The sequence below is a fragment of the Myiozetetes cayanensis genome, unplaced genomic scaffold, assembly GCF_022539395.1.
Source record: "Myiozetetes cayanensis isolate MyiCay16 unplaced genomic scaffold, myiCay2020 scf3, whole genome shotgun sequence".
NCBI lineage: Eukaryota > Metazoa > Chordata > Aves > Passeriformes > Tyrannidae > Myiozetetes > Myiozetetes cayanensis.
In genome coordinates, this window is record NW_026087521.1 from 36,840,284 (window position 1) to 36,984,462 (window position 144,179).

Genomic DNA, 144,179 nt, shown 5'->3' on the forward strand with positions numbered 1-144,179 from the left:
TCACAAAATTCAATTTAATATAGGCAATTTTGTTAAATGAAAAATATAATTTTCTTTTATGGTTTTCCTATTTTAAGCCTTGTTTGCATTCACAAATTCTGCTTTCTCATTATGCTCAGTCTTAAATCACAGAATATTCTGAGTTGGAAGGGACCCACGAGGATCATTAAGTCCAACTCTTAAGCAAATAGCCCATTCTGGGATTGAACCTGCAACCTTGGCGTTATTAGAACCATGCTCTGACCAACTGAGCTAATCTCAGGATCTAATATGTTTTGTTTTTCTGGGACATCCAGGGAGGGTCTCTCTACAATGAAGGGGAGAATTGTGTTTCTTTTTCTTTCTTTTATTTTTAATTCCCTAAGCTAAAACTATAGAAATGCTGAAGAATGGAATAGCGTTTTGAAAGGTCTATGCATTCTGGAAACACTAAACATGCTCCTGTTTTTGCAAAGAGTAATGAAAGTGAAAATTAGTCTTATAAAAATTTTCTATCTCTCTAATTCAATACTCACAACAGAATATAATAATTTGATAGCAATATTTTCACTTTTTCTGAAGAATACTAGTGAAACACCCAACAAACAAAAAGGGACGACTACAAAAATCATAGAAAAATCAATGGTATGTTTAACTTAGTCCTTTTCTATCCTGATTTTATCTGCCTTTTTCCTAGATTCAAAGTACATTGATTATGAAGCCTTTCGTATCTATTTCCTTAGATAAACTATTTCATTAATCATCATAACCAATTATGTCTAACTGTTAGCTTCAGTGATTAAGGAAAAGGTTTATCTTGGGAAATAAATACGAGAGGTGGGTGTTCTGGTTTGTTTGGCTTTTTATCTTATTTTATTTTATATTTTATTTTATTTTATTTAATTTTATTAACCCCCCCTAAGATTAAAGACAAGACAGCAAATGCAGGTGATTGCCATAAAAATTACAAACACTGAGGTGTCATACTTTTTTTTATGATTTAGTATTCATCAGTTCCTCCTGACTTGAAATACACACACACAAAAAAATCACTTAAGTAGGGTTTCTCATTAAAGAAAGAGAAAAATCTAAATGCTTTATTTTTTCTTTTTCTCTTGTTAGTGTTATGAAAAGAAATACAAATCCAAGTTCTGTTTTAAAGAATTGCTTCTTCTTGTGCAGCTTTGTCATTCTGCCTGTGGAAATACTGTGTGTGCTACAATTAGTAAGTAGTTTGGTTTGGATAAACCCTCAAGTCTTTCTAAATGAATCATTAGTTAGAAGGGAAGCTCTGGAAAGGTGGAGACAGGAAAGAAAGAGTAGAAAGGAGTCGGGCTTAGGATTCTCAGGTGTTTTAGGAGCACAAAGCATGAAGAAAGTCCTGGATCATTGAGTGTGGTGGCTTGGTACCACTAGCATTGTGTATTCTACTCACTAATGCCTTATACTCAGTCATGGTTAAAAATTGTTATTTTTCTGCCCTCCCTTACTCTTGTTTGAATGTTTTTATACTTCCTGTTCCTCTAGTTGTAAACTTTTCAATCACCAGCCTTAGTTGCTTACAATAATTTTGATCACATTTTCTAAACTTCTAAACTTCTACCTGGATCCAATGAACCCCCATTCTTTTCATCTCAAGATTTTCTGCTCTTGATCTCTTTCTACACCACCTACCTATACGAAAAAATCTGTCAGGAGTAACAGCATTCAATAATATGTTCTCCAACATCACTAGACTTTGTCTTGTGCTTCTCTTCCTTACTCTTTAACTTTAAACTCTATCAGTTTAACCTGTGTTGATACCCACTTAGTGTGCAGTGATACAGCTACAAAACAGTCAGTGCATAAAAAATTCTTTTTAGGCAAATTCAGGACCTATTCCATAAATGAAAAGACAGCATAAAACAAATATTACAGAGTCAAATTTAAATGCTTACAGCATAGGTCTCAACTGCTGAGGGAGTTAACCTGTACTCCATTTATGGGCAATTTTAGGCAATGACTCATCTGATTTAATTTGGATGCCTACTTACTATAAACCAAAATGTACTTCTCTGTTAATCTCAGTGATGAACTTTCTATTAACTGTAAAAGGAAACTCAAGTGACTTATTCCCATCTAAATATTCTTATTATAAGCATGTAGATTTGAATATTTAAATCTCACTCATTAGTTCTCATACAATGAGAGAGTAGAGAATTAGTAACACAAACATTGAGAAAACATTTAGAATGAAAGATAATTGGGGAGAAAGTGGTTAACTATTATAATTACGTATTCAACAATAAAACTTTTAACTGTTCACTAGCTATGCAATGAAATAACAATGTGCACGATGTCAATATGTTACACTTGCATATGATCTGTTGAAAACCAAACCAATATATGACTAATTCTTCCATCAATTTAGTTGTTGACAGGCCCATGTTAAAACAAATTGCAGTGAGTAACCCTCTGCCTTGTATGAGTAAGGATATTCTTGAAGACACTTTGTCTTGAGGAATTCTGGTCTTTGGAAAAATAAGGAAAAAAAAAAAGGAAAAGCTTCTTCACTTTAGGCGAATCTTCCCTTTTCTAGATCTCTGGTTCTAGGAGAGAAAAGCAACAGTGTATTTTGCAAGCTTCAGCATTAGTTTTTCCTGAAATACTTGTGTGCATGGTGAGTCCCAAGCAGAGATTAATTCACAAATGATCAAGAATAAAAGGAGAGTAAGTGATAAAATATTAGTAAGACTTATGAGCAAGTGGATCCTGAGATGAAACACTACTAAAAATCCAGGCTAATACTAAATGTTTGGAAATTTTTGTTATCTTACTCAGTGTTATTTAAAACTTTCACACAGCTGTGGCATCCCAAAATGTTTATCACCCAGCTAGTGTCTAGACAACTTGCCAGCAACATAAAAGTGCCAGGAGTGGTTCAGGTTACCTAATCCTATTGTTCAGAATGAGGGCTACTCACTGGAAGGATCAATTTGCATACACATTGCAGGACTGCTGCTCCCAGCCAGCCAGACTTGTCTGCCCATCCATCTGAATGATGACTATGGGTAACTCCAGGCAGTAATCCACAGTCATTGGTCTTGGATAGGTGCCAAGGATTGCAATTAGAATCCATCAACACATGATAGTTAATGGTTGGACTCAATATTCAGGGTCTTATCCAATCTAAATGATTCTATGATTCTGTGATTTCCAGGAGTATTTGCTGTGCCTGTTACAGCAGTATATTCTGCTTAATATGACATTGTGTTAATATCATCATGTATCAGGCTTGCACACTGTACAGCTCAGTTGGTAAGGGAAAGTTGGAGGGTGTAGTCTGGAATCCAGATGTTTCCAAAGTCCATTTTTCTGAATGTATGGCTGTCTGTATTTTCAGTGTCCTGATACAGATGCTGATGGGAAAATGGTTTTATACAGTAACTCTACCATAGCAGTGGCAAGGCTGAACCCTGTGGTGAAAATTTGGAGGCATATTTGGAGACTAATGCTCTCCCGCTCTCAGAAATAGTTCTTATATAATATATATATGATGGGAGCCCCTGGTGGTCTAGTGGTAAAGGCGCCGCGCTATCACCGCGGAGACCCGGGTTCCATTCCTGGTCAGGGCCACTCCCGGGCTGACGGAGCTCGTTAACCCTTAATAGGCAATCCATCTACGTCCTAAGGACCTCGCTGCCACCGTCCAAGCTTGCTTGGCCCCGGCAGATGAACCTTAGGATTAAAGGGTGGGCTCAGTTCCGCACACACTGTGTCTCACCTAAAAAATCCAATGCGCAGGCTGGAAGGTGTAAAGACCTTCCCCGGATCTTCGCTCACGAAGACTGGCCATTATTATTATATATATATATAATTAAAGTTATTCTAAAAACTGTATGCACATAGAAAATGGTCTTGAACAGAAGTTTGCTACCAGAGTTAAAAGAAAAATATTTCTAAAGGGCTGTGAGTATTGGGAGTGCAGATGGAAATATAAACTCTGATGACAGATCACCGTTTGGAAAGTGTAGAGACCTTTTTCTATGGAATAGAAGAAAAGGTAAAGAACACTCTGCTCCAATAATTATTGGGTCTGCATTCAAAAAGGTATAAAATACATAGATTGATTTCCTAAGAAAATGCTTTTGTTGTTCTTTTGTCAGACTGTCAAAGGAAATTAAGCAATGGTGCAAAGTATCTTTTAAATTCACTATCACTTAGCACATAGGAATAAATTTCTTTTGCAACACAGACTGAAAAAATAGAGGTAGTCCATCAGCAGTTAAGATGATAGAGTTTTGCTTCTCTCTGAGGGTTTACTTTCATCTAGCATGTCAGCTAACATTAATCTGAAAAATAACAGGTATATAAGAATTTCTTCATACCTGTACATTCAGTGGAGAATTCCTGTAGTTGGGATTTTCTTATTTTCATGCATTAAATTAAAATAAGTTTTCAGTCTCAGCCATTGATTAGTCATCTTAAATAGAACAGAATCAGTGGACCTTTATTTTGTCTTGGCATGACTGGAAAATATTTTGAATCTTGTGACTTTCAGTGATAGTTTGTATGATGTTTGGTTATTTGATGCACTGATGATTTGGAAAACCAATTGTTCATCTGGCTAATAAGTAATTTCAAGTTTCTGGACAGTGTTTCACCTGCTGCACTAGATACTTCCAGATGGAGTAAATAACATAACTGGGAAGCTAAATGCTTTTTTAGACTCTGTTGCTGACACTAAGTACTGCACTTATATAGTTTTACTGATTCTTTGCTCATTTTTCAGAATGACATAATTTTTAATATTTATTTCAACATTTAAAAATTACTTTGTGCATCCCATCAGACACATTTAATCAAAGAAAGAAAGCTGTCATTGCCTTTCCTATGGTTACTTTTAATATTAAAGAGCTATTTCAAATAAGTTTATTATATTGATGTCTGTAAACACCTTTGAGGAGAGATTTCCAACCCCTTTTTCTGTGAAGGTTAACCTCACTTGTAGATTCCTATGCCTGCGCAGTCCATCCAACTGAATATGATAATATAATACAGAAAGTAGCAAAAAGCAATGCCAGTACACCTTCAAAAGCAATTGCTTTTCTTCTATGTTTTGCTGCCATGGAGTGCAATTCTTTTTTGCCTAGCGCATGAAAATTCAGACGAAGCACAGGTACTTTCTTGGCACTTAAATACAGCAGTAAGTCACCATGCCTTCATTCAGGAAGTGCAAAACCCAAAAGATCTAAACCAAACTATATGGACATCACTGGGAACCACCTTCAACTTCTTTGGTTTTATTTGTTTCTGTGTAAACCCTGGTTCTGAATTATTTGCTTATATTTCAGGTTTTTTTCTTCATGTTATATTAGTAGTCTGAACCGTGTAATGTATTAGAAAACTATGCATATTCAATAGTTATTGGTGTGAATCACTCATATGCCAGGTTTAAAAGTCTTTAATGCTTTACTGTACCCAAACATACTCACACCTGTCCCCAGAGCAGATGCTCCTATTCACAATCTAATCTGCACTGGGAAATACAGTGGTAAAATAAGTTGATAAAGACACTTAGCTCAGACCTGGATATTAATAGTTAGAAATAATATTTGCAGAGGGGAGGAAAAGAGACCATACTTAGTTGAAACTTTTTTTGAAGTTTCCTTCAAATTAAGTTTTGTGCTAACTAGTAGGTTGCAAATCTGTTTGCCAGATGATATACTGAAAAAGCTGCGGTCACAGAGAAAACAACTAAAAAAGCAATCTCTCTAGCATATGTTCCTCTGTTCTCTATTTGGCATCTTACCAAAAGGTTGATCCTTTCAGGTTATTGGTTACTGAGCTTTCTCTCCTGTCTTGCAATCTGAAATGTACTTGGGACAGGAGAGCAGAGAGATCAAGAGTAAGGCAGACTCTCATCCACTCCTTTTCCACCTCCATCTATCCTTAGCACTCTGGGACTAGGAAAATTAGAATTAAGGTAATATCTTCTACACCATTTTCCTGCATTCTACTTAAAATAATTTTAAAATGGAATTGTCTTGATATTTAAACATTTTCTAGAGAAGAACATAAGAGATATTTCCCACAGTCTTTATTACCCACATTCTTTGTTAGCTACTGTTCAGCCCATGACAGTGAATTTAATTTTCCCATTGGACTCTGCAAGGTCTGTCAAGTAAACTAGCAAATATGTATTTGGCAAATGTGACCAAAATATTTCTCCCTGTTTTTCACTCCTGTGAACTACAGAATGAATAGCATATATATGAAGGTATGATCACAGTTTGGTTTTCACTTTTTTTTTAAAAAAATAATCTCTTCAAGAAAGTATTTGACTTTCAATCAAATCAAATCTGACACAAAAGAAATCTAATGTAAAAAGGTTGAATTTTTGTTGATTTTCTTAGGCCAGTGCTCTCCTAACTGTTTTTAAAACTGTGTAGAAAATAACAGGCTTATGATGTTGGAGTGATCTCTACAGTTTTTAAAGCTTAATGACAAAATAATCTGTTCAAAAACATGGTCCACAACCCTTGTCCCCTTAAATGCATGTTAAGGACAAACTGTAACAAGCAATCCAGCTGAAGGTTTTACCACCATCTGACAGCTGAAGGTTTTACCACCTATATACATCACAGACTGATTTTTTTTTTCCCAGGATGTTGCATAGGCAGATTATTTTTAATATGCTAGTAGCTAAGTATTAGCCACCTTTACCTAGTTATATAAGAGAATGAGCATTTGTTTAGTAGCTTGAAGACAGGGGATGAATGCCTTTCCTTGACTTAAAGGCCTGAGTCTCACTTCTCCCTGAAGCATATTGATTATCAAATTAAAGAGTAGGTAATCATGACCGAACAACAGATTAGATCATAGTCTTCATCTTCTTGTCTTTTATCTTCAGTAGTTAATCCATAAGACCTGTGGGGCTAGGAAAAGGAAGCCCAAAGGAAGACATACTCTGTAGTTTGTTGCTTAGCTTAGTACCTTGAAAGAATAAAAACCTGGATTCAAGATTCTTGCTTCAGGTTTAATTTTGGGTTTTTGTGAAGTGACTGATTAAAGTAAAATATCTTGTAGGGGAAGCCTAACTGAGTTTTAGATTACATTCTAGATCCAAGAAGACGTAGAATGCTGCTGTGTAGGCTTCTAAATCAATTAATGTGCCTTCACCCTTTTCTTAGTACTCTGTTCATAACCTGAAAGGAAAGAGCAACAGTGTATGCTTTAGTCAGTAGGTCCTTTTCATTAGTTTGTCAATTCCTGTGGTGTTTTATGTAGAAGGCAGCAAATTCTCTTCTGGAATACTGCTAAGTAACAAGGCTGGAGGAGAGAATAATATATAGAGATTATATAGTATTGTAAAACCTTTCAAAATTAAGACAACTCAGAAAGAATTGCCTTCTATGGGCAAAAGAGGTATCAAATATTTTCGTTACCTTCAAGTTAATGCAATACAAATTTATAAAGTAGACAGAACAACTTTGAAAAAGGTCTTTTCTACTAAACCTGCTTTATATTGCAAACCTTGTTAAACTTTGTTCAAATTATGTAATTGCTTAAACAACCTTTATTCTCCATTTCATGCTGTGTTTCATATATCACTAAGGAGATTCTTTATTGTAGATACCAGCAACATGTTATAAAATTCTTACTTCTTGTTAAATGCATTTCTTGGTTTAGAATGGCACATAATTATTAAGAAATGCTGGATAAAACCTATATTACATTTCAGCCATTGATGAGGATGGATTTGCATATTCTACCTGTAAGTTATAAAGTTGATTTATTCATTAGAAGCTGAATTTTTCTCTAATCAACTACTATAGTATGTTTAGTTCTTTGATGAATAATTTGATTTATACTGAATCAAATGTTGAGTTCTACAGGAAAGAAAATCTGGTGCCGGTAGTAAGAAATTGTCACTAAAAATGTTTCTAATCTATTTGGAAAAAAATTATATCCTAGAATAATTTAAACATGGCTCTGGACTTATCTGTGCTGTGCAACTGTGATTAGATCAATTAGGTTTCTTGGCTGTAGAGTTGCAACAGTTCCTCTAAGTTTACCTGACCAGAGAGTACCCTGTGCTCAGAAGCTTCTCCTAAGATTACTTTTCATGCTAGTTACACTGTCTCACTGTACTCCAAAACCACAGAAGTCTGGGGAATTAGCTATGTAATAGGATTTGAATATCTCATACCCCAATTAAAAACTGTTTGGGAAACAACAAACAATCTATGCTCTTTAAAATGGGTATCAATCTGTTATTTTTTTTGTCCATAGGAAAGCATTATGAGATCTCTCATAAGATTGTAATATTAAGACTTTGTACAGTGACTATGTACAGATATTTTCACTTCACATTTCAATTCAAGGCTTTGATGGTTGATAAAACCTTATGCTACTTAAGTTGTAGTTCCACAGTTAGATTAACTTTGTATCTCTCCCAACAAAAATGGTAATTCTGCCTTGACTCTTGTGGGATGCAAAATAATCATGGATTTGACCTAAGCTAAAAAGTAAACTTACCACTCTGGGTTAATTTTGCCAGGATCAAGCCCCAATTCACTTTGTCACAAGGCTGTAACTATTGGTACCAATATAGAGAAGGGGCCAGCACAGAGGTAGTGTGGCTTCATATAAAGGTTATGTCAGCTCAGGTCAGCCACAGCTGATGGAGATCCAGATGGTATCCATGCTTATATATAATCCTTGAAAATATAGAAATTGCCATCTAGCATGACACTGCACATTATTCCTTCCTTGCATCCCGATGAGCAAGAAATCAGGCAAAGGGGTCAAGAGACCTACATGGATGAATAAAGACCTCCTGTCATTACTCAAGCATAAGCAGAAAATACACAGGAGATGGAAGCAGGATCAGGCCACTTGGAATGAAGAGATTACGTAGAAATGAGATAAAGGAAGCCAAGGCCCATCAATAATTAAATCTGGCCAAGGATGTCAAGGATAACAAGAAGGTCTTTTTCAAATATATCAATAACAAAAGGAAAGCTATAGATAATATGGGCCCAATAATAAATAGAGGTGGGGGGTGGGAGCTGCTGGCTAGTAAAAGAGGATACAGAGAAGTCAGAGTTACTGAATGCTTGTTTTGCATCCATCTTCACTGACAAGACCAGCACTCAGGAACCTCTGACCCAGGAGACCAAGGTAAAGGAATGTTGGAAGGAAGACTTTCCCTTGATCAAGGAGGGTTTGGTTAGAGAACACCTGGTCAAACTTGATATCCAGCAGTCCATGGACCCTGATGACATGCATCTAAAAGTGCTGAGAGAGCTGGTGGACTGACATATCTTATGGACACCATGTCACTTATGATCATCTTTGTAAAGCTGTGGCTGTCAGGAGAGGTGACTGAGCACTGGAAGAAACCAAATGTCACTCCAGCCTTCAAACAGGGCAAGAAGGAGAACCCAGGGAACAACCAGCCAGTCAGTCTCACCTCAGTCCCTAGAAAGGCAATGGAGTGCCTCATTCTGAAGGCCATCTCTATCCACATGGAGGACAAGAAGGTGATCAGGAGTGGTCAACATGAATCCACTAAATGAAAGTCATGTTTGACTAGCCTGATTGCCTTCTATGACGAAACAACTACATGGATATATGACTGGAGAGCAGTGGTTATTGTCTACTTCAGCAAAGCTTTCAGCACTGTCTCTCACAACATCCTCATAGTCAAACTCAGGAAGTGGGGACTGGATGAGTGGACAGTGAGGTGAACTGAGAACTGGCTGAATGGCAGATCCCAGAGGGTTGTAATCAGTGGCACAGGGTCTAATTGGAGGCTTGTCACTAGTGGAATCCCTTAAGATTCAATAATGGGCTCAGTATTGTTTAACTTATCCATCAATGACTTGGATGAAGGGGCAGAAGCCTCCTCAGCAAGTTTGCTGGTGATACAAAGCTGGGAGGAGTGGCCCCAGAGGACTGTGTAGCCCTTCAGAAGGACCTCAACAGGTTGGAGACATGGGCAGGAAAGAACCTTCTGAAAATCAACAAAGGCAAATACAGGGTCCTGCCCTCGGGGAGAATAACCCCATCCACCAGTACAGGCTGGGAGCTGGACCTGATGGAAAGGAGCTCTGTGGAGAAGGACCTAGGAGTCCTGGTGGACAACAAGCTGTCCATGAGCCAGCAGTGTGTCCTTGTGGCCAAGAAGGCCAATGGTATCCTGAGATGCATTAGGAAGAGCATTGCCAGCAAGTCAAAGCAAGTGATCCTGCCTCTCTGCTCAGCCCTAGGGAGGCCACATCTGGAGTGCTGTGTCCAGTCCTGGGCTTCCCAGTACAACAGAGACATGGAGCTCCTGGAGCGGGTCCAGCAGAGAGCTGCAAAGATTATCAGGGGACTGGAGCATCTCTCTTAAGAGAGAGACTGAGGAGCTGGGCCTGTTCAGCCTTGAGAAAAGATGACTGACAATGGTCTGTAATATCTGAAGGGAGGGTGTCAAGAGGATGGAGCCAGACAGGTGATGCCAAGCAATAGAACAAGAGGCAATGGGCAGAAAGCTATGTATAGGAAGTTCCATCTGAATTTGAGAAAGAACTTCATTGTGCAGGTGACTGTGCACTGGAACTGAGTGGCCAGAGAAGTTGTGAAGTCTCCCTCACGTTCAAGAACTGTCTGGATGCAATCCTGTTTAATGTACTCTAGGCTCTCCAACATGGCTGCCCTATCATGGTTAAACAACTTCATTTCCTGCCTTCTACCTTCAGAGTGTAACCGAGTTTATCACTATATCTGAATCTACTACTGGTCACAGTCTATTACATTTTGGTTTTTTTAAAGAAGGCTGCAATTGTTATAAGAAGGCAAAAGGCGGGTTATGCTTGAAAGCATTTGATACTATGACTTTCTATATTCTTAGGAAAGGATTTAGGTTTAGAAATAAACATTTAAATCTCAGATTTGATCTTGCCCTGTATCTCCTTTCCTAAAATGTCTTGGTGTTTTGAAAATATAAAAACTCAAGACTATGTTGACCCCAAATCAAAATTCTCATTAATTAACCAATGAGCAATTAAAAATTATTTTTTGCAAGGAAATTTTTTTCCTACACATCATTACCCATTTTTCTATCACAAATTGAAATAAATACTGATCAGAGTGCCATGCTGCAGCAATCAATTCCATTGTTTAGCTGTACTTTTCATATTTTTAAATTTTCCCTTTCAGGTTAGTTTCTCTTTATTCTTTTCATGTAGGAAAGGAAAGAATGGAATATTTTTCTTCTGTTTTCCTGGAACGATATTTCCTAGTTTATTACAGTTCTTACAGTCTCAGTCAAAACCTCTTAAAATTTTATGCAAAAATAAAAAATTGGTAGCTTCAATGTCAACTGTGAAATGCATTTTGTCTGCCTTTGTTTTTACTTTGTTGCCTACTAACACTATTTCTTTGTTTGTTACTCTTTTAGAACCCTTTAAAATGCTATTGTATGCACCTACAGTCACCTGTACTTTATCTATAATGCTGAACAGGAGAGGCCCAGGGGCCGATTTCTGCCCTCAAAACCAAGTGGAATGTAAAAGCTGATATTCAAGAGTCTTGCAGACTTGTCCCATCTATAGCAGATTCATTCTGTCGAGAAGTAGGTAGAGCCGTCCAAAGTGAGAGAGGGAGCTAAAAATTAAATAGGGCAGATTTTTAGGTGTTCCATATGCAAGTTCAGTTTCAGGACCTGTTATTTACCGTTACAGCCATTGCCATATACCTATGTAATCTGTGATCCTACATGCTGAAAGATGAATTTTTAATGTCAATCAGAGGTGTAAACCACTCGAAAAAGAGCCAGGAAGTAAATGAACGTTTGTCTTTATAAAGTCATTTCCAGCAGAGATCTTTATAGCTAATCCATTACTACCCACAGTAAATACCTAACCAGGAGGGTAACTGAGAACTTAGAAGGCATGCTACTATACCACAAGATGGATAATAATTATATTATTCATTAAATTATTAAAAACAATTACATCATTTAATCAAACCAGCAGTTTATGATTGAAAATGTAGTTTAGCTCAAGGGAAGGGGGAAATCCAACTTTTTAAGGAGTTTTGCACACTAGTTAAATCATTATGTACTTGTGAACTGTGGATCTGAATGACAGAATAATACCCAATGCATATTGTGTGCGAATGTGTATGTGATAGGAATATGGGAAGGGTGTGAAGGATTTTTTTTTTTTTACACTGTGCAAGATTTTAAATAACAAGCTTCTTTGTAAAACCTGCAAAGCTCAAGAAAGAAAGACAAGTAACACGTAAAAGTTACTTTTAGGAAATTATTCATTAAAGGGCTTCTCTGTCCTGGGTGTTTATGATAATGAAAACACAACAGTGACAATTAATTGTGAAAGCTACAACTGATATGTCACCACTGGATATAGAAACAAACAAAGAAAAGAAAAAGCAAGCTTGAAGTTAATCAAAAGGGGACAGAAAAATAAATGAACTGTGAGACATATTTAAGTATCATAAACATTTTCCATAGTGTTGATTTTCTAGGAAAACTTAATCATTGCAGGGGCTACACCCCAGGCATACACTTGAGACTAAGTAATGAGTACATTTAGTCAATGAAACAAGTGAAAATAAGGTTTCCCCAGGAGAAGAGACAGGAAATCTATTCCTTCCCAACAAAATGATAAATAACCTACCATTTATATCCCAATGGAAAATACTACAGAAAGGTCATAATTTAATAGCTTATTGCTGGCTTTCCAATAAACAGCAAAAGAAAAATAATATATACACATATAAAGAACTTTGACCAAACAAGAAAAAAAAAAAAAAAAGAAAACCAGAAAGGAAACAGAAAAACTGTGTATATAAGAATTTGTAATAATCCTATTCCATAAAAGTATAACACTTCAGTGAAATTGTTGGCACTGCCATTCTGCCCTTTGTGGAAGCGCAATTGCTTCTTATTTCCAAAAAGAAATTGTTATTACTTCAATAAAACTAGGCTGAAAATTAGAAGTCTTTCCTGCACCTTAAAACTTGTGTGATTATAGAGTAGGCTTCCCCATAGAGTAATGAGAACAGCCAGCTTCATTGGTTTTCAGAGGTATACAATCACATTTCTGAACAGGATTAGTTACAGGGTTTCTCAATCCAGAGGACACTTTCCACCGTTTTTAAGAAGTTTAGCACCAGTGGTGGGGTCATCTGCCTCATTTTCTGAAGCCATTTTTCCTATTAACTAAAACACCTTGTTAGTAGCTTTAAAAGTCAGTACTCTGGACAAAGAGGGAAAATAGAGAAGGCAGAAGATCTTTTGATTTTAGCTTTACAGAAATGCAAATGGTACACATATTCACTAGAGAACTCACATTTTCAGATTTGAAAAGAAGAAGGAAAATATCATGAATGGAGGGAGGCAGAAGACAGTGCAAGGAGCTTAATTTTCAGAGTATGGTGGTAATTATAACAGCCAGAACATGGTGAAGCTGACCTCGTAGACAATGCCCTTGCTAGCACCACTGATTATAACACTTGTGCCAGTGTTACAAGAATGCTGATAATTGGCACTGCATGATGCATTCAAGAGGGTTTTTTCCTAACTTCACACTGTACCAGCTGTAACCTGAGGAAAAGGGATATTTTTGCAGTTTCAGTGAACTGCCCAGTGAAACTGGAATGTCTAATTTCTCTATAATTGTCAGAAAAGTTTCTCCTGAAAGATTTTGTTCTTTCAATTTTGGTATACATAGGTACATGTGGCTTCTAAAAGAGAGTTTTCCGTCCCAGTATCCAATAATTTCAGCCATTTAACAGCATACTTTTACAAGATATGTCTGTGATTGCTTTGATGCATAAAGAAAAATAGTCATTTAGCTAGGAATAAGCAAGCAAAAAGAAGGGAACCTTTTTTTCACCTAGAAAGTTGACATTCCTGTTTCATCATTGGTATGCATATATATATATGGACAATTTGATACCATTTTGTTTTCCAAAGTATCATCAACCATTCACGTTTGCCAGAAAGGTTCTGAAATACATGCAGGCCATCCAGTGACTATAGGTACACCGAAAATTTATTTTCTGTATTGAATAGCTTTACTCCTACCAAATATTTGAAGAACCCTGCAGAGAGAAACCAAAAGCCCACATAATCTTCAGGTAGGTGCTTATGAAAAGAGAATAAGACTAAGTTAAGTGAGAACAACATTTCACAAAATATTTGCTATCAGCTTCTAGCTATCAGCTTGCCTGTATGAAACACAGATTGTGTTTTCCGGGGTGTGTTTAATAGCTCTTGACAGAATTTCCTCCATGAGAGAAGTTTTTTAATAATTTATGAAGCCATTTATACTTGTGTTACAAAAAGCATTGAATGTCAGTGAACTCCCAAATTAAGTCCAATGTGTGTGAAAAAATATACAGCATCAATTGTCTGGGTTTTGTACAGTGAGGAAAAGCTACCACTATTTTCTAATACCTTCTCTGTGTAATCCATGATTTTATAACCTTCTGCAGTATCCCTCTCATTAACTGGCATGTCTCCAGCTCATGACTCCTAACCCAACTGACCTCTTCTCCTGCAGTAATGTCTTCATCAGATGCTCCTTTTCTCTTTATTTTATACCTCTCTGTAACTGGTTTGCAACAAGTTGTAATGGAGGATATCTCAAATCATGGAGCCATGTAAAGAAAGAGAGAGATTATTATACACCTAGAAGAAAAACTGCTTTAGCACTAGTTTTGAAGGAGCAACCTGTCCACACATCCATAATATATCAACAGAAACCACACTTACAATATCACTGAAGTATTTGCCTATGGAATATGCACTGTTTGCATCTTATCTAGCCATGTTAAAATAATAGCAGAATTTGTGGTCAGGGAGAAAGTACAACATTCTGACATTTTGTTTCAACTGAGTGGAAAGAGAAATAAGAATTAAAATAAATATTTTCTGATGAAGAAATTTCCTTTTACATTATTTCAGAACTCTCAAAAAGTTTTATGGTCTTGCTTCACTTTAATAAGATTAAAGCCCTTCTTTGATGCAGTGTAGTACTTCCTCTTGACTGTAACACTTCAGCTTTTATTTATCTTCATGTTAATTATACATAACAATGTTAAGATCAAAATGCAAAAGAGGAAAGTACTTTAACCTTGACAGAATTAATTTTTTCAATGCTGTCTAAAAAAAAGTTAGCATTTTTAATAGTTTGCTAAATTTCCCATTAAAATTAATTTCCATAAAACACTTGGACTTCCACGAATCAATGTACTTTTGAAGAATGCTGTTCTCAATCAAATGTTTGACAATTATTAATGATTATTCTCTCCTTCCTATATATGGGTGTTGTCAAGAAAATCATATTTCCTATTAAATGATACGCAGGGAGACTAAAGCACTTAAGGAACACTCAAGGACCTTATGCTCAAAATTTAGATGCTGAAACCTCCATCCCAACTTCTCTCTAAATCTTAAAGTGCCTGAAAACTCCAAGAGGAAAGCATAGGAAAACTTTGTTTACAGGTTTCAGGTACTATATTCTTAGTATTTAATTTCAGCCCTAACCAAAGGTGACTACTTGACAATGAAACTGGTAGGCAGATCCTTAACTCAACTACTTAAATTCTATATTATTTATATTAGCTTGAACTAATACAGGAAATGAGTCTGAATGAGCAGCAGTATTCAGTGTTACATTGCCTCTAATACAGGGCTGGTGTGAGCCAGCTGGTGTGCTCCTTTTCACAGGGTCTTGCCTTATTGCTGAAGCTCACAGCTTGCCCTGAACTATGCAGAGCAGCAGCTCATCGGAGCTGGACTGTAAAATACATGACCTAAACTCTTTCTTGGAAATTAGAAGTAGCAGGCTGGGACAGTGGGAGGACTAACAAAATCTGACACTCATATAACTTTATCCTACAACACCAGACTGAAAAATTCAGGGCTTTAGGGGCTATTTTAACCATGGTCAGGTATGCGCAAAGCTGCACAGACTTCTTAAGCAGCACACCTGATGTGACAACTACAAAATCATAGAAGCATAGAATGGTTTGGGTTGGAAGGAACCTTAAAGATCATCTCGCTTGCTGCCCCGCCCCCCCAAAATGGGCAGGGATGCCACCCAGCAGATCAGGTTGCCCAGAGCCTTACCCAGTTTGACATTGAACACTTCCAGGGATGGGGCATCCACAACTTCTCTGGAAAAGTGTTTCCAGTGCTTCACCACCGTCTGAGTAAAGAATTTCCTCCTAACATCTAATCTAAATCTCCCTTCTTTTTATGGAACTCTTAGTGAATGACTTATTTCTTCCTTCTAAGGTTTTCTGGTGCATACATCTGGTTCCACTTTATTCACAGAATCACAGAATATGCTGAGTTGGAAGGGACCCACAAGGATCATCAAGTCCAACCCTTAACCCTGCACAAGACCATTCCAAAGACTCACACCATATGCCTGAGAGTATCATCCAAATGCTTCTTGAACTCTGTCAGGCTTGGTGCTGTGATCACTTCCCTGAAGAGCCTGTTCCAATGTCCAACCACCCTCCGGGTGAAGAATCACTTTCTAATATCCAACCTAAACCTCTCCTGACACAACCTCAGGCCATTCCCTTGGGTCCTGTCACTGGTCACCACAGAGAAGAGATCAGTTCCCACCCTTCCATTTCCTCTCATGTGGAAGTTGTAGACTTCAGTGACATCTCCTCTTAGTCTCTTCTTCTCCAGGCTGAACAGACCAAGCACCCTCAGCTGTTCCTCATAAGACTTCCCCTCAAGGCCCTTCACCATCTTTCTTGCCTTTCTTTGGACACTCTCTAAAGCCTAAATACCTTTCCTATATTGTGGTGCCCAAAACTGCACACAGTATTCAAGGTGAGGCCTCACCAGTGCAGAGCAGAGTGGGATGATCCCCTCCCTCAAGCAGCTGGCGATGCTTTGCCTGATGCCCCCCAGAACACAGCTGGCCCTCCTGGCTGCCAGGGCACTGCTGACTCATATTCAACTTACCACTGACCAGGACCACCAGCAGAATGTTCTAAGTATAATTTGAGCAGCAAAACATTTTGTAGTTCTGAGGTAAATAAAAGTCTCCTAATGATACCAACGAAGTGAAGAGATATTGGAGACTAGTGGAGCTATTCCAACTAGTTGTAGCTTTGCCAAATAGGGTTTCATTGAGCTAGATAGCTTTATTCTATGGTGGCAGAAGACTTAGCCTTTTGTCATTTTGACTGGTGCAAAAGAAGAAAAGAGTTAGCTTTTTGGGACTTCACTGCACCTCACACATTATTTATAACCTGTCTGAGTGAAAATGTCTCTACATAGTTGGATAAAATTCTCACAGAGGAGTAGATTTGCTTTCTCCTAGTCAGACATGACTGGAACAGATTATTCAAAATCAGTCTTAGTATTAATCATGTTGTGACTATTATTTTCAGTCAGTGGAAACTTCCAGGGCAAAACGTCTAGCTAGAAAAATTGCTAAAAATTTATTTATCACAATCTCAAATTTTCCTTACTGGGGGGAGTGGGAGGAGGGTGGGGGAGAGGAGGGTTAAGAAAAAAGAGAATAATATATTATGAAAAGTTCATTAAGTTCAGTATTAAGTGTCAGGTTTTGAAAACTAGAAAGAAACACTTCCCTCTTTAGAGAGTTAATTTTCACATGATGGGAAATCTGTCTTGCAGACGTTCAATCAGGCATTTGTGGGGAGAGAAAGACAAACTTTCCTCCTGCTTAGTAAGATCCTTGAGAGTTTCCGCATTGTATTGCCATTCTTATTTCACACTGACACAATCACCGAAAAAACGTTTTTCCAAGGATATTATAAACTTAATCTCTCTAGAGGAATAATATCTCTTGATACTTCACATATATTTGCTAATTCTTTCATGTTTGATGCTTGTGTTTGCTTTCTAAGGTACATAAAAAAAACTAATATATTTTTCTATTATTTCAGTACCATCTAACAGTTTTCAACTCAGTCCTGCATGCATGTCATGCATTACCTGTCTCTACAAAACTGTATCTTTCACCACACCTTTTACATCCTTTTATCACATCTTTGAGCAATGTTCTGAATTATTTTTCTTCATATTTCTCTAGCTCTACTTTGACTACTAAGAAATATTTATGGCATTTGCTTGCATTGCTTTTGTAATTTTTTTCTCCACAGTTTTGAATGTACCTCTTTTTCATGTTATGAAATGTTCTTCTTATTAGAAAATAACTGTGATGTTTATGTTACTATCAATGATAATCTCAACTTGGAAAAGGCTTTTGTACAAAAGTAGGCAGGTGTATTTGAAAAAACTCTAGCTATTCAAATTCCAGTCCATAAAAGAAAATTTCTAAACACTTATTATACTTTAAACTTATTCAAAAACATTAATGTAAAATGTGTAAAACTGCCAAACTTAAATGGCTTGTCTTCTAAATAGAACAAAGTTATGTGATGCCTACTTAGGAGACAGTACAATTTAAAGGCTCCGCAGAGCTAAATATTTGTTCATATTTTTTGGATTTTATCAGTATGGCACAAATGTATTTCAATTAAGGGAGTATATTTATGTGAATTAGCATATGTAAAACATTGTACTGTTAGAAATATCTGATGCAGGGCCTTTAGGCTTGTCTGTAATATAGTGAATACATCTTGTCATTATAAAGTGTTCAATGGATATCTTTATGCATTACAATTATAGCTTTGTTTTCTCATTGGACAGTTCATACAGAAATGATTCCTGGTTATAAGTGACTGCTATATTAAAGTGTAGTGCAGGCATACTTCAAAAATAGCAATATTAATAGGAGGAGATGGTAAAGTTGCAGCCATACTATTAAATTCTTTGATCACTTTCTGTCTAAGTGTGTCTTTATGATACTTGTTTTGCAGTAGCCTATTAATATTTGGAAAATGTGATGAAGTTTCCTGCTTATGCTAGTAATTGTTTATCTGGGAATTAGATGATAATATCTCATTGTAACAATAGATTTTTCTATGCAGTATTATATCAGAGACGTTGCTTTTTAATCACCATTTTTGTAGTTCTTCGTTGACAACCATTGTGAACATCAGGTCAGTTACAGTACAAAGCAAAAAAACAATACTTTACTATGTATGCTTTATATTCTTATTCTTAACATTTATTCCTACCTATTTTTAAACAACTCTGTAGTGAGCAGTAATCACTAAAGATCTAATCCAGTATCTGGTGATGTCAAGGAACAGAATTCAGTGGGTTTTAGAAAAAAAAGTTTATAGCAGAAGTCAGTTCTTTAACATTTGTTCATGTTAGTAATAATTACTGGGATATTTTTATGAGATTTATGCATTTAAAAAGTTTTCAGATGAGGCCTCTTACATAGCAAAGGTTACCTCCTTCATGCTGAAACTGGTTATTTCTTGAGATTAGGTGTATCCCTTTATGTAACACTTACTCAGAGCTTATTCTCCAATACTACGTAAGACAAATGAAAGTTTTATATTTGACAATATGTAAACAGTTTTTCTGTCTGTCGAATAATTCTCACTGTTTCTAACAATCTGTACTTCCAGCTTTACAGAACCATCCAACAGCATTTGATGGCCAGTTCAGTTCAATTCTATTAAAGCTGTCGTTGTCTTTGTCATTGTTGTTCCTCCATTCCCCTTCCTCCTCCTCTTCTTCTTCTGATAAAACACAAGTATCAATATTCTTAGTCAATGTTGTTTTATTTGTTACTAAGGCAAACTTGTGGTTTTCCTCTGGCACTAAATCTGTACTAAAAGTTTCACAATTTCAGAGTTTGATTTTTTAAAATGGAATCTTTTTCGCTGAAAATAGTACACAGGTTCCCCATCTAATGTATGAGAGGGATTAGGTATCTACATATTGCATACATTTGGAATAAAACCCCCAATTCCACAGCAAGTTGAAGGAGCATCCCCCGAACTTAGCCTACTGAGAAATGTGAAGACAGTAGGACAGTAGACATCTGAAGTAAGTAGACTCACATCCTTTTAGAGTCTGTTTTTCTCCACCAATACCAAAGAGATCCCGTGTTACCCCTTTCAGAGGTCAATGTAGATACTGTGTGATAGTTCAAATGGCTTCTGTCTCATTTGCTACATTTTCTTTCCATTTCCACTTCAGTTTATACACTGGTGCAACCTCATCAGTTGTTTGTTGTCTTGTCACTTGTGTTCACCTACAGCTTCTAACTAATTGCAAGCATTTCATTCTGTAGGATTTTCTATTCTTAAAGCTATTATTCCTGGAATTTCAGGAATTTTACCTCTAGTTAAAAGGATTCTTGTTAAAAGCAAAATAGAGTGGCTAAATGTTTGGACTCAACTTTAAGGAAAGTACTAATAAAACCGCTTTAATTAAATGGTGCCAGCTTTATGTTCACTAAAATGTAGTTCTGTGTTGTAACAGAGAATGGATTAACATAGTAAGAGTCGTAGTTCCTGAGAGTGATCTTTAAATTGAAAGATTTTTTTATATTTATGGCATGGTAGGATGCAAACTTATAGCAGTTATTTTATCTTTTAGAAGACCTTTCTGAAAGGAGGCTTACAATGAACTCACTAAAGAACTTATTTTTTTTGTGTTTCTCAAGTTAGCCAAAGATGTAGTGAATATAATGCCATTCCACTTGCACTAAATAATACACATCATAAAGAAATGGGTATTTGTCAATTTTGTGGCTGGCTCTGTAAGACAAACTTTAGAATTTTTAAAAGGACTGGTGAAAACATTGGCTTTAGCAATATATATTGGTGTGAAAATAGTAATGTCTCTTTAAAAAAAAATATATATTTTGTCATTGAAATCTGCTTTATTTTCAAGAAAGAAGGTAATTCAGCATTTTTCACAGGAGTAAAAACACATGCAGACATTAGCTGTCAGTTTCAGAAGTGTCATTCAAATATCTAAAAGCTTTGCAAATTCCAAGTCCATAACATATATTCCACAGTCACTTAATTCTGGAACAGTCATCTTAATCCCAGCCATAACTGCATGTCACTGAAGTGTCCATTTAAGATAGCAGTCTAGGCTTCCTTTGCAGTCAATAAGAATGTGAGAGATCTCAAGAGAACCGTTAATCTTAGGAACCATTCTTAAAATAAGATTCATTGCTCCTCTTGGAGGTCTGTCCACTGCATGCAAAGGAAACTTATGCTAAATACCTAAATCTCTGTGAGATGGAAGGAGTGTTTCAGTTGTGTATACACATGCAGACAATGGCATCTGATACACTTTTGGATATATGGGATGACTGTCTACAGCTGGAAAGTTCAATATGGACCTTACACAATCTGGACCCTTTTAGAGTAGTAGTCTGAAGACTGATGCAGATGTCTAAAACTGATGACTGCATTTGACCATATGGCTTCATAATCTGTGAAGAGAAACATTAATTTCTACAGCACAATTAGTCCCAAAGGAAACAGTAGACTAATTTTTCTCTGGAGGTAACTACATTTTGTTAGTGAGTTGCCAATGAGAGAGCCAAAAGTTCATAGCCAGATGCAGGCAGCTACACAGACAATGCATACAGCTAGGTGAGACCCTGGGTAATTATTCTGACTATAGTTGGCTCAGTGTTATGTGAGCTAGAACTTGGCTAGGATAATCTGTTTGAGGGATTAACCTTCAATCCAGGTCTCCAAAAACATGTCGATGTTTTGCTGAGGGACATGGTTTAGTGGTAGACCTGGCAGTACTGGGTTAACAGTTGGACTTGATCTTAGACGTCTTTTCCAATCTTAATAATTTTATGATTATTTTTGAGCTTCACAAAACAATTATTATTCTGAATAACAGGTTGCAAACAATTCATTACCATCACCATTCATGCCTGAAATCAGTGGATTTGCACTGCATGGTGTAGGAAAGCATCTGGGTTCTATGTTTTTTTAAATAAGCTTTTGGGTACTGCTACACTTTTATATGAAAAGAAGGTAGAAATATTCTCTGCATTGGTACAGAAGCTGTGGTTTGTAGTAAACTTTGGGACTTGGTCTGATTTAAGAAAGTTCCAGTTTGCTTGAGAAATGTAGTTATTTATTACAATTTTCTGTTTGGAACATTAGGTGATATGTTGCAGTTATAGGAACCAGGTCACTGAACAAAGAGAAGAGTGAGATTTTTGGGTTCAGTCTATATATTTTACAGAAGGCGGGGGAGTAAGCAGAGTGACAGGTCTAACATTTATGTTGTTTCCTACCTTACAGAGAACACACTTTAGAGGGTTCTCTCCCAGTCCCAATTTTGTAAAGAGTGCTGCTTCACTTCCACAGACATGCTAGAAAGGACCTAACAATAATGCTTAGAAATAGCAGAGTATAGATGCTAAGCTGTACTCAGTGAAGTTAGAAAATAATGGGTGTAGAACACTGTTCTCAGTTAAATTAATTACTATTCTATAACACCATGTCTTCCTGAGATATGCCATGGTTTTAGTAGGAACAGATTGGCTGATTGACTTTAAAAGGTTGTGAATATATTAATTTATGGATGATAGTATCACATTCCTGGTGAGTAAACTTGGGTAAATAAAAAGAAGACATGTCAGTGTTGTCTGGTAACAGATTAGAAAATTGCACGATATAATTAGCATTGGCTAACCCAACATTAATTCTTTTAATAAATATAAAGCCATAGAAGTAAGTGGGTGGAATCCATTGTACCTAATTTAAGCCCACAATATGTAGCAAAATTTTAGAGCCTCTTAGGGCATTCACAATAAAAGAAAATGTTTTGGTTATCAAGAGGAATGAGTGTGTATGGTGCAGATGTAAATGTAGGTAAACAAATTTACCTCTGGAGACTTTCTAGAAATCTGAAGATTATGAAGAATATAGAAGTTGGGAATCCTCTACAGAGACCCTGAACTTGATGGAGACAGATCCTACATATAGGATATGTATATTTACTCCCTTCCCAAAAGAGAGCAAGAAAGATAAATACTGGCTACATTAAAATGTTTTGACACCCTGTTGGAGTTCATGGATGAAATATCAAGAAAATCATCATTCAGTTTCCTCCTTATGATGTTTCCTTGGTGGTTTTCAGAAAGGTTCATTACATGAGGCAGCATCCTTTTAATCACTAGTTCATAGTTATTACATTTACAGAAATCCAGTACAGAGATATGTGAAATACCTCTCTGGAGAACGTATAAACTATCAAGTTCCTGTGAAAGACTCATATACAATAATTACTGTGCCAAAGCTGCTATCAGTAAAAATTACATATGGAATTTAATAATATTTGGAAATGAGACAAATAAGCCAAAGACCATTTAAAAAAAAAAAAATCAATATTTTTATTGATTTTAGTTTTGTTAACTGTGGAGACCCATTATTTACCTATCATATAGAAGAGATTTAAGAATTTGATTAATGGTGTACTGAGTGAGTTCAGATGCATAAAATTTAACATTTTCCCATTAATGAAAACTTGTTACAGTTTTTAGATAATTCTGAAATGCTAAAATCTTTCTTCTGGAAAAAAATATTATCGACCTACCAAAATCACCAGAAGGGATTTGAGGCATTGGTGGTTTTGAAATCTGATTTTCAAGGAGTCATCTCAAAAAGATAGTTAAAAAGACAACAAATACAGTATTAGTACTTACTATATTAGTGAACTTTACAAGTCCACTAGAGACCATTTTTAAACAAATCTTGATGTTATCTTAGGAAAATTATAAAAATTATAAATAGTGTTGCACAAAAAAAATTTTACATGTTTCACTTTATTTTTTTAAAGCAGTAGATGGAAAAATGAAATAGGAATTCCAAAAAAATTTGATTAAGAAGAGAGAAAACATTCATGTCTCACTCTATGAGTGGTGCATAAGACAAGCTATTGAAATTTAATGCACTACAGACACAATAGGAAAACTGCAGCAGGGTGTTTTCCATTTGTACTCACTTTTCAAGTAACTTGCCATGGGCTTGCTGAGATCAATCTCCTTTAACTCTTTCTACCCTCTGCATCAAACTCATCATTACATAGCCCTTCTGCTTCTTTAGAAAGTTTGATATTTCTAGTAGAGCTGTAAAAAACAAGTTCCAAGTAGTAGGTTTTTCATGTATTTGCCCCTTCTTTTTTGTTATGCCTTTTTCTGATTTTAGTGAAAATATTGGTGGTCTTGAAAGCATTCAACGTTTTTTCAGTAGGGAACTTTATGCAGACCCATTTTTCTTTACTTGCAAAACTGATCTTTAAAAATCATTTTGTCTGCGTATTTCAATGCACTGAGTTCACGGGCAGCTCAAACTGCTGACTTATGGAGTCTACACACCGAGACGAGTCCTTTGAGTTCATTATATTGAAATCAAGTGCTTCAAGATACTTATAAAGGACTTAAATTTCTCCTAGTTTCTCTGATTAGTGATCAGAAGTAAAGGGATAGTGCAATGAAAATGCACTTGTTACCATGAGTGCAATTCTTCTTTCAGATAAACATAGAAAATATGAAAATAAATTTTAGTGACAAGGATGTGTCACTCATTGGGCCAATTGTCTGAATTCTGCAGTCATGTCAAGGGTACACGAGCTGTAACTGAATACAGCTAGCCCTGATTGTTGGACGAGAGAGTGAGATGAATATCATAATATACCAAGGCCCTGATAAAATAGGAAAGATACTATAATGTATTGTGTGTGCACGTAACTCAGCTGGGATTCTTTCTGCATAATGATTATGGACTTATGGTTCTTGTTCTTCCATCATGTTTGGACACTCCCCTTCTGAAGTATTATCTCATACTTCTTACAAGAGTCATGCTTGCTTCTGTCTCCTGGAACTTACTTCAAACATTACATCCAAAGCAATATTGCCTGTCAACATCTCCCAAACAAAATATGCATCTGGGTAGGCTCCTCTAGTGCACATCCTCATAGTTGCTAATGGTAGTTCTGCTGCACTGGAAAGTGTTCTAGGAATAATTTCCTTTTGTATGGGCAATGGCTTTTTCCTGCATATCATCTGCATATATCAAGTAGCCTGTAATCTCTTCAGAATGCTGCCTCTCTCGCTGTCATGTACACATATACATATCTGACCCCTGGGACATCAGCCAAGTATTTGTACTTGCATGTCCTCCAGTGGTTTAGCCACATGAAATAGCAGTAGATTCCTAAAGTTCTGAATTCCCACTCCATGCAATTCAACAGCTGATATCCTTAAGAGCTCTACATTTCTACTTCTGTGTTTGGTTTTTCCTTTGGCAAACATGGCTTTGTATAAGACAGTTCTATCCTGTAGTAGTACCTCTATATACATGGAGTTTTTGCATTTCCATCCACGCATAATCTAACGTTCTTTAAACTCTCCACGCCCTGTCCCTTTCCCTGTCCTCCCTCAACTTCTACTCCGCTCTATTTCTCCCCAGTCAGGAACAAATAAAAGACTTTTTAAAGTCTTTTAAAAGACTCTTTAAAGTATATAAACCAGTAGATTTTCATAGTAAGATAAAGCACAGTAACTTCTGTCAGTAATTATGCTGTCCCAACTTATCTCTAGCAGCTTAGTAGAACTCCTTATTTTAGTGATTCTTGTTGCACTTTTATTCTGGAATTGTCTTAACTCATCTACAGACACAAGGATTGTCTTTAAAAGACATAACAATAGTCTAATTTTTATTAGCTTTTTCTTTTATCTACTTGCACACTTGAAGCTGGGATTCAAAATTTTAAACAGTTTGTGCACTTTTGGTTTATACTTAAACAAAAGTCATGTGGTGATGACTATTTTTGATTTGATTTTAATTATCTCATATTTACTTCACCTGAAATTAATAAATAAATATTTTATAGATCAATTTGCTTCTTACCAAGAAAGTTTTTGACTCAGTAAGATAGAGAGTGCTGTTTTCTCAGCAGTTATCTTCCAAGCCCATGACTTTTATGTTCCTCATACATCTGCACCCAATCTTCAATAAGACATGTGACACATGCTACCATTTTATTTATCCTGTAATTGGATTGATAGGTAGCTTTCAGGGGATTTGAAGCTATAGATTCAAATTCCCTGTAGATGAAGACAACTGAAGTCTGCAATTCCTTCTATGAAAGAAGTGGTCTCACTACATGATTATGGTAGCAGTATTCTGCAAATTAATTTGATATTGCTTCTCTGCAGCAGATGGGATATCAGGCACTACAGAATCCTCTAGCCTGGCTTTTCAGCTGCTACTCCAAAATGGTCTACATAAATTCTATATTATACCTGTCATTCCTTTATGAATGCCAGATACCCTAAAGCTTTTCGGATAGACCCAGATGAAAGCTGAGTTATTTGGCTTAGCAAAAGAAGGGATTCAGATGGCCAGGGACATCAGTAAAACACCTGTAGAAAAGGAGCTTTAGCATGTCTTATGCAGTTGAAACAATGTGGGTCATTTTTCTTGGCATTAGACTCTTAAATTTTGTATAAATATCCTTTTTGACATTTTATGTTTGTTGTGTGTTGGCCTTGACTTTCAACTACATGCCCTTGGTGAGAGAGGGAGGCATATCTGAAAAAGAAAACCATAGATTTGAAAAAAATTGGCCCCTAAATTGGCTGTTCCTTCATGCTTTAGAATGCATTCTTCTAGCTTTCAGATCCAGATAACCTTCCTCCCCCCTTACACGTCAAAGACAAAACCCTCTCACTTTGTATTAATAAAGCTGAATTGTGACTATTTCATCATCAGATTTTTACTTTAAACCATGAATCTTCTGTGACTGATACGAAACTATTGGAACATGGATAATTAGGGTGCTGTATTAACCACTGTTAGCAAACTGGAGGAAGGATTAAGGCAAAAAATGGCTAATTTCACAGTTTATCTGTGACATAAAATTCTCAAAGAGGGTCATTTGTACTGCTGAAAATATCTCTAGCTATTTTGTTTTATTTTTCCGTGTAGAACAAAGTAATAAGAAAGATTAATACTGGCTCTCAAATGGCCTGTAATTTATTCTTTTAATCAAAAAGTAAATACAGAATATTATATCACCCAATTCCTGAAAAAGCCCTAACATTTTAGTGGATGAAAAGTAGACCTAAACAGAATTCTTGCTGTCTGCTACTACTCTTGCATTTAAAGAGCAAACCCTTAATGTTTTATAGAGTCAGTGCAGGAAACGAAGACTGTGTCTGACTTTTCCTTTGTTGTTGTTGCTGTTGTTGTTGTTGTTTTTCCCTGCAGTAGAAACAAAGTCTAAATAACCTGTTTCTGCTAAACAGTGATGGACTCCCGTGGTGGAACTTGCAGAATCCTGTGGGTCCTTCCCTGTGATTTCACCACATATTTTAACCATACTTTATGAAGCCAGCTGTTGAATGCAATCTTAGCTCTACTTGACATAAGGAGTTCTTCTGCCCCCTACCATTGCTGCCCAGAAGAACCATTTATTTTTGTGAACATTCATTGCAATTTTCTTGTTTATTATAGCATCCTTCAAGAAGAGAAGCATTATAAGTCAGTTTAGAAGATAACTTCAGTAATAGCCATATAAAGGGGCTGAAGTGCTGAACATCTTTCAGTAACTAAATGCAAGCCTTACTTTCAGAGGGGTTCTAGTCTGAAGGGCCATTAATGTCCACACTACAGGAAAAAAAAGAGATCTCAAATCATGAATTCAGCTCCTCATGCATAGGGGAGCACTCAGCAGTCTGGGCACTATTCATTATTGCTGCTTCCCTCTAACAGCAAAAGGGTTGAATGAGACGAGAGCTAAATCACAATAGTGTTTTAGTTGTAATTTCTCCATCTCTGACCAACTTCTCAAATATTTTGATGTTAAAATCATGCCCATGTTTAAACAAGAAAATACAACCTTTAGGATTATAGAAAGAAAGAAAAAGGAAAATGTGCACATGGGGGAAACATCATCATGTGCATATATTTATCTATATAAATGTATGTATGTATATAAATACATGTATATAAATGTATGTATTTATGTATATAAATGTAGTACTAGAACAAGTTAGTCAAAACTGTCTTAAACTCATTCAAATCTTTATTAAACACCTATTTGCAACCTTTCATCCTGTTGTAGGACTAATGATACTCCATTGCTGGACAAGATGGATGTCAGTTCTAACTCATTACCAAAACCTAAAGCTGATACCATTGGTTGTCAGAGTTAATCTATATTCTGTCTTCATAGTCTGTTAAAATGTGGGATAGGGAGAAAGTCAAAATGAAAATCTTAATGACTCTAGAGAAAAAAAAAATTAGCTTTAGCACAAATGCCTTTATATGTAATGAAATACGTACCAGCATTTTTGTAATTTTCTCATAGTTGACTAGAACAGCCATGTTGTAAATTGTGTGAAGATGTATTTAAAGTTTTGTTTTGATATTTATTGTTACAACAAAATAAATACAAACAATTATTGGGTTTTATGGAGCACACACTGAACAGTGAAATCTGTAAAACCATGCATGAAAGTTTTATCATTTAATCCTGATGTATCACTTTTTCCTTAACATTAAAAATCAAAGTTTTGTTTTGTTAATAAATACAAGCAAGAATACAAGGTATATACCAACACTTTAGGTACAGAGCAAGTGAAGGAAGTTGTCATTATTGGTACGCTTTGTCCCTGCCTAGTTACAAGTTCTTTCAGTACCTTTTAGAGGGAGTTGTCTAAACAATGGTCTTCATGAATGGACCTAAGAAGCATGACTTCATCTTATGTAAATTAGCCACCTAAAAATTAAATCCTCTGCTATAGTCAGTGGAAAAAGATAGCGACCAGTGACTGGCTCAAATTGTCTGACATTAGGGCAACACTAGGGGAAATAAACACAAGTCACACGGAAATTCAGATCAGCTTCTACCAACTTTGAGACCACATGTTTTATCAAAGTACCTCTAACTCACTTAGTTGACTGCTAGCATTTGTCTCTGTGCTAAGTGCCAGCATTTTTACCAAGTTTATACGAGTTAGATAAGTTTGCGGGCTACACAGGACAGACATATACAGCACAACCATTTATGAGCTCCAAATTCCTCTGCAACCAACAGTAATAGCAAAAGAACAGAAACAAAAACAGAACCAAGGACAACAAAATCAACAACAACAAAAGGAAGGAGTCAGAGCCTGAAGGAACGTATAAAAACTGTTACATGGTCACCCATTAAGGTAGCAATGCTAACAGCAACAGCAGGAGCAAAATCTCTGCTGACGCTATTCTGGAGTATTTAGCAAATATTATCCCCTCTTCTGTCACAGACACTATCCAGGAAAAAAAGATGATCCATTAACAATTGTGTATGATCTGCCCTGACTGTTTGCACTTTCAGAACAGTTGTACAGTTGCTGTTTTCTGGTTTCAAAAATTCTAGATGGCATGTAAAATTTTGCAAACACTTCTGAAGGCTGAGAATGACATAAAAATTTAAAAAGTAAAATCTACCCTCTTTTAATGTTTTTTAAATTCCATCCCCTTTCTCTTCCTCACACCTCCTTCCTGCCCCCTGCCTCTCCATCCAAAAAACCAACTAACCAATCAAATAAAAAAAAAAAAAAAAAAAAAAAAAAAAAAAGAAAAAAGGGAAAAACGCTTCCTACTTTTTATGTAAACATTTGGGGATGATTTATGTCATAGCAGCTGCTCTCAAGCACAAGCTGACAGATAGGACACAATATGACATAAATCCTAAATGGCAAACATATAACTGCTGCTTTCAGTTGATATTGTACTGTTGGTTTCACAGAGATGCTGTAAAAGAAGAAGGATAACACCTTATGGTAGATATGAATTTTTATATTATCCTTTTTTTTTTTCCCCACCTTCAGTCCTGATTAGGAAATATGTTGAAATCTTTATTATTGTTCACCTGGTTTTGCTTTTCCTGCTGTTTGGTTCCTCCTTCCCAGGGACTTTCTATCACTTTAACTTTGTCAGTTAGTTCTCAAAGCTGACAGTCCAACAGACATCCCTTCCTCTGCTGTTAAATCAAATGGCCCAGAACAGTTCAGTCATTGTGGTAAAGGAATAATGAAATGTCAATTGTACATGGTATTCAAGAAATTACAAGACGTCAGTGGGTGGATAAACATGTACTTTGAACTTAGGAAAAAAATAGAGATCTCTTGTGGCACAAAATAAAATAAAGCAAACATACAGTCAGCAGAAAAATGAGAAACTAATTCCTCATGATATTCAAGAGAAAGTCATGAATTTTTCTATATTGAGAGTTCAAAGGTACTAAGAAACAAGTCAGAAAATTAGGTCAACCACCGTACTGGCCTCTTCCTTCAGTTTGTACTGAAGGGAAACCTTCATTTTAAAGCTAACGCCAGGTATTTGTTGTAATCTTTATTTTATAGCTTCATAGTTGACAATGCTACTAATAAGGTAATCAACTGCTGTTGAGATTTTTTTTTGTTTGTTAGAATTTAACCAGGGAAAATCTGTTTCAAATCCATCCCCTATCTTAAAGTTTTTCTGTAAGTATATCTGAAAGCTACTAGGGAGGCTCTGAATTTTAGCATACTGGATAAAACATAATAAAATGACTAAAATCAATAATCAGAAAGAGATGGTCATTGTTATTCCAAACTTATTTCTTCAAATCGACAGTTTTTAAGTCTTTTTAAACTAAATTGAGACACAGAGTGGGTGGCAAACCATTGACCAGGGCTTACCACATGACAGGGATTTTCTTTTTAGGCTCCTGTGAATTTTGCAATGATTTGGAAGTAAACTTAAATACAGCTGCAGTATTTCATCAAAAAAAAGATAGTGCAATGTCAGTGAAAGGAAAAATTTGCTCAGTTTGTTCTTTTGGTGACTAGTGATGCGTTTAAAATATGATTTAAACAGTTCAACTACATATTGGAGAAATAAAATATTCCATAAATTGAAAAGTTTGTGGGCATAAGTTGTAGAGAGTGATGGGGTCCACCCTGAGTCTTTTTTATAAGCTAACGAATTCTTTAGGGGGAATTAATAATGCAAAAATGATGAAAAAGTGGAAATTTTACATTTTCAGAAAAAAATTATTAGTTATAGATTTACAAACAATACTAAGGACTTTTTTAAAAAGTTTCATAGCAGGAACAGGGATCCCTAAAGATAACAACAAGGAAAGATGAGCTAATCTAAATGCAGCTAGGCAGTCAGGTTTAGGTAATAGTCATTGTAAGGATAATTTATAGTTTTAAGCTTTTCTCAGCATTACTGACATACCAGATCCCAGAAATTGTATTAAGCCATAGATTGGCATGAGTGCAAAGTAATTTGCACAGAGCGTGAAAGAAGAATTGCAAAGAACTTCAATATTGTTAAGTTTTATTTTAACTTTGTCTTCACAGTAGTTTACAGGAGTTAATCACTATAGTCATTTCTAATAGACAAAGATTAATTGGTCTTCTTTATCAGAACATTTGGTGATTAGGAATGTTCTTCTCTCACACATATCTTTCATCACGGAGTGTAGTCGCTCAATAAAAAGATGTGCTCCAAACTAGAGCATCCATTTTTCAATATAGCAATGTACAGCAACAGGTTACTGCTTTTGTAAAGCTATTACTTTTACTGTCAACATGTCTGCTGCTAGAAGTTGTCTCATTAGACAGGATAAATTGGAACTACATAAGAAAATTTGACCAGGCAAGAAATGAAGTTTTATTCTATACCTGTATATACCTAAACACACACATATATACGTGTCTGTGCACACACATACAAGATAGCATGACTGAAAGAAAAATCATAATATGAGTGATAGGGTACATAGGTGGATATGACATCTGTGAAACAGAAATAATTTTTGTGTGAATAAAGACAGAATAATAATGTAAATATAATGTCACCCTCATCAGAGACATTCAAGTGAACCATGAAGCAAAAATCTTCAGGGCTGCGGTAGGTTGACCTTGTCTGGGTCCCAGCTGCCCACCAAGCTGCTTTATCATTTGCATTTCTCAGATGGACAGGAGAGAAAAAATAAGATAGAAAAGAGCTCATAGGTTGAGATAAGGCAGTTTTCTAAAGCAAAAGCTGTGTGTGAACAAGCAAAGGAAAGAAAATATATTTTCTACTTTCCATCAGCAAGCAATGTCTGGCCACTTCACAGGAAGAACTTCACATTTCAGCCAGACCCAATACAATCTTTATCCCTTATTCCATACCATTTACATCATGCTCAGATCCCATCTCATTTTATGTATTATATATATATATGTGTATGTGTTTATATATATTTCTTCTAACTATTTCACTGTATTTATTTCTCAGTACTGAAATCCCTTTTTACCAACACTTACAGTTTTAAGTACATAAACCAGCTTTATAACCAACATACAGATGTATACATTTTCTTTTACTATTCCTGTCCTTTCAGATAGATATTATTTTCTCATTCTGTGGACTTCCACCGCCCCTCCAGATAGTAAAAAAAAAGCCATGACTTAGGCTTTACTACATCAAGATGGGTGCTCAGGACAGGAGAAACTGCACACTCAATCACTGAACACCAACAGCAGCCCAGCCCAGGTCATGATGGCACTGTCCTTGCTCCTCACAAAATCCACTCTTTGTTGGTTCATGTCATTCCTGCTGTTTTACTTCCTGTAACATACAATAGGTTCTTTTTCCCCCAAAGTGAAATCTCCTTGAGGCACAAACCAGGCTTCCCCATCCCTCTGCATTACCCACCTGGTATATCCAGGTCTTTGAGCAAAGACAATCCCACAAATGGGTTTGCCTTTTCTTCCCCACCCACTTCTCCTCGTGTAGTATGGGTATCTTATCTCCTCCAACAGTACTTAAGAGATTTGTTTGGGCAGGACCAGGATGGTTAGCAGATCCTCTGGTGTTAACCAACCAAGTGACTTCTGCTGAATTTGCATCCCAATGCTTCCATGCCCCATTGCCTAAGGCTCTTAACATAGTGTTTAGCAGTCCATTGTACCAGCCTTTCCAGAGGCTTGTGGGTGATAAGGGATGTGATATGTCCACTCAATGCCATATTTTTTTGTCCAAAAGATATATTTTGGGGTAAGAATAGAAAAGTAGAAACAGATATCTTAAGAAAATGAAAAGTCAAAGTGATATTAAATAATGTTGTAGTTGTGTCATTTCAATATGAAGTCCTGAAGATGGCTCTGGGATGTAAAAATTAACTTAAAAATTTGAGAAGTAATTGATTTCCCTACGAAAACTAGTCTAATTGTGTAATTTCCTTAGCAACAGAGGCACTGGAATTGTAATCCCTGAGGGTACACAGATGAAGGAGTGAAGTGAGCCAGCACTGAAGTTCTGGCTTGGACTGTCACTCATAATTAAGGCTACAAGTGCCTTGGTTGATTGCATGTGGACCAGTGGTTCAATCTGCTTTAAGTATTCATCCAACAAAAGGAGATTGGTCTGTACAAGATCTTTAGGAGCTGAGAGCTGGCAAGTGAAGCTTGTATCTTCAATCATTTTTCTGACCACTGATTCCACTATTTCTAGACAGCTTACATAAATTTGCAGGATACATAAATTAGTAGGCTTCTACTGCATTCTGAATTTTCCCAATCAGAACATTATTTGTGTATATGTATAAAAGAATGTTCATGCACATACATATTAATCAGTCTATAAAAACATGTGTTTTCCCCCACCATTCATTTCTCTTATGTTCCTGTTTGTATTTGAATCTAAATTGTTGTTCTTACGTGAAACATGGGAAACACAGTCTGCAAATTCTGCCACTTTCATAATTACATTTAAATAGATCTTAAAAGTAGCTACAACAATAAAACACTCTCTTTCCCCTCAGTGGCTAAAAGCTATCTGGAACAGTTAGGGTCACATTTTTTGAACACAATTTCAATACATTATTATGGGAACTAGAAAACTGGGCCAATACCAAAATGGACACTGCAACTTCATGTCAAGGAAAAGCAGTGACCTGTAGAGAAAGCAAAATAATGATAGTGTCTCCCTACAGACAGCACTCATGAAAGAGGTGCTTAATATTATTAACAATAGGGAATTATCTTTGATATCTTTTGAATTTCACTTTTTGTGAGGACCTGTGTCATGGTTTAGGAATGGTACTCTGCAATTTAGTGCTCCCACTGAGATTCTCCAAACCACACTGCTAGTCTCTTGCTCCCCTTTCCCCCTTCCCTCCTCTCCCCTGCAGGTGGCTGGAGAGGAAAACTACAGGCCCAAAAGGTGAAGAAGATGGGTTGAGATAAGAACAATTTACTGGAAACAGCAATGAGATAAGAAAACAAAGAGTAACAGCAACAATATTAATAACAAAAGTGTACAAAAGAGTGATTTACATGCAAAAATACTCACTGCTGAGCTCAACCCAACGATGACGGCGGTGCCACCCTGACTGCGCCCTCCAGCTCACGACCAGCATTACCCCAACTGATCTGTCTGCCACTCTCCACCACGCTTGGTCGACCGGAATTTTCCTTCCTTCCCTTTTCCTTGGAAGAGACTCCCTTCCTCTGCCTCCGGCAATGACATGAGGTGGTACAGAATAACCTCTGTGTCCTAGCCATACCTCCTCCTGGCTACTGCAAAAATAAACCCTGACCTGGCACAAACCAGGACAACTTGGGAAGAATCTCCATGATGGTCAAGCATTATACTTGTGGGTGATAATTTGCAGTTTTGCAGCAGGATTTCTGTCTGATACAAGGGAATTGAGTAATATTTGGTTTGTTTCAGTCCAGATGGGCATTTTTGTTTTGGACGCTTACATTCCTATTTCAGTTCCATGCTATCAGAAACTGTGGCAGTTCCTCAAGAAACAGAGCTCTGGGCACCTTAAGACTTTCCAGACACTGTATTGTCCAATCATAAAGAGGGCAAATCTGTATTGGGAAGGTGCTTGGAAACCAGTGGATTCTGAAGCTTTGTCTAGTAGGTTTCAGCAACCTGTGCTTGCTTGGCAGCAACTCACACATCTCCTCTAGGTACAGTTTTTCTTACACTCTGCTGTTATACCTTTCATTTATTATGTAAAGTGAGTTTGCACTTCTGATTCTTTTTCTAGTTCTGTATCTACAAATTCTATATTGCAAACCAATATTACTCACAATTTCATGTGTGCTTCTTAGAGCAGTTGTGAGAGCAGATGGGCACCGCTGTATGATGAATTAAATCCATGGAAATATAGTAGCTTGGTGTTTAAAGGTGACATTTACCCAATGGCAGAAGAAAAATTCTTGCCAGTGGTACTTTGACAGAACTTAGCTTTTTGTAGTGCAGAAAGGTCTATGTAATTTTTGCATCTAACAGCAGTTAGGATACTGCTCCTGTGACATAATGTCAGGAAGCAGTAGGAGTGGGATTACTACATGGTGAGGGGCTGGGGTCTATCTGGGTAGCCCCACTGGGCTCGACATGGCCTGGGCTGGGCACAGGACTGGGGTCCCCAGGCTGAGCCTGCCCTGGCCTCCTTGGCCTGCAGATGGGGCTGCCCTGACAGGCTCCCTGGGGAAATGCAGCCCTGTCAGTGCCCTCCAGGTCCTGACACTGCAATCAATGGATTGTCTCCAAAAAAAGTAAATTTCTCAAAATATAAATACATTTTTTAACCACTAGATTTAAACACTGTCTCATTTGACTAGTGAAAACATTATATGATATAAGGTAATAATATTCTGAAGAGACATGTTAAAGTTTAAATATTTTTGTTTGTTCTAATATGTTCGATTTGCAAAAACTAAACAAACAGTAGACTAAATTGGTTCCTAGAATGGCTTAAAAGTGGATAGTTTTATTTACTAAGTATATGACTACCTTCAGTTGAAGAAATTAGTTAAAATTTCTCTGGCCTTCTGATCTAACAACTTTTATAAAGAGGAATGGCATTGCAGTTTTCCTCTTAGAAAATACAGTATTTGTTCAGCTTGCAAAATGTTGACTGTAGTATTTCAAAATGCATCGACCTTTCCAAAACTATTTTTTCCAGGCTGAAAATGCAAATGTTGATGACATGCTATTAAAAGAAAACTTTATGCATCATATTTATAGCTAGCTACAGTAGGGTGTAACTGTCTTAAGGATTAAGATCCCATACAAACACAGTAAATTAAAATGTAAAGCGGATTTGCGACTGTACTTATGATGGCAATTATTTCTTCCACTTATTTGCTAAAATCCAGTCAACAAACACACCAGTCCACTTAATCCAGTGCTCAATTAGAAAAGCAATACATGCACTGCCAGCCTCTCTGTAGGCAGATGTGAAGAAAAGGCAAGAAAGTTATTCTGAACTCGTACTTAGGCCTTGTCATTGAATAAGTGTTGCACAGATTTTGAGCTCTTTGCTGAAACTGGTCAAGTTTATACAATCATGGACCATGAAATACGTGACTACAGTTAACAGTCTCTTCAGGGGAGAGAAGTAATTTCCATATGAAATGACTGTTGTAAATTTAATGAGTTTCCAAATAGTTGCAAGACAAGATAGAGCAATTTTACATTAGACTTAATCTTTAAGATGAGAGAGTCTTCTTGCAAATACTTTCTTCAACATTCTTTTTTAATCTTTAGAACAGATATTGACCGATGATGGAAAGACAGATCAACCAATGAAGAGTGTGCCTTTACATTGGGTAAAGGTGTAAAACCTTCATGAAAAAAATCTGAATTTCCCAGAGGCAATTTTTTTAATCAGAAATTTGATCCATGACTGTTTCTATTTCTTTGACATTGTTTGCATTGCATTATAGATTCTCTTTTCCCCTGCAGGCATCAAAATTTGATTAATTTTGAATTTCTACACAAACATAAGAATTTATATTGTCACTGTCCTTATCATGCAGAAATATGGAACTTTTTTCCTTTTATGGTAATAAATTATGATTGAGGGTTGGCAAAGATATTTTTGCAATTTTATAGTCAGTAGTTTGTTGTGCTTTTATATGTAGATTCCCCTCCCCTTATGTTACAGTGGCAAATATAAAATACCCTTTTGGTCGCATTTTTTCACATAGGCTTTTGAAACCCATTTTATTTCTGGTCATGAGTCAAGAAATTCTTCACACTTTTAATTTAAATTGAAACATCTTGGTTCTTCTTGGGTGTATGCAAGGTTTGGCTGTGTCTGCTGCCTCCCCACTATGCTTCTCTTCCATCTGAGATTAGGACAAAGAGCAAAAAGCTGCAAAAAACTTGTTTTCTGGTTAAGAGCGATACCTGAAAAACTAAGGAGGAAACACTTCCTACAATAAAATGTGTGTGATCAGATGCTTGTTCTCATGGAGATTCTGTGCATGTTTAAGTCTGCCCAAACTGCTAAACTACAGACTGGAAGGGTTTATTATCTTTACTCATTACATTTGAATAGATTGACTAAATTCAGATAAATATCTGAAAGTTTGCCTGCTAATCTGAGCTAAACAAGGTTTCAAGTCTAGTGGGATTTGACCATTATTGCTAATTAGGTTTTTTTATTGTCACATTAAAAAGGACATGATGGAACTGTTTTGACAAGCAACTTTTTGTTTCCTTAGGTTGATGTGATCCCATGCATCATATCTGGATGATAAAAATATTTTCTTTGGAAGAGCTTTTTTAAGGTTTTTGAAACATTATGGTATTGTCCAGATGGAGGAACTCAATTCTGAAATTTAAAGCAATGTCATAATAGTAGCATCAACATGTAATATATGTAATAGTAGCTTGTGATATATGTTGTTAAAGAGATTTGTCTTATGAAATTAGCAATCAAGTTACGATGCAAAATTCTTCTTCAGTTATGATACGGAGTATCACTGGTAATTATTTTCCACAGAATACAAAGAAGATAAGTTCTTCTCCCTATTTCCAGGTGGAAAACATAGAAGGTAATTGTAACGGTGTGCAAGCTACAGCACATATAAAAGTAATATTAAACAAGTCATATTTTATGAGAGCATCATTACAGTGATTTAAAGGTAAAGGAGCTTTTGAGAAACTAATGATTGGTAATTATCAGGTATTCTTACTGACTAACTATCTACAAAACACATTGTAAAGACTTAGAAATATATTATATGATCTATAACCTCCAGAAAGATTGATTATTTTGACATGTAAAGATAAAAAAGACAAAAGCAACTTGCCTTCAGTTTTGTTTTATAGGGGACAGCAGGTTCATATTTTTTTGGGTTTTGGGAGATGGTAGGAGACTTTATCTGACATACTGTGACCAGACAAAATGATGACTGAAAATCACAGTGTTTAAACCTCTAAACAGTATGGTGTACACATTTATGCAAGAAACCTGCCATTTGTTTCTCAGTTAATTTTCTGCAAGATCTGTCTCCTGTTATTTAAGGCAAAATTGCATTACCTACCCACTTTGTACAATTCCATAATACTACAGTGACAGGACTTTGACTTATAAATTTTGAAAAAAAAAAAAAAAAGACACTATTCAGCAGCATATGACTCACAAGGTGCAATTAGACTATCTCCATTAGCTTTTGTAGCACCTGAGGATTTAGCCCAAGCTATTTCTTACCCTCATTGGACTATAAATTACTTTGGACCCGTATGTTTGACAAGGGGTTTGCACAGATGTAAAAATACCCTGCTTGCAGCTACGGTTTCACCTCAAACACCACCAGGCAAAGTCTCAGACAGACACTCTTAACAGGAATGTTTGCCCTAGGTCTTCAAGGCTAATACTGGTTTTTTAGATCTTAAATGGAGTAAAGCACAGCAACAATTTGATGTATAATTTCCAGTGATAACCTATCTTCCCAGTTTTTATAATCTCTCTGTGCTAAGGAAGTTCCCCATTGCCCAGAGCACATAGCAGATATGAAGGACACTCCACAAGAGAAAGATGCCATGAAAATATCATTCCAGCCTTGCAAAAATGTTCTAATCATTCTCCTCCAGAGAAAATGAAAAAGCAGTAATGATGACTACCTGTTAATTTTCTTAATTAACAGGCATAGGCCTTCTAAGAGAGAGGCAAGATGGAAACACTTGGAGAACTTCAGAAAGCCTCTAGGAATGAGGTAGGCTGTTCCATGAGAGAAAGAATTTAATTGAAATATAAGAGGAACACAGGAGAAGAGAGAACTCCTCATAATTTTTCAGAAATTAGAGGAAAAAGAGTAGGTAGAAGAAAAGGAGGAGAGAAATAAAGGTGGAAGAGAGAGAAAGAAGGCAAAGAATATCACCAGTCCTTAAATCCCATGTTGGTCCTGCCATGTGTGTGGTCTAGAGCTGTGGCAGTGAGACAAAGAAAGAAGAAGAGAAAGAGAGGAAAAAGAGAGGGGGACACACACAGATCCACTTCCTTTTATAATGAACCTAGTGCATGCCTCTTATGTAAACTAGAGTTTTCACAGTGGTGGTGGTGGACAGAGCTGCCTGTCCTCTGCAGGACTCTCCCTTCTGATCACAGCTTTCCTGTCACAACAGTAAGAATGTTTGAGAAAAAGCATGTTTATGCCTGGGCCTCCACAACACAGAAGAAGGATGTAATAGAAATCCACAAAACCCTGGGAGGAATAGCATAGATAAGGATCTCTAAGTCCTCCTCTCTGACAGTACAAGAAATAGGGGCCATCAAATTATGTGAGCAGTACCCAGATTCAGAACTGATAAAAATAAATAATTAAACCTGTGTCATTCCTTGACAAAATTAGGTTTTGGGCTGCAAAAGTTCACACTGGCTTATAAGGAGACTGGGCATTGACCTGTAAAAGAGTTACAAAATATGCAGATTCAGCACAGAAATTCTCTGAAGAAAGCTGCACTTGGAAGTGTTTTGCTGTCGATAGACAATTACATGTGCATGTCTTCTTTTAACAATTCCCTTATGCTCCTGCTTACATCTGTGTTGATCTTACGTCTTTGTTGGTCTTACATCCTTGTTGATTTTCCCCCTAAAGACAGGCATCAAACAGTTCCTGGGAGCAACAGAAAAAGGAGGAATATCCAAATGATTATGGCAGATGATGAATGCAAAAAAAAAAAAGGAGGAGCTGAAATGGGAGATGAGAGAGAGGATGAGAGAAGTCTTTGGTAGAAAGACTGAATGACATTGAGTAGAAATCATAATGCTCATCTCTAAAGGTTCAAGGAATTAGAGGCTGTTCTCTGGAGTTGCTTCACTTGGACTTACGACAAGATGAGGGAAAGAAACGATTCTTATAGTCTCTAGAATCTCCTATATCTCCCAGCTCCCTCCTTTTGCTGGAATGGATGACCAGCTGAGCTACAACCAGGAAATAGTTAAAGGGAAGGTCCCATAACTTGACAAGTCCTCAGACATAGCTGGTATAAACAACAAGATCAGAGGAGAAGTGGAAATTTTACTGTCATTTTATAAATATTTAGGTTCTTGTTCTACTGTGTAATCCACTAACTGACTTCATAAACCATAGGGAAGGCATGTTAGCAAACTTTTCTGAATAAGAGCAGAATTTTCATGATCAATATCTGCATTGTTGTCTGTGGTGACAAATTAGTCTTTCTGCAAAAAAGGAAAACAAATTAGTTCTCCTAAAGAAATACCTCTGCCATTTACTCTCCCAGTGTGCATTAGGAAGGGTTTTCTTTCTGCAAGACAGATTCCAGTCATAAATTCAAGCCTTGCACTGAAAAATGATAGAAATGTAGGTCCTTGCAGTTTTGCCAATGCAATTAGATAACTCCATTCCCATGTTCCAAAACACCACTAGATGTCTGAGTTTCAGAGTTTTACAGTTTGCAGTAACGGAACATTTTTAATAGGTTTATTTATTTCCACTGTAACAACAACAGCTGATCTGCCTCTGCCACACTGGGCAGCAAGTGCCGGTGTGGCAGCGGTCACATTAGAGTGAATGGACAATGAATTCTCACAGCAGTGAGCTGGCTGCATAAGTCAGAGAAGCTTTGCACAGTGGTGCAGTTTGCTTTTCCTGTTGTATCTTGAAGTCTGTAGCCATTGATCAGTCCTTTTCCCCTGAGCCTCACACACTGAAATGTGAAGAGATCCTAAAGAAAATTGCTTGTGAATCAGCACCTCCGGATGCGCTGCTTCCTTGCTATTCCTTTCTTTTCATTCTCTTGGTGCAGCTGCAATTGGGAAAGAAAATGTAAATGTAACTGCTGCTGCTGCAAAAATTGCAGCCAAAAACTATTGATTAGTGCAGCAATTGCAAAGTTGCAGCTGTCCAGATAAATATATCTATGCTCAAATCTAAGCTCTACAGCCATGACAGATGGTTTTCCCCTCATTAGGGCTGCCATATTTTAGACTATGATTTTTCAGAAGGAAATAGTTAGCTGTGAGCAAGCAGCTATATGCCAAGAATTCCTGGACAAATAATAGAAGCACTCAAAATCCTGAACAATAAAACTTCCAGCTGGAAAAGACAAAGTATCATGGAAAACCTAGACATATGGTAGCCTTAGCTCAGATGGTGGTTAGGAATATTAGAAAGACTCTGGCTACCCAGAAACAGATGGATCCTGGGCTGAAAGAGAGGAATGATGGGACTTTAGAATTTTTCCCCAGATTCAAAATGTACTGTCTTCTAGTTGGTTTTCAATAAGTACAATGTAATTTAATTGAGCATAAAACCTGGAAACAACATAAATGAGTTTGGGATACCATTCACAGTATTTAATGCTTAATATGGAAGAAGTCTCACCATGGGAAGTGATTATTTCTTAGATAGGATTTATCCCATCTGATGTTACTCATCTAAAAATTACCTGTCTAGTCACAGCTTGTCCCTTTCTAGTCAATATTCAGGGCAAAGGAAACTCTCTTAAGATTGAGGTCCCTCTATTCTAAGTGTCTGAAACAGTAGAGAGAAATTTCTCCACTCTTTTTTTAGAAGTGGCTCACACTTGGCAAATCATAGAATGGAATAACTCTAATTGTTCTCACTTAAAACTGTCCAGACAAATTTTTCTGGTTTTGACTGCTATGCTGTTCAGCTCAATGATCAAAGTATGTAGACATGTGCCAAACATAGCCTTCAATACCAATTAGCTTTCAGGCAGCAAAGACAAGAATCTCATATCATATGTTAACCCTGATTACCCTTTTGAATAACATCTAGATTTCAAGAGTTGAACAGAAAAAGGAAAAATCTTTTGAATACAGGATAGCAATTAACTGTATACAGAAAAATAATTTCCATCACTGATGTGATGGAAGAAGTCTCAGCTTCTTTTAAGACTATCTTAGTGAAATAAGTGATGACTGCACTTACACCATCTGTTGGACTGAGAAAGGGTTTGAACTATCATCACATATATGGAAGCATACAGGGAATCTAATTTTTTCAAATTATGTGAATTTCTTCTGTGTGTCTAAATATGATGCTACGTTTCTGTGATTATGATAATAGCAGATAAGATTTCTCTCTGTAACATTTTGCTTATCTTACCCATAATACTTTTAATTACCTCTTCCCTTCCCTTCCCAAACCATCCCAAACCTTCCCAAAACTTCCCTTGCTAAACTTTCCCTTCCCAAACCATCCCAAACCTTCCCAAAACTTCCCTTGCTAAACTTTCCCTTCCCAAACCATCCCAAACCTTCCCAAAATTTCCCTTGCTAAACTTTCCCTTCCCAAACCATCCATTCCCAAACCTTCCCAAACCTTCCAACTGCTAATTTAGTTCCTTTGGAAGAGAATTTCAGAACAAACCTTTCATATCTTTCCTGAAAAGAGTGATAAAATTTCAAAGCAGAATATTAGATAATTTTCTAGAACACTAGAGTTTCTTATTTTACAGTGATGAAATACTAATTAGACATAGTTATGGAAACTACTGTAAATTTTATTAATGAAAGCTTTCAAATTATGTCTTAATTACGGTTTAATTCTTTGCATATTTATATGTAAAGAAATTCTTCACTGTATTAACTGACTGTTTGGCATGGACTTTTGTTAGTCTAAGGTTTAATCAAAAATCAAAATATAAATATAAATATCTACAACTAACAGGATACCCACCACCTCCTTTTCTGTGCTAGAATTGACTCCTGAAAAGAAATTTCCTTTCCCCCATCTAAACGACTAGTATTGATTGACAAGTTGAAATTTCAGTACAATTGTTTGTCAAGGTCTAGAGTTAGCTTGAAATAGCTGAATAGCTGCATTTTCACTCAATAGTATGCTCTCACAAAAACAGCACAATACTTTAAATTACACTAGCTACTTCACTGCTAAACAACTTTGCTAAGTAACAGCCCTGTTTGCTCAAAAAAATAGAAGAGATATAGCCATTTCTTGTGGTTAAATTTTTCAGCTTTCTTAACCTAGAAAAAGCTTCCAGGTTTCCCTCAAGATAGCCTCCATGACCACTTATGCCTTACCAATACACAACTTTGGAATGTTCTAGAATTTGTAACAAGATCAATACATTTGAATAACATGCTTAAATTAAGATTTGTTTTTTGAACTTAATATGGAGCTCAATAGTAGTCCACATGTACTTGTTGTTAACCAAAAGTATCAGTGCTGTTTAGAATTTATCAACACATAATTATTTCTTGTTGTATAACCTAATATGAATCCAAGGGATCTTGTATTTAAATTACTAGGTCAACAGGAAAAACATTGTTTTACTTTGAAGTGTTAGATGAGTTTATGGCTCCCGCATGTTTTTCATTTGGTGTCTTGTGGTTATTTTCCTCTATGTTTCAACTTCTTATTCTGAGCACAAAATAATATTTATGAGAGATTAAACTGCATTTTACAGCTATCAAATCAAGATTGGGCTGAGGTGATGGAATTCAGAGTCTACTGTAAATCTGGATAATATCTCCTATGTCCAAAATTTCCTGTGAACTTGAACATCATTGTGCTTTTCACCTACATTTAGGAATCTCATTGGACATCTTTATATGTAGGACAAGCAATGAAATTTAGAAATCAAATACAACACGTGGGTGATACTGCATACAACTACTCTGAGAAAACCAGAGCAATGAATTTTCTAGATGTGAATTTCTCCAAATGGTTTTCCTTCTGAAAGTTTTTATGGCTACTTTGTCAGAAAATGGGTGTTTAAATTAACTGCTTTACAATACTTCCAAGTTTTCTGGATCATTGTTAATTATATTTCTAATATGTCTAACTTCTTGTCTAGGGAAAAGCTCTCCAAGGTAGTACACTGTCATGCCTATTTTAATATACACTTTAGGCTTACCAATGATCCGTAAACAAGGCTCCAAAAATTTTTTTCTCAAGTGCAAATTCAGAAACCATATTCCAAATGCTTGACACAGAGCTGTGCAATCGAAGTATCTTTATGAACTCATTTCTCATAGGAAAATGTTGTATTTTGAGTAATATATCATCAAATATAATGTTCTATTTCTGAGGTGGTCTAACATTGTTGAACATCTAAGAATAAGAAAATAGCAAGTTGTGTAAAGACACTTATGTGACTAGAATGCAAACTGTGCTAATGGCATCACACAATGGCACCTATCTCTGCATAGTGTGTGTTTAATATTATCTAAACTGCAGAACAGTATCGAAGAAATGAAGATCCCAAACTGATCGTGCTTCACCCACCCAGGTACTAAAAGCACAACTTTTTCTAAGGCACTAGTTAATAACAATTGTACTCTTTTAAGTGGTTTTGCCATGAGTTGATATTTAGCTTGACTCTGGATGTGAACTTGGTTCATCTCTTTAATACTCACTTGCCATTATGTCCAAATCTGCCTTCACTGACTGGCTAGTTACATGGTTTATTTACAGTAGTGCCTAATGCTGTGAATCAGCATCTCAAATTAACAGAAAGGCAGAACCATGCTCTAATGGTTCCCTTCTCCTATGTATCTTTCCCTGTTATTATTGCTACTGGTATTTATTTAAGGCTGCATCAGTTTACCGTGTGTCATATCAAGCTGCAGAGAGTAAACTGATTGGGAAGATTAGATTTTGTTCATTACCAGCAGGGATATTACTCTACAGACACTAGAAATTGTGTTTTCTAGCCAGTTTTTGTTCCGAACTCCTTTTAGTGAACATTAAAGCATATGGCAATCTAAGATATGTATGTGCCTTTCCTGCATTTAAAAAATTCTCCAGGGAGAAAAAACAAATGCACCACCTCATTTTGAAAACTGTAGTGGCAACTCTCAATGATGTCTTCAACTAAAAATTAGTTTTTCAAGTTCCCTGTAGTTACGAGTGCAACCATTAGCCTAATATCCAGTATGCCAGAAAACTGAGTTTTACAAAACTGTAATGTTTCTACTAAAAGTATAAAACTTCTCCTAGAAAAACTGTCAAGATACAGATTGGATGGGTGATCTTCAAGATGGGTAGGAAATTTGCTTATAGCTCATGATAGTCTATGTTCAGTGTCTTCATAAAAAATCTGGATAATGGAATTGACAGCACTATCACCATATTTGCTGATGACAACAAACTGGGTTGTGATGTGCAAACAACAGAAGGGAGAGACACCTCAGAGAGAGACTGGACAGGCTGGAAGACTGGGTTAACAAGAACAGTATGAAGATTAACATAGAGAAGTGCAAACTCCTGCCTCTGAAACAAAATCACAGTAGAATCTGCATGGTCAAGGGAGCAGCCTTGCTGAAACGGACCTGGGGGTCCTGGCCAACAATAAGCTGAACACAAGTCAGCAGTGTGCTGCTGCAGCAACGAAGGTAAATGAGATCCTGGGCTGCATCCACAGGGACATTACTAACTGAGATCTAAGTGTGATCATCCCACTCTACTCAGTGCTTGTCATGTTGGACCTCTACTACTGTGTCCAGTTCTGGTCCCCACAATTCAAGAACAATGTGGACAAAGAATAGAAAAGGTCCAAAGGAGATTCAAGAAGATGATCAAAGAATATGCCCTCTGGGCAAAAATTGAAGGAGTTAGCTCTTTACTCTCTGGGGAAGAGAAGTCTCAGGGGGACCTCATCACAGTATTCCAGTAAAGAGAGGTTACAAGGAGGATGGAGGCTCTCTCTTCACAAGGAAACACATGGAAAGACAAGAAAAAAAAGGGTACAAATTGCACAGAATAGGACTTTCATCTTGATATAAGAAAAATATAAGAAGATTTTTTATAAGAAAAAGATTTTTTATAAGAAAAAATTAATTTACAGTGAGGACAACCAATCACTGGAGGTTTCAAGATGCAATTGGACACTGTACACTTTTCTCCAGAGACAGTTGCTTCCCGTTATTTGTAGGAGCTGAGTTTTTAGAAATCATCTTTTTCTTTGATCTTTTGATATGAAAGTATATTCAGAGGTACAAGAGGTGCGAGGTCTGAAAGCTATATTATCCCTGTACGTTTTGATAATGTGTGTTACCTAAAGCCATCTTCTGACTTTATCCAGAAATACAGAATTATCTAATTCTCAGTTAACCTATTATTCATTCATGACAAACAGCAGTATCACAGAGGCAAAACAGTCACACTGACAACTCCACAGTTTCCACACAGTTTTCAGAAAAACAACTGAAAATGCAACAAAGGTTCATGTATTGGAGAGTATCTTAGCATAAATAAAAACATCAGGTTTATCAAGTGTATCCTTAAACTTCTCAAAATTAAAACCCCAAACCCATACATATTAATGTATTAAAAAAATTATGAGACATGATAGACTGGCCAGTGATGTCAGAAATTTTACCTTTAAATCCCACCTACAAGAGAGCTTTGTTTCTCTTAGAAAGAATCTTTTCCAAGTCTTTAATATGAGTACAGGGTGCCTCACAATGTTGCAGACTTTCCTGAGGCAACACTGGAAGTACTATAAGACACTAAACACATGGAAAGAGAAAATAGTTTTGCTGATAAACATCAAAGTGATTTTGAGATGACTCAGTATAGATATTATAGTATAGACATAGTATAGATACTGTTTTCTTTCCAGTAGTGAAGATAAAGGAAAGTTAGTCATTGGCTTGAGTTACAGATATGTGATAGAACTCTTACTGTACTGTATGTAGCTTGCAAATATTAACCAAAGCCCAGACAATGCAGCTAATGTTAAACCTTTTTTATCTGTACCCTAGTTATTATTAATCTTCTGGTTTTGTGCCATAAGAAGATAGCATCCATGCAGATGGTTTTTCACAGTTAACAACTATGGAACTAGGTCTGTGAATAGTTCAAGGTTTTAAGGAAATACTTTCAGGTTGAAAATTCTTGAAAAATAAATTTTTGCTCTGTTTCTTACTCATTTGAAGTAAAAATTGTTACTGTCCAATGGTATTTTTTTAATATATTCTTTCAGGTTTTTTATTCATTATTGCTCTTTTACTCTATTTACCATGAGAATCTCTCATTAAGGCTATTCACAGAGTTAGTGTTAGTTGGCTGGACTAATGAAATCCTAATGAAGTAATTGTATGTTATTTGTTTAGACTGATTGTGATCAAGATCAGCAAAATTTGCACCTAAGTTATCTCACAAGACTCATTCAGGAAATCTGTGGCACAGTTCAGGACAGACTGCGAAAGCTGCTAACCTTACAGAATCATCCCTTGAGTGTAGCCCTGCTAGAGTATACAGCCAGAGGGGTCAAGCTATATCACTTTTTAGTAATTAACTTTTGAATAGGGCTTTGGAAATACAAAGTGCTTCTCAAGTGCTATAATTACCATTTCCCTATATAGCAGCATAATTTAGTTGCAAAGCATGAAGTAAGGAAGTAATATTGACCAAACATTTAGCACTTGGTTATAGAAATTATTGCAGGAGACTATAAAACAAATTGGATTTCAGGTGAAGCCTGCTGGTTTATTGTATATTTTTCAAAGTTTGGTCATCTCTTGATTACAGACTGGGAAATCTTTATATCACCTCCAGCAAAGAGACAAACCATGTTTATCAAGCTCAGTGATTGTTACAAATGAACATGTTGCTCAGCAACCACATATCAAAGCCAGATGAGTGGACTTGTGATGGTAACTTGCTTTAAATCTTCTATATTATGTTCAAAGTACTTCTGCTGTGAGTTTGCTCTTCACCGTGGCATGTTATCCCTTATTTTCCATCTCTTTTGAGCACCCTCTACCATATTGCTCGATCTTTTATGCATGGAAGAGATGCAAGATGATTGTCTGAGAAAATTCATGTGGTCACTGAATTCTCACGGTTGGGATGTTCCTTAATTACCTTAATTGCTGTGGCAACTGGAAGTAAGGACACCCAAAGATTCTGAAGAGAACTCTTGGAGGCCAGTGTGATAGGAGGGTTCCCCAAAGTTCTCTTTGATAAACTGCCCATGAATGTCCAAATAAATCTGCATGGGATGCTATTGAGGAGATGGAGCTTCAGGCAGCTAAGGGAGCCTACCATCTTTTTTTGTCTTCTAAGAAGTCTGGATGATGGAATTGCTATATAAGGCATACTATGCCCTCCCATCTTCTTCACCATTGCTTTATACTGTGTGGATTGCCTTAGTAATAATTTGGGTCACTACATGGCTACATCTCCTCCAGTAGTTGTCACAGACTTTACATATCTTCATATTCCCTTTTATGACCCTCCCCCCCAAAAAAAAATATTGCAATGAAGTGTTTATAACAAGACACTAATTAACTTCTGTAATATTTGGAGCTCTTAAAGATCCTCATGATCTCTAAGACAGTTACTCTTTCAGAGCCATCACTGATGGTGACAATCTGTGGATAAGCTTTTAAAGTAGCTCTGTAAGTCACCAAGACCACTTGCCTCACTAATGATTCCCTAACAACATGCTGTTCATCCACAAATTCACAGTAATTGGAGATGCCCATTTTCAGATAGAAAAAGGTTGTTTTCTTTTATAGAGAATAAAGAACTTTCTTAACTGAAGGGAAACATCATCTCCTTCACGCTATTGTTTTTGGTGCTCTGTCTAAAGGCTTCCTGGTCCTACTGCTTTCCATTTTGGTTTAAGAATAAAGTATGTATTCCCACACACATACAGAATCACAGAACATGTACTACTCTCAGTTTCCTCCAAAACACATGGTTTACAATATGAAATCTGCCTAGAGTACACTAGTACAGAAAGAATGAAAGAAACCAGTAAACTGCTGATGTAGTAGATAGTGGTGTGATATCATTCTCTCTATGTTTTCACTGTCCTGACATTCCGATGCTGGCTTGCTGGCTTGAGTAAACACAGGAGTTTTCATATTTGATGTGTCCTTTTGGTGGTTCCCTTACTCATCCTTAAAATACTTTTTGGTTTATCCTCATGTTTTGCTTCATATGTATTTTTATATTTCACCATAGCTCTCAGCAATCTATCAAGTTTTACTAATAATAAGAGTCACGGCTTGTTTCACTGAGTACTTCTCCCAGCTGATTTATTTGAAGAAAACAAAGTGAATTGCTAGAGAAAAGATTACCTTTTCTGTGTTTGTTGACTCTGAAAAGGGGAGGAAAGGGAGACCTTTTAATGTCTTTTAATAACAATTAACAATGTCTTTTAATAATAATTAATCCAGCACAATGGAATGTATTGTTCTGCTCATTTTATGTTAAGGTGAAGGGAAAGTTGTGCAAAGCAAAAGACAGTGTTATCAGACAAATAACCAAAAAAGGTTGTCCCCATACAAGACACAAAATATCTAAATTCCAGTCTCAGGTTTTGGTTATAAAGAGAGTGCTGATTCTGAAGCCATAAATGAAAGTAAAAAAAGGTGTAGCACCTGTTCTATGGCATAAGAAGATTTAAAATAATATAATAAAATGTTGCTGATTGTTTCATTTTATTTTGGCTGTATACAAGGACTATATCAATATGAAATCAGCCAGTTATAGGCATAATCATGGAGTAAGGTTAATTCCTGACTGAAGGAATTTAAATCCAAATTTTCAAGATTAGAAGACATTTCGATATTCAAGGGAAACCTGTAGCCCAGAATAAGAATAAACATAATGCAAAAAAATTTTACAGAAGTTCCACTTCTTTGGGATTTGGAGGTAAACAGGAGATGGGAGTGATTTTATAAGGATGTATACTACATCAATTTAGAGATAGGGAAGAAATTTTTTGGGACAGGATATGGAAAAAGCAAAAAAAAATAGGGAGAGCAGGGCAAGTAGGAATAGGGGAGAGGAGACTGTTAAATACTTTATATGTTCACTTGAGTCCTGCTCCTATTGAGTCTTACAGAGGAGATAAGAAAGAAAAATTAGTGCTGTACAATTGTCACTGGAATGACATATCAGCTGAAGTACTCCCTGTTTTTTGTGTGGATATATACTGTTGTTCTTCCATGAACTAAAGGCCCATGTATACAATTTAGGAGTAATTTTAGATGCTTGGAATATTTCCTAGAACATTTTTAATGTGTTCTTCTATGAGCTTTTCAATCTGGAAGACTGTTTCAAGAAAAAAATGCCACTGAGAACATTAGTAATATATATTTATGTTGGTAAAAGCATAATGTTATAAATATTTAAAAGAATATCTGAAACCACAGAGTTAATTAAAAAACATTCTCTTATGTAAACATTTAGGTGACGTTTGAATTAAATCTTTTCTACCATGAACTTTTCTTGTTCTGCTGTTTTATTGGATATCAGCATTATTTTGCACTAATTAAGTCCTAAGGAGTGCCATTTTGAAAAGAAATTATAGAGGTTGGGTGAAGAATTCATTGAGAGCAACCCTGCAGGGAATCACTTGGGGGTGATGGCTGATGAAAAGCTCATCATGAGCTGGCAATGTGTGCTCCCAGCCCAGAAAGCCAATTGAGTCCTGGGCTGCATCAAAAGGAGCACAGTCAGCAGGTCAAGGGAGGTGATTCTGCTCCTCTGCTCTGCTCTTGAGAGACTCCACCTGCAGTACTGCATTTGGTTCAGCATAAGAAGGACATGGAACTGTTGGAGCAAGCCCAGAGAAGGGCAAAAAGTTTATAAAAGGACTGGAGTACCTCCCCTGTGAAGACAGCCTGAGAGAGTTGGGGTTGTTCAGCCTGGAGAAGAGAAGGTTGCGCAGAAACCTCATAGCAACTTTCCAGTATCTGAAGGAGGCCTACAAGGAAACCAGAGAGGAACTCTTCATCAGGATCTGTAGTGATAGAACAAGGGAAAAAAACCAAAAGAAAATAGGTTTAAATAAGATATTAGGAAGAAATTCTTTACTGTGAGAGTGATGAGTTACTAGAATGGAATAGAGAAGCTGTGGATGCCCCAACCCTGGCAGTGTTCAAGGCCAGGTTGGATGGGGCATTGAGCAGCCTGGTCTAGTGGAAAGTGCACCTTCCCGTGGCAGGGGGGTTGGAACTAAATGATTCTTAAGGTCTCCTCTAATCCAAACCATTCTATGATTCTGTGATTCTACTACCTTCCTTGTTGCAGGAGTTTTTATCAGCAAACTGGTGTTTGTACTCAGGTTAAATGGTGAAGTATGTCAAACTGTAGGATGTTTCTGGAAACACTGCTAATCTGAACAAAAGGTAGGATATTCTTTTGATTCCAGAGGTATGCTGTTAAATTCTGGAATCCTGCAGAATAAATCTAAACTGAGTGTAAATCCATGTATGCAAAGCAGTGTTTGGAAATATAGGGGTTAAAATTGCAGGTGAACAAGGTTAAATTCAATGACAGAATAGTCACTCCCAAGCAGCATACCATCATCAACTTGCAAAATACTGTTTGATTGTTTGATTGCAGGCTTCATATTGATGCATATAAAATAAATATATAAATGCACACATCTCTCTCTCTTTCTCTCTCCCCATAAAAAAAAATTATTGTGAAGCTCCTGAAGAGACTCAGTCCTTTGATCTGAGGAACTGCCCTGTAGGAAATGCTACCAGGATTGCACATAACTCAAATGGTGCTACAATCTTGATCAGTTTATTCCCGGGTTTAGAGGTAGAAATCGGTGTTTATAAATAAGAACTCTGGCTGGCAAATTCTTCCCGTCCTTCTCCCCACCATGACCCAAACCTCACTTCCTCTTGTTTCATATGTAAACAAAAGACTTTATTCTAAGGAAAAAAGTCACTCAAAACTAATTGTTACTCCTATGCCAATCATACTAACATCAATGACAACATTTTGGTGAATATTCAAATGAACATTAAAATGACCATGCTGTGTCTTACCTACCTAGAAGAAAATAATCTCATGCTATTTTTCCGAACAGCACAACTAGGACTGGAATCCAGAAGCCAACTGCTGTCCCAATTAAGATGTCTAAGCCTCTAATGGTGATAATTTTTTATTAGGAATTCTAAAAACTATGCTGAACAAAACTCTCTGTGAGGAAAGAAAGTACTGTAATTAAATAGCAGTTCACAAAGGAGATTGCAATTGTTGAGGCTGCAAGGAGGCAAGAGAAGTCTTGGCGATATTCTCACTGCAGTGATTGCAGTTAATGTGGGAGAGGGCAACAGTGGCAAACCACATAGCAAGTTAATAATATAAAAGAAATAGTAAACTAATGTCATATTTCATGGCATAAAGACTGACGCTCTTGAAGCTTCCTTTCCTGAGACTTGCAGCTGTGCACATGCACACCCACTGTAGATTCATAGATCTCATGTAATTTTAATATGATTACACCTTATATTATGCCTATATGCAGTTTTTTACTCCTCTTTCATGGCTCATTGTAGCTGAACTTCAAGGCTTAATAGTACATTTGCAGACACTTCCAAATGCCTACGTGATTCTCCCTAAACTTGAAACAGCTAGACTTTTCTCTCCAGAAAGAACATAACCTTTACTATTTCCAGTTTTATTGTGACTATAAAGTTAATTTCATTTAATGAAATTTTACAGCTAGAGTTATTCACCGTGATTACTGCCATGTGGCTTTACTTTCAGCATTTTACCCTGCCTTGCTCCTGTTTCTTTAATAGAGAACTCCTGTTTTGGTAGACTGCTAATATAGTCTAATGATGAGAGAGGAAGAGACCTTTGGAAAGATTTTGCCATCCGTATGCAGATTGCACCTCTCAAAGTGTTTACTGCTTTTACAAGTGACAATAATCTTTCTCACATTTGCTGTGCCAATAGTGAAGCCTTTATTAACACCCCACCCTCTTTATAGACTTGATAGAAGCAGATGCTCCATCTGCTTAAATATTTGAAAAGTTACTCCTAAACTAACATTTATAAATGTGCTCATGAGTACATCTGGAAAGAATACTGAGGATGCAACACTGTCACACATTACTATAATAAAGCATATAATAGTCCTTACTTCTGTATTATTATTTTCCTTATTGAAAGTTGGATTCATGAGAATGAAAAACAGATAAATTTGGGTAAATTTGGGTAAAATGTGAGCCTTTGTAACTTCTGTCACAGTAGTCTGGTTTACACCACATCCAAGCCCTGATTGAATTTATTATAATACATTTAAATGGCAGACTCCTAGTCCCCTTGATTATTTGGCTATGTGGGCTAAACTCTGATCTACTGGACGAGTAAAGTGCTACCGTGTTGCATCTTCAAGGCAAAATGACAAAAGACTCCTTGTCTTTTTTGGAATGTTGGGGTATCAGCCAGACGCCTTTAAAAGAAGGTTGCATATAGTCCACTCTAAGACAAGGTTAATGGTTGCAAAAGTGGCATTTCTACACATCTCTATGATTTTGTATGAAAGCACCAGTAGTTACTTTATCAGGTATGAAGCCTGCTGGTATATACTGATCCATTTTTGGACATCTGACTTGTCCCATGGTTTCATCTAAGCCTCACCAGACCCAAGAGATATATGTCACACTCTTAACCCTGGACATTTGCAATGGTCTGTTGTGTTTAGCCTGGCAGGCAGCTAAACAGCACGCAGCTGTTAACTCACCATCTCCCAGTGGGATGAAGAAGAGAATCAGAAAAAAGGTAAAACTCTTGGGTTAAGATAAATACAATTTAATAGGACAAAAAATAAAAGTAAAATAATAATAAGGGTAAAAGAATATACAAAACAAGTGGTGCACAATGCAACTGTTCACGACCCTCTGATGACAGATGCACAGCCAGCCCCAAACAGCAGACTGCTACCCCTCAGTCAACTCCGCACAGTTTTATTGTTCACAGTAACACCATACTAATATGGAATATCGGTCTGGTCAGTGGGGCTTAGTTGTCCTTGCTGTGTCTCCTCACATCTTCTTTTGCACCCCCAGCCTCCTCACTGGCAGGGTAGTATGAGAAGTCCTTGATTTCTCGTAAGCACTTCTCAGTAACAAGCAAAATATCAGTATGTTATCAACATTGGTCTCATTCTAAATACAAAACACAGCACTGTACCAGTTGCTAGGAAGAAAATGAAGTATTCTAGGCAAAACCAGGACGTGGCCCTTGAGACTTCACAAAGCTCCTCTCAGTATGTCATACTATCTCTTGACTTTCATAGAAATATGAAATCTTTTACATTGGAAAAACTTTAGGATCCTTTGGTCCAACTGTTAATCAAGCACTGCCAAGTTCACCACTAAAACATGTGCCTAAGCACCACAGCATTTAAATAACTCCAAGGATGGTGACTCAATCACTTCCCTGGGCAACCTATTTCAACTTGAACTTGACTTTCCACTTCAACTTTACTCCAAATAGGCCTGAGTGTCTCTCACTCAGGAGTGCTCAAGGAAAGTTCACAGAGCTTTAGGAACAAAATCTATTTCAACACTGCTGTCTGAATAATGTGTAAGAAAAAGGGAACCCTCCTAGAACAGGGACAAATTTAGGAAGTAAAGGAAGAGATAAAGATCAAACTGTGGGTTTAGTTTTTTGTTTGTTTGGTTGGTTTTGTTTTGGTTTGTTTGTTTGTTTTTTTGGTTTTTGTTTGTTTTGGTTGGTTGGTTGGTTGGTTTGGGTTTTTTTGTTTTTTGTGGGTTTTTTTCCTCAGAAAGTAATGAAATAAACTCAAATCATTAACCATTTTTTAATAATTTTCCCTCACCTCAAGTCTGAATATGTTGTTGATCTGGGTTTTTCATGCCTGGTTGGGCATCAGTCTTGCATGTTAGTTCAGCTGCAGAAGGTTGTAGCAGAATGAGAACATGTATGCTGTATTCCTGACCTTGGCAAGACATCTGCCTCTTCATGGAAGTTTTGGGTTCAAGAATAGAAATTAAACTTTTGTTCACAGAATTACAGAATGACTGTGGTGGGGAAGGGCCTCTCTGGACTGTGTAATCCAACTCCCTGTTCAAAGCAGTATTAACTAGAGCTGGTTGCCAAGGGTCATGTCCAGTAAGGTTTTGAATATCTCAGAGGATAGAGACTCCAAAAAGTCTCCAGGCAGTTCCTGGGCTTGACACCTATTATGGTTAAACCCCTCCCTGTATTTCAGTTTGTGCCCATTGTGTCTTTTTGTGTCAGCTGTCACCAATGAGAAAAGTCTGACTCCATCTTCTTTACTGCCCTATGCCAGGTATTTTTAAATATTCCCCCAAGTTTTCTCCAGGCTGAGCAGGGTCCACACTCTTCCTATGTCAGATGCTCCAGTCCCTTAATCATCTTTGTGGCTCTTTTCTGGACCTGCTCAAGTATTTCCATGTTACTCTTGTGCTGGTGAGCCCATGACTTGACCCAGTATGCAAAATGTGCCCCACCAGTATCACACACAGAGGAAGGATCACCTGCCTTGACCTCAGCTGTGGTTTTAAGAAGTCTTAATATCGACCTTTTAACAGTATTTTTTTTAGAGTTCAAAAATACATATTGATTTCAACCAGACCAAAAGTGATTTTCTTCCCTGTTAGAAGGGAAGAATTATAGTTAGGACAGATGTAAGAAGGAAGATCTACACTGAATAGATGAGGTTACATTTGTGCTATGAATGCACTGCAAGTATTTCTTTATATTTTTAATTAGTAGCTGCAGAACCATTGAGATATTTATTCATTCTATCCCTTACAATTCCTGAGGCTAAACATGTTGGCTTTAGCAACATTTCCATGGTTAGTTGAACCTTAAAGATTCAAGCATTTCAATGCTGTTCTTAGCCTAGCTTCTTCAGCTAGCTTCCATATACCACTTCAAGTTTATCTTTAAGAGGGATGAAGACCTGGACTAAAAAAATTTTATTTAAGAATTACATGTGAAATTTAATTATAGCAACAGAAAATCAATTAACATCTTTAGAAAAGTCAGAAACCCCACAGTATATTTAAGTATCTAAATGTTATGGTCCTCTTTCAGTTTAAATGGACATTATAAATGAGGTATTCTCGCTAAGATTTTTTTTTTGTCATGTTTATCTGATAATTGGGAAATATTAAGACTTGATTTCATTTTCTTGGTCTCATGTACTCAATTTCTGACATTGCTTTTCTTCATTTTATCAAAGAAAGAATATGAGTTGTGATCCTATGTAAGTACACATAGGTCTTCCTGGGCTAGTCTGGACTCTTATTTCCACTTGTTCAAAGTAAGATGTCTTAGGAGTGAGTGACTGTGGGCTCTCTGGGATACACCTGCCATCAGAACTTGGTCTAATGACTTGAGAAGCAGCTTTGTCCTTCCTTGTAAAAATCATCTGATATTTTATCCAAGTGGAAAATACGGGTTTTAATTCTGGGAAGTTTCATAAGCTGGAAGATATATATCCAATTCAGTAGAGCATTTAAGCACATACTTAAGCAGATATCTTTGTTTCATCATTTGATTACATTTATGTACTAAAGTGATGGATTGAATTAATCTGGGAATTCAAGAAATGGGCCCTACCTCCACTTACATGTTGTTTCTGTTATTAGGAGATGCCTAAGAAAGAACAACAAGAAGGTTTTCCTCATTTTTTTTCCCACATGCACATGTGATTTCCATACATTTTACTTTAGAAAGTCTGAATAAACTTGAAACAAAATTGCCATTTGAGAACAATAAGAAACAAAGCATTATATTAAATTAAATTTGACAATAGAAATAGCAGTAGTCAATATGACCTTATGGAAGGACGATTCTATTTAATTAATTTGATACCTATTTTGATCAGATTACAAGACTGATAAAACTTAATAAAACTGTTCATAACTTTTACTAAATCATTGTAGCATATATCAAGACATGAAACAATTTTTGAGTAAATACTTTTCCAAAGTTGAAGAACTCTCAGAATTCTGGAAACCCACATTCACAAGGCTCTCAGTCCTCATGTGACACTGGGACAGGGTCACATATTGGGTACAAGTAAACAAGTGAAGTCAGGGATTTGCCCATATATACATGGACTGCTTGCCAAGACAGTAGGTTGAGGGTGGAGAATACAGTTTCGTGCCCTGTCCACTTCAGTATCCATCTGGTGCAGAGCTGTAGAAGAAAAAAGTACGTCACTGCAGAGCAAACGTTTGAGATCCAAGTCCTACAAAGATGATTGGAAGTGAGATGGGGCTGAGAGGCAAAAAAAGTGTACATCATAATGTGTATATCAGAATGAACAATTAAATTTGGCAAGTCTGTGTTTGTTCTATTCCATGCTGTTTTGTCACTTACTATCTTCTGGAAAGCATACCGTAACAGGCAAATTGTAACACCAGATGACCAAGGAGCAGACAGCGAGCAACCAGAGAGGTGCTATCACTTCCACTTGGACAGAAAGTGGTTTTCCTGTAAAAGTGCCAGAAAAGAAACTTCCTGTGGAAAAAGCTCACTTTTAACTAGCTAGTGAAAGAGCATATGCTGAAGTGGGGCTAACCTCGGCTAGCTCTTAGGATATGTCAGAAATCTTGCCATTTCTCCATAAAGCTTGTTGAGCTAGATCGTGTGTTTTTGATTTGCAAGCAAGATAAATCAGGTTCCTTCGTCTCTTTTCCCCTCTTCTTTGCTGGGAAATCTCAGCTGGGAATGTTGGTGCACCTGCCCTGTGACACAAGCACATCATGTTTGGTGCACCTGCCCTGTGACACAAGCACACATGATTGCTGCTGTGCATCTGCAGTTCTGACAGGGAGAACATGCCCAGTCCTCTGATTTTCTCTTCAAGCACCTGGCTCACTGTCTGCATGCAGCTGAGTCAGTCTATGCCTTGGCCACGAGTCTGGCACACCTTGGCTATTCATGCAGAGTTGTCACATCTCTGAGTTATCCAGAAATCCTAGAACAGTGGTGAAGTTATTTTGCTGTTCATATTCAATTTCCTGATGGTAGCAGACAACATATTTGGCACAAAATTACCATATCCTGACCTCAGAGGACCGGAACAGGTCTTTGAGATTAGTACTTTGGAGACTAGAACGAAGTTTACTTCCACTGGCTAAAATTTTCACATATTTTCCTTTACAATGAGATTGACCACCAGTGCCTGGTGAATTTCACTGCTGTACTTCAGAGTTTGGTAGCTTTGCAACAGAAAATCTTGAGTAGCCAGAGGTCTTGCTGCCAAACCAGTCAGCTAAAGACATTATTAGAGCCAAAAACCAGATATAATTCTAAAACAAAATGTATTTTCAACACTGGACCTGTTTAGGATGTTTTGATGTGATTTGAGTTGGAAGGAATTACTTGAATTATGGATGATATTCGTGGGACTAAAATTTGGTTTCCTGACCATTTCTGTTACTTTATATAGTATGAATCCGGGGCAGGTGGGGCTCGTTAGCCCTTAAAGGCAACCCGCCTACGTCCTAAGGACCTCGCGCCACCGTCCAAGCTCGCTTGGCCCCGGCAGATGAACCTTAGGATTAAAGGGTGGGCTCAGTTCCGCGCACACTGTGTCTCACCTAAAAAATCCAATGCGCAGGCTGGAAGGTGTAAAGACCTTCCCCGGACCTTCGCTCGCGAAGCCTGGCCATTATTATTATTATTATTAATATAGTATGAATATATTTTGAGTTTATCTGGTTTGGGTACTCTCTGTTATTTACCCTCTGCTACCTCTGAAATACTCTTTCAAGCCTTTCTGGAAGCTTTTTATCACTATATGTTGGAAACAGGAAAAAAAATAGCAATCATGTACATTGCTATTAAGTTGTTACTTTAAAAATTAGAGTTCTAATTGTAATCAATTAAGAGAATGTGTAGCAATTTCAGGTTGATGTATTCTTAAGACGTTCAAGAGACTTACTGTGTGAAAAAAATAAGCAAATTCTAATTTTAAATCATCATCTGTCAAATCCTTAATTATTTTCTCCAGCTCCCCAATGCACACATTCACATGTGTGTATGTCCTTATGAGACCATATGGCACGATTCATCTCTCTCACGTTCAAGAAAAATGGCACTGGTTTTCTGTTGGCATTTGTCATTGCTATGCCCCAAATCCTTGAAATTGGCCAGATTTGGGTAATGAGTTCAGTCTCCATACCTAAACATTCCTATTTCTTTAAAACATTCTGTAACTTGCGGCACTTGAAAAAGATACCAAAGTCAATGAGAAGAAAGCATGAACTACCCAATATAATTTCAGCATGTTGTCAAACAGCATTATCAGTAACACAATAATTCAATCAGACACTTAGGACTAAAGAATTTTTGCTTGATTACATGATTTTTTTGCATGCAATTTAATCTCATGAAAAACTGTCCTTTGGGCAATAGGTATGACCATTGAGGATTATTTTTCAGAGAACTGAATGGTGATCAAACAAAAAAAAATGTCTGATTTAATGCTACCTTAGATTATTAATAGGTATAATATTCCTCTCCTAAAACAGAGTCAAAATCATAACAGAGAAAGTAATTTAGCACTATTTTCTCTAAAACTGTACCCCCAGATTATTATGTCATATTACATACTAACGTTATGCTAGACTTCACTGGAAATGATTCAGAGATTCCAGATTTTCAAAATAAAGCTATACCTTAGCACAAATATATTTGCAAAGGTGATACAACTCCTCCTGTACAAATAAAATTATTAGAGATAAAATTCAATTCATTAAAGGTAATGCATTTTTATTCTCATTTGGATTTTACTGTTGGCAACAAAATGTATTGTCCCCCTAGTCACTTACAGAAACGAGTAAATTGAAAAAGGACTGAATCACAGTTTTTGTGAATTTTGTCAAGACTCTTAGCCTCACATTACGAAAAGATGTTTAAGCTTGGAGAAGAATAAAAAGCTCTCATCCTAGGAGAGTTCTTAAAAAAATCTGAGAGATTTCAAGAAATGAAACTCATTGAGGACTACTCCAGTGCCCATGCTTTTCTTCTCTCAATTTAACAAAGAAACATGGCAGGAAACATTGCATTTCTGTATTCGTATAGACATACCTCAAAACAAGTCAAGGGTCTGAGTATCGAGTATGCTAATCTTATTAAATAAAATTACTAAAGTGACATCCTCAACTGTTTGATATGACTTCCTGTGAAGCAGTTTATCATAAATGTGAAATAGACTGTTTCTTTAAATGCATAGAGAGACTTATCTGACATATAGGACAATAAGATCTATATATAGAAATAAAATATAAAGCTCACTGTGAAGTGAGGATTTGCTAAGAGGTAGTATGTACATGGTTATTCCTGTCCTAATTATATTCTGTGCTATTCGAAGAAGCAATTTGACATCAGTTGATTATGTCTAAGCCAGACTAAAGAGAACTTGATTATCCTTAGAAGTGTTCATAAGTTCCATGATCAAAATCAGTTTTTGAAACTTATGGTTTACTCATTGAAAGGATGAAAGTGGCAAAGGAGAATCTCAACTTTTCTTGTGAAGGTGTGAGTCTGTGATCTGGGATGAAAGGAAAACATATCTATAGAACTCTGTTTTGGGTTGAGACACAAGAGGTTATACTTCTGGAGGGCTGGGACACCTGGTCGTGCACAGAGATTATGAAAAAGGTTCCTGACCTGTGACTGTACCCTTTTCACAAATCTTCTTATAGTTTTAATGACAATTAAGTTTGTCTAAGTGACCTTCACCTTTGTGTTAGTACAAATTCTATTTCCACATAGGAAAACAAAACAAGCATCTCAAGGAATTTTGCAGGTTACTGCTGTATACATTAATTTATGCAATATTTAAACATATCAAATGGATCAAGAACCGTGTTCTGACACTGAGGTCCACTGTGATGTCATAGTTCCATCTTTTTTTACACTTGCTTGTCCTCTTACAAGGTGTGACTACTCCTAATCTGTGTGATTGGAAAGGTTATTGGTCTACACTATCCTCCAAATCATGCCCAGGTTTTGCCTAAGCAAGTCCTAGTTAACACAATTCAAAACTATGCCTAGGATTACACTAATAGTTTGAACAGTCTTGGGGCAGGGCTCAGGACTAATGTGTTAGCCCTGTTTAGTTTATCAGTAGAGAAAAACATTTAAGGAGTAATTTGTAATGGAAGTTTCCCCTAATAATCTTATGTCTAATTTGGAATGGATTCCTAAAGGTGAGTAATTTCAAAGGTTGGCTGAGTGCTGGACAAGCTGCAAAACACTTATTACACTCCAGAAAATCTTTCTATTGCCTCATTTTCAATCTCTTTTGAAGAGAAGCACAATTTCCCCAAAGTGGTGTTTATTCATTATGCATCATTAGATTACTCATCCATGTAAATGCTTGTCTCTAAACTGATGATCATTCATCAGTCAAAAACTTTATCTCTCCCCAAAAGTCCTATCTGAAGTATCTCAGCTGGAGGCTTTGGAGAAAATTCTCCTCATCCTTAATATGCCCTAGAAAGTGAAGCAACTGGAGTTAAAGTACAACAGTGCTGACCCTGCAGCAGAATACAATTTTTTTCCCCTCCAAAAGTATATCTGCACTTCCAAATTCTTTATGCATAGCTATTGCTGTGATTCCTATGGACAGGACTCCACTGTGTCTGAAGGATTATAGCATATCTGAAGAATATGCAAGACTTTTAAAATTCTCTCATTATAAGTGTGGTTGTCCTACTGTGGGATGATAGATAGAGTTAAACCTAGAGGGGATTCAGAATTTTAAGGTAAAAAGAAGCTCAGTCCCTGGATGGACTGAGCTTCACATGCTCCCCAGTACAACAATAAACATCTGTTCAGAGAAACAGAACAGAGTTTGAAATGAAGTGGAGACTACGTGGCCCCCCTCCATTCTAATCCCAGCAGAATGGGAGAACATTGCTGTACTAAGACCATACAGTACCTGTCTGATAAGGGAGAATCAAGATGCTCTGCTGCTGAAGCCAACAACCATGTTGAACTTCCTCCTCAGGTGCCAAACCACAAACACCATCTCCCTCCTGTTAGGTACACCAATCAGAAATAAAAAGTATTTATGACTAGAGCCACTCGAACTCCACCCAAACATAAAGAAAACAGTACAAAAGTAAGTTGGGGATAGGGGGAAAGTGAAAAAAGACCTCCACCAAAACTGCTGGGATCAGTCTATGGGCTGAGTCCATCTTCTCCCCCCGAGAGGGATGCCTTGGGTGAGAAATATTCTCTGTGCTTGTTAAAGGCTGCTTTTAGGACTAGAGCTTTTCCTTGTGCTTACCCCATAGCATATTAATTAGATTACTTTGTATCAGAACTTGTGTTTGCTTAATATATGTATCAGTAGATCACTTTAAACATATTTTTGCAGTAGACACTATCACTGACAACCTTCAAACCCTATTAATCTGTCAAAATTTGTATTAATAAAAAGTGTGATTCTGTAAACTGTTAAAGTGAGTCCTTGCAGTTGCGGGCAGCAGACAATGCCTTGCCACGACCTGCCAAGGGGTCCTGGCTCTGTTGAGTTCCTCCTAACAAGTGAGGTTGAGGTACCCTCCGACCTTGTGAATCTGTTGGTGAAGGGTCTCCTTACGAGACGCTGACAGACTGTCGGGCACCGGGGTCTCAACTTTCCTGGGGGACTGATGAGCAAAAATCTGAACTCCCACCTTTCACATGACACCTACATATTTGATCTGTTAAAACACAAAGCCAGCCATCTGCCCTTATTAAATAGTGCTTTGTTTGGGGATTGTATAAAGTTTGTATTATTGCCTAAAATTAAAGAAAAATTCTCTGAACAGTTTTATTATAGAAATAGAGAGCAGTTCTTTTAATTAAAGCACTTTAAGGTGCAAAGCACACAGGACAGCTTTTACAATTTTCTAACACTAGCTAATTATCAAATGTAATGGGATACACCCATCACAAAAATTGTTTGTCCACCAGGACCTCCCTCAGGCCCTCCCTCAGGCCTACCTCCCTGAATTGAGTGGGTGGTCTTCTATGACAACCATTCCTCTATCTTCCTCTTCTTCATGATGTTCTGTCCTCCTTGGAACAATTTCAAGGATTCTGGGCCTTCTGAATAGCTTTGACTGAAGTTATATCAGGGAAGGCACTGGTGATATCTTGCTGTTGTACACTCTTTACAGACTAGATGTCCTTTAGCTTGCTAAAAAATCTCTATCTATTGAAATCCTTGATGAGAAACAGAAACAATCTTTTAGAATTTGGTACAGAAGGATTTAGGTAAAAGCTCTATCCTAAAATTACTAAAAAGTGCTAAAAGCGACATTAAAATCTATATAATAATAATAATGGCCAGTCTTCGCGAGCGAAGATCCGGGGAAGGTCTTTACACCTTCCAGCCTGCGCATTGGATTTTTTAGGTGAGACACAGTGTGCGCGGAACTGAGCCCACCCTTTAATCCTAAGGTTCATCTGCCGGGGCCAAGCGAGCTTGGACGGTGGCAGCGAGGTCCTCAGGACGTAGATGGATTGCCTACAGGGCTAACGAGCTCCATCTGCCCGGGAGCGGCCCTGACCGGGAATCGAACCCGGGCCTCAGCGGTGACAGCGCCACGCGCCTTAACCACTAGACCACCAGGGGCTCCCTAAAAAATCTATATACTTATGGATCTTAAGGCATCAGTATAAAGCAACATAGCAAATTGCTGCTGCAGTAGCCTCTGTTATACCTAAAGAAACACCAGGAAATCCACCATTCTTTGCCCTAGATAACCATGCACTTCTTGAATAGTATATTATTGTGAAGCTACCTTTTGAGCTTTTCCTCCAAGGATTCTTTGAAGAAGATGTCTTCAAAAGACCAGTTCTCCATCTTTCTCCCTGTTATTTGTACAGTAATGCAGATCTGGACCACAAACCTATAAGCAGCTAGAAATTCTTTGGAAAACTCCAGACAACATGTATCTGTTCAACAGTGTTTGATAAGTGCAACCTCTTTAAAACCTGTATTCAATAAATCCTGCGGCAAATATCGGGTTATTTTTTTCATCCTTAGAACAAGTGTCCCTCTAGGCCTTAAAAATACTGCAGAAATATTTTACATGATTCATGTGTAGGGTTACTAGGTTTGTGTAGGATTAATTCATAGGAAGTGAAATTGCAGCCCTTCTCTGAGCTGGAGGTCATTTCAGATGAAAACTTATAGCACCGTGCCCAGATATGAGGGTTGCACAGTTTTTATGTTTCATGAACACACTAGATTCTAAAATGGATCTCAGCGGAAAGAAAGATTTTGCATTGATTTCAGAAATGATTGCACCTCTGTGTAGTAGCTCACATAAATAACTGTGTTCTTACTGCAACATGGCAGATCTTCGACTAGTGCACCAGCCCTTATCTGGGCACAACATTCTGGTACCATCATTTGGTAACGTAATGCAGTTCTGAGATATGCCAACCAGTTTTCTGGAGGTAATGAATCTTAGGCCGGAACCTTATTGATGCAATTCCTTTCAGCTTCTCCCCTCCACAGATATCACTCCTATGAATATGGCTTCTTTCTTATCCCAGTTTTAACTGCAAGACTGGAAATCCCAGGAAGTGCAAAGAGATCCAGTCTGACAAGGGCCAAGTAAATCCAGATGCAGCTGACAGTGTCATGTTTATGAGAGAAAAAGCCCTGCTGATAAGCTTGGTCTTATTCCCTCAATATTTAGGCCTCACAACTCAAACTTACAACTTTTCTCACCTAGTGCAGGGCCAGGTGGGCTTAACATAAAGGACCAATATATGTCTCTGCTCTCTCAGGCACCTTTGCACCACTTTACAGAAGTATAGCTAACTGGAAAGCCTACATTTTAGGTGGTTATCAGGATCAGTATTAATTTTTGAGACTTTCAGACAGATTTTAGGTTTTAGTCTCTGCAGTGTTTCTCTTCTCTGAGAGTACAGGTAGCAGTGGTCATCATAAACCTTGGATCTGATGCTTCAGCTTACTGAGCCCCTGCTTCCTCATACATCCCTTTAGGAATTCCACTGCAGCTGTTTTAAGCTTCCTAATTGACCTAGCCTGGCACCACAACAGGAGGCAAGATTTAGAAAGGAGCTTTCTGAATTACAGTCACTGCTGCCTTTAAGGGTTTTACATGTCCATAAGTCTTTGAAAGAATGTAGCCTTGACTTCTACGCTGTGGTAAGTCTCACCTCTTCTAGCAGTCTAAGACAGACTGATTTTTCTGCAAATGAAAGTTTTTTCCTTATCCTTCCCCTTCAGAGATTTCTTTCACCACCCACAAGATAGCTCACAGAGGCCACCTGCTCACTAATGTGCACAAAGCCATACCTTATTTGAAAGGCTCCAGTCTCTTTAGCTGGGTTTATGTAGAGCCAAAGAAATGGCTACAGCACAAGCACTGGTCGTTGAGAGACATTAGGAAACAAGAGCCAGGCTTAACTCTCATCAAAAATTTCCTACACTCTTTCTTCTGAAAGTTATACTGGGAAAAAAAAGCTAATCTTGTCAAAGCAACACTGCTATTCTCCCTCTCCCGTGCTAATATTCATGGTTTTGTTAAATGGAACACTCCCAGAGAAACTGAGCACCATAACCATGTAGATGTAATTTCTGAACTTTTTCTGCTCTGACAACTTCTGATCAGCACAAGCCACACAGTATGCTACTTCTGCAATACAGTACATCAACACAGAAATAGCACACAAAATGGAGAATAAAGCAAAACCAAACCTTATCTTTATATAGTTGTTTGACAAATCTTGCTTGGAACTTGTAAATTTATTTCCTCTCTTTGACCGTAGATAATCCACCCCGTGTTGTTTAAGGGCATATATTGCTGTCTCAGCTGCTGTGCATTCTTTCTTTTTCTAATGCCTCTCAGAGCATGATATTAGACAGTAAATTACACCAAGCAATAATTACCCTATTAAGAGAGCTTTCAAGCATCTATCTAAAGAAAAAAGAGATGCAGGAGAGACCTGCATCTCTCTTTAAAGTTAAGGAATTTATATAGATTCAAGAACAGCATTTCACAACTGGAGAAGTCAGAACTACTAGTAACATAGGGCAAAACAATCCATAGTGTTTTCTCGTCTCTTGCTTAAAACCAGATAATTATTATGCTTGTGAAAAAAACCCCTTCCATTAAATTCAAAGCAGTTATATGTTGTTTCTCTTACAGGATGCACCTGGGAACCCCCAAGTAGTCCATCTGATTGAAATTTGACTATAAAAATGAGAGTAGAGACTTTGTTTAGTGTCTTAAACATGCAGGTAGGGATACTTAAGAGCTCAGATGAGGAAAATGCTGTTTTAGGTAACTACTGGCTAAGGAGTGGTTAGACATCTTAATGATTATATGGTGTGTAAGGAAAGGAATATAGAATGATGCTGTTTATTTTAAAAGTCTTTTTCATTTTCTGAAGACATAAGGTATTTTTGAAAAGTATTTGTTCAGTCTGCTGAGTGATTATTTTTCTAGGTATTGTGTGGCTTGTGATGACCAGAAGTTGTCAGGGGCAGAAACAGCTCAGAGGGTTACATCTATATGGTTGTGGTGCTCATAGTTTCTCTGGTAGTGTTTTCCTTTAACAAAACCATGAAAACTAGTACTAGAGAGGGGGAATAGTCTGAAGAGAGCTTCCTTGTACAGAAGAGTTAAAAAACCCACTTATAAACTCCTATATACATTAGAAGGGATATAAAAAAATTTGATGTAGATTATTTAAAATTTTTATAAGCTCATTGAGCTAGTTGAGGTTGCACCTAAACCAGAACTGCTGTAAAAGGTTGTTCTGGGATACATTTTTTGAACTCTTTTTATCCATTCCCAAATAGAAACAAAAATCTTGATTCTATACCTTTTAGGATGGAAGTAAATATATTATGGATCACTTAAAGCTCTACTTCAGTTCCCAAATGTTTTTCTTATTCTTTTAAGCTTATTCATATTTTAAAAATCTAGTTTTTAAACATTTGATTTTCTTGATAGCAATTCCAAAAGTTTTGCAAAGGGATTCATTCTAATAGCTTATCTTTTCCCATTACATTTCAGTTCAAATTGGTCAGTGGGTATTTTGTTCTATATTATTTATTTGTTTATTTTACAAAGGAGTCTTCTGTCAAAATATCCCCAGAAAGTTTCCCAACTGACCAACCCAATTGCAATTAGTAGCAGCCTTATGCAACTTAAGCTGATATTGCTCCTGACTCTAGAAAGTAATGGGAATTTCTGCTTTTTCTCACTTGGATTACATGCCTGAACTAGGTATTAAGTTCACACCAAATTTTGTATCTGCTAGGAAAACCTCATTTAATTTTAATTGTCTGTTACCTGCATTCAGTATGCACTCTCTCTAGAGAAAGTCTTGTGTAAATAACTTCATGTGTTATCTTAATAACTAACGTGGTTGCCAGGTTCTGATATATCTCACAAAAGTAAATCTTCTGTAATGACATGTGCACAATTCCCCGAGGCTGGTTTGCAAATTCATTTTAGTAAATGAAGATTTTTAATTTTGTTTTCATATATTACGCACTTGCTGCCAATAAGAGATGTGAGTTTGTGGTTTGTTATTTATATTATTCCCTCTGCTTGTGCTGGTTTTTGTCAAGTTATTTCTCCAGTTTCTGATAATCAGTATCATCGCTCTCTTCCTTTCCACCTGCATTTTGTGTTATATTCTGGTCCCCATCTTGCACTTTGTATGCTGTTCTGCTTTTATAACTAATGCTTAATCAATTTATCTTCTGTACTTCTCTTATAATCGGTGTGACAGGCTGACTTGACACCTGATTTGTTTATAAACTTGCAATTTTCTAATTAGTTTCACATAGCAAAACGACTCAAAAACAATTTGCACAGCCATAATATGTAAAATGAGTGTGACCTCTGTGGATATATTAACAAATAATGGTGATACTAAATTATTTTTTGTGTTGGGCAACTCTTTGTTGAGATTGAATGTCTGGAGCAAACTCACCCTTAATCAGGATAAGCAAGAGGGATTCCTTGCTGCTGGGGGAAGTAGACAAAATTTATTTTTATATTACACAGGACTTTTTTAGTTATCTGCAATTGCTTTCCCTAACAAAGAAAGTTTCATGTAGTGTGACTCTTTGCCTTTGTGATCTATGTTGTATTGGAGTATCAAATAGCTCAGTTGGTTAGAACATGGTGCTAATAACACCAAGGTTGTGGGTTTGATCCCTGTATGGGCCATTCGCTTAAGAGTCGGACTTGATGATCCTTGTGGGTCTCTTCCAACTCAGAATATTCTGTGATATTCTGTAATTTCATCCAATGAAATTAGCCAGCAGGCATGGTATTTCAGGCACTTTATTAGATGAAAGCAAGTATTTTCCTAAAGCTAAATCTGGAACTCAGTTTGCACTTACATATGCTTATATTCATAAAGTTACACATGTCTGGACACATGTATATATGCTAGAAATACAGCAAAATAGAGATAAGAAAAAGATCTAAGCATTATGTTGAGGATTCAAATAATTTGGCAAAAAAAGTTAATAGCTATTAAATCTCAAAGATGGACTTTCTTAGTCAAGATTTTAATTCAGAGCCTGAATTTCACCTTTGTGTCCCACTATAATCCTCTTACAACAGTATTCTTTATTGTTATACCGAAGTTTCCTGTCAACTCTAAAAATGTCTAGAAATGCTCTTCCTTTTGTTATTTTGTAAGCTGTCTGTTTAGGTCTTTGGTTCTATTTTATATGTCAGAATTACTAAATTCCACATCACTTTGATTACAGCTTCTCAGTTCAATCTGAAGCATTTCTGTATATGAAATCTACCACTGCTACAGCATTCTCTGCTGTAGTGTACCTGTCAGGTTGTTGGCAACTGTCTGGCAGCCTTACCAAAGGACTTTATTTCTCCCCTCTGTATGCATATAGCTAGTCTGTATTTTTCAGAAAAAAAATGTACCTCTCATGATACTTTTAAGTTCTTTAGGATCTCACCAGACTTTTCTCCTTCTCACGACTTCTTATAACACAGCAAATTTGTTGTTTCTTTCTTCGCCTCACTACCTCAGTAGTGGTATAAAAGAACAGTACTAATGCTGTATCTGTTCACCTGTTATATTGCTATTTATTTATTTCCATCTCAAAGCTAATGTGAGCTTTTAACATTGCATTCTAAAATATTCTTTCCCATTCCTTTATGGGATGACATCATGGTTTTTCTAAACCAAATAACCCAAGGAAACTGATTAATGGTGGAACATGGCACCACCTCTTACCTCTCCCGGGATGCTACCAGAAAAGGAAAAAAATTCACCACTTGTGCTTTAGTGAATGAAGCCAAAGACAAGATAGCAAGGATGGTGGGCAGCTCTTTCCTCCACCTGCACAAGCAAACCCCTTGCAGCCTGGAGCCCACATTGCTGGGGGACAAGACCTGCAGCTGCTATTCTCTGGACTATGACTTCATGTGGGCATTTCAGTACATCATTATTTTCAGCTAGCCATTAGTAGCATATCAATATGTCAAACTCAGGAGCTCACTACTGGAACATACGGGAGAACCCTTTATGCTTCTCTTTAAGATAAGTTGAATTAATGCAGGCTAACATGTTTAATGAACCCATCCCTTTCCTTGTATCAACTGTACCATCTAAAAAATTTATAGAATGCTTTGTAAAATATTTGTACATATCTGCCTCTGGATTTTTTTTTTTAATAGGATTTAATCCTTTTCATGTTTAAAAAGCCTGGAGGTGGTAAATTTTCTGGAGTTATGACTGGGTAACATAATATGTTGATTACTAGTTACTCAATAGCTCGGATACTGCCCCTTTGGAAAAGAAAGGATACATTAAATGAGAGAGAAGTCTTTGTTTTGTTCACTTACAGGTCCTTCATAATTCTTTTAGTGATCTTGAATCTTTCAGTATCTCTTCTGTTTGCTACATGCTAAGTGCTTGCAAGGTGAAGTAGGGTTTAATTTAGCTGGTACAAAGCTAAACCTCCCTCATGAAAAAAAAATACCCATTAATGTCTGCATACAGGCGTTTCTGAAAGTGTTAATGAAACTGTGCCAGGGATGAACCAGCAGAGGTAGATGTGAAGTTGCAACTCTTCTCTCATTTTTTTGAGAGATGTGTCTTGCTTAGTTCAAAATAATTGTTTCTGCTATTTAACTAACACCCTGTTCAGTGATTCTATTCCTCTGTGTGCAGCATTTTACCTCTTTCCTCCCACAGCTTGAATTTTCTTCAGATTGTGTTTCTTTAGGATAAACAAGTCACTGTCATAGGTGAGAGCCTGGCTTATTTTTATTCAGAACACTTGGCTTGTTTCTCACCCTTCATTTATTTTCCTGTTTCTGTTTCAAATCTGGAAACAATATTAATTTTTCCCAACAACAAATGAAAACTTTAAAAAAAAATCTATCATCTCAGTGGCACAACCATCATAGAGTTACAAGAAAGGCAAATGAGTTACAGGTCACCAAATCAGCTTGCCCAGAGATTCAACGGAAGTTCGGTTCTGGTGTGAACTGGACCTGAAAAATGGCACTAGTCTTTAGTGACACTCACTCCTACCTAAGTGAAAGGTATATCAAATGGCTGCCAGTCTGGTGGATGAACAAGCCCCACACAATGTGATCTTTATTCTTCCACATTTGGAGATGATCTTTTGTCTCCAGTGATAGAAAATCTAGTCATAATCACTGAATCTAGTGATCTAGTTGAAGATGTCTCTGATCATTTCAGGGTGGTTGGACTGGATGACATTTAAAGGTCCCTTCCAACCCAAACTATTCTATGATTCTATGAAGTGTCGAGTGTTTTGACATTTCTTTAAAAGGTGCCTTTTAAGAGATGGTCAAACCAATTAATTGTTTGTGGTAATGAATGTTTGTTAGGGCACACTTAAAGGATATTTTTATAAAATTAAGCAAAGGAATCTGTATTGTGTCCAGCAGCTGAAACAAACAAAGAAACCCCAAAAATTTTCCTCCCACGCACCCCACCCCACATTTTCTTCCTTCAGTCAAACAATGTATAGCACAATTTGATTCAAGAAATCAACTTCTTGTTACCCTTACACCACTGCAAGTCCTCTGCTATGATATGGCCTGGAAGAAGAGAGGTGGAAGGGAAGTAGCTGTACAACACACTCAGTACAGGAATGATGGAAAGACTTGAGGCACGCAGCTGAACTAAATACAGGAAACCTTCTCTTCCTTAAGATGATTTTCTTTTGTTTGTGTTTCAAAACTAAATTCCTCATTAAGTTGTCCTATTTTTATAGGTTTTATTCCTACTCCTAAAACCTGACGATTTTAAAAATTTATACCCAAGATGTTTGGTGAATACATATTTTTCTAATCTGTAATTAACCTACTGCTTCAAATAACTTAATTCTACATGTTAATTTTGTTGTATAGTCTTTATGTCTCAGACTTTCTTGAGGGAGGAATGACAGGAAAACCAAAGTTGTAATTTCTTTAGGTAATGCTATATCCATTTTACAGACAGAAAAATTGAGACATCAGAAAATGGGAAGTTCAAGATTTAAGAAGAATAAAGAAAGAGAACACAACCAACCTTATTTTTCACTGAGTCTTTTCCACAGTAGAAAACACTTGAATTGATTAACATTGGCAGCAATTATAACTTAATTGAATAAATGATGAAGAAGAGGACTATCAATTAGCAGGGAAGAAGCCAATTTTTTTCAGCCTTCTTGGCATTCTGAGAAGGGAATGAAAAGTAGAAACAAGGAACCACTGCATAGAAGACACACAGCCAACTCTGCATCTCTCGTAAGTGAGGCTTTCAAAGAAAAAGCACAATCTGAAGTAATTCCTTCAGGAATTATACTTTTGCATAATTCAGGGAATGAGATGCTGGAAGGAAGTGCTGTGGAAAGAGACCTGAGGGTCCTGGTTGATGGCAAGTTGAATTATGAATCAGCAGTGCCCTGGCAGCCAGGAGGGCCAACTGTGTCCTGGGGGGCATCAGGCAAAGCATCGCCAGCTGGTTGAGGGAGGGGATTGTCCTGCTCTGCTCTGCACTGGGGTGGCCTCACCTTGAATTTTGTGTGAAGTTTTGGGCACTGCAATGTAAGAAAGATATTAAACTTTTAGAAAGTGTCTGATGGAGGGCAACAAACATGCTGAAGGGCCTTGAGGGAAAGCTGTGTGAGAAGTAGCTGAGGTCACTTGGTCTGTTCAGCCTGGAGAAGGGGAGACTGAGGGGAGACCTCATTGCAGTTACAACTTCCTTGTAAGGGGAGGAGGAGGGGCAGGCACTGCTCTCTTCTTTCTAGTGACCAGTGACAGAATCCAAGCGAACAGCCTGAAGTTGTGTCAGGGGAGGTTTAGGTTGGATATTAGAAAGTGGTTCTTTACCCAGAGAGTGGTTGGGCACTGGAACAGGCTCCCCAGGGCAGTGGTCACATCACCAAGTGTGACAGAGTTCAAGAAGCATTTGGACAATACTTTCAGGCTCATGATGTGACTCTTGGGAAGGGTCCTGCATAGGGCCAGGGATTGGACTTAATGATCTTTGTGGGTCTCTCCCAACGTAGCAAATTCTGTGATATCTCAGTTATTCATTTAAGTACTGTACTGTTTTACCTTTTTTAGAAATCCAGTTCATAAGGGCACAGTAAGTAGTCAATGAGTTTAGAAATTATTTCCAGTATAAATAGTCATTGTCTTTGCAATGTTTAGTAAATACTGATTTTGTAGCAATAATAGCTATATATACAAGTACTGGTCTCTTTGAAAAAAAAGTAGTGGGCTTGAGTTTGCACAAATGTAAATGAGATTGTTCTGATCTTGTAAGGTATACTGTTGAAGAATGCAGAAACTTTAGCATTTTAAAATAGTCATATATACAGCATAATATGTACTTGTACACTACGGATAGTACAGCTGTTGTTAATGTGTTACAAAACTGTCCAGTCTCTGATGAATACTGAGCTATTCTCCACCAGTCAGAATGCATGTTTACAATACTCAATACATCTGGCTGACTTTAATTGCATTAGCTTTGCTGCACCAGAGGTGGCATAACTTTCATGTGAGCTAATTAGATTTGCTCAATTTAAACAGACACATTAATGCAGCTCAGAAAGGCTCAATTAAAACTGTTTTCAAAGCAAAGGCACAATTTGAAGCATTATGGGTAATGCTATGCAAATTGCCATATTGGCAGAGAAGTTGAGTGAGTTGTTTGCAATGCCTGTTGGCACAAAGTAAGTTTCTCCAGTTAGACTGTGAAGTCTAAAACAGCAAGATGTGTTCTACATTCTTTTTCTTGGGGCTCTTCAAAATATTGCATCTGCCTTTCCGAGAAAAGGAAGGGATTTGTGATTTTGTTTAGAAAACGGATGTCTAAAGATTTCCTCCCAACCTTCGTGCCCACTGATTTGTGTTTTATATGCATTCCCTTACTGAGGCAACAGCAGAACCTAATAATAATACATCTCCTTAATGGGATTTCAGAACAATAGTATGTTCCTGGTGTTTCAAACTTATTACACCTAACATCACTCTTACCTTTTGCTAGTGCTCAAGTATAACTACCTATCAAATCATTTTTTTCAGTTATATACTGTGACCCAAAGTGCTTAGCCTTGCAGGTTTACTTCTGAGAAGTGAAAGTTGCTAATAGAATGTAACCAGGATGCCATCAGCCACTTTTCATTTTGGCATCCTAGAGATTCTTTCTGCTCACAAAATCAGGAAAAGAGAGGACCTTGTATGGAACTCAAGTGAGATAACCCTGTCCTCACTGATGCTGCATTTTCTTCTTCAAAATAAGGCAAACTTCTAGCAAAATAAATAGTATAAAATTGACCACATGTTTTTAAGTTAATTCTTTTGTACACAACCCAATGTCTCCAAGAACATTGGAGATATTCCTAAAGTATCTCCTCTAGTTAATAGGATGCAGCTTCATTTATACCCAAATGAATTACATGCATTTCTCCCAAAAGAAGATGAGCTGATTAGGCCGTTTGATGACCTTGTTTCCAATAGAGAATTTCTGGAAGATATTGCAATTAAGTGGATCACAATAAAAGTAACCCTTTTATTTTGATGCTCCTGGTTGGATGCATAAAAGGAACATCATGTCCTTGTTCAGCCACTCTCAAAGGTGTGTTATGAACCGCTTTAATGTTTTGTGGTTTTCTGCTATGACTTTTATGGAGAGGTTGATTGGTAAAAGCAGTTACCAGATAGGTTCTTCAGAATTTTTTAACAAATATGGAAACATTTTATCTGTAGGGTCCATTCTGTAACTTAGTATATAGTGTATGCTATTCCTTACTATTTTTTGTGGGGATTTCTGACCTCCTCCACCCTCTTTTTCTGATCCTATATAAAAATCTCTTTTTTATGAAGGAAAAGATCCTAGAATTTTTAAGATTTTCCTGCCTTTTACATGAATTTTCAGGGCGTTTAAGAAGAGGGAGAGTATCCTCTACTAGCCAGAGAATAGGACTCATGAGGTTAAAATCAAACATTTATGTAAATAAAAGATAGAGCTTAGTGTCTAAAATCAGAGCAACATTACAGGTAGCAGCCAATTATTAGATCCCATTGTCTCACATTTTAGAAGCCTATACAGAGTCATGTCTTTTTTGTGGAGTAGTAATCACAGTAAATTTAAAATACACTGACACCAAGAGGCTCTCAAATGAGTGAAAATGGGTGATTTTATTAAAAAATATGTAGAAGTTACAGCCATGATGGTGTCAGACAAACCACTATGAGGCAGATTGCTCTATGATTAGCCAAATGCATAGTACAATTAAATTCAACACATCAATTACAAATGGGAAAGAAAATCCATTTACCATGCACTTTAGCAGATTCCGTGTTTTGACAGCCTATCCAACTTGGCTTTAACTTCAGTTGAAAACCTTTGTTTTCCATTCATATTCTCAGAATTCATATTTTGTTGTCAAACTATAGATTTTCCAGAAATATATGTTTTAAACAGAAATACAGTATTTTTCACAAGCTTTGGTCAGAATCTCTAGAATTCCTTCCCTCAGCTCCATCCATATTTGGAAAACTGATGTCTGGCTCTGCTCTATTCTGTTGTCGCTGTGTCCTTTCTGGTAGCTGTCCAATCATACATATCCAGGTTATAAAGTTTTCAGAATTTTTGCTGTGTTGCCTCCACCTTAGGGCATTTGCCCTAAATGATGAAGAAAGTCTTGGGAAAAAAGTAGAATAAACCCTTTATATAACCTTGCCAATGCCTTAAAAACAGTGGTTGTGGTGGACTCCTCTTGCTCCTGGTGGCTTTTTTTTTCTTTTAATTTCTACTATATAAATCAATTTCAATTTACTGCAGTTGTCCTAATATTGTGCAGATTTGAATTAAGCAGTGAAAATTGTTTCAGCTTTCCTTTACCAGTTTGGTGATTTTTCTAGTGACTTCAATTTATAAACTGCCACTAGAATATGAAGATAATGCCACCCTGGACCAACATACTGGTTTGAAACAGTCCTTTGGTATTGTAGATTCCATTGCTCAGATTTCAAATATAATGTCTACTGCTGATGTGTCAATGCCTGGAAAACAGAGTGCATTCTTTGAAAATCTAAAAGTTAGTTTGAGATAATGATTTAATTAGAATTGGTAATTATGTAATTAAAATTTAGTAAAGGTGGGAAGGAGTAAGAAACTCATGCATCAGCTGTGCTCATGTAATTTGAACTGAATATCACTCCTGAAATTTTGTCTGTTCATTAGGAAAGGTTTAAATAACTTAAATAATTATTTAAATATAATTATTTTGATAATAAAAGTTTAAATAAATTCTTCAATGTATTTTATCTTTCTATCTAAAATGTTATGTTTAGTGCGTAAAGAATAATCTTTCACAACACTTCAACACTTAACACATGAAACCTAACTTTAGAAGGTGAGTTTGCTTATGCTTTTAACTACATAATCCTGGAATAACTTCAGCGAGAACATCTGAGATAAAAGGAAGTTTAACTCCATTTTATCTTCTTAATTCAAACCTTGACAACATTTAAACTACACACCTTTTGAACAAAAAATGACCTTTAGCTAAAGTAGTCCCAGCTGGAACCATTCTAATTACAATGCTTATTTATTAATATGACTTATAATTCATAAAAATAATGTTGCAGTTATAGAAAAGTCAATTAGTGCAACACCCTAGAGGACACACTCTAAAGGGATAAAATTCAATAATAATGATAATTACTTTCATCCAGAAGGATTCAAAATTAGATTATGAGGATGACATGGTGTCTCCATGGTTAAAGGCTCAGACTAACTCTATTTGATGCCAGTGATTATATGATTGACTCTTCATGTTCCAAGAAAAATTTTCCACTATAGGTTGAGCTTATGCCCTCTCTTTTTTAAGGGGAAAAAGAGGATGAAAGCATTTGAGATTAAAAACTGTTCAAAACAGGCATGGACTTTTGCATCAAAGAAACTTTAGAATTTTGCCTCTCTACTTTCAAAATTTTTCTTTTTAACTTAGATATTTGAAAGGGAATTATTTGAAAGTTTTTTGTTGTACCAGGTTTCTTTTCTAGAACTCTATGAAAGAAAACGTCCTTGGAACACTCTTTACCTAAACAAAGATTCAACTTTAATACACTTTTCTTTCACATTGTTTGGAGAGAAATTTCTGAGAAGAGCCTCCATGTACTTTCTCTGTTCTTTCTCTATTCCAAAAAGTCTTCAGATATCTGCGGATTTTTTCCTGGTGTCATATCACTGGTACTTATTTCAATTACTCAACAATATCTCTACATAGCATAGAAATGAGCCTTTTATGTAATTATGCCATTTATTTTTTGATCTTACATCACAGCACATTGGCCTGCTGTTCTGATATCAGTTCCTCTTTTCATCTTATCCTAAGGGAGGTAAAAATCTTACTTGCTGCTCTAGTACTTGCACATAGATAATACAGGTGAAGAGAGGTTTTTCAGTATGACAAGCAGAGGTACAAATAGATCCAACGGCTTGATTAAGTAAGACACAAATTCCAAAGAGGAAATGCAATTACACTTTGAAACAGAATAAGGGAGACTACTATTCTGTTTTCAAAATGACATTAAATATGTTTCAAGTCCTGGTACTAATACTTCTTCTGAGGGTGCTTTCCACTTGGGGTATAGAAGGTCAGACAAGATGATAACATCAGTCACTTCTGATCTTCAAGTCTATTTGTATATAAACCCTCTAACTTGCCATGCTCCACAAATGTGGTACACCATACTTGGAAGAGTCCCAGAGGGGAGCCTTTATGGTAACTAGGCAGCTCCTCATTCATCAAATATGAAATGCAGCGGGGATTCTTTTCACATTCTATAGACAATTGTTTTTTATGCAATGCTTTATTCAAACACAAACTGTAAACCACTACTGTTTTGGAGAACAATACATTAAAGTTAGGATTGGCAGAACAAAGTCTTCAAAATAAAAATAATTACCTTTAGGGGCTCTATTTTTGTGAAGCCACTTAAAAAGATGTGGGTTTTCCATTACCATTCTTGGTATATTGTTTGTAGCAGAAAACTCAAACCCCTCAAATGCAAGTATAACATCCTATTTATCCTTATCATTTTGATACAATTATTATTTTTTTTTGTAAATCCAGAGAAATAAATTAAATCATTTTATTCCTCTGAAATCAAGGATTCCATTGGAATAGGCTAATTGTTTTCTGCTTTAGAAGCCACACTCTATTCTCTTTCATACTGGGTTTATTATAGTGTTTAAAAAAACAGGTTAATATATTTAAAAGGTGTAAGATAGTATTTTAAATTCGATTTCTATAACCTAATGTATGAAATTTCACTGACCGGATACTTATGGTTTAGTTGGTCCTGACTATTTATTGGAGTTGTATAGAGTTGTATACAGAGTTTCAGAACTAGAAAAAATAAATATTTTGCTTTTTTTATGTTGTACTGTTCTCACAGCCAGTTTGTTCTAAAGTTTATACCTAATGGGAAGGTATTTGGATTGGTGGCCATGCAGCACGAAATCAATAGAAGCCAGACCAAACAGAGACAACAATTAGAATTTTTTTTTGTTTGTCTCTCTATTTATTTATTTTGTGACCTGGTTGCACAACCCTGAGTCTAAAAACCTGTCTGGTTTTCTAATAGTACCTATAGGTTAATAAGAGAATTCGTCTTCATATGAAATTTTCCTCTCTGAAAAGGTATTAAAAGCATAAGGGAGAAGAGCATGGGACCTTTCCTAATTAATTTTCTTTTTTACCTGTATGCGTAGATGGCATAGCTGGCCACCTTTGGAGATGTGAATTAAATACACTTTCACATGTAATGGGCTTCCCTTTTCAAAGTATTTGTTATGAGATATTTTGCTTGCAGAAGCACATCTTGAGTTGGTGTGTATTTGCACTGGCCTTTTCTGGGTTTAGTGCCACAAGCCTGCTCCTAAAATCTGTTGGGATCAATAAGACATATGCTTGATATCTCCTTAAGAAGTGTAGAAATTCTGTGAAAGCTATTTTGAGAAACCATGAATGTAGGAAATTTGAACTACTACACTGGTTAAAAAAATGTGTAAGTTTACATGTAGATGTAACATTTGTAAAAAGTGAATGTGATTCAGGAAGTCACATATGCTATTGTCATGCACGTAGTTATCGAAAACAGCTGATTTTGTAACAAAGCACTTAACTGGGTGCAGATGTGCTCCAACTGCACATATGTACACAAGTTCTGAGTCTGGAAGAGTTTAAACCCAACTGCCAAGGGCAGTTCAATTTTCAAGATTTTGCAGAAAAACAGAATCCATTATGGTAGAAAGAAGCATTCTCTAACGAATCATTGTGGTTGATGATTCATATTACTTGTTTTTAGAGACAGCAGTTGTGCAAATGGCAAAATACACACTTGAGAGTTCCTAAAGACTATGCTAACACTTTCAGACAATTTATTATGTATATGAGTATATAAAGAAAGTCTCATTTGCACAGACTCATTCCCTGATAAATGGATTAAAGCAGTTATGTATTATGCTTTTGGAGACATCTTTGTCTAATATTAAGTTTGATTTTGATATCCATAAAATAATAAATGCCTCCTGGCCTCTATACAATCTAGCTATTTTATAAAAATTATATTAGAAAAGAGAACAATTTCTAAAGTAATATAGTTCCAGTATATTGGATGTCATTAGGTTATTGTAATGTGGTATAGTATGAAATCATATAATTTTGCAAACAGGTGCATAAATGTAAGTTTCATCCTTGAGATTTTGCTGTTCTTTTTGTAAGCAGAGCTATTAAATATTTAAGTAAGTGACAAATTGCCACATTTATAAGGTTATGTGATGGAGACTTTATGCTAGAGGCTACTTATTCTTGTGGCTCCACAAAAATTAAAAGGTCCACACACAGGAGGAAGTTTATAAAAATAAGGACCACCTCCAACCATGCCATTACCTGAATAGTTCAAACTGAGTATTTCAATTTGCAAGATGCCAAGCTGCTAAGTAATTTCTCATTTATGCTGTGATTTCATAGCACAAGAGACATGCCAGATTCTCTAAACGCTGCAGATCTTATACTAATCTCATCAATGAAGTATTGATTAGGACATAAGTTTAAAAAAGAACTTAGATAATTCCTCAGATATTCTACAATTCAAGAGAGAGATATTGCCTAGGCTGAAGTGAACTAAACTCATCTTGTGTGCGTTCCAGAATGGAGGCTCTGAGACCCTGGATTATTGTATTAATTATTGGCTCAAGTGTGTGTGTGGGGTGAAGGGACAGGTCAAATTTCACAAAGCTGAGGTGGTGCCCTGCCTCAGTCCAGCCCCTTGGAGCCTCTTTGGGAAGCCCTGGCACAGCCGTCACCCAGTGGACACCGGAAGCACTGCCCTCACCCCATTCCCTGGAGCCCCAAACCAAGCCCGGATCTGCTGGAACACCCAAGTACCACCTGGGCTGGAAGGAGTCGCCAAAGGGACCAGAGCAGATAAAACCAGCACCGTGTGCTCATTCTGTGGGTGTGGCTCTGCCATTTCCGGGACTCCTGGTAGCTGGATCTATGCTAGACCTGGGGTGGTAGCTATAATTATCTCCTTTCTCTCTCTCTCTTTACTGCTTCTCCTTCTAATCTCCTGTCTTGATATTTGAGTAACTTAAAGCTGGACAGGTTGGATTTTGCTGCTTCTTATATGTGACATTTCCCACCTTCCCTTTATAAACACCCTGTTCCCACCTTCCCTTTATAAACACCCTGTTCTCAGCTTCAACTTGCCTGCTACTTTGCAAGCTGTGAGATGACCAGCAAGTTTCCTCCTGATCAGTCAAACACCCTGTTTTTCTTGGAAGCGCAGTCTGTATACAGCCAGAAATTTGGTCTAAAGGGTGAACGTGGTGGTACAAAAGAATGATAATTAACACTTAAAAGAAAAATAATCAACATTTAATGAGCTACTGAGAAATGCATTCAAGAAAAAGTTATTAACTTAAAGTAGAATAGTCCACCAGCTAAATGGACTTAGGTGGGGTCCACTAAGTAGTCCACCAGCAATCATTTGAAAAGCAGTATCTGGTTAGATGTAATGATATGTTGGCAGCACTTGCCAAATGTTTCTCGCTTACCAGGAATGCCCAGAGTGAGTTTGCTTTGAGGCTGTATCCTCTATGACTACCCTCAATCTCAACTGCAAACTCAAAGCAGATATGGCTAAAGTTAGGTGCTTCAAAATGATGCCTAGGTTTGGGCAATGTTGAGAGAGGACCCATCTGGGGTAGGAGGCTGCTAGAGGTCCTGATAGAACCCTAATCCAAAGACCTCCATTCAGTCCAGGCTTGAACCCTCTCCTGATCAACCATGGTTGATCAGCTGTTGATTTCAAACCTGAGTAATCACTACTGTTTCTACTGAAAAACAGCAATGGAGGAAGAGTACTTTCATCCAGGCACTTGTACAGCAGTCAGAAATGTCACCAAGAATGAGGGAGACAAAATCAGTCACCAGCTCTCCTCTGTGATGAGAGCCTTCCTATCTGGAGATGTTTTGTTTTGCACAAAGCAATTTAGAATTCATTAGAAGGCTTTTATTACAGACACCATTACATATGTTATTAAAGAGGATTTCCATTTCATGGCCGACCATGTCCATTATTACATTCTGGGCAAGACTCCATCCAGTAGCTCTTTTCTAAGAAAAGTTATTGAAATGAGTCCCAGGAAGAAGGCAGGTGGAAGAACATCTTGGTAGATACAGAGATGATTTATGTTCAGTACTTAAAAGAGGCTTACAAGAAGACTGGAAAGGGACTTTCCACAAGAACATGTAGTGACAGGACAAGGGGAAGTGGACTTAAGCTGAAGGAGGGTAATTAGATTAGTTATTAGGAAGAAGCTCTTTACTATGAGGGTGGTGAGCCCCTGGAATAGGTTGCCCAGAGAGGTTCTGGACTCCCCATCCCTAGAGGTGTTCAGGACCAGGTTGGATGGGGCTCTGAGCAACCTGGTCTAGTAGAAGGTTCCCTGCTCATGTTGGGGTGGTTAGAACTAGATGATCTTTAATGTCCCTTCCAAATCAAACTATTCTGTGATTCTGTGTTTCTATATATGTAGATTAAGAACTAAACATGTGAATTTTGTTAAGATCAAAGAAATTTAGAACATTTACAAAGTGTGGTGGGTAACTCTGAGGTCTTGACCAAAGTCTTAGAAGTTTAAGATCTTTTTTCAAGAAGATTACATAAAAAATGTCAAGGAAAAGAGTTCAAGATTGAGACAGTGCTAAGCAAGCAGTAGATGAGAGGATACTTTTAATAATGTATGTTCATCACCACACTCAGACAGTACCATAAAACTGACTCACCAGAGGAGTCAGGATTCTTGCAGAAAGCATTTGTATATTATCAGGAAAGATGACTGTGTTGTCATTCAAGTATACAAAAAAATAGAGGGAATTTTACTGTTCTAAATTGGCAGTTTCTAACTTCTGAGTGTTTGAATTTATAAGATACACAATGATATTTTCACACAGCACTTTTTTAAAAAGTATTATCTATAAACAGCCCAGTTCTGCCAGGTTTGGAAAAGTACCTAGCAGCAAAGAGGATTTGTATCACTGGGCTACAGCAGATAATTCACTTTTCCAAAACGTTTTGGAGTGCATGCAGTTACATAAAATTTTAGAAACACATACAGGATCACTCTCGAGGAGAAAAGACAATGCAGAAAGAATCACGTCTTGTCGATATCACTTGGGGAGTCTTTCTGCTGTGCCTTCTGCAACCGGACTTGTCTACCTCGCATTGGCCTTTTTAGCCATCAGCGCGCTTGTAGCAAGCGTGGGTAGAGCCCTTCTCAAATCTTCATTCACGAAGCCTAGCCATGATGAGAAACACATAAATTGATATTTACATTCAACCAAAGGCTTGGAGGAAGTTAGACATGGAGGCATTGTCTTTTTTTCTTTGTTTGGAAAGCTAATATAGTTTTCAGCAGTTTTAAAAAACAAAAATTTGAGTATACTCTTACATGCAAAATGAATGTGAAAAGGGTTTAATTTCTAGAAAATTATTTTTCATGTAATCAGTATAACGTATATCCCCATAGTATTCTACCTACATTTAAAGTTGTAAGTACAATGCTAATGGACAAAAATTCATTTTTAAGTGAATATAGCATAGCAATTTTTTTCAATACTAGTATTGTAGGGGGAGCCCCTGGTGGTCTAGTGGTTAAGGGCACGGCGCTGTCACCACCGAGGCCCAGGTTTGATTCCTGGTCAGGGACACTCCCCAGGCAGATGGAGCTCGTTAGCCTTGTATGGTAATCCATCTATGTCCTGAGGACCTCGCTGCCACCGTCCAAGCTCGCTTGGCCCCAGCAGATGAACCTTAGGATTAAAGGGTGGGCTCAGTTCCGCGCACACTGTGTCTCACCTAAAAAATCCAATGTGCAGGCTGGAAGGTGTAAAAAGACCTTCCCTGGATCTTCGCTCACGAAGACTGGCCATTATTATTATTAGTAGTAGTATTTTAGGAGGAGAGGATGTTATTGTAAGAAAATAATGATGTTCAAATATTGTACATAGCAGAACACAATTATCTGGCTGGAGAAGACGGCAGCACAAAGTAGTATAGATATCTGTGGGCTCTTTTCTATAAGCAACACTTTGACTTGAACAAATGTCTTATACTGGTTCAGATCTCCCTGCTATGAGTGTTTTATGTGCCCTATCCTGGTCTATGCAAGTTACTGAGGTTAATGGTCAATACAGTCACTATTGTAATAAGCTACTTTATTTTCGTCTATAAGTTCTCTGAGGAGTAACACAAACATAAAGGCTGTTTTCAGCATATATGAAATATAAGTCTATTAGAGGTCTTAACTAAATTATATGACCTTTGAAGAAGAAAAGCTGCCAGTTCTGTAGAAGGATGCCTTTTATATTTTTGAATGAAACAAAATTACAAAGCTGCAGGTTTCATTCTAAAAGGTTAAACCAAAAATCCACAGCTGTGCAGAAAGGACTCAATAACATACAAAGGTGACAGACTATTTAAAGATTTCATGTGAGAAAACAGGTATCTGGCTAAAAGCTGGGCATTTCAGGATAAGGAAACTTTAAAATCTTCTTAAAATGACTTTATTCATCCCACATATTTATATGAAGAAATGTTATGACAACCATACAAGAAGATAATGACAAGACTTTTGAAGTAACCTCTATACTAACCTCTATACTAATAGGTTAGTAAAACCAGTATTTCTATATTCATATGCAAATGCCAGCTGAACTACTTAGAAATGCAGTAACTTCTCATGGCCTAATTTCTAAACAGAAAATGGGTTACATAACATAACAGCAGGAAATAAAATTTTTTCATGCTTTCCTATTTATTAATGAATCCCAGGCTTTTCAATTAATTACGAAAGGTTTGAATGTTCCTGTGTAATCCTTTCTTGCATCATTTTGTCCTGAACATCATTCACAATTTTGCATCTAGACCCTATAAAAAACCAATCACACTCTATATTCAGACACAATGAGATTTTATATAGTGGTTATTAACATTGCTTCTGTCTAGCCAGTTGTGATAAAAACAGCTAGTGGTGGTGATAGCAATACAATAGTAAGCAGCACAGGCCAAATGCATCTAGTGGATTCCTGTGGATGTTGTGAAGAAATAGTCAGTATACTAGATACAAGAAAAACTGCATATAATAAGATTTTCTGTACCTAATTTCTTTGAAATCCTCCATAGTTTTTTCTCTTTTTTCTCTCTCTCTCTCTTTTTTTTTTTTTTTTTTTTTTTATTCCATTAAGTGTGTCTATTGATGTGTATCCCATTCTAGCCAGCATAACCATCATGGAAAGTATTTTCTTCTGGCCAAACAAGGATCCACAGTGTTTTCTGAACTGCACATCTTGTCTTGTAAGAGTTAATAAAATTTACACTTTGCAGCTTTCTGCTGCGAAGTAATGTGTCTGGCATAATGAAGGAAACATCTGGAAAGAATGAAAACAGTGTACTGATCCTTTTATTAACTTTCCATTAACTGTCATGAAGCCTCTGGAAAGGCCCTTCTACCAAAAGAAATAAATAGGCAACATTGACATTCATAATGAAACCTAATACTTTAACAGTAACTTGAAACTGAGTCAAGCTACATGAGTTTGGGTTTTTTGTTTGTTTATTTGTTTGTTTTTAAGTCCTAAGAAGATATATATGAATTATTTATTCTGCACCCATTTCTGGACCACTATTTAAGCTTTAGAAGTCGTTAACCTCCATAACTCTGCGGGGTACTAGAATGGGTGGTGTTGAACATTCTTGTCAGCAGTCCAGAAGCAATATCCTTTTATGAGAGATCTTGGGGAGAAACAGTTTGTCTCCTTGCAGCAGCAGCAGGGTACAATAAACCCCTCAAAATGAAGCACTTGGTATTCTGGTGCCTGTGGAAGTGACTCTGAGCCCCCTCAGCACAAGGGGGGCCGTGAAGGAAAGTTTCATCAAAGATACTTTTGACACTGTGGCAAAGATTCACAAGCTGGTTGTTAAAAAAAAAAAAAAAAAAAAAAAAAGCAATTTTATTACTGCATTCATACTGCAAACTAAATTTTTTTGCCTCAGTCTGAGTTATGTATTTAAAGGAGCATTTAAGAAAGTATAAATATGGATGTTTAGATTAACTTACACAGTAATGACAGTATTAATATGGCACATATCCTTTTGATTAAATGGGTCAAAACTGTCTCATGGCTGTACTTAGTAGTTGTAATTATCATCACATTTCCAACTGCAGTGCCTGAAAATTGTGTGGATTTTTCCATTATTTGTACATAGCAAACATTTTCTTTTCCTATTAAACTGTCAATTTTCACCATTCAGTGGAAGACTGCTTACCCCAGGGCTTAGTGAGGCTGTGCTGAATAAACATTTCAATGAAATACGATATACAGTTGAAATGGTGAGATGGAATATAAATAACTATTTAAATTTTGATCAAATGATGATACACTTATCCTGTAAAAAACAAACAAGCAAACAAACAAGGAAGTCCTGGGTTCTTTTGCTGTTCAGTCACAACCTTACCCTTCACACAATCTCTCCATGTGGAGAAGGCTACCTGACAGTCTTCTGAACAATTGTTTAAGTGGGTAGTAAGAACAGAATGTTATTTTGTCATGCATCAATATTCTCTCAGTGTTGAGTATTTACTTAGCTAGACCTTGTTAGATAAGAAAAGAATATTGAACCTTACGGATGGAAATAGGAGAACTCTTGATCCTAGGATAATTTTAATTGATGCATATGAGGAAGCTGAAGGCTAGAGAAAACTGTGTTCTTTAATTTTGTTCTATAACTGAAATGTGGGAATCTGTGTGTCAAAAAGCCTTGAAAGAAATTATGCTGAGTGTGTTACTTAATTTTTACTGTAAAACATATCTAAGGAGTTCTGAAACATATTTATTTATCACTATCTTATTTTTACTACCAGTCTGAGTGGAATCCAAAATAAAGCAGATATTGATTTATATCACTATTTAAAAGTCACCAGATATTTAAATAGCCAGCTTATTTCAGAAATTTTTTCACATTGAGGTGTTAGGGAAAACAATTAGTTTGTCCTGATATTAACTACGCCACAGAAATGGGAGGAGAGGTTGCAGCAAAATCTTTAAACTCCGTGAATGTGATTAATTTCATGCTATTTTTTCCACAATATATGCTCATATCTTATTTTCAAATATTGGTTGTTTATGAGAGCCACTTGTTTGGTAATTTAAATATTATGAAGGTATGGAAGGAGAGTGTTAACACTGTCCAACTACTGATTTCCAGTTTATTTTATTCAACCTGCTCAGTTCTTTGGCTAGTCTTCAGAGGATGTAAATTAGCCTCATGCTCTCAGTTGCTCCCTGAAAATGCTTGTCTATGGGCTGACTACAAACAGAGCTCTGGGAGACCAGCTGCCAACTTGGTTGTCTGAATCTACATGATGCAATTGAGCTCCTCTTGAAATCACAGGAAGGACTGATTTAAATTTGCTTGACAATATGTTTGTTTACAAATGCTAACTTGTCCCACAGATGATATAAAAATGATTGACATAGCTACAAGAGCCATATAATTCTTCCCAAAGGCAATCTGGAATTCTGGAGATTGCAGGTATGCATGTAACAAAAAGCTAGTAGCTTCAATTTTGTTTATTAGTTCTCTGAATAAGAGTAAACTATAAAGTCATACAAAAAATAAGAAATTAAGGAGCCTCAAGAGCATCACCTAGACCTTCCTTCTGCCCCAGGGCAGAGTCATATTATGACAGATGCTCTTCCTATCATGAATTATTCTTGACAAAATGCCTGAGGTGTCCTTAAAAAGATCCAGAGATGAAGACTCCACAGTTTCACCAGTCACATTATTCCAGTTGCTCATCATGCATACTAGTCTTTCAAAGCTTTTTCTGCTTCCTAACTTGAATCTTTCCAGGTGCAGTTAGTGCCCATTACTACCCCACTGGTGCCTGTCATACCTACCATGATACGAAGTGAACAAATTATTCCTTTACTTTTTGCAATAGCCTTTTACTTTCATGTGATGATTTTTCAGTAAAGGCAAATGCCTTTACCATCAGATATCTCAGTATCACATGGCAACATCTTTCCAAATCAAGGAGTAACAAACTAGCATCTCTGCCCTTGTTTTTATGACTAAAAGAGTGGAATGAGTTTACAGAATCTCTGACGTCTCTTACCATTCTCCTCTCTCTTAAGTCTTGATGTGACTAATTTCTATCCCTATCTGTTCTACCCTTTTAGTAGTCTGACTTGGTTTCCATTTTCTTTATCTAAAATGTCAAGTATTGAGGATACAGACTGGATAAAAGAACCTTTGTCTGTTGATGCTGTGTATCAAAATACTGCAAAAGAAACACTTTACATTCCGACCCTGTTAATGAACTTGATTCTGAAGGTTCTGGATCCCTCAGTAGTACTTCGCTGGCATCCTACATCTACATAGCCCCAAAAATAAGGAAGAATAATAACTCTGCTGATCTCTATTCATATTGTTAAATCATGACAACAAATGAGATGGAGACTTTGAGCTCTGTTTTAGAGGTGACTTTTGAAGACTATTTTTTCTCTTCATAATACAGATGCTATTGTTACCTTGAAAGACAGAGTTCTTTGGAGAAGTCTTGAGAAAGAAACTTTGAAACTGCTAATGTTGTGCTTCATAAGACATTTCACACTTGGCAGAAATTTGTAAAGGATTGTTTGCAGAAGTTGTACAAGGCCAGGATCTGATTTAGTCATTGTTAATTAGTTTACTAAAAATGGTTACTAATTTATTTTCAGTGATGCTCACTTCTTGCTGGAAATTAAGGATAGCATGCCTTCAATACTGCTTTGAACTATATATTCAATCTGGTGGTTGTTCACAAAAATCGCCATCTTAATTCATGATGTTCTTGTAGCTTGAATATCTAACTGTAGCAAATTCACCCCAGACAGGAACAGTGAAGTAGTACTGGAAAGAAAAGAGTCTGAGGCCGCATGATTTCTTGTAGGTTTTTAAAGAATAAGGATTATGTTCATATAAGGAAGAAAAAAAAAGCTGGTATACGTAGTTATCTTGTTTCTAGCCAAAGATCTGCTGCAGCAGTGGCTTGTCTCAGATCACCTTTAGCTTGTTTCTTTGGAGGGTGGTATTTTCAGACCCTCCATCATGACAGGCTAGATCACTGAAAGTATCAGCTTACTACAGCCATATCCTAAAACGTTACTCCACTGAAGGTGCAAAGCAGGTTTATTATAGCCCCTTGCAGAATACTTTCCACAGCCAGAATACTCATTAATCCTGGCAGCTGGCAAAACCATATTTCTTCAACCCAGATTTTGAATTGTAAATACCAATGTCTTCAGTTTATCAGCTTGAAGCCAGCCCTAGATGTTAACAGGACTGTCTAACGCTTGTTTTACATTCAGAGGTAAATGAATTGATACCTGAGTCACAGCTATTTGTCAGTTCTAAAAGATGTATAGATGCTTCAGAGAAACAGAGAAAATCTTGAATGCTGTATTTGAATAGAAATGCCAAAGATGCAATCTTAGTTACAGCACTGCATTTAGATTCCCAAATAGTAGCAAAGTTGTCAGGAATCATAGGGACAGATGTAAAATTGAGGGGGAAGTGTAGGCTGAGAGACTTATAGCAGGTGGATATCTGGAGGGGAAATAAAGCAGCAGAAAGGGTACTTGCTTAATAGCACTTGATATATTGTAGTGAAGCATGGATATTTATGTTCTATGTACAAGATTTTCCTTGTAATTTCATTTGAATTAAATATCCTTTTATTCAGCCTTTCTAAATTTGTTATGAAGTTATGGGAATACCCATATCAGGATTTATCTGCACACTTCTTTGTTTGAGAATTGACTATATTGAGTACTGACTCTAGCCTTGGGTAGGAGCAGCTTCTGGGACCTACAGGCTGTGCTTTGTGAGAGGTCATGACCTCTACTTTAACAGTTGTGCAGGAAAGCTGAATTTAACTGTCACACTTTGAAATAGACAGAGCAATCTTTATGATTGGATCTCTGTGATAAGCCCTTTTGGTTAGCTGCAAATTTGTGTTGTGCACCAAGAACTTCTTATAAATAGCATTTTACTGTAAATAAATAAGAGATTGCTGTCATTGAACAGTCTCAGCTTCTTATCTTGCTAAAAGCCATCAGTCCCATGTTGAATTCATTTTAAGCCATAAGCTATTTCAATCTTGGCTTTTATCTTCCCATTGGGACACCTTTTATTATAAGTTATTATTACAAGAACTGTAAGCTGGCAACGTGTCACATGGGAATGAAAACTGATGAGATCAGAGTGAGAATAAGTTGGGTACCTCAGTTAAAGTTTGATTTTAATAGCACTCTTTTGGTAACTTTTTCAAAAGCACTATCTTAGACTTAAATTAAATTGGCAGAGTCTATCAAAAAAGCAGATTATTCACCTCTTCATGTACATCACCTGGGCACAATAAAGATGTATATGGTAGCACAGATGAACAAATGTAATTGTGCATGTTCAGGGAGGCTGTAGAAATTCAGGTTTCCATAAAATCCGTTCAACCAGTTAAAAAAGTTTCTGATCACACTTTTGAGCCTTTACTGAGTGAGCAGCTAAGGCTGTAGTTTGAGTACAAATAATGGACTTATCACCAACTAAATGATACAGGCTTCTTTTCACAATATAGGATACACACAGGTTCTTTATTAATTTCTTTTTCATAGTTTCTCCAAGCTTTATTAAATTCTTAGATTTGTTTTTAAAAGACATTGTTTTAAGAACTTATGAAAGCACGAGGTAAAAAGAATTGATGTTTTGTTACTTAGGTAGATGAAAAATATCTGATTTTTTTATTTTATTTTATTTTTTTGGTACATACTATCTGTGTAATTTTAAGGCTTAGCATTTATAGGTAGATTTTCAAAATTATTTAGGCAGGTTTTTTCAGAAATTAAAGCCTAAAGTTCTTTGCTGCAGTCTCCTATATGTGAATATATTAAATTGGCTAATATTAATTCTTCCTATCCTTCCATTTCTGTTGTAATATCACAGTCACAATGATTGGGAAGTGAATAGATTTTACAGTACTGGAAGACACAAAAGTAGATAAATAAGAGACAATAATAAACTTGTGTCTCACTGCAAATCATATCTTCTATTTATAAATAAGCTGTATATTGCTGCAAATAGATATAGTTCCCACATTTTCATTTTAAACATGTTAGTAGTTCTCCCATAACCAAAACTACATGCCTTACATGCCTAATCTATAAGATATATCTTACATTTGTCACTTCTAGACCTTTTTACAACATATGTGCAAAATAACAATAATACTGCTTATCTTAATAAAAATAATTAAATAAAAAATAAAACTAAAACTCAGCCTTTAAACTAAAGCCTTTGGACAAGGTTTAAAATATTCAAAATAAATTCAAAGCAAATTAATTGATCTCTTTAAAATAAAGCTTTCTTGAAACATCAAATAAAGTCATGTTTTCTGATAATTCATTTAGAATTGTGCTGTTATCCACCCCACAGCTACTCAGACACAGAGCTGTGTTTCTGTTGATAAATCCAGTTGGAATTTTGTTGGTTTAGTTTTTGGTTTTGGGTGTTCTGAATATATTTAAAAAAAAAATAAAATCTTTGTGTCTTGCTAATTTAGGCAATTACGTTCTCTGCTGGAAATATTCAAATAGGATTCCCAACAGTTTGATTCGAAATAGATTCTCCCTGTGCAATGCCTAACCTAATGTTTCTTTGTTTGTTTTTAGACAAAGTAAGATTAAGATTCAATGATTACAATTTGAATAGCAGCACACATTTTTCATGTCAATCATCTGTCATTTGATAGACAGACCCACCATAAAAATACCAGATTTAATGATGACTTAATTTAAACCCACAAATTTTCAGAGTAGTGTATTGTCTACATTAGCAAATAATTTAAATGCAAACACATCAACCAATAAGACTGTATATTTTCATTTTAAAAAGTGACAAAAAGTGTTTTGTAGTAACTACTAAATCAGTAAAACTGTTAAAAGACAAGGAATTTTACAATATCTTTACCTCGCTTCTGTACATCAGAGGTATATAAAATATGTTACATACACAAGATAATTTTTCCCTGCACTCAGACTACCCTGAAAACAATGTGCAAAGATTACTATAGTATCATAAGAACGATAAATAGCATGGTCAACTAAAAGATCCAAAAGCTCTATTAAAAGTCGAAAAAGATGGAAATTTGAAAAAAAAAAAGATTGCTAAATTAGCAATAAAAAAAAAAAAAAGGCATCCACAGTGAAATTAATGTTATTTTCAAATATTTTTAAAAAACATATTTTCACTTATGTCTCTTAATTTAGTCAGACAATCTGACATTTTCCCATTGCTGAGAAAATACATGTACTTTATGGAATCAGGCTAATTTTTTTCAAAGAAGTCACTTAGAAAAAAGAAAGAGTAGCCACAAAATATTCACTCTTTCTTGGCATTAGAGGAATGAAACATTTCAATATAAGTTTGGAAATTATTCTTAAGTTCAGTGTTGTGTCATGCTTTCATTCTGTTGAAACAAAATGCTTTTATGCAAAACCAGTCATACACACATTTTTTAAAAACATACAGATTTTTGAAGGTGAATAAAAATCATTTAGAAAAAGAAATACTATTGACCTTTGTTTTACTTAGCTGTACGTTGTGTGCCTTTCAAAATACTCAGGTGATTTTTTTGCTCTCTATACCCTGTGTTTTGAAGTTACATTTTGTTGAACATTTGAGTAATTAAGACAAACAACGAGAATCTCTCAGCACAGTGCACGGTCTCTCACACAAACACGCACTGTAAAATTTTGTTCCATTTCAGCCACAACAAAGTACAACTTTGCTTTTGTCATGTTGAAGAACTCATGCAGAGGGAGAGGCCGCCTTGCTGAGCTGTTGGTGTTGAACAGGGAATCGTACCAAAACCTGATCACATATATTTCCTCAGCACTGGGAAACTGCTGTTTGATTTTTACAAGCTGCTTTTTTTTTTTACACATTCCTCAAACATGTCCAGAGTGGCTTAGTTCATTCATGCTTGTTTGACAGTTGGAAGAAAACATATTGTTTTCTTTATTACAGTGTGGATCAGCTGCAAATGAGCTCATAGGCATTCTTAGCATTACTTGTGAGCTTAGTGAGATAATGGTTTTAAAATCTTCAACAAACCAGTATCCAGAAGATAATGCACTTTATAAAACCACTGACTTTAGCTTACCACAGTTTAAATCCCTCTGGCATTTAGAGAAATTGGTGTCATTTTTTCCCAATAAAATAACATTTGTAAGGTGTTAAAAGTTCATTTTAAAGTACTGTTGATGCAGTTCACAGGAATTTGCCTTAATAGCTTTTGTAATCCCTGGGTGAAATAGCAGACCATTTGCTTTAGCAGATTATTTGTTTGTTTGGTTGTTTTTTTTCAAATAGAAAGCTGTGGAAGGGATTTAGTTTACTGACAAAGCAAAAAAGTAAAGTAATTTCATTAACTATGCTAATTTAGATTTCCCTAGGAAAAAAAATCTGAAACCATAGTTTATTACATTTTCAATTACAATTAATCTATTTTTGAAATTCTAATTAAACGCCTGAGTGACAAAAGTACTGGTTTTGGTTTTTTTAAAGAGAGAAGTGTAGCATACATTTTATGCTTTCCAAATTTGAAGTTACTTAGCAGATTCTATCTCAGAATTACATTCCTGATACTGGTCTTGAAATATAGCTTTTATTACTTTCTTTTGCGAACATAATGTTTTTAACATACAGTTTTGCTTTCAGAGTCCTTTCTGGGAGAGATGAAAAGGAGCAGAAAAAATTCTCTGCTTAGACATTTTAGCTTAATGTACTCACACTGCATCAAAACCATGTAAACTTCCTACTATTCAAAGTTGAGCTTGGCCTTTTGAACTTTTACAGGCTCTCTCCAAATTGCCAACTTTGAGAGATCCTTCATGAGAAAACCTCCCATTCCAGGAAACCAGGCTTTGGGATGTAAGGCATGCAAAATGCTTGCTTCGAAGGGAAAGGCATTAGGAAATTGCCTCACTACATGTAAATTCTGTGATGGTACTGGTAATAATGTTACTTATAATGAAATAAAATATGATTCTTTAACCTCAGTCTGTTGCTAAGGAAGGTTTTTGGCAGAGACATTAGATGCAAAGAAGGTTATTATACACCATAGTCAGAATTTAAGTAATTTCCACTCTAACACATGCAAAGAGGAAGGATTATTCACACTTCCACATCATTTGTATGTAAGTTTTGAAGAGAGATTTCTGTAAGAAAAGACAAAAAGATAAAAAGTAGAATAAGGGTGGAAGAAAAATAGGCCTGATCCATACATGTCAGGCTAGAAGTTAAACTGCTTAATCTCACAAACCCATATCCTTAGGATATTTTTCATATACAGTAATGTCAGCTATTGCAATGAGACAAAATAATTCTATAATAAAGTATTTTCTAGTATTGAGAACTACAGAAAATGCAAAATGAGAACATTCGTTAAAACACATCTTGCTAACATATCTAACAAAACAGTGTATGGTAAACACTGCATCTCTGAAGAAGAGTTAAAATAGTCATGACTTCTTTTCAGATAAATCAGTGAGCATGGCTTCCTTATAATGAGATTGATTCCAGAAATATAAAAGTTTCATTGACATGTTCAAATTAATACATTATGCATTACTCCTTCCTTTGTCATCAGCCTGCTGCTGAGAGAAGCCAGAGTCACTTTGCGTCCCTGAATTTCCATGTCATCTTTCTCTCTGATTTATTTTAAGACAGCAAGTTCCTAAGCCTGGATAAGTCAATATATGCCCTTTCCCTGCTTAGAGTTATGGACTTACAGTATCTCCCAGGTTCTCTGGTACTATTATATTACAATTCATGACAACAGAGATTCATTTATTGAGGTATCTTAGCAACTCTTTGTAACAAAGGAAACAAACACAAAATGGTCATCTCTGACATAAAAATAAAATCTTATTTATCATGTAACAATAACATGGTTTATAGCCATCTAATGAAAACAAGATCTGTATACTAGGCTTTTGAAAGTTCTCGTGGGCAACAGAGGGAAATGAGTCTTTCCTTTCTTGATGCATGATGTTTGATAACCTGCTTCTTTGCATATCCTTTGTGGCTACACAATCATGTTCTTGTGGTTGAAAAAAGTTTTAATTGAATATAATTTAAAGTATGTTTTACCTGTGTCAAATTGTGTCCTTCTGTTCTGAGTGTAAATAAAAATTCCATGACAGAGTCAAAATTACTTCAAAATCTATCACATTCTGACAATATATCCCCTGTAGCACTGATGTGCAAACTGGGCTTTTTTAAAAGCAGAAGATGGGTCGCTCTCCATCCTTCATCATGGAAGCACAGAAATAGATTTAATAAATTTTAGTGAGTTGAAACAGGCTCTGCACACCTTTCTGTCCCTGTACAAGGCAGTGTCTAACAGCTCCCATACACTCTCCTGCCGCTTCCCCTCGACTCTAAGGAAATCCCAACTGTGCTACCAGTACAATCATAATCAGATTTCAGGGATGTGATTTTCTTCATGGGTTACAAAATGACTTACCAATATCACTGCCTCTTTGTACAGCTTCACTGTCTGCAACATCTGGGAAACTTTGAGATGCATTCTGTTCAGGGAGATGTATCCGTTAAGATCGGTATTGTTAACAATACTGCTTAGACAGAGCAATTTTGGGGAAGAATTTTTGTTTGTACAGAGCACAAGTTTTAAATCTAAGACAGGGTGACAGGGTTTATATGCATTTTTGGAGCATGGCTTCTGTTAATCACATGGGAAATGACATATTTTTTAAATGTTAGAGTTTGCTTCCCAACAGAACTATTGCAGCATTCCTGTATTCCCTCAAGTTTTTCTGCTCAGAGTGCAAGCCAATTTCAGTTTGCCATTCTTATTCATATTTTAATTGATTCTATGAATTCTAATTTGCAAAAGAAGGCACATCAAGTCTATATTTGACAGAATGAAAGTTTTATTTTAGTCCTTTGTGGTTGTCACAAAAATCAACTTTACAATTGCAGTCTGTAAGATATGTAAATTTGACTTTCAAAAAAGTATATTTGCCACCTTTATGCAGTGAATGAGGAAGAAACCAGAAGAGAGTTTAAAGCCCTTACAAAAAAGGAAGTTGTAGGTAATTTCTTCAATTGACTGATGATTGATTCCTTTAATAAGAATAAAGGCCTAGTAAGTGGCGGTATCATTGGTCCTGTGGATTTAGGACTAGTCTGTAAATATATTTTTTTTTACCTTCTAAGTTGGTGCATTGATTTTATATTGATATTTCCATTATCTTCACAGTTTTTCCTTACAAATCCATTTGTTGATTCAATGTCTCACTCAGGCAGAAGGAAGTAAATATTAAGAAAGCAAAGTCAAGTTGATAGTGACTACTGATGGCTCCCTGGAAATACAGAAACTGCCAAACTTTGCCTTTTTTCAGTTTTGCACATCACTTTGGCAGTCCTCTTTTGTTTATGTTGTACACAGGCACCACTTTATTGCAGCTCACAAAAACAATCCAGTGCCCCTTGATGCAAGCTGAGGTACATATCTTAAGTGCATTTTCTTTAGTGCTTCATTGGCATTTGTTCTTGTCATCCTGTGGAATAATATGACAGAAACAAATGACGGCGTGCTTCCTGCTTGATAAATACAAAATGGTCTGCACATAGCTAAGAGAACTCTTCCTTGTTTTGTTTTCGAAAGGGTTTTGTGGAAAATCAAATACCAGTGAGAGACAGAACTCCTTGAACTATTTTCTGATTTAATGTAGACCTGACAGACCTTCTGGGAAAAGAAAACCAATATTTCCATTTTTTAACCTATTTATGATTTTTTTAGCCTTTTTATACAAAAAAAGGTGACAGATACAAATAAAATTTATATAATGTGAAGTATCATATCACTCTATATCATTGATATACAAAAGTAAAGAACAGTGCCATAAAAAATAGTCTTCAGAAATCTGAAACAAGGAAGAGTATACCTTAGAAAAAAAAGAAGTGTAGCAGTGATTATCATAATAATTATATTCACTGTGTAGGTTGCAGTTTACCAGTAAAAAAACTGAAATAGAGCAAGATAGTATTTGTAATTTACATTTAAATGCTTTATGTAAAACAAACAGTCGTGCAATTAGTACCTTAGGGAATACATCATCATAAATTCTCCACTCAGCATAATAATACTCAGATAATAGCAAAGTACTTATAATACAAATCCTACATGTTTTTATTAACTTCTATCAAAAGAATAGCAAAAAACGTGTATTTCATAATAGTTTATTTCTTTGCTTCCTAAAATTCTTAGGTTTTTTTCAGTAAATTTTTTTTGAATTTAAATAGGAATTAAATCAATGAGGTTTAAGGTTAACCAAATATGATTACTATAAGTTTCCCAGGAGAAGTGGCAAGCATGCATGCTCAAATGAATTTTATTAGAAGATCTTTAAAAATGTGGTAGAGAATAGATATCTTTTGAATGGAAACATGAAATTTCCCATGGAAATTACATTCCTTGTATAGATTTCTGATAGATTGCTTTTCATGAATAAAAAGTTTACATTTTGCATTGCAAAACTGAAAAAACATAATTTGGAGAAGTGATGAGACTGTGGGAATTTGGAACACAGTAGTAATTTTTTCACTTCTGAATAATAAATTCATACCTCAAAAAAATACTGCAATAGTCTAGTGGAGACTTTCTGGATGCTCATTTATTAATATGGAAAAAAATAAGCCTTTTTATTATTTTCCATCTATCCTGATATAATAATAATAATGAACACTGGAAGTTAGGCTGTGATGGAAAATGCTAGGTCCATGTACCTAGAATATTAAGAAATTATTTAGTTTTGGAAAGCAACTGTATTCTGGGCTAGGCGCTTCTTTTTTTTTTTTTTTTTTTTTGGACAGAAAGCCTCAGACAGCTGACAGACTAAAACAAAATAGTAACTGTGATCACTGCCTTCAGCCAACCTTTTCCCTTGGGAGATGTTTCACAATAAGGAGAGGCTATCTGTTTCAATAAATGCTTGCTAGCATTTTGGAGACAGAAAAGAGGGACATAATGGCTTCTAAATTTTCTTGCTGCCAGATTTTGTAAAATATTCCCATTTCTCTCAAGATGAAGATGAAGAAGGAAAAGTGGCCATTCTCTTTTATTTGCAGTGTGAGATGTCAGAATGACCTCTCCTATTCTTGTCAGCTCCCTGTGCATGTGTGTACAAAGAACAGTGCACTCATGTCAGTAGTTTTGTAATCTCAGAGACCAGAATCATAGATCCATAAAATGGTGTGGGTTGGAAAGAACCTTAAAGTCCTCTGGTTACGACCTGCCCTGTTGTGAGCAGGGATACCTTTCACAAGACCAGGTTGCTCAAAGCCCCATCCAACCTGGGCTTAAGCTCTTCCAGGGATAGGCATCCACCACTTCTCTGTGCAACTTGCTGCTGTGCCTCACCACTCTCACAGTAAATTTCTTCCTAATATCCAGTCTAAACCTACTCTCTTTCAGTTTGAAGCCATTTCCCCTTGTCCTGTCACTACATGCCCTCGAAAAAAGTTTCTCTCCATCTTTCTTGTGTGCTCACTTCAGGTACTGGAAGGATGCTGTAAGTGTCTCTGGAGACTTCTCCAGGCTGAACAACCCCAACTCCCATATAGAAATAATCTCTATTGTGGTCATTTCAACAAAGTGTTAATACATGGTCACCAAGTCAAGACAGCACAAAAACATTTCACCCTGCTAATAAGATGGTTTCTAATTCACTTTTTATACGATAGGCAAATAAATTATATTACATTTGCATCCTGGTGTGGATGTTTACAATCCCTCATAGCCCCCAAGGCACTGGGTTGCTTAGTGCTTACTCTCTTTGTTCCCATTCTTCCAGGCTATGCACCTGGACACAATCTCTATAGCTTTCCTACAGACTATCAGGTTATGTTCTTACTCTCAGATTAGCCAGGAGGCATAGCTATATCTGAATACAGGAGTGCATTTTGGATAATTAACAGAAACAAATAGCCTTTTAATCACAGAAATGTAGACTCATTCTCAGTATTTTATAAACTCTGGTTTCATAACTATTCATTTAATAGTTGCATAGAAGTAATTTACACATAACTGTCTTACATAAAGTCAGATTTTCTACAGAAAACATGCAAAAGTTCTGGAGAAAATAAAAACTTTTCAATCTATTCCAGTCACATCCTCTTCAAATTTATCTGTAAATATGTCTCAAACCAGGGTCCTCTGGGCTCCAGCTGTTTCATTCTTCCGCTGAAGTTTTTCTAACCTGAGCAGTGGTCTCTATCCAGGTTTGACTTTAATGGACAATAAGCTGATGCAGAGAGAGAGACTAGACATAATTAAGTTCTGTATTTTTAACAGTTTTCTCCTTCATATCTTCACTTCCAAACCATTCTTTTTCATTTGTGGTGATTTTCCATTTCATTGATGTCTGGCTGCAATTTGAACATTATCTGAGATAAGAGTGAAAGGTTTTTCTTGTGATAGTTTCATGAAGCACACTGACTCATTCCTTCTGTATATCAACATCTGAAATATATCAAATAAAACCAGTCTGAGAAATATTTCACTCTGTCTTTTCTCCTCTCTTGGAGACATTGACATACATCTCTTGGTAAAAAAAAATGTCCTGCTCTCCCATCCGTGGTGCTGACACATTGGTCTTGTCACTGCACAGTGACTGATAATAATAGTGGTTGAAATCACTTTCAGATATAGCCAAATATGGTCTTACCTGAGCTTGAAACACTGTTCATGCTATAATTGCTAGAGGAAAATTTTCTTCATGGTTTCTACTATTCCTGGGTTTTTAGTTTTAGTTGGTTTTGGTTTTGGTTTTTTGTTTCTTTGTTTGTTTGTTTGGGTTTTTGTTTGGTTTTTTTGTTTGTTTTTTTTAATTTGTCCCTGTCTGAACTGTGCAATGAAGCAGTGAGAAGATTATGCTAGTGAGAAGTCAGATTTACCTGCTATTTTTGAGATACTGAGATTTAGCTATGTATCTATAGATAGTTGTATTTAGGGATATAGCTAAATAATTGTTTTTCAGATTGTTTCTCTAATCTTTAGAAAATGATCCATGATTTGAACCTTCACATGATTCCTTTTTTGTTTTCTGAGTAAGTCCTACCAAGCTCAGATTTTTTTTTTTTTGTGCCTTTGGTAATTGTAGCCTTTCTGGAGTGCATACAGAGGCTTCAGTAAGGCACTAAGATAGTTCTCCATAAGCTGTGACCAACGGAGCATTGGCCAAAACAAGACCTCTTTAGGAGGGCTGGAGGTTGGTAGAGATATATTGTCTTGCAGACTGTTAGGATGACAATGTCAAGACAGCTCCTGGCAAACAATATTTTCAAGATACTATTAGCATGAAAAGGAAACTCTTAAACAGCAGTTGAAGTGCCAAAGCCTTAACAGACACGGGATCAGAAGTGCCCCCTAGTCATTGTTAAAACTAATGTCAGAGAATAATGGTGCTTTTGTGATTGAAAAAGCAGAGAGAATCATAGAAACTTGGGGCTCAACTTGTTCTAGGTATGCCTCTCACTGATGAACATGACTTAATGGTGCTTTTCTAACAGTAAGATAAAAATAGCTGTACTCAGTTTATTAAGAGTACTGGAGAGCCTCTCTTTTAACGGGTGGCTTGAAGAGTTTGTTTTTTTAATCAGAAGAATAAAAGAAAGGCTGAAAAAGAATATGACTGCTGTCTCTGAATAGCTTTCTGGACTAAACTGCAGAAGGAGGAAAAATGTCTTAATATGCTATATGGGCACAAGATGCCAGATAACTGGAGTGAGATAGATTTAGGCTAGAAATAATCCAGGTTATTAGAGGCTCACTGAGGTTGTGCAACAATATTTCAGAAGGAGGAGCAGTAAAAGATTTCATTATTTCTTAGATAATTTATGTAAGGGAGTACAGAACATAATTTTTCACCATGACAAATAATGGGATTTAGAAACTTTTCAATTCTTGTACATATGGTCCAGGCAGAGCAGCACAGAGAAGAAAGCAGGTAAAAGGAGGTGATTGTCCCACTCTACTCTGCTCTAGTGCAGCCTCACCTTGAGTACTGTGTGAAATTTTGGGTGCCAGAATAAAAGAAAGATATTCAGCTATTAGATAGTGTCCAAATGAGGGCTACAAAGACAGTGAAGGGTCTACAGACGAAGCTGTATGAGGAGCAGCTGAGGTCACTTTGCTTGTTCAGCCTGGAGGAGACTGAAAGAAGACCTCGTTGCAGCCTTCAACACCCTTAGGAGGAGGAGAAGAGGCACAGGCACCGGTCTCTACTCTGGGGTGAACAGTGACAAAACCCCCAAGGGAAATGCTTGAAGTTGTGTCAGGGGAGGTTTAGGTTGGATATTAGGAAAAGGTTCTTCGCCCAGAGGGTGGTTGAACACTGGAACAAGCTCTCCAGGGCAGTGGTCACAGCACCAAGCCTGAGTTCAAGAAGCATTTGGACAATGCTCTCAGGTGCATGGTGTCCTGTGCAGTGTCAGGATGATGATCCTTGTGGGTCCCTTGCAACTCAGCATGTTCTATGATTCAGACTTCATAACTAAGACTTTGTCACCACCCTCTATGACATTGCTATTTTGGAACAATCAAAGTACTCCCATTCATAGTGCTGTTAACCTGACATATTTTATGGATACTAAACTATGTTTAAAATAAAACAGGATATGCAGAGCTAAGATCAGCTGTTATTCCAGTTGTTTATGAAATGAAGAGGTAACTGTAGTCTTGGAGATACGAATATCCAGGAGACACAAGAAACCATTAAGTTTAAAATTAAAAATAGCATGCCATTGAAGTGTGATGAAGTTATAACAGCTTTATGGCCCTTTCTCCAGTAGGCTGCCTTTGCTTTACAAGCCTTGGTGTGCCATTAAATTCACTATGAAAAGCAAGCTGGGGAAAAGCAGAGAAATTTCATGTCAACAAATATATGGGGAATTAAAATTGTTTCTTGTGAGGGAGTCAAAGGATTTGGTTAATAACAACATTAATAATTTTCTAATTCTGCTTTGTTTTCAGGGAGCATATGGATGTGGTCTTATTTTGAGGAAACATTTGCTGTCAGTAGAAAATTTAAAAGCAGATTACCATTATGTACTGCAAACACTATATTTTTCAGTGCCTTTATACCTTAAAAATATCAGTGAGGAAAAAACAAATCAGTCTGAATTCCCAGGGAGTATGGTAATAGATTCAGGAGAATCGTTAAGTCAAAGCTTTTCTATTAACTCCGACATACAAAATTAAATTTTGCCCATAAGAAAGCTACTATGCTTTTTGCTTTTGAGACATACCAGTTTTTCTAATATATGTATAGAAGGACTGAGGAAAACAAGAAGGAACAGTCTTAGTCCATTACAAGGTGAATAGAGGATAGGTTGCTTCTGGGTATTAATAGAAGCTGATAGTAAGTAAGAAAACCCCTTAACAACCCCAGACCTGTAGGCCCCAGGTCTGATTATGTTCTGTGGTCCCAGTTTGTTACTGCCTGAACATGATGATTTGCCCTGGGACCTTAGAGTGGCTGACAGTTTTTCAGCTTGACTTTAATATTATCTTAAATCACTGAAATAATTAATTTTAAGAAATTCTTCATGCTTTGTTTTTGCTGTAAGGTATTTTATTAGACAGGTTTAGTGAAGCTTACCAAGCTTTAGTTTTAAAGAAGAAAATGGCAGTCTGCAAGCAAGGCTTTGCTGTGTATCGCAAACATTTTTCACTGGCACTTGACAAATGGGAATGTAACCAAAGGAGGCTTGAAAAAAGGAGATTTTTGAAGACACACGGCTAATTGATAATCCAATTTGCTCATGCTCAAGAGAGACTTTCATCAGCTAGTCACTTTTTTTTGCACAAATCTTGTCATACGTTTAGCCAAAAGGTTCCCAAGAAAGATAACTCATTTATCTTATTTTATATTACTTTATTGATTTTATGCTGTGCCATATCAAATGGTATGATTACAATTTGAAAAGCATCATATCTCTGTGGCTCGAAAAAAGAATTCTTGAGTGTCCTCTAACAACAAGATAAAGCACACTGTTGAAATTGTATCTATTGTAAAAGATTTCTGATGGCAAGAGATTATTCAAGTTAGCAAGCAATCTATCGAATTAGTGTAGAATTACAGTAAACACTGAAGTTAAATTAGTGTAGAATTCTGTATTATAACAGGGTGCAAAAACTTCTTTATTTCCTCATAGTTTTGACCCTTTGAATGATCACCTACTGTCATGAGAGTACAGTTAAGACAATGCCATGTCCTTGTGAGATAAGTGCTCTAAAACGGGAGAACAGTGCTTCCTATAAGAGTTCTTAACCTGTTACTGGTTTCTATATATTTTTTTAAATGAAAAGCTGTGATTACAGACATCCGTGAGTTGATATTTCTCTGTGTAAACCCCAAGACTTGTACTGAGAGGCAGCCAATGTCTTCCTCTTCATCTGGAAGGTTGTTAAACAGTATTGATTAAATGTACATTTAGATCCCTAAAAATAACCCTAATTTCACATTCCTAAAGCAGTTAGAGTTCATAGTAAACACATGGTAAATCTGGGCTTCAAGGTGTGATTATTTATGAAAATCATAGGTACTCATAGACTAGAATCTACAATATGTGATGTAATACTTGTGTCTGTATTGCATTTCATTCCTGATGGCATTGGAAGAACTTTGGATACCTCTGCAGTATAAAATTCTATGCCAGCAACAGACTTCAAATTTTAAAAAAAACTTTTGGCAAAGGCATATGATCAGGAATAATGTCCCTCAGAAGTTGGTTCTGAGATTGTCCTGATTTCACACATTCATTAGCAACTTCAGGGTATGAACTAATACAAGTGTGTGTGTGTTTTTCTGATTTGGGAGTCCTTGACCATGCAAAGATGACCAGAACATTGTACAAGTGTGAAATGTCCTTTCTAACTGAAGAGTTAGAAAATTTTTGCATAAAGTGCAGAAATCTAATAGTGCAAGCACTTCTAGTCTGAAGTAGCAATTGAATAGATAGAAATAAAGAGAGGGGGAAAGAGACCTCTCTGTTTTGAATATAACAGCTATGAGTCATCAATATGAAACAGCTTTGGAAAAGTTTCATGAAATTAAAGGATGAAGTAGGTGAAATATCTTTAAGTTCAGAGGTGGGACTTATCATTCTTACAAGACATTGGTAAAACACTGCTGTGTTCTGATATACCAGGGTAAACTGAAACAAATTCAAAAAGAGATTAGTAAAATGATCAGAGCAATGAAATAACTGTGTTATGGAGAAATATTAGAAGACATTGGTTTACTAAGCCCAGTTTGACCAAGTTAAGGCTAATAAATTACATGAAAATTCTTCATATTTGTGGCAAATACAGGGAAACAAAACAATTATTGACATTAAGCTCAATGTTGTAGAAGATCAAATGTTTAGATATTAGTTTTGATGATGTATTTCAGCACTCTTCTTCTGCTATTATTCTGAATGCAAATCACAGATCACAAATCATGTAATGTATTGAGTTGTCCCTCACTGTGTTTATGTGTGATATCGGGTGTCCAGGACAATTTTCACAATATGGCATTACGGAAGAATATAATTATAGTAAAAAATTTCCTGCTCTTAGCAGTATCCCCTTGGCTCTCCCAGTCTTTCCAGTCAAGCTCTGTCTTCATTACATCACACTCTTGGGGCTTTTACAATGTCTGTTTTGTAAAGGGCTGAAGGGTGTCCAAGATGTCCATCCAGTATAGTAAGGGAATACTGTGTGTAGTACCACTCAAAGAAAAACGGAGTTGAGTGTGGCTGGAATTTGAAGGAGACCTGCAGCTCTAGTTGGGAGTATTTTAAATATGTTCATAAAATTACCAAAAGAGGTGAATTAGAAGCTATAAATTCATGGACTAGTGTTTTCCTCTTGTTTTCTCAAAAATTGCTACAAGCTGGGTCCTTTGATTTTCACTTGAGATAAAAATATGAACATTTGGTTCCAGTTATTATTGAAGAGGAGTCTTTATCTGGCAATATTATTATAATTGAGTTACTCCTTGTCTTTGTTTTTCTCAAATATTAGTCTAATGTTTTGCTGCTTCTTCTTGAAAAGTTCTCATTGACTTTTACTGTAGATGTTTGAATCCCCTTGGCTGAAAGCTTTGCACATACACACAAATGGGCCACAAAAAAACCCCTGTCCAACCATACATCTCAGGAAAGATGAAATAATTGTGACTGTTACTATAGCAGGAATGAAAGCAGTTTCAGAGAAGTGGGGACAGACCCTGTGACAGACTCTGGAAGCAACTGCCCTAAAACATAGCTTCAGGGGAAAAAAATTCAACTACTGTTGTTATTGCCATTTGGATAAAGAAGATTTCACAAAGGAATTATTTTAACTGAAAGGTGCATTAATTTTTTTATTGCTTTTACCTTAAAAACCATTTAAAGAATTTTAATTGAAGTGACAGATTCTCTGCACTTTACATTCCCACATACATACAAATATTTATTCTCCTCAGCTCTCAAGAGGTTATTGATTTCTGTAGCCTTGCTTGCTTTTTCTCCTATTGCAAACTCTCTTTGTCTTCCATTCTATCAAAAGAAAAAACCTTTGTGAAGTTTGACAAGCTAGTGCACTACTCCCTACCTGGCCTAGAGTATTCTTTGGTGTTGTATTTAGACATTCTGTCTGCATACCACTACTGTATTTTAATTTGTCAGTGCCTTAAGTAGCCTATTGATAGTAATTACTGTGTAATATACACTGGAGCTTGGCTATTGCATATGTAATTCTCTCAGGTAATGTGTTTGCTTTGAAGAGCACAGCATGCACTAACATGAAGTAGTTGGGAGGCAGTGGGTAGAAGCAAGCGTATCTGAGTCCTATATCCTCCTTCTGTCCTTTTCTGTTTGAGGTTTCCCTTCCTGTCCCCATTGCTTTTGCAGAAAAAAAAGTGGGTTTTCATTCTAAAAGAAGGTTGCAATCTACCCAGAATCAGCAGTGACTGCTCTTGGTCTGAGACAAAGCTGTCAACCATGGTAATTGTTGACATGAAAATTACCATTATATGTGAACTAATAGCAAACAGGGAGAGCATAAGCCCAAGTCTAATTTTGGACACCTGGACAAGTACTATTGCACTTGAGTGTACAAGTTACATGGTATTTGTGCTGAAAACACTATAATGCAAAATTGTTTCAGTTTTGCAAATTATAGCCTGTTTTTTTCCCTTAGCTTGAAATGCTTAGACCGGAAACCTTTTATGTTTTTAATCATCCTGGAATTACTAATACAATTTTTCTCTCTACATGAACAATTCCAGCTAGACAAAACCCTGTTATATTTTGAATAATGAGCCGGTTTGGTAGAAAGAAACTGGTGGATCCACTGTGTCTTATTCTCAGTCTTATTTCTTGCAAAAGCAGAGAAGAGGATTGATAAGAGGATTTCTGTTTTACTGGGTTCCTGCTTTCTTTTTAACTTAAAAAAAATGATAGTTGTTTTCAATAGCAATAGTGCTTTTCAATAAAGAAAAAGATTATTGCCTAGCAGACATTAACTTGTGTCGTGAGGATAATTATCTTTTCTTAAATGTGAGAAATGTTTGGATTTGTGTCTAGCTAAAACTGTTAACGTTTGCAGAAGAGTTCAGTGTGATTTACAGGAGAACACCAAGTCTTCAGAGTTCAGTATCTCTGTATTGTGCTTACTATCCTTATGAAAAGATGCCTTTTGAAAGCCAGCATAATCCCTGAGTAATCTCCTTAAGAAAACTTTGGCAATGTATTTCTGGCCTGAAGTCATCTCTGGCATGAATGATACATCCCACATAGCTGATTCTTAGTTACCAGATACCTACAGATTGTAATTCACACAAAACAGAAACATGCATAATGCTTGATAAAAATAACCCATCTTTTCAAATTCAATTATTTTAACTTTGGTTCAGCAATATGAAGCCAAGTTAATCACTGGTTTTTGGAACACTAGGATGTCTTAAAGTTTAGAAACAACTTGAGATCTAAGTCTTTGAAAACACTCTGGACTATTGCAGTCATTTAGAGAGCAGTGTGGAGAAGTGCAAATATTCTCCATGACACCCATGAGTAACTTTCTTTTAATAATTGTTGCCATTGCTGGTGAGAACTGATTATAATATTTTGCTTGGATTTCCTACTAATCTTCCCTAAGAATACCACTATCCTCTGGTCATTGTTCATCCACACACAGTCCCTGCCCAAATGAAACTGGTATTTTAGAAAGCAAGAGTAAATGTGTGTTTCACTTTCACGTGTGTGAAAGCTTTGTGCAGTTCCTGTGCAGGAAGCAAGTTTTACTTCTTTACTGTATAGGTCTGCCTGAGCACATATATAAATGATACTGCAGAGCATAACAAAAGCGGTCTTACACATTTTCAGTAGTATAACAGTTATGTGGAGACAAGTTGAGGATTGTAAATTCAGCTAGATGTGAATTTTCATACTTCTAAGACAAAAATGTAGTGTATATTTATTGCGCTTGTGAATTGATTCTGGAGATATAACAATGACTAAATCTGTAGTGTTGGCATAGATAACAAAGTTTTCTGCCAGCAGCCCAAAAGCCCATTTTAAAGTCAATTTAGAAATAGCGCAAGAAGGTTATTAGCAAGACAAGTGTGGTTTTTTGCTGGTCTATATGTCACTGGAAAAATCACTGCAATAATGAAGTGTTTGGGTCTAGAATCTGACTTTAAGTGTCTCTAAATAGATTTCTATATATATCTGGGTTTGAAAACTGCAACTGTTCTTGCAGTTTCCCTGTCTAAGCACTTTTGCTTATGCATGGTATCCTATTTATGAACCAGATGACCTTTTTGAGAATTTCTCCTGAAAATTTAATACAGGCAAAGAGAATAAGAAAAAACTGGTTCTTTCTAATATGAAATGTATGAGGTTTTTGTCTTTTCCCAGCACTTCTTCTGACTAGCAATCACTGATGCTTTTGTTTTGAGGCGTAACACAGGAGTCATGAGGTCTCTGACTAGCAAGCTACACAAAATATGCTTAATGCTTTGACAGGTCAGGGGAAGTCTTGTTCTTTGATAAAGTCATTGGAAATAGGGTTGGATTTTACCCTTGTGCATTCTAATTTAATTTACCTGTCTGCAGACCAGATAGTTCCTAAAAATTGTTACCTTCTATTAGGAATTGCAGAGAGAGATTAATTTGGTTGCACACATTTTCTACTACTTGAATATTTTAATCTTCCTATAGCAGTGTTGGTTTGAGGTGTGACGGCTTTGGGTTGTTTGGGGTTTTTTTAAGGAAAAAATCATTTTCTCCATCTAGAACCTCAATACCTAGTAACCACAGATAAATCAAAGATACCTTTAGGAAGTGAGCACATCAGCCCATCTGTATCCTGCTGCTCAGTCACTGAAATAATCTCTGAAACACAGCTGGCTAGGTATGTATGACTTACTGTGATTTCCTTATCTTTACCTTTTTGGCATACAGGAAAATAAAATCTTTTGATTAGGAGATAAAAATGGAGAACATCAATGACAAAACTCCCAGAAAAACCAAAAAAATCCTATAAAAATTATGTCTCTTCCAGAAAATAGAACAGCAAAATTGTTTATTGCCTGAATAGATAATAGGAAGAAAATTTTAAAATGCACATTGCAAATACATGCCTGAACTTTTAATATTCCTGATAGAAACATATTATTATTTTTTTCTTTAACAAAAATCTAAATTTAAAAAATAAATTTACTGGAATTGAAATTGTGCTATCATATTTTAAGACTAGAGCCAGGCCAGGTGTTGCCCATTCTCTGGTACTGAGTTGTACTGAGTCGTGGGCTGAATTTATTGAGGCACAATCAAGATACTTTCTTTCACATTAAGAGGTTAAAGTTTACCATAAAATTAAATTCTTTATTATTATGACATCTACTTCTTTTATGTTTTTATGATATATATTCAGTTTGAAGAAGAAAATGACAAACTGATGTCAGGTGACCATATCCTTAATTTTCTTACCAGAGTCCCATAACTTTTCTATTTTGCCCTCTAAGGGATGAAGTTAGACACTGAAATATCAGTGATATGTTCAGAACCACAAGAATCTCTTTTATTATAGAGGCTATCTAAAACGTATAGGCTGTATTGTTTTTAGCAATTACAGCATTTTTTGCCCCCAGCTAGATGCACTCATTTACATCATTACCAGTGGTAGAGGTAAATGAGCATTGTGCCAGAACCTACCCTCAAGGCCCATTCTTTTTCTGTTTCTGCTTTACTTTGTATTTCTTTTTCCATTACTCTATATACTGTGTTCATTTCATCTCTTCATCTTTGCAAAGAGAGTACAAATAATGTGTAACACATTATCATATCTGATCAGTAATATTAAATATCTGCTCACATATAAATGACTACAGAGATAGAAATGTAACAGAAAATCAGTGCTTTTGTTTTTGTGAAAGTTTGATTTAGGCTTCAAATTTATTTCAGTGAGCCATGAAGGTGAGAAATCAATAAGAACACAGTGCTAACTCCAGTAAGAAGATCAAGGTGCAGCAAAAGCACAAGTGTTTTTTTGGTTTCCCATGACAGGTCTGCCAGCCCCATCATTGCATTATCCTCCTAACTTCTGTGCAATATCAGGCAGACAATATATCTGTGGTACTCATAAAGCAAGCCAACTTTAAAACACTGTAAAAATGAGCATAATGGTGTCATATGAGAAAATTTTTCACTTTCTCCATCTGCTCGAAACCATTGAGATTATCATGAGTTATAATTTCCTAGAACAGGATCTGTAATCTGTATGCGTGCATCCATCAATACAGTCCAGTTGAAAAGCTTAATTAGAAGCACTGTTTTCTGTCTTGGTGTGTCTCCTTCTATCCTGATAACATGTTACATTTTGTGGGAAGGAAGAAGAGGAAACTATTGAAGATAGCGTACAATAAAACACTAAATATTTTCATTTTAAGACTCTAAAATTGTCACGAAAAACTGCTAGTTTTTGTGATATAGTAAATATTATAGTATTCTTGAAGTGCTGCTTTGACCTACAATGGGTGTTTGGCTGATTTCAGGACACTCCATTGACAGAAGAGACTTGGAGAAAAATATCTGAATTCCTGTTAGGCAGATTTGTACATGTGTCCTGAAACCAGAGAAGAGGGTTAGAGGTATGTATGGGGAAAACCCATTCGATTTTCTTATACTTGAATATTCTGCGTGGCTAAGGATTTGCAGTCCAGTCAGGGTGATGCCAAAGAACAGTACTGGTCAGAAGTGAAAGCAGGTTGGAAAAATGAAGAGGAGAATGACCAGAAGTATCCTTTGAGATACATGGTAACACATTCCCTGAAAACCTTTGGACAATTTTTTTCAAGTAAGTACCCCATGTCTTTCTTTAAAATAGCTTGGGGCAATTTAATAAGTGACCTGCATATTACATAGCTTCACAAACGACTCACAGAAGAGGCACATGGATAAGAGGTGGGATTGAACCTGCTACCAGAGGGTCAATCACTGAGCAGTACTGTGGGGCTGGATACATCTTACTTTGAGTTAAAATAATCACACTGACATACTGGCAGGGAAATAGAATGCCAGATCATGTGCAGAAATAAAGCTCTATTATGGGAATATGTTCTTTCAAAGAAAAAAAATGTATGGAAAACCCCACATCTTTTGTTGTTTACCTCAACAGTTTATTGGAATAACATCATATCATATCTCTGTCAGAGGGTTAGGGCCTAGTTTGAAAAATTAATTGTTTGAAAAGAAATTCCAGAAAATCCCAGACCAAATTAAAAGTATTCAGGTTTACATTTGACTGTGTGCAATCAAAGGCAACCTTCATCTGACAGACAGGACTTTCATTATCAGTTACTTTTCTATCCCTAAGTGAGTCTCACCAATGTTTCTCTGGCTTCCTCTCTCCTGTGCAAAATGTGCAGCTGCTTTCAAGAGAGTTGAATTACATATACAACTGTAGTGAATGATGACAATGAGGGTGAGATGAGTGAGGTGCTTTGATGTTTTCATGCAAACATTTATATAAGCAAATTCTACATTTAACTTTGTTCCCTGTAGTTTTGTAGTTCCCTGTAGTGGTGTTTGCCAAAGAGCACTTTTAAAAGTGGATAAAGCATTAAAAAGGATAAAGCTCTTTGAAAAATATTTAGCTGTATGTCTACAGAGTGGGAAGTGATTAAAAACAAAAAAAGCAACCAGAGGAAAGATTAAATTTCCAATTTTGAAAAACTTCCCACATAGACTTAAAAAAAAACCCCAAACCAACAAAAACAAAGCAAACCACAGTTATAAAAGTATCACATTTTCAAATGGAAAAGTTCAGTTTTCTCTTGGAATAGCTTCGTATGTTCTCTAATAACATATATGAAGCTCTTAATGAAAATAAGATGTTTTCAATTTATAAAAAGGTGAGTGTTCCTGTTCCTATCATCTTACTAGATCTTATGAACATATTTGATTCATGATAAGCTTTTAGATTCTTAAAATCTATACATGAAGCAATAAGTATTCAAAATACTGATTTTTTTTTCTGAGAAAGTGATTTCCCACCAGTGCCAATCTTCTGCAAAATGTGGCAATAAATTGCACTGTTTCCCAAATCCAGACACTAAGTAGTATCCCTTGAAAGACAGATAATTTGTTGTTGATAGGACAAGGCAACAGGAACTTTACTAAAACAGAACTTAATAGGAAGCAAAAAGTTTTCTATTCTGCAGTCTCTTCTCACAATCCTTTTTCCACTTTTGCTTTTCTCTATAGGAGGTGAATCCTAACAAACCTATGTAATCTGTTCAGTGAGCTCATCTGAATTATCTTGTAAAATTCGCTGCACTTTAGAGCTTAGCTATATTTTACAACACTGACTACACTGCAGGACTTATAAGGAAAGATAGTAACCATACGATTTTGGTCTGAATAAGGAGAGGCATCAGCCCCAGAGCATTCTTGGGACTTCCCTGCTGTTCAGAAAAGCCTAAGTCTGTTTTTTCTTTTTCTGGTCTAGTAGGGAATTTTCCCTGGCTTATTTATCAGAAAAATATTTCATTTTCTTCCCTTTATTGAATTTTAACTGTGCCAGCTGCCAAAATGGGGAAACAAATTTCTGTTATTTAGTCTTTGCTGACTGAACTCAACGAGAATTTTCTTCTATTTTAATTTATTTGTTTGTTTGTATTTTTTATGCTTCTTTCTAATAACTACAGAATTAACCATATAATGAATTACCTGTGTAATGAGTAGGAGTTCTAGTGCAATCAGTGCTGGTCCGTTTTCAAACATCACCCCCTAAGGCTACAGGAGCAGGCAATTCCCAAATGTTGGAAGTCAAGCAGGCAAGGTAGAAGATTAGCTTGGCTCAGAAGGAATCTTCTCTTGGATAAGGTAAAAAAGAAAGGTGTATGCCCAGTGGAGGCTAGGTCAAGTGACATGGGAAGAATTCAGAGATGGTCTTAGGCATTACAAAGAGAAAATTCATGCAGCCAAAGCTCAACTGGAGTTGAAGCTGGCCAGAAAAATGGGGGACAATAAAAAGAGTATTTTCAAATATATTAATGGCAATAGGCAGTGTAAAAATATCATCGACCTGTTACAGGATGACGATGGTCACCTCACAAACAGGGACAGAGACAAGGCAGAGATGTTTTTTGCTTTCTTTGCCTCTGCCTTCAACACTGATGACAGATGAAGGGGGTCCCATGCCCTGAGCTGGAAGACCACGGCTGTGAGAATGACAAAAGTTGTGAGGGATCTGCTGCTCCAGCTGGATCCCTACAAATCTATGGGGCCTGATGGGATTCATCCCAGAATCTTCAAAGAGCTTTCTGATGTCATTGCAAAACCTCTCTCAATGATTTTTGAGTGGTCCTTGGTAACCAGAGAGGTCCCAGCTGACTGGAAGCTGGCAAAGTTTTCAAGAAGGGAAAGAAAGATGCTCCTGGAAACTGCGGTCCTGTCAGTCTCACTTCCATGCCTAAGCTATGGAGAAGATTATTCTTGGTGGGTGTTGAAATAAAACCTGAAGGGCAATGCAGTCACTGGACACAGCCAGCATGGCTTCATGAGAGGAAAGTCCTGCTTGTCAAATCTGATTTCCTTTTATGACAAGGTAACTCACCTAGCTGATCAAGGGATGCCAGGTGATGTCATCTTGTTGGATTTCAGTAAAGCTTTCGATACTGTTTCTCAAAGAATCCTGCTGGACCAAAATGTCCAGTACACAGCTGGATAAACACATCAGGTGGTGGATGAGCAATTGGCTCAGGGCTGGAGCACAGAGGGTAATAGTGAATGGGGTGACATCAGACTGGTGACCTGTCACTAGTGGGATTCCACAGGGCTGCATCCTAGGCTCTGTGCTCTTCAACATCTTCATAAATGACTTGGACACAGGACTGGAAGGGATACTAAGCAAGTTTACAGATGACACAAAACTGGGAGGACCTGTTGACTCCCTTGAAGGCAGTGAGGCCCTGGAGAGAGACCTCACACATCAGAGGACTGGACAATCACCAACAATAGGAAGTTCAACAAGGGGAAGTGCCGGGGTCTTCACCTGGGATGGGGCAATCCCAGATGTATGTACAAACTGGGGAATGAGATTCTGCAAAGCAGTGCCACTGAAAGGGACCTGGGAGTCCTGGTTGACAGCAAGTTGCATATGAGTCAGCAGTGCCTTGGCAGCCAGGAAGGACAACCATGTCCTGGGGGGCACCTACCAGAGGTAGGTGATTGTCCTGTTGTGTTCTACACTAGTGAGACCTCAACTTGAATATTGTGTGCAGTTTTGGGCACCACAATAGAAGTAAGATATTGAGCTTTTAGAGAGCGTCCAAAGGAAGGCAATGAAGATGGTGAAGGGCCTTGAGGGGAAGCTGTATGAGAAGTTGTTGAGGTCAGCTGGTCTGTTCAGCCTGGAGAAAAGGAGACTGAGGGGAGAACTCATTGCAGTCTACGACTTCCTTGTCAGGGCAAGAAGAGGGTCAGGCACTGATCTCTTCTCTGTGGTGACCAATGACAGGACCCGAGGGAATGACCTGAAGTTGTGTCAGGGGAAGTTTAGGCTGGATATTAGGAAAAAGCACTTCATCCAGAGGGTGATTGGGCACTGAAACTAGGGAACCGGGCTCCTCAGAGCAGTGGTCACAGCACCAAGCATGACAGAGTTCAAGAAGCATTTGGACGATGCTGTGGAGCACATGCTGTGACTCTTGGGGCTGTCCTGTGCAGGGCTAATGGCTGGACTCAATGATCCTTGTAGGTCCCTTCCATTCTGTGGAATATGAATTCTTTAATTCTGTGAATATATTTTCTAGCCATGCATGCAGATATACCGAGAAGCAGAAGCAATAACTCTTTTCTCACATCTTACATGATTCTGACTTAATTAATCTGGCTTCCATTTTATGGTTCCCCATAAAGTCCATGTGATGGAAAGCAGAAATACAACATATAAGTCACTGTGATTCTGCCCTGGATACCAGTGCTCAGCATGAGAGAAGTCCTTTTGGTCCTTCAGCATTTTTTGTTTTTATTGACATTTATTCCACATAGGCATTGCAGATAGAGGAGAGCAAGGGAAATTACTCCTTTTTAAGCTCCAGTGGAACAAAAGAGGAATGTTCCAGTGAAACATTCTCTCTGATAAACAATGCATCCCAATACAGAATTGCTGCTGTATCTTATCCTCTTTTTCCAGAAGTGCTTTCATTTTTAATTCCAACAGTGGTCATACGGAAAATGCCCATACACATTTCCCATGCCAAACTCTGGAACCCAAATCTGACTCCTGGCAGCTCCTTTTGGGTCCCCACAGTGTCCACATTCCTGGATGCATTGAGAGGCAGTGTTTTGGCGTAAGAACAGGGAAAGAGAAAGTCAGAGCAGGCAGATGGATGCAGATGCCTGAGGCTGTGGTGAGTTCAGAAGCCAGTCTGCCCATTTCGTGGGTGAGTGGACAGCACCTCACACTGCCAGACACTTCTAATGGAAGGAAAGGCGGTGTGGTTTTGAACCAAGTTGCATGTCCTTAACAAGAAGATATACCTGAACCTGTGGATGGAAATGTCTACAATTCTTTAGGAACCCAGTAAAGAGAGGGACAAAATGTTAGCTTTACATGGGCTGCTCTGCTCTACCTCTAGAGAAGGCAAATGGTGTAACTCTTCTGTTGTTATGTTGCTTCTATGGGCAACTTAAGTGCCCTCTTTAGGGGGTTGTGTTGTTCCTTGCAGGGTGAGAAATGCAAAGCTGGACATATTTCCAGCAAGATTTGGTATCCAAATTCAGTAACTAGAAAAACTATTTGTAGTTAGGAAACATTTGGCTGCAATATGAACTTAAAATTGCAAAAATCGAATCTCAATTCATGTTCTCCTTAGGTCCATTAAGCCCACTGGTGCGTCACAGCAGGACTTTCTTTCCAGAACACAGACTCAGTACAGCAGCCAAAACAGGAGTCTCAAGTCCCAGTAAAGGGGTTTGTATCCTCTCACAATTAATAGCAGTCTCAGAATATATAGTTTTTTCAGTAGTTTCTTTTAATCCCTTCATTTTGTGATATGAGAAAAGACTTTGGAACAGTTTTATTCACACACTGAAATGCTCTCATATCTGAGGTTATCTGGTATAGTGTTCTTGGGAATGTGCACATATTCTGCATACACTATTTTACTGGAACCACTGTTTTTTAATACATATTAACCCATATTATATACTTACTTAAGAATTTTCAGTGCTTCCAAGTTTTATGAAGATTTTTGATAATTTGCCGAGCAGTTAAATCGCAGATCAGTAACACAAGGAAAAACTAATTTAGTTAAACCAGCTCATACCAGGATGTTTTTTATGGTGGGAGGTAGGGCTGGTAACCTTCTTTTAATGTCAGAGTGGTAATTATTACTTGCCGGTTGTGTCAGCACCTAGTACTTTTTATTGTTCTTTTTTTCCCTCCTAAACCCTTTTTTAATCTTATTTATCAGATATATTTGCAAAGTAACATGGCAGCTCAAGGACCATTTCAACCTTGAGCTGCATAAAGCAGAGATATTTATGCCTCTCATGGAGCAGGAAGATAATAGACCCTATCTGTATAGTGACAATGAAGGTAGAATATTGCAATGAGAGTTTTAGGCACCTTCTTTCTTGAAACAATGTAGAAAAACCGTATGGAGTTCTGAGAAGAGCAATCGATAATAATCATGAAGATGGAGGGATTGCTACATAAGGAGAGATTAAAAGAAACCCAGCGCTCAGTTGTAACAAACAATAAAGAACTTCAGAAGATAAATTTTTCCAAACCATAAATACAAATATAAACCTGCATATATATGACTACCATAACATTCAGAGTATTTTCCATTTAATATACCAATGACAAAATAAAAAGTGTTTTTCTGCGGACTGGAAGTTGGACAGCAGGCCATTCAGAAACTAATTGTGGGCATCAGAGTAAACTCCAGCAGGAGGACAAGACTTCTATCCTCCACCATGTCATGTCAGTTAACCCACAAAGAAATACTGCAGTGGTTCAGTAACAACTCATTCCCCATATAACCTAGAAATTCATGCAAGCTATGATACAGGTCACAGAATCACAGAATAGGCTGAGTTGGAAGGGACCTACAAGGATCATTGAGTCCAATCCTTAGCTCTGCACAGGACAGCCCCAAGAGTCACACCACGTGCTTGACAGTATCACTCAAACACTTCTTGAACTCTGTCAGGCTTGGTCCTGTGACCACTGCCCTGAGGAGTCTGTTCCAGTGCTCAACCATGCTCTGGTTGAAGAACCTTTCTCGATGTATGCATAATATTAATATTTCACATAGTAATTCAGTATCCCAATTCCCAGTAGCTGTTTAGAGCTCATAAATGGATAAAATGGCTTCTTAAATAAACACTCTGCTTCTGCCCTAATATCAAGTTTAAATCAACCTGGAATTCAATTTTGAGATACACCTAGAAAAGGTCCATGCTTTTACACAGTGGCTGAGGTGAATGTTTAAATTTGCTTTCTTTCCTCTTTTGAAGAGCTAGTCCAATCTTGCTACCTTTGCAACCACAGACAAATTGACAATGGCTCTGAATATACTCAGGTTTTTCAGGGAGGACAGCTATGTGGGAATTCAGCAAGGTCTGAAACGGAAGCAAAATATATCCAAAATTACCTACAACTGTATAAAGTTTTGTGCTTCATTAGGTGTGTTTTTTCCTAATCTGTTTAAGCACATTTCCAACTTCCTCTGATATATGAGAAAAATTGGAAGATGCAATGCTATCTTGCACTGAGCATCCACAGCTAAGTTCACAAATTCATGTAAATGATCCCTGAGTTTAGTAGAAAGGATAATGAACTGATTATTCTTTCTAGGTTTTGATCTTAACATCTGAGAGGCCTGGAGTCCATAACTAAGTCCCTTATCTGCAGATTTATGCTCTGTGACATAAATCAGAATAGTTCGTTAAATTTCATGAAAGGACACTGATTTTGCATTTGGTTTCTACTGAACTCGAGTATTCAAAATGACAAATGTGTTTGGGAAGTGACTCATGAGAATTATCTAGTGGGAAGGAAGCTGTTCACTGCACCTTTAAAACAGAAAAGATGGTGACACATGCTGCAGATTCTGTGATACAGATAAGCAAGTAGGGGAGACTCAAATGAGACAGCAAATCACTTCCATCCTAAACTGGGCACTGAATGCAGGGTTCCAGTGGTGAAAGTGGAATTATGTGTCAAAGTCAGTGTTCTGTGCTCTGTGCTCTAGCTAAATTGTCACTTTAAATGCAGAAATCTGATTAAATCTGTACTGTCAAAACAGTTGGTATTTGAAATGAGAAACACAGACTGTTGGTTGCAGGTTTGTTTCTAAAAGATCGGAAAAAATGCTGTGAAGGAAATAGAATGCTAAAATTTCAGATTTCCACTGGGAACTCTATTACTTGGCAGTTGATATGTTGCTCATCTCCTAGAAATAATTATGTATTCAGGCCCCTCAGTTAAACTGGCACATTAAGATTTCTGACTTAGTGTCATAACTGTAAAGCAGAAATCCTGCAAGCTAGTGGCAGGTCTGCCCTTTGGGGTTCTGCCCAAATCAAAATCTCTGCAAATGCAGTCCTGGGATCAGATCTATTGCCAGCATCCCTTAGCACAGCTTCTCTGTAATCACCTGTGAGAGACCCGGCCCCAAAGGGTCACTTATACTTTCTCACTTTTTAGGTCAAATGTAATCCTGCAGGTTCAAAGACACGGGCGAGGACATTGGTTGCTGTGCTCCTATGGGAATGTGTGTCACTCTTCAGCTGAGGTCTTTCTGGATGCGATGTTCCTTGCAGGGGCTCTTGGAGAAGAGCTGGCACTCGTGCACTGAGCAGGTCAGCTTGAGCAGCAGCCTCTGGGCAGGCTGAGAAGCTGTCTCATTGATCTCGGCATGTGTACCTGGCACTCTGTTGGAGACAGAGTTAATCACATCAAACACACAGCAGGGAGATAATGCAGAGACGATTGCTCCCATTGAATGAGGGAGTGGGAAACAATGAAGCTTTGCCATTATATATTCATCCTCCAGCAGATGCATTGAGAGCAGAGCGAGAGGTTTACATTGAATGGCTTCTGGCAGAAGAGCTCTTTCATGTCCTGAAACAACAAGCAGATACAGGAGAACCACCCTGCAGAGCAGTAGCTTTGAGGACCCTGTAACACATGCAGCCAAGTCCCAGTATTAACAGCTTGATGCTCCCTCCTTCTCCTCCCCTGGCCTCACACAGCTGTGGAGGCAGACTCTCCTCCTGGCAGCCAGCACCACAGGTGAGAAACATAGGTCTGTGATGCCAAGCTGGGATTTGCAAGGTAAGTATGTCCAACACATTTTGTATCAGCCAGCCATATTTTTGTGCTTTCAGTCAAGGAAAAGGAGCTCAGTTTGAGGAAGGGGTAGTCACGAACAAGGCAGTTAGGGGCAGGAGGTAGGAAAAAAATTGTTCTGCTGTAGAAAACAGGGCTGAAATGCAGCATGCATTCCTAATCACTCATATCACATAAAGATGTTCTTGAGAAGAAAAAGAGTCAAGAAGGTCTGTGATAAGATAAAAAGGGAATAATGAATGTGTCTCATACAGGGCAACTGAAAGGCTTAGTCTTCTTTAGCCTGAAGGCTGAGAAGAGATATGGTATCTTTTTGTAAGTGCATCACTGGAGAAAACATCAAGGTAGGAGAAAGGCTAAGAATCTGTAAATTGGCTGGGAACTTAAATCTAACCAATAAAACAGTAAGGTTCCTGCTGTGGGAATAGTAGGGTAAAAAACCTCCTTTGTTTTCTCAGAAATGAGGGCAAATAAATATACAATGTCATGCCCGTTCTATTAGAGCTCTCTTCTTGAAAACAAAGGAGGCTGTGTACCTTCCAGTTCACTGTTAAGGATCACTAAGAGAAGATGAGAGAAAACAGATGCTGTTGCAGTATGCTTGTGGTACAGAAAAGTATGCTGAAGTTGTAATGATTGTTTAAAGTGAGCATGCTTCCAAAATGGTGTAACTCTTTGTGTAACCCTTCTTCTTCCCAAGGTTCCTCACTCTTATCTGTATCTTTGGAATGTCTAAGAGATAACTGAAAGGTCATCTATTGGTTGTTAACCCCTTATTGTCATTGGTTGGTTGTAAGACCTCCTGGACTCCCAGTGGTCAGTTTGTGATTCCCCCCCACCCCCAAAGGTATTTAAGCTGTTACCAGAACAGTAGAACTCTCTCTGCCTGCTTCTCCCTGCCTGCTGCAGGCACCCTGGTCTCTTCAGTGGGGGCCATGAGGTGCCGCAGGGTGAAGGGGGGAGGGGAAAGGAGCACCGCTCCCCCTCGGAGCAAGGGGTAAAAGGAAAGGCCTCTTGCCTGGGGTTCCCTCTCCCCGTCCACCTTCAACGTTCATCAAGATGCATGTTGTAGAACACTATAGAATTTTCTACGAGACATCAAATAACCTGAAACTTCTGAGAAATCTCTGGAGCTGGCACAGCTAATGACATTGCAACCTTACATATGTGACATGTACCTCTGATAATAACCACAGAAGTTTTATGAAGAGCCTAGAATCAGGTCTGTCTTTTTCTGTAACTGGGAGAAAGGGGTGTATTTCTAGTGTTTAATTCTTTTTTTTGGTTATTCAAGTGATTGCTGGTGGCAAAGAACACATCAAGTCACCCATGTCACAGTGCAGGATTCCAAGTTGAATAGAAAAATGAGCATATTGCAGTTTAGGAATTACAGAATACTATTTCTCTGCTCTCTGTATTCACAGCAATAGTTTTGCTTGAGGAATTGTGCTCTGATAGGAAGATGCTATTTTCATTCCAAGATTTGTCAATTTATGAAACATATCAATACAATGGATAGAAGACACTTATTTTCTTTTTAATTAATGTAAGTAGTGTAATCAATGGAACCTGAGTCAGGACAGCAAGTTAGGCTTCAGCTGTTTACTAGTGGACTCAGGGCCTAAGGTTTTAAATTATCTGTTTTGTGGCTAACACCACTTTGAGCACTAAGGGTCAGGTGCAGTCTCAGTGTAGTTCAAATTAACTATTGAGCTGTGATAGCTTACATCCCATGAACATAGATCCGTGCTCTTTTGGCATTCAGGGCAGGCAGTTCATACTCACAAGTTAAGGAATATCTGTATGAAAGTTCCATTAGTGCCTGCTCGTCATACAAATCCTGCTAATGCCTCTCAATCCACCTGTGTGCCTCTGACGAAGGCTGGGCTATGCTACCAGATTAACATGTAGCTGTCTTGTGTCCTCAAAGCATATCAAATCCTCTAGTTTATATTCCTTACAGTTCAATAAGGACTGCTTCTCAGTAAACTGAAGGATTTGAACTCATTTGAATACATTTATTTTCTCTTTAATTTCCTTCTGTTCACTCACTCTGATCATTACACAAGGGTCTCAGACTAGGTTTCATCAAAAACCATACACAAATGTGTATTATTCATACACATTTTGATTTACTGTGTGGCTTTTAGTGTTAAAGATCAACATTTTCTTTGTTGTAATAAAGAAGGAGATTCTTTCATGATTTTATACACTTCTTCAATATCAATCTTCATCACCTCAGTGTCCTTTCCTTTCACTGACAAATTTTCATTCAGATATGGCTTCATATACAGGAAATTATAGTTTCATTTATTCTCAGGAGATGCAGAATCTCTTCTTCATTCCGTTGGTGACCCAGATGCTACATTTTCATTGTTTTCTTCATTCTGTCTTTAAGTGTCCTGACTAATCCCAGTGCATGTCAGCAATTTGCTGGCGTATGCTCAGGTGACCAGTCTCACTAGAATGCTTTTCTTGTTAGTTTCAGAGTTTCTAATGAAATCTCATCATGTAGGGGAAGACTTAAAAGAGTAGAAAGAGAAGAACGGGTGTGGTTTGCTTTCTTATGCACACTACAGGTTCCACAGGGAGACAGCTTGCCATCTGTGGGACAAACACTTGAGATCCCCTTTCACCTGATGAAATGGTAAATCGTGGCTCTGATAATACCACTGGTGCCCCTTATCACAGGTGCTGCAGCCATAATCTACAATTATTTCCCTTTCTTTGCTTGCCACAGTAACACAAATGCACTTTTGGAGAGATGGATTTCAATCATCACTGCAGGAGGAAGGAAGATATTTCCTCACAGGCTTTGTCTGGATTGCTAGAAGTATGGCATGGTAGTGGGAAGTAAAACTGATCTATCTTACCAACACCTTATTAGTACAGTTCTTACAGCATCTTGATTCAGAGGGAATAATATTCTTCATACGTTAATAGAGTTGGAGATATTAAGAGCTCAGCATTCATCATTTAAAGTGTCACTTAAGGTTCTAAATACAGAGGGATGTTGTGGTTATTGCAAGTAGTGGGGTGTTGGTTAAGAATTTTAATAGTGCCTATTATGAGAGAGAAAAAGCAGTGAGCCACTTTTTTTGTGCATAAAAGCAAGTGGAGTGCCTGATAGTTTCCACATTAGACCCAGCTGTTGGGAAAAAAGCAAAGATACAGTGAAAAGTGCTCATGCTGAAATATACAAAGCCCAAAATATTGTACCTTATATTCAGTTGCTATAACTTCTTTTAATGAGAATTTCTGAGGCATGACAATATGTTGGGTGACTTCAATCTTGCACTTAAAAGGACAGCTGAAAAAAAGCTCCTTCAAAAAAAATATGAAATAATTTTAACTCTCAAACTAGTCAGTCTTTACATTTGTTGGTACAGTGTTTGCAATAGATCAAACATTTCCATTTTAAGACTCTAGTCAGCTAATTTGTGAAGGGAATTAATTTATAGAAAAAGCAAAAGTATAAAAAATTATCTATCCCCTAACTCACCAGCTTAATATCTTCAATAAGTCAGGAGTCCTTGTCTGAATCTAGAAAAGAAGGACAGAATGTATTCCTGTTAACATTTTATACAGGTCAAATTTTGCCACGGGAGTACCTGCAAGGTGACTACCTCTTGTAGTTTCATATCTCTTTTACCAAGTCATTGGAAACAAATTAGGAGAAAGATGTTTTCTGTCACTCCATTTACGTGTATAATGGTTTTTGTTGTCTTACCACAATCCTTATATTTACCCATATGTAAAATGCTTTAAAGCACTCTGTCAAGCTTTCAGCTTTTGCTGAAGTGCAGTCTAAGCATGGATCAAGGAACTGCAGGTCAGAAGATGTACAGAGTAACTTGGAGGACAAAGATGGCAAGTTCAATCTTATAACTAATGTGAGCCCCTGACATTTTTTTAGGTCTTCAGATGACATCTTCTATCTCTATAAATAGCTTGTTATGGATCAACAGCAAGTTACATCTTCTGAGAATCTACATAATATGCACATCTAGGATCTCTTAACAGAAAAAAATGGGGTTTTCAGTGGGCATTGGAGACATTGATACAGCTTTCCATTGAGAATTACTGTGCCCTGTTCCTTGTGTTTTTATAGAGAGTGGAAGCTGTTGTAAATTATATGTGTCACAAATTATGTTGGACACTTCTATGTTTTTTAGTTAGTAAACCTTCAAGATAATGAGACACCTCTTTTTAAAAAAACAAGAAATGTTATTAGGGGAAGGCTGGCTGAGTGCTGCAGAGTTGCAAACATTTTGAGTTTAGAACAGAAACTAGTAATAGTTTTGAAAACAGACCTCTGAAACTCACTCTCCAAAGTGCTGAGGAAATTTTAATGGGGACTGATAACCCCTACTCTTATCTATTTTAAATACAACTATTCCAGGTGCAGAAGAGATCCTGTCTTTACAGCTTTGTAAAATATGGCAGTTGCAGACAGTATTAGACCTGCAGCCAATTTGAATTGTAGTATCTTCTCTGATGTATATATCGACAGCTGCAAAGTACTTATAGAAATGACAACAGTGTTTAACTCTTGAATAATCTGATGTACAGAGTAATCAAAATGACTGACCTGACATTAGATCCAAAATCAAGATGTATCAGCTTTTCTTAATTGGTTCTATTCATCTTAAGTTGATGTATTTAATACCATAAACTTTATTTATATACTTTGTTTTAATACTAGGCTCCATTTAAATGATCTCCTCTACTTCAGAAGACTCTTAAAGATATATGCATGTTTAAAGAAAATAGTGATTTTGTTGAACTTTAGTTGAAACAAGTCTCAGAAGTAAAGCCAAAGCTCCCCATCAAAAAAGTAAAAAAATACACAGAAGAAGAGAAAGACAGGTGTGTTTTTCAACAAAAATTATAGAGGCAATTACTATGTGACAATATTGCTTTTTCCTTCCTTTGTTATAAAATCTGCTGAGTTGAGCCATGGAAATATATAGTTAAGAATAAAATCCTTGTGCCAGTACTCAGACATACATCAGGCGTGTGATTAGCTTGTTTGAGCCAAGTGGAAGAAAGAAAATTTTAAAGCAAAATGGAAAACTTGGACACCAGAATAGGAGATCTGCTCAACTCGGCCCTTGTTTTCCAGGGGGCAAAAAGTGTGGCTAAAAGAGGAAATGGAATGGGTAAGGATGTAGTTGTTCTAAGATACGGAAACTTCTCTCTAGGATTATTAATGTTATTTATTGAGCAATGAACAAATTGAATGAAAATACAATAATGTTAATTTCATGAAGTAAAGCAATTTCATTTAGTTATTGGACCAAGGAGTGAAAGAATCATCCCATATAATAGAAATAACTGTAGGTATATCATATAGCTTGCAGGAGATTCTGAAATTAAATCTTTAAATCAGACAAAATAGAAACTTGAACTTCTATTTCTGATATTTACTATAGTATACAAATGCATCTGGAGGGCAGGAAGCTAAATCTGTCTCATATTTTTTCACAGAAAAGGATAAACCAGTACATTCAACACTGGATTTCAGAGTACTTTGTAATCCTCCTCCTCATCTTTCCCTAATTGGTACTGTTTTTCAGCTAATTCTGCCTTTTATAGTAATTGGCAAACAGCCAATTGTAATTGAATTACCCTGAACTTTATAAATAATAGTCACTACTTTATTCACATATCCCCAGGTTTTTCCATACCCATATGCTCCCTTTCCCCTGCTCATGACTAACTTATCTCTTCAGACAAAATGAACAAAACATCAATAGCAAATTAATTAAGTTATTTACTTTTACTATTATTTACATGAGATGTGAAAGGACTCCAAATTTCATTATGCAGAATAAGCAATTACATAGTATTCTGCTTGGATACCTTCAACAAGCTTAAAGAAATGCACAAAGAACTATCATTTTGATAATTTTAATGATTTCAAGTCTACTGAAACAAATGCAGATTTGTGATTTTCTAACCAATATATTTATTCCATGATGAACAATCTAATATGAAAATCTGATTATAGGGCTCTCTCTCTTCACTGTTGGTTGTGCAGCCCTTGAAATAGTAGCACAATGATGAAATAAACTCCTTCCACTGGAGCTAAAAGCTGCCTTTGTGCATCTTTGATTGTAATTCAAATTTGATGTTTGTATTTATATTATTACTACTGTAGAAGGGCTGGAGCCAAGATGGGTGAATATTGCGGAATAATGTTCACAAAAAATAAATTCTTACAAAAATAAGAAAAAAAAACAAACCACAAGCAAAATCTCTTTCATTATATTAGAAGCCTCTTTAATATATTCTCTAGAAGCATCTGTTTCTACTGAAAATGTTGTGGAGAGCAAAGTTCTTGTATGTACTCACCAATTCAGGCTCCCCCATACAAACTTGTTAATGTGTAGCTCACATCACAACTTTAGAACATGTTTAAATTCATTTCTTATAAATGTTTATGTGGGACTGCAAGCTCTTATTTATTTAATGCAACAGGGCTAATCACAAATAGAAAGTTACACAAAGGCTTAAGAGCTTTTCTGAAGCAGCTATGAGACATTAGTGCTACACAGGGTTAAGACAGATTCTGTCTTAACTGTGGAAGGTTCCTCCCCCCTACCTAAAAGAATCCTATCACACCAGACATTAAGTAACACTTCAAACCCCAGTATAACTACTGAATTGAATCAACACTCAGGTAAATTTGGCTGGTGTTTCTTTGCAAATATCACAGAATAAGAGAGTCCATGCTCTTTTAGAATTAATACGTCATTACAGATAGTTTAGAAATTATGAGAAAAGTCACCTAGAACTGAGGGTATTAATCACCCTATTCAGATAGTGGGAAGACTGTGCTTTATTACAGAGCCTAAAAGAAAAATTCACAGAACATGACATTGGAATTGGTAGAAGGCACATTTTTCCGTGGCGTCCTGAAAGAACAATGATTAGCAATAATCGCACCTCATACATTTGGTTAAAAAGTTTCAAATAAACAAAATGTGCTTTAAATAGTCTTCTAAACTCAACAAAAATATAAACAAATATTTATCAACCTTGTCTTAACAAATATATTTCTCTGCTTGTCTTTCCACTGTTGACCTCTTCTACTGAATAGCTACAGAGCAGTAATAGGAACTAAAAATCTGTTGGCAGCGTTCAGAACAGTTTCAGCTCCACTGCGCATGTGCAGTGCAAATAGAATGATGCAGATTAATATAAACCAATTTAAGTATTTACAAACTATGGTTATGTGCCAAAGGATGCAATAATCTGTTTTACTTATTGGAAAGAATAGTAGTAATGAAAAATACTGCTTTCATTTTGTCTTTTGACAATGACTAATGCATTATTTCCTCTCATGTAATTTGAATACATTTTTTTCTTCAGTTTAGGAAGCTAAAGGATACCCACGGACTGCGTATGAGTAAAAAGCCACATGTCTGATGTGGGTATAGATACAAAATAATGTTTTGTTTAGTATATCTGATTTGTTTGTTTGAATATAACTTTTCCATAAAGGTGGACTGAGTTACCAGTGAAACCTGGCATCTATTATTTATTCCACCATAGGAAGTGGGAACTGTAGGGCTAAATGTACACAAGTACTTGGCTCTCTCCTACCTCAACTTTATTCTCAGAGAATCTACTCTGAAGGGAGAATATCTCACACCTGTGACCCTCAGTCCAGGGTTCAACGAAAGCTTAGCAAAGGCTTTGGGGTAACTCATTTCCATTAAAGGAACTTCCAGGGCCAGCTATACTGTACAGGCAGATCATGGTCCTTTTGGACCTTTGACCTTCCTATCTCTGTTCACTTTTTGTACATCTGGAGCTCTTTGCACCAGCACTACTCTGAGGAGTGTGAATCGGTTCTGTAGAGACTGTGAGGTGTCTGTTATCATCAGGTGCAGGCTTTGTGTCTGTCCTGCACTGAACGAAGGCATATCTTGTGTGGACTACTCACAATAAACAGCACTGTCAAACTACACCACCACTGGACTTGTTAGAAATGCTGTATGTAACAACCACCCAGCGCCAGGATCCTGCTGGGACAATGGCATCCAGCAACAGGGAATGAGCAGGAGTCAGCAATGGTTTACTCACTCCTAAACTGGGCCAGAGACCAAGTTAACAGTATAACAGTTCAGGTTGTCTCATGCTGGCACTCAGGTTTGAGTTCCATCTCTCTGATTAGTTTACTACTGCAGACAATGACATAGTGTTTAATAGCCCACAAGTAGATTTATCTTCATGGTATTTGTCTGAATACACTTTGAGCACATGTAAATTTGTAGCTTTCAGAACTGATGGGAGTTTTACAGCCAATTTCGATCAGAAAAATCTCAAGCCAATGCCAAATGTCTTCAAATCTCACCATTCATCTTCTTGAATAGTTAAAGAACTCAAGCTCTATGCTTCAAATTGTTTAGAAAGCCTTTTATTATGCATGTGAGAGAAACAAACAATGCCTGATAATGCTGTATCAGTTAGTAACTCAATACTCAGATACATAGTAAACTGAATAAAAAAAAAATAAGCCCAACCATTGCTATGAAAAGGCTATTTAGATTTTTACTAATTGTAGGAGACATCTCTATGTTAATTTGTCACATGCCGTTGGCAGATTGATATCTTATGGGAAAATGTTGAAGTTCTTACAGCACATGATATTTTACAGATAATTATATAAACATTTAGCAGATTGGCATAGATTTAAAATCATTTTGCTATATCATTTCCCATACTTTACACAAAATGAATAGTTATATAATATTAAAAATATGCCAGTTGCAAACTGAAATTTGTTAAATAATTACATAAATACTATCTATGAATTATTTAAGCATGCAAAATACCATTTCATGAATTAATATGATGGATTTAAAATTTTTCTTGTATGTTCTCATTTGACCTCTTCAATGACATTACTTAGTAAAAACATTAGTTTTAAAAAATGTGAGACTACCTTTGTTGTGACAGCTGTCACATTAGTGCAACAGTAAAAGAATGAACCTAAACGTGTGTTCAGATATTTGAACAGTCCCAGCAAAATAAATAGCATATCTTTGTGCCTGAAGTTAAGTTGATGACAAAGTGTTTTGCTTGATCTCAACCTGCAGGCTCACAATTCAATTAAAATTGTTTACATTACAAAACTCAAGGGTCCAGTATCTTGACACTAGTTGAGGAAGATGTGCTTGAAGAAAACTCTTCCAGGTAGTTATATGCATCTAAAATAGTCTCCTACCTTCCACCAGTCCATAGCCAACAGAATTTCTCAACAAGAGATGGTGTCTTTGCAATAAATTGTCATTGGTTTGATTTTACTCCATTGATTTTTGTGGTTCTTTTTTGAAACTGTATAAACTTTTAACTTTAGCTCTAAAAGAAAAGAAGGAGGAGAATGATATCCCCTTTGCATTCCTAAAATCACCATAGTCTTGAAGGCATTAACCAAGTTGTAAAATGTTGGAGGCTATGTCATATTCAAAACATTACATCAATGTTATACAGCATGGAACTAAGTTATACAGCAGAAGGAATACTATGCTGTGAAGTTATGCTGTCCTTATGTTTTAGCTGTACTCTTTTTATCAGTCTATCTAGTTTTCCTATTGTCCTTAGCTCTGTTGCATAACTGGTCTTGGCAAATCAGGTCCAAATTAGCTAAACAAGTTTCCTTAGTACCTTTTCCTGTCTTTCGTCTGAACAATAAGAAGCTACTAACTCTATGACTGCTGGTAATGTTGAGGACAAATTTTAAACTTCAAGTACTATAAAGTGAAGATTTAGGCCATTTATTTTACTATCCTGTAGTTTTTCTGGCTAAGACCTTTCAATACATGCAAGGTGTTGACTACCTTGCAGAACAGTGCTGAAAAACAGGGATGTTTTATGGAAATATTTCCAAAATTGGCAGCTTCAGGAAAGAAACAGGCAATAAATTTCATGTGTAGGTGAAAAGTCCGTACTAAAGAAGTAGAAAATAATCCTGGATTAATAGTTCAGACACATGGGGTAACTTAACTTCCACATTTTATTGGCTGTGATTCTGTCCACAAAACTATGGCATGAGTTAGTTGGTAAAAGAGATTGGGGAAAGTTTTTATATGTATTTTTTAATGGATTTTTATAATTTTTAAAAATTTAAATCCTCTTAATAGCAAGCTCCCATTCCTCTAAACTATGGCTAAGTCTCATCTGAAAACTGTTGAACTGGCTATTTTTGAGAAGTTCCTGAGATAATTATCTAGTCTATTACCCTGTAGAACAACCTATGTGTTTTGGCAAGCTAATTATTATCATAAAATTCCACTTTAGAACAGTGCCTTTCCTCTAATTACCGCAGGAGAACCTCACTTGCAAAGCTCCTATGAAGGTAACCAGAGCTGAACTTAAAGCATTCCCCTATGCTTCATGTAAGGGTAGGACACACACTGAGGCTACTCTGTGGAAGCATGCCTAAAGCAATTGAAAGACAGAACTGGCCCCCAAAGAACTATTACTTCTCTCATTTTTACACACTCTAAGTTAAAAGGATCTTCAGTTTTCCCTTGCTTTGGAAGAATGTCCAGAAAAACTCAAAGTCCCAAGGTACTGCACACCATCAAATTTCATACTCAGAGATTCCTAGTGTTTTATACGGGATTTGCTCTAGGGTTTTATTTAGCTTGTGTTACTTTGTCTATCCTTCTCTCACTTTTTGTCCCATTTCACCGACATGCCGAGATTTGTTGTTGGTTAGATGAGGGAATACAGTTGGAACAGTTTCTCCCAGCAGGGTGATGCATTTTTTCATCTTTGACCTTGTTCAGTAATTCTCTTCCATGGTGGAATACATAAAATTCTTTCCATTCCTTGTTATAATAGGGACTATATGCATTTTCATAATACTGCCTTCAGGCAGTATCTCGGTGAAATATGAAGTGATGGCAAGACTTGGATGATATATATATATATTGCAATGATGCAACCGAAAGATGAATTGGCAATGCGATGGTATTTTCACATTAGCCATTTTCTCAGAGCATTGGCTGAGCAATGGTTGTAGCAGAAACAGAATATGTTCAGAGAAGGATAAAAAAGAGGGGAGAAACACAAAGAAATTCCTTCATATTGCAGGCATGAAGAAATCAGGTTTGTTTAGTATAGACAGAGGCACCATTCTCCCTCCATTCCTAGGAAGTAATGTCATAAGACTGAAATAAAAACCTTAAAATTTACTGAGGTGATTACAGGAGAGAGAGGCATTGGTTTTATTTAGAGTATACTTAAGTCCTATTTACAAAGATTTTTCCACAACTAGGATGTGCAAAACTGAAGGTTTTCACATGATCCTATAACATGAAAGTTAAAAATAAGGAAGGAAACATCACAAGTATAATTTTAAAAATCATGAAGGATAGGAACATTAGAGTAGTAAATGTATCTGTACAAGAAGAGAAGGAAGAAAATAGGCAAATGAGATTCCATTTAACCTTTCTTGTAATGCTTGAAGCAGGCTTCGAAGTGAAAGGTTATTCAAAATGTGCAAATAAAATTCCTTTCACAAGGAATATCTTTAACTCACAGAGTTTAAGGACTCAAAATCATTTCAAATAATTGTATGCAAGGGATTGATTAAGTTCACAAAAGAATTAGCCATCCATAGAGAAAAAAGAATGTATTTTAAAATAAATACAGATTTATTCAGTTAATTAAAGAGACAGATGGTTATGCATGTTTCAGGACAGCCTCTCAATATTAAGACTTGTAATAACACTTGGCCTACAAGTAAGCCTCTACATGGTAAATTCAGAAAAAAAATATTTTAGTATTCACATGCATGGCTTTAGCACACTGACAAGCTGTATCTGCATTTATTAATTCCCTATGATATGAAAGGAGAAGATACCCTGAGTAGCATGATCACTAATAGAAAGTAGGAATAGATTTGAGTCATAAATTGTTGAAAAGATAAAGTCCTGAGTAAGCAATCCTATATCCATACAATATGGAGGTATCGTTGGCTTCAAACAAAGAGTATAAAAATGGTTTATTAGTCAGGCTAATTAGCTGTGCAGAAAAATGTCCAGGCTAATTAACTTCGGCAGAGTGCAGTTTGAATATGACTATGGTGCTCTGGGAGCCTAGTTACTGTCTGTGTGCTAAGTAATGTAAGATCTGCTTAATATGTATGGCTTATTGTTAGCCTTTCCTACTATCTGGTTGCCAAGAACTTGTATTTTCAGGGAATTTGTTTCACTGCTGTAAGTATGTGTACTGTGGTGCGTGGTGTGCAGTGTCCAGGGGCTCCTGCTACAGATGACAGGCTCTTTAACTCTACACCAGGACCTTCGAAGTGAGGTCGGACTAAGCAGACCAGTTCTGAAAGCTCCATGAAAGACGATGGCTAAAATCAGTTTGATGTCTACTTACAGCCACAAAAATCTAAAAAATTTGTAAAAGGGTCTGAATCTTCATCAACAATCCTTTAGGGAGCCAGTTAAATATGAAAAAAGTTAATTTTTCTGCCTGGGTTTCAGATCTTCCCACTTGGAAGCTGAACTTCTTTTAAACTTTCAGCACTCTTTCATTCTTAGAATATATTGCTGTAGTTATAGGCCAGTGGCAGAGATAATTCTTCAGAACAACCATTACACTAACATAGTGCAATTTAAGATGTGAATATTCTTTTTCTTCCTCTAGTTAATATGTGGTTGTAGATAATTGGTAGTTTTGTCGCTGCCAGACAAGTGGTTTCCCCTCTAGATCTCTCTCTGCTCTGAGAAATTGATTCTCTGAATTACTTTCTTCTTGTGGGATGAACCCAAGTAAAACTGAAACGTCAAACACTAGCAAGGAGAGATGGTATTTTGTTAGGCACTTACCATCTCAGTGACTTAGTAAAACAGAATCAAGTGTATTTTTCGCTGAAGTACAGATGGTTGGCAGCTTGGTGTTAAGAAAGGCTAAAGACGAATCATAAATGTTGAAAAGATCTTACAGCTATCTGCAAACTACTACAAAGACAATAACAGACTGGTAGGTAAGAGCTGGAAAAAACCTATATAGGCATGCAGGTCAACCTTCTGTCAGTACAAATCTCTACATTTCAAAGGCCGAAGAGGTAAAATTTCAAGGAAAGATAATGGTTTACCTAGTCTTTTTGACAATAACAGAAGTATTACATTAGTTAGATCTCTGTTTAGACTAATTTTATATCTCGGTGGAGTGACCTGGTTTTATCTGAGACAAGTATTACTGAGGCTACCACCAGTGGAACTCCATAAAATGTTAAGACAAAGGATACTATTGCTTGGAAGTGACAAAATCTGAATCTTTCCAGGATTACTTTTTCCGAGGAAACAAAAGAAAGAGGTGTGCAGCACTGTGTCCTTCCTAATAAGCTGCACTGTGTAGTCATATGAAGGCCACTACTTTGAGGTGGCACAGCCATGCTTATTGCTCAGAATTGCCAAGAATTCCAGATATCCTTGTTTACTAGATTTATAAGCAGGAACTTCTCAGCCTTGGAGATCCTTTGCTACTGGAATCCATAGTACAAACGTTGTTCCCAGGAAACAGGGCTTATCCTAAGGATGCTCAAAATATTTCTTTGTGATCTCTTTGACAAATATGCAATAGTTTCTGGTACATTTCCATACAAATAAAGGAGCCAGCAGGCTGGTAACTAGAAAAAATATTATTATTTTTAAAATATTCTGAGTCACAAATTAAATCCAGCCATTTTAATGACATTTTAATCCAGCAGTCTCCAAGATGATGTACTGGGAAATGGAGAACAGGGGTTAGAGCAAGAGGATGAGTCTTTCTTGAAATGCAGAAATTATAGGAAGAGCTTAGACACCTCAACATGATCACTTTGTATATTTCTATGGCAAGAAAGACTAATGAAAGCTTTTAATTTAAGTAAAGGGGGAAGATGAAATAGAACTTAGAAAGGCAAAATCGTATTATCAAACCCAGTCATCTAGAAGTCAGGGATCAAGTCCAAGCTGGTCAGCTTGGTTGGTAATAAGTAGAGACAGGTAGGCACTTCTAGAGGGACATACAAAAATTGAGTATAATGACTCAATGGAAGCTGTCAGGGACTGAAGAGGGAATTGGAACAATTAATTGTACCCAGGGATTCATTCACTAAGCTCACCTGTTCTCCATTACCTTCTCTATCCTGTGATGGAGCTGCCAAATGTACAGACTTCATGCAGATGTCCAAGTACCATGCAAGATGTATCAAAATCACTGTTTTTGGAGTTGCCAGAGGAAGCAGGTCTGTCTGTCACTGAACATTAGATTTCTAATTCAGCATAAATGTAGAGACATAAAATATGGCTAAGGACGCATCCAAGTAGGATTTTGTAGTATATCAAGTACAGGATATTGCAGCTTCACTCTTGGGTGAATTATGGTGCTCTTGATAGAGCGCAAGCTATCACCTGAATGTGCTTTCTATGCTTAAATTCTGGCTGAAAATTCAAGGCAGAACGGCTCTGTTCTTAGAGGTGCTAGAAACATTTTCTGGAATGAAACTGCTCATTTTGTAGTCTGGGAGGTCTATTTGGTGCATTAGTGGAATGATAGACAAAGAAAATGTTAGGCTGCAATCTTTTAAAATTTTTAGCCATTGCCATAAATGTTAACAGTAAATATGTCAACAGATTGGACAGGGAATAGGCACTGCTGGGTTTCTCTCTTCGATGCATTAGGAAATACAGAGCAAGAAATTAAAAATGAAAGCCAGAACCATTTCGCACAAGATTAATTCTTTTAGGATCAATATGTAACTCCATTTTAAATGTCTTGCTCTCAGTAGAATTCATTTTACAATATATTATTTCAATAAATACTGTTGGTGGTATGAGAATGCAGTTTCTGGGGATTCTTACTCTTAACTGAAACAACTTGATTTTTAGTCACGTATTGAATATTTTTATTGATTCCATGAGTTACATTACACATTTCACATTATAATAAGAGATGAAAATACTGTCTCCACTCTAGGCCATGGGAAAAATGACCAAGTATTTTCTCTTAATTGGTGAAAGAAACCTCATGCAAGGTATGAAAAGTGCAGTAATTAAATATTTCAAAGGTGCAAGATGATTAATAAGGAGAGATATTAAATACCTTGTCAGAATGATGACATAATATCATTTACTACTATGACCCCAAATAATGGTGTCAACCACTACAAGCTGCTAATCTTTTAAAACAAAATTAAGAGAAGAGATAGAATAGCAAAAGGAAAAGGATCAGAATCAGTTTGTGGCATAAACAATTATGCTGAAAAGCTCTTGACAATTTTCCTGGAGGTTTCAGCAAAGAAACTAGAATAAAATTTTGAAAAGTAGCTTTTTTCATTTGAGTTTGCTTTTATTTGATCTTGCTGTAAAGCAGGTGAGAACATACAGAGCACTTCAGTGAGACTGACTGCAGTTACAGGTGGAAAAAATGGATGATAATTAGTGAGCTTGCTGCATTTCAAAACATGAGATAAATTGATTTCTGCCTTTTGATGGTATCAGTAATATGCCAGTAACACAACTATGTCCATAATAACAAACAAAGAGATAATGAAAATATGAACAAAAAGAGAGGGTGTACATGTTGTAATTAGAATGTGTTATGTGGGTGTTGTGCAGAAAGAATGCTTATACATCATAAGTTCATGAGTAATATGACACCTTAAAGCACCAAAAACAAAAATAAAAGAATCTAACCTACATGGTAAGCACAAATTTGTAGAAACATTTACACATTTGTTAGATAAGAATAGCCACTAAACAACTGTACCTGTACAGGAAGAATATGAGCTTTTAAAAGAAGTGCTCAGGCAGAGATAATGGGAAAGTTTTTCATACAGGAGAAAGTGTGTATTATTGTTATTGCTTTCCAAAAGTAACGACAGCATGACTCTGTGAGACCATTCTGTGCATTAAAATCCCGCTTTGAACCTTCTTAGAGAATTACACTCCCAGACTGGAATACTTGCCCCCAACATAAGAAGGACATGAACTTGTTGGAGTGAGTCCACAGCATGATCAGAGGACATGAGAATCTCTCCTATGAGTTTAAGCTGAGAGAATTGAGTTGTTCAGCCTGGAAAAGAGAAGGCTCCAGAGAGACCATACAGTGCTTTCCAGTACCCAAAGGGGGCCTACAAGGAAGTTGGAGAGGGAATTTTGACAAGGGAATTAGTGATAGGACAAGGGAGAATGGCTTTAAACTCAAAGAAGGGAGATTTAGATTGGATATTAGGATGACAGTTATGATTATGACTGTTCTTTTTATTAATATAATCATTATTTATTGTGAGGGTGGTGAGGCATTGGAACAGATTGTCCAGACAAGTTGTGGATGCCCCATCTTTGTCAGTGTCCAAGTTCAGGTTGGATGGGGCACTGAGCAACCTGGTCTAGTGGAATACGTTCCTGCCAATGGCAGGGCATTAGAACTAGAGGATCTTTAAGGTCCCTTCCAACTCAAATAATTCTGTGATTCTATGATAATTCATCCATGTCCCTGCTGGAATAAGCGATAAAGACATGCACGGTGAGGGACTGCGTCAGGATTGTGCAGGCAGCCTGTGACAGTCAGATTTTGTAGATCTCAGTCAAAAATTATTCTATTGTAAATGGTCAAACTGAAGGTATAAAAGTATCCAAGATATTGAGTGTTACTGTATTACAATGGGAAACCTTCTAACCTCACAAAATATAAAAAGTTAGAGATTACATATCATATTCCAGTAGGATTGACTCCATTTTCTTTGGCCTCTCTCTTGCCCCACTGCTATTTTAACATATTCTTTCAGTCAGTTGGGCATTTTTTTACAATGGGAAATGTGTAATATTCTTGGTAAATGGAAAAAAATGTAAATTGGGGACATACTGGAGCAAGACATGAGATGGAAGCGGGTGCATGTTGTATATCTTTGACTTAAAGCTGCAGAATTGCAGAATTGCCAAGAACAAATAAGGCTGAGTAGCTGGAAGGGCAGTAAGAAACCCAGTGGGAAAACAGTTACGTATTTCTTATTGCTCTGATTATTTGCTAATTTAGTTAAATAGTACTGCTTTTCAACAAGACAAACCATATTTATATAGTTCAAATTTGGGAAGACAAAATGGTAAAATGAAGGTTATTTTTTTATTTTCAAGACAAAGACAGGTAGGTTAGCCATATTCCAGGTACTAGTTGAAATATAATTTACAGAAAATGGCATATCCATAATAGGATAGATGCTTCTTGCCTAAATCCCAGAATATTTTATTCTAGGGCTAATGAGAACTGGAAGTGCTTGATTTGGTAAATGGCATAGTATTACATTTTCAGAAAGGAATTTTTGATTTCATATATCATCTTGTGCTCACGTTGGCAATGGTTTTAAAGGAAATCAAAACAGCTGAAACAAAACATTTAGTCTCTGATAATTGTACAAAACCATCCAAACAAATGAAGAAACCAATTTAAAAAAAAATTAAAACGCTATAATTCTGTGATTTTCCAGGTCCTATTTTGCTTTGCTCCAAACAAGAGAAAAATTTACTCTACCAGAAGATCCTTAGCTTCTCCCAACAGAAATGAATATTCAGGCTTTATGAAATCTCTCAAGAATCCTACAATTCCAACTGCAAAGCAAATGTATGCATCCTGACCATATTTCCAGTCATTCTGATGTTGCAGTTACTGATCATAACAGCTTTACTGCCTGAAAATATAGAGAGTGGTGTTTTTATGTCCTATAAATCATAAGCTTCATCCCTGTTCTGTACTGGATGTTGACAGAAAGGTGACATTGTGCAACAAACATTTTCTTGTAGAAGTTTAGGGTTTCTTAAGTACCCAGGCATCCCTACTGAAGAGTTAGTGAACATTTTTGATTTTTTTGATTTGTTTTCTATGAATACCTGTTTTCCTAAAAGTCAAAGGGTTCCTTTTGTTTTAGGTAGCAGTTCCTTAGATATTATAATTAAGTCTAGTCCATTACAGTGCATTAGATAGTGTTAAAAAGCAATTTGGTTTCCTTCCCCAGTCCATGCCAACATACTTACCCAATTTCTTCCACAGAGCTTTAAAGATGAGATTTTCAAAAGCATCAGCACTGACAAAATGCTGTTTTCCATAAGTCATGGTCATCCCGTTGAATTCAAATCTACAGGAAGCAAAATAGCAAATGTCCAAGTATCTTTAAAGACCCAAAGCTGTCTAAATTATGGGAGAACACTGTAATATATTACAACAATGCTACTAAGCTAATTAGTTACTGCTTTCAGTGGCTTCTTATGTCAATATAATTCAATTCCTTAAGAGCCTTTTCCCCATTCTGGTTTTGGGTAGTAATGGAGACATTTTTATTGTAACTGACGCTGGCAATTAGATTTCAGAGATTACATTATGAACCTCATTTCTTTTTTTTTTTCCCCCCTCTAGAAACACTACTTTTGGGAAACAGAAAAACAAATATTGGAACTTACGAGCCTTTCTATCAGGATGAAAAAAAAAGCAGAGACAGTCACAGAACAGCTGAAATCAATCTACATTTTATAATTTACTAAATGTCAGTTTGAAAGGAAAGTAATCAGCTAAGACTGGAGTGATCTTACTGCAAAATATAGAAATCTGGATCCCAGATGCTTGTCCGAGTGGCAGGTGTGTTGCTCTTCTGAACATCCTTTAGTGTTTTCCTCATTTTTATTTTTGTTTCTAGGTTGTATATCATTGTGAGGTGTTTCATCTCCCACAGTTTTAACTTTCAATATGTGATGTGTTCCTTTAATGAGGGAATTAAAGGACACCAAAGCTAGTTATTTTATATTATGAATATTATTCTTGTTAGTATTTTGAAAGCAAAAGAAAAATATTTTTGAAATCAACATTAGAGACTGGAGGTAGGTTTGATGCAAGTAGGATCCAGTATTTGAGATGACTCTCATGGTTCTATAACATTTCTAAGAAAGGCTTCACAAGGGAGAACAGATTATTTATTATTTTGGCTCCTGGGAAAAAACTCAGAGCCCTCACTCAGCCCCTTATTGCTGTTAAGCTTTCCAGACAGGTACTTCCTCGTGGATCTAACAAATACTGAAAAATCAACCAATTTTTAGTCGTGGCAAGGAATAAGCTCTCCAAAGGGCTGAAAAGTATTAATAACATATGTTTAAGTACGAGAAGAAACATGTCTCTCTACTTTGGCTCCATGGGTGATAATTTTGTTATTTATAACAGCTTATATCCAGGTCTTGGAATCCTCATTTACCAGTCCTTGTAGGTTGTTGTATCACTGCAAAACACAAAATTGTGTTTTGCTAGTTTGCTAAGCAGTGAAATGCAGAAGAGCAATGGCAGAGCACCTTGGCTCTTGTGGGATGTCCCGTGGTAGCATGGGGTGCTGCTGGCACGGCTCTGAGGTGGGCATGGCCCCCCCACCCAAGCCCCAGGGAAGCAGCTGAGCACTCAACTGCGAGGGACCTGGATGTCATATAACCTTTGGTTATATGTGATTTACAAAGCGGGAAGAGCAATCTTGTTAAAAGGAAAACAAGGAAATAAAGACAAAATAGCTACTCAATTTTAGGTACAAGGTGTTAGGCAGTGTGCCAACTCCTTTCCATCTGTATTTGGCATCTGTTGACTTTTGCTCATTTTGTTGTGTTTTCAGCACTTTTCATTGATTACAGATTTTGGTGCCGTATTTCTACAAGTATGATACCAGAAAATTGTCAAAATATTTGCAGCCAAATGCAAATGCATTCAAAATTTCACACCCTTTAAACTCTAGAGCTTACAAGCAGAAAAGAAAATGAAATATTGCTTAGATTCATAATTTTCTTTGGAAGAAAAAAATGATGCATATTGCAATGCAATGTGATGACTTTTAGATTAAAACTTTTACTGGGATTAGAATTCTTGAAAGCAGACTTGTAAAAATGTGTTGTTTCAGATTTTCCAAAGTTTATCAATGAAATTATTTATTTTTTTCTAGCCTGGAGGGAAGATAAATTGTGTTTTTGTCAAAAGGGAAAACTAAATGAGTTCAGAAATACTTCTTCACCAGCAAAGACAGACAGAACAAAAATAAATTGACATGGTACCTGGATTGCAGTGAATATTAGAGCACTTTGGTGATAAAGCAAAGGAAAAGCTAAAGGGAAGAGTGTAATAGACTATTCCAGATAGCCCTTTCCTCCAACATTAACACAAGTTTCAGGAAGAAATAAAAGATTTTAGATGAAGATCACACACACACACAAAGAAAAAGGAGTTACATCTTTTTTTTTTTTTTTTTCCCCACAGAATTTTTTTGGTGAATATTCTGTTGAAGGGGACGAACTCTCAGCTTTCTGGGGATTTTTTGTTGGAGTAATTATATAAATACAGTAAAAGACAATGTAGAAGAAGAAGCAGGCTACTAGGTCATTAGAGTGTGGACACAGAAATGAAGGATCCAGTACACTTAAAAAGCAAGCTCTACAGAGCATGATTTTTTTTTTTTTTTAGGTTTTATTTCTTTCTTCTTAAGCTTTTAATGTTTTGTTGCTATTGTTTACTGTCTATAAGGGTGAACAAGGGCCTCAGTGAGATTTTAAGTCTCTGTAGATTTTCCTGCTGGCTCCTAAACTAAGTACAATATTCCCAGGCTTATCCAGCTCTGCTTTAAAAACCATTTGTAATCTACACAAGAGCAGTAAAGAAGAAACATATACCGTATTATTACTGGGATAATTGCTGCCTGGCTAATCTCAAGTTTCATTGCTTCTGGGCTTCTTTTCTTATTAGCAGTGAATGTTTATAATTTCAAGAGATTGTATAAGTCCTTCTTGCCTCATCTAGCCCCTCCGCAGAAAGAACAGTTGTCCTTGACTTTAAAGCATGATATATTCTACTTCATCTACAGTATATCCAAATCTACTCTAAACAGTCTTTCCATTTCTTGGTGAGGTGCCAGTAATTCTGAACAGTCAGATCCTGCCAGCTATTACTGTTTTCAGTAGCCAACTTTCAGCAGAAAAGACATGGTGTAAAGCTTTGAAGTAGTCGATCAACTATGCTCAAGTGACTGCTGCTCCCTGTATGGATGTAGCTTGGATTTACTATACCCACTTTTCATTTCAGTACAAAGTCAAAGAAAGAGATCTGAGAAGTGTGTATGTTCATCTCCAAAAGCTGAAAACAAGATCTACCTTCTGTTCTTACATATGTGGCTAACCTCTTCCAGCACACCAGGAGCTCATGTTTCCTCTTTCCTGAGAAGAGCAGACACTGTATTGCTTATTTCCTCACCTTTTAATGCATCCTTTCTGGTAAATCTGCATCCTTTCAGGTGAGTCCCTTAAGCACTAGTCTGGAAGGTTCTGTTTGTTACTTTCTAGATCAATTAATATTTAATTATTTTAGAACTGCCAAAGCTCCAGCTGGAGGGGTGCCTGTTGCAAGCAGCACCATAGCTGCCAGTTGCTACAAGATCCCCAAAGACAGGACACCACAAGACTTATTTCAGGACAAGCTTCCATGTTAGCAAGTGGTGTGTCCCCCAACATTCCTACCTTGTATCTGTCATCCACCTGTGCAGATACCAGAGGTATCTCTCAGACATCAGCAATGGCACAAGACACCTAGATCTAGGCACCTGAAACACTTCCTTAAATATTAAATACATAAAGCAATTTTCTGCTGGATGTAACTGCCAATCATGGGATGTGAATGTTAAAATCTCATGGAGTATAGGAACCAAATATAGTGATTCAACTTCCCACATGATTGCTCTAACCACAGTGCTATAAGAACAAATCTCCCCTCCCTTCCTCTTCCCTTTCCCTCTCTTTCCTCTTCTTTGCTTCTACTAGAACTCAAACATTAGTGTTCACCCAGAATTGTCACATTCTTTTTTTTTTGTAATGAAAAAGTGAGAAAGGAGTATAATCAAAGCCATTGTCATTCAGACATAATTGATATTTTTGGCTTGGCAGCTGTCCTCATTAGCTGCAAGCACGCCTGTATTACAAGATGCTGCACTAATAATCCTGACACATTTCTCATCTCCTTAATTGCATCTAAATGTTCCCTATTGCACTAATAACTCAATAGTGGGGAGTTTATATATACTTCAGGAAGTGTGATAAATATTTACAAATTTTCCTGTCTCAGACTGTCCTTCCATCTCTATGGAGAAGTGCAGAAAAGTATCTTTTCTACTGGAAATTTTGGAGAAGGATTGTCTTTAAAATGACAATTTTTGAGTGTTGAGGTGCCTTGCTGTTTTGAAAACAAACAGTAACAAGCAAAGGAAATGCATTCTTGAGAGGAGGTGTGTCTGTGAGTACACTGACACTGAAAATTCTGTCTTCACTTGAAATCTTTCTCCTTTCTCCTTTTTTCTGTTATACATAAAGGAATTCTAAATTTTAATGGCACTAAGCAGGTTCTCCATTTTTCTTTTACCTCCTCTGAGGAATAAAGCCTTGTCTATTTTTGCTGTCCTCCTCTAGTGGAAGTATTAATTCAGAGTCCTTTGACAGGACATTCTAAAGATGTGGATGTCAGGGAAAGCTGAAGCATCACCATAGATTTATGCAAAAATATCTATTGTAATATAAATCCCTATACCACAGCAATTTTATCCTCTCATTTAGTCAGTTATACAAGATGTGCTATAATCATGCTGAAGGCATAACTTATTGTTGCATTGATAGATTCCATACAATCAGTGCATTGTAAAATATGATGAAAATCAAGTTTTATTCTGGCAGTTCAGCATTACATGAGAATAGAGACACTGCTCCCTTAAATCCTCCACAGTTCTCAGTCCTTTCTTCTGCTGGCTGAACCTGCTTTTCCCAGATATTTTGAGATTCAGCCAAATAACATTGACAGTCCTTTTCAGGAGCTATTCTCCATCTGACTAACAGGGCATCAGCTGGCTCCCTGACCGTTGCTGAGGAATTTTCCCAATGGATCTAAAAGAGTAAGTCACACAAAACTCCAACCCATCACAAAACTATTCATTTTTCCCTTCTGAACAGGGAGTACAGGCCACAGATGCCAAGCTGGGGAAGGTCTTCTCTGAGAAGCTGCACATCCCTCTTTGGCAAGGTCCTTATGCTTCTGTCCTTGCATCACAGCAGCCACTGCTGGCTCACATCCAGCTACCAAGCCCCTGCCAATTGGTCTCAGCCTTCCACCTGAGACTTCGCATCCATTTTCCTAAGGCTGAATCTCTAAGATAGAAGACCAAGACATCTCCTGTAACCTCTCACCCTGAAACAAGCTTTCCATGCCAATAAAAAATGATGCATTTTCATAAAATTCCTGACCTTATTTCAGGGAAAGAATTTGGTTCTGTAGGATCTGTCCTTTGGCTCCAGGAAGACAGACAGCAGCCTTTTTACTGTTTTTAGTAAACTTGGGACATTTTGTGATGCTAAGTAACTCTTTCATACTGAACAGTGGTAACATGGAAAGGCTTCAAGACAGTAGACAGACAAAGACCTTTCAGTGAACATTTGAATGTGATATGACAAACAGAACCTATTGGAAACATGGACATCTATTTGGAGATGTTACCGTTGCAAAAAAAACCCAGACTTTCCCATGAAATTTAATAGAGTTTTAAAGTAGTCTGTAAAAGGAAAGGGACAAAAACAAGCTTTCTAGTGAAAGGCAGTGGGATGGTGCACTGCAATTCAAGGAAGTGAGTGCTATTGGGATCCTTCAATCTGCTCCATGAGGTGTTGGCTACAATGAACAACATCTGAAATGTTTCTATACCAACACATGCAGTGACTGGAGTGCCTGTGACTGGAGTGCCATGTTGGATGATTACAGGTGCTTCAGGAGGAATAGGCAGGGCAGGTGAGGTGGGGGAGGTGGCTTTTTATGTAACAGAAGGGCTGGAATGTATGGAGCTTAGAGTTGGTAGTGTCATGGTTGAGAGCCTCTGGGCAGATGTCATCATGGGAGTCTACTACAGACTGCCTAGCCAGGACGATGACACTGATGACTTATTCTAAGGAACTAAGAGACACCTCTTAATCATCTGCCCTTGTCCTTATGGGTGACTACAACTAGCTGGAAATTAATTGGGTGTGTCACACAGCTGGCACAAACAGGTCCAGAAAATTCCTAAAACTTGGATGACAAATTCATGGTACAGGTACTAAGGGAGCCAACTAGGAAAGATGCCCTCCTTGATTTGTTGCTTTAATAGAGAGGGTCTCACAAGTGAAGTGGAGATCGGTGGCCACCTTGGCCACAGCAACCACAAAGCAATCAAGTTTAAAATCTGTTGATGGGAGGAAAAGTGCCAGCAGAATTTCAACCCTGGACATGAGGAGAGTAGACTTCAAGCTGCACAGAGAAGTAGTGGGTAAAGTCTGCTTGAAAAATGCTTTTGAAGGTGCTGGGGTCCATTAGTGATGGTCACTTTTTAAGTATTGCTTTCTAAGGACCCATGAACAGGCAATCCCTAAATGCTGGAAGTGAAGCAGATGAGGCAGAAGGCCAGCTTGGCTAGGCAGGAATCTACTTTTGGAGATAAGGCAAAAACAGAAGGTGTATGCCCAGTGGAAGCAAGGTCAGGTGATGTGAGAGGAGTACAGAGATGCTACTCACCACTATAGGGAGAAAATTCATATGGCCAAAGCTCAACTGGAGTTGAAGGTGGCCAGAAACATGGGGGATAATAAAAAGAGGGGGTTTAAAATACATTAGTGGTAAAAGGCAGCGCAGAAATGACAGGATAAGGATGGTCACCTCACAAACAGGGACAGAGACAAGGCAGAGATGTTTAATGCTTTCTTTACCTCTGCCTTCAACACTGATGACAGATGAAGGGCATCCCATGCCCTGAGCTGGAAGACCATAGCTGTGAGAATTATAAACTCCCAGTTTACCCTAAAGTTGTGAGGGATCTGGTGCTCCAGCTTGATCCCTACAAATCTGTGGGTCCTCATGGGATTCAGTGCTTAAAAAGCTGGCTGATATCATCACGATGCATCCCCCACTGATTTTTAAACTGTCTTGACAATCTGGAGAGGTCCCAGTTGACTGGAAACTGGTGAATGTTGTCCCAGTTTTCAGAAAGAGCAAGAAGGATGCCCATGGAAACTACAGGCCTGTCAGTCTCACTTCAATGCCTGTTAAAGTTGTGGAGAAGATTATTCATAGTGGGTATTGAAAAAAAAACTAAAGGACAATGCAGTCATCGGTCACAGCCAGCATGACTTCATGAGAGGAAAGTCCTGCTTGTCAAATCTGCTAATCAAGGGAAGCCAGGTGATGTCATCTTCTTGGATTTCATTAAAACTTTTGATACTGTTTCTCACAGGATCCTTCTGGATAAAATGTCCAGTACACAGCTGGATAAACACATCAGGTGGTGGGTGAGCAGTTGGCTGAGGGCTGAAGCACAGAGGGTAATAGTGAATGGGGTAACATCAGACTGGTGACCTGTCACTAGTGGGGTTCCACAGGGCTGCATTTTAGGCTCTGTGCTCTTCAACATCTTCATAAATGACTTGGATGCAGGACTGGAAGGGATACTAAGCAAGTTTGCAGATATCACAAAACGGGAAGGAGCTGTTGACTCCCTTGAAGGCAGAGAGAGCCTGCAGAGAGACCTTGACAAATGAGAGGACTGGGCAATCACCAGCCATAGAAAGTTCAACAGGGAAAGTACCAGATTCTGCACCTGGGATGGGACAATCCCAGATGTATGTACAAACTGGGGAATGAGATGCTACAAAGCAGTGCCAGGACCTGGGGGTCCTGGTTGACAGCAAGTTGAATATGAGTCAACAGTGCTCTGGCAGCCAGGAGGGCCAACCGTGTCCAGGGGGGCATCAGGCAAATCACCAGAGAGAGGTGATTGTCCTGTTGTGCTCCACACTGGTGTGTCCTCACCTTGAATACTGTGTGGAGTTTTGGGCAGCATAATATAAGAAAGATATTAAGCTTTTAGAGAACATCCAAAGGAGGGCAATGAAGATGGTGAAGAGCCTTGAAGGGAAGCCATAGGAGGAGCAGCTGAGGTCACTTGGTCTGTTTAGCCTGGGGAAGAGGAGACTGAGGGGAGACCTCACTTCAGTCTACAACCTCCTTGTGAGGGGAAGCAAA